The following is a 144,179-nucleotide window of genomic DNA, read 5'->3' as shown; positions in this document are numbered from 1 at the left end:
GGGATGGGGAGGGAGCTATTGTACCCTGATGCAAATCCTTTATTCTGCAGTCTTATTGCATGTTTTTCCACCATAACCAAGAAGACAGCTGACCATGTACCAAGTACTCCAGGCTGCTCTTGAGAAATATCATGTGCAGCCTTCTGAACAACTGAAACACACAGGGTTTGTCTCGACAGTCATCCTGTAAAACTTCGCCTGGCTTCCAAAACTTGGGTACAGGTGGAGATGGCACCAATCTTGTCCTAATTTCTGATGGCTGAAAGTCAGGCCAGTCTTTTCCCAAAAGGAAATGTGTGTGAATTCAGTTGGCATTACTTGGCAGGGTACTTGTTGGGGTATGTGGGGCACTGCCTGTGCCAAGGCTTCACCAGGCAGTTGAGGAGGCTCCTCTCACCCAAATTATGACAGCTGTGAGATACAGGAGAGGATGAACTCTTTTAAAATAGAAATGGGTAGTTTTTCCGACAAGATAAGGCCAGACAGGATGGAGCTCTGAGCAATCAGGTCAAGAGGAAGGTGTCCCTCTCCATGGCAGGGTGGTGGGAACAAGATGATTTTTAAGGTCCTGTCCAACCAAAACCATTCCATGATTCTGTGATTCTACACTTAGCTACCTAAAGAAAAGAAAATTGAAGAAAATGGGGGAAAATAGTGGGGGGGAGGGGAATAATACTAAAGAAAATATAGACCAGGGACAACCTGGGAGAGTCAAAAGAGCAGCAAAACAATCCCAGTAATATCTGAAAGAAGAGGCAATGCACAGGAGGCTCAGACATACACATAGACTGGAGAAAAAGTGCTCACAGAGAAGCTGCAGATATTGCAAGGAATAGGTTGTTCAATAATAAAATATTGCAAGGAACAGATGTGCAATGATTAGGTTTCTGCAATTGAGGTCTGGGATTAAAGGAATCTCTTCTCTCTGCAATATCAAATAAACCACATGCAGTAACTTCCAAGAGTTCTCTACCTATCAGCACCTCATGCCCATTTAAAAGGTGGCAGGCAGCTGATTGTCCACCTTACAAGAAATATGATTAGAATTATTATAGCACTCACATCCAGATGATGAGGCTTGCTAGTACCTCACCAAGTGAACTAATCCTCCATAAAATTAAAGAGGTATGTTCCTTTCCTTTCACAGTCTAATCACCCCATAATATTTCCCTGGTTCATGACCAAAGCAGAGTGGGAGATTTAGGGTCTCATTATACTTCTGTGACAAAAATGTGAGAATTCAAAGGAGGAGCCACAGGACTTACATACCCTTTTTGGTCACCAAAGTTACAACATAATGCAGAGTAGGGCCATTTTACATGATGAAATGTGCAGCCACAGCTACACACACATGGACTTGGGTGTAAAAAAGGTGTCACTTGTCTGGCTGAGAAGCTTTCAGTCACGGCAAAATTTAGTTCAACTTTAAAAATCACAATTGGCACTGAAGGCCAGAGCTGCCAGTGATGTGGTAGGTCCTGCAGCACTGGCCAGATCCCTTTTGGGAAATATCCAAACAAACTCTTCTTCCCCAGCCTTGGCCCACCAAAAGCTTTACCCTCACAGAGGTGATTTAGTGCTTCAGATAGATTTCTAGGCTCACTCTTCCTCTCTCCCTCTTCCTCTGGAGGCAGAGCTACCCTTTTAATTCAGTGGGTAAGCTAGGTGTCCACTGAGTCACTGCTGCCTATTGTGTAAGACAATGGATTCGTAAAGTAAAGTAGATTTTATTGATAGAAACATGCCTTGGCAATCAGTCTTCTGAGGATAAAAATCATGGATTCATCTCACAATGAGTATGTCTTCACTCATGAGATGCCAGCATCCAAAATTATTAACTGGTGCAAATACTCTATCTTAATTACTTGCACATTTTATTCATAGCTTTGGCTGCATTGGTTCTCTTAAGTCCCAAATCTATGGTACAAAGAGCCTAGCTAATTCACTCGAGGAGACTTTAAAGGAGTTCAGAAGCAAATGCTTCCCTTTTAAAGCTCAGCTGCATAATTCCTCCACAAACGGATGGTATTCCGCCTACCATTAAAAAAAAAAAAAAAAAAAGAAAAGAAAAAAAAATTGTGAAAAAATCAATGTTGCAAAACCAGGCACACAACATTTGTGTGCTAACAAACTGGATGTGCCAGAACTGCAGTTGCCCATGCCGCCGTCTCTTGGTCCCTCTCTCTCACTACAGGATCACAAGCTCCTTCACAGAGCAGCTCTGCGTCACCATGGATTGCTCAAGGAAGGTGTTGCTGGGTGTCAGACAGATTTATCCCTGCACTGAATTCCACCTAGGGCTTCCCATTGACTCGGCATCCCCGAAGGCCCAGCGCCTGCCAGTAGGAAGCACTTGGCACAAAGACCTAGGTGGAATTTAGACTGGCTGAATCTGGAGCCTAATGAGCAGCTATTCCTTATTTTGTTTCTTCCTCATTGTGCAGAGCGTGGCCCCAGGCCTCAATTACTGCATGCTATTCAAACCCTGCTCAGAATGCACCATTATTAATTTCCCCATGTTTTCTCATTACTGATTTCCTATGGCACTTCTTGTCCCCTTCTCAGGGCCTTGTGAGCAGAAGTGAAGTGAGCAGTGAATCTCACACTCAGCAAGGATGGGCAGCTTAAACTCTTCTGCTGGTGCAGGGCACCTGTGGTGAGGGGTCCCCAGGGCAGGGACTGTTTTGTGCCACCAGCTGCCTGTGGCAAAGCTTCTGTGGAAGAAACAGAGCCACCAAAACTGTCCTTCAGCAATGCCATCATTGTGCAGTGCCTATGTCAAAAATCTGAGAGCAGTTGCCATATTGCTCTCATTAAAAGAGCAAAGGACTGTTATCATAGAGTAATGGGCTCCTGCTGGTCCATTAACATTGGAGTAAAGCTGAAGGAATTTATGGAAACAATGTGGAAAGCCTGGTATTTATTCTCAGAGCAAAGCAGTGCTGGGCCTTTCTCCCAGTGTTCTCCTATAATGTCTTTATTCCTGTTCAAATGAGGGGAATATTTATCTAATCGTTTCCCCTGCTGGATGCAGGTGCAGGGAAACAACAGATGTTCTTGAATTCAGCACAGCAAATGGTTTAGAAAGAAGTCTTGGGTGAATCACCTGTCCAGGTCAATTTATCCACAATGCTGAGTGGGAGGATCCATTGAAAGATGGCAGAGGTGTTGTTTACTGCCCTGTGATTACCTAGCTCATTAGCAAAAATCTAATTGCAAATACTCCTGCTTAAACTCAGGCACTGCTAAGCTCTCTTATGAACATTCAAGTGTATTACACATAAGAAGCAGCTCTCTCCTGTATTTTTTATTTTTCTCCTACTCAGCACCTTAATTCTTTGTTAGGAAGCATTTTATCAATTCAGATTACATTCCTTAGAAGCACCACTTTAGCTCAAACAAAAAAAAAAAAAAAACAAAAAAAAACACCTTCGGAGCTCAGTCAGGGAGAAAGGTTTGAAAAATCCTCAAGGAATGACAGCCAACTTTTCCTTGGTGGCTATTGAAACCTGGATTTCAGCAGTATCAGAACTTCCCTAGTAGCAAAATGCCAGTTTTTCTACATGCAAAAGAAACACTGAACACCAGAGTAGGTGTGCCAAAGTCTCCCTGCTCCCATCAGCTTCAGCAACCACAAGAAAAATTAAATTAGTGAGGACACTGGTCCATTAATGATATCGCTCCATTTCAGAATTACAGGAGAGGGGTGAACTTATTTTTTACTGCCACTGCTTGGGAATGTTCTGGAAAGCCAAATCTGTGGTAAGGTGCTTCATTTTTACTAATGGAGATAGATAATTAGTTAAAGATTACTATTTAAAAGATGAGGAATACTGAGAAAGAAGGGCCTGGGGCAGGAAGGATGGGGAAGATCTCTTCAGCAAAGTTTCTCTACAGAAAATCATCAAAGAGTAAATCCCCTTCTTGCAGCAAAAAGATTCTTCCAGACACACAGATAAATTGCAAGTTCCAGAGACAGCAATATGCCACACAGATAATAATGAGACAATCTGGTCCCAAAGAAGGATGCAGAAAGATGAATTAATAGTAATACAAGTTCTTGGCCTCTTCAGAGACAGCTCCAAAAAGCAACTTGGCCTTCTCACAGATACATTTCCCTGCATCTTCTAGGACATACCAAACCTATCACCCATCAGTGGGGACCACTGGTTAGCCAGCAGCTGGTAATTTCTCAAATCTTCTCTATTTTTCTGTGACTCCTCCATTGGGTCTGGAAAAATACAATGCCATCAGCCTCATGCATGCAAAAAAAGAAAATCACAAACAAATAAATAAACAAGAATTCATCCTCTTCGCTGTGTGTGAGTGTCCCCACATTACATGCAGGACTTTGAAATGGATGCTCATTGTGGAGTTTTTGTTTGCACCAGTCCCACTGTGGGAGCCAGTCATTTAAGTCATTGTTAGAGTTTGGGGAACATCTAAATTCAAAGATGGGGCAAACCCACTAAAAACAATGACAGATGGGCTAACCCATCAAAGCAAGGATGCTTATGCTCCATCAAAAAAAAAAAAAAAGAAAAGTTCTTTGTTTTCCATAAGCAACTCAAGGTATTTTTAGAGGAATTCAACAACCCTTGAATTGTTTGAAAGCAGAAAGTTGCTGCATGCAAGTGATCCTGGGTGGTGCTAAATTGTGTGAGGGCAGTGGTTGCCTCTGCCAGGGGCTGGTGAGATGGAGTGGATGGTACTAAATGGGGGAATCAGCACCTCTGGAATCTCAAACAGGAGTTATCACCCTGAGGGAAATTCAGTGGGAATCACAACCTGACCTCTCAGCTCATCACTACCAAGCCCACCACCAAACCACATCCCACATCCACATGTCTTTTAAACACCTCCTAGAAAAGTAACATAACTATCAACAAGATATGTCCAGGCTTTCAAAAGGCAGGTGAGAACAAGTCTGACCACGGGCTGACATTCTCAGCAGGAACATTTATGACCTCGAGTGTGCATGTGCCATCTGTGTATGTACGCACTTGCTACTGCTTGAAACCTGCCTGGAACTGCTCACAATCCTCACAGGTGTGCCCTTTTCACTGCACTGATAATCTACAAGTATAATTGCCAGATGAGCAGGGATTTATTTCTGTTTAACAAAAACAAAACAACCCGCGCAGGAACGGATAAATAAAGCTTGGGCTCAGTTACGTTTGGTGAGGAATATACAATATATGGCAAAAAAACAGTTCCCCAAGGACAGGTGTCCCTGAAGGACAGCCCAGGAGTGTCAGGACCCAGGACATCCCTCTGGCTGTCCTGAGCAGACAAGACCCCTGCCAGGGGTCTCAGAGACACAGGCACAGAGCCCAAAAAGGCCTGTGGTTGTGATTATGACCTGTGGAGCAAGTTACCAACCTTAGATGAATATGTGCAAGCCACGGTAAATTAAGTAGAATGATACTTAATCTATTTCACCCCATTTATCATGGGGTGAAAAAGTAGATTTTGGGGTTTCTAGAATGGGGGTTCAGGGGGCAAGATGGAGGGATCTGGGCATGTCCTGCCTTTCTCCTTCTTCTTCTTCTTGGCCTCCATCTTCTGCTGTGATGTTGGCACTTTTAGATTGGTTTAGGGTAGAAGCTCACTGTCTAACATAGGTGATAGGTATTGGAAAGTAATTGTAAACATTGTACACATAGTTTTTAGCATAAGGACATAACACCGCCCCGGGGGCAGGCAGAATGCCTCTGACTATTTTGCTGAGCAGACCTCGGCAGGACAGGAGATAAAATTTTATAGATAAGATACAATAAACAACCTTGAGACTGAGAAATGAAGAGCCCTGACTCCTTCTTCAAGCACCAGGCTGGGATAAGGGACTTTCCAACTTTTCTCGGGGTCACTGTGACCAGCTAGAGACCTCAACAGAAAACCAGATCCCAAGGACCAGTGTTTCTGAAGGAGAGGCCAGAAGAACAGTTTGGTGGTCGTAGATGGCTCTGGGCTGTCTCATCCTCCTCGGTGAGCAGAGATCCTGTGGGAGAAGGGTGAATCCTCAGCACTGCACTCCCCCTCTCCAGAGCACGCCTTGCACAGCAGGTGTCTGTGTGAGCTCTCACACCTTCCCTCTCTCTTGGCTGCAGCACAGCTAGTTTGGGTGGCATGGGACACATGAAACCCTCCAGATGCTGCATCTCCTCAAATTTCACCTGCTCTCCAGAAACCTTGTCAGGGTAAAACGCAGCACAGCACCAAGGATTATGGAATCACTGCTTTTGATGAATCACCAACAGGGATTTTATTGGATGTAACCCAGCATCATGGGTTTGTTCCCAGGTCCCCTTTCATTATGTTGTGCCAGGAATGGAGCAGGGGCTCTGGCAGCTCCTGGCCCTGTAGCTGCAGGGACAACACACTGCAATCCCAAAAATGTCAGGAAAGCCATCTTTTTGTCTGACCACAGCAACATCGTGACACAATCTTTCCCAAAGCCTGCAGTCCCTGATGCCATCAGCTGCTCCCACAGACAACCAAATCAGAGAGGGTAAGCTGCACCGAGGCTCCCGAGAGGCGGTTTGTTGAAAATCGAGTTCCAAACTTAAGCTTTAAAATAAACATATCAAGATAAACAGATTGGTCTTTGTTTCAGGCACAATCTGCTCGACTGTTTTTTCTTCTTGTTGATGTTCCTAATGTTTTTCAACATGTGATGCCATTTCCTGAGGACTGTCTCTGCTCCAGAAACCTGTGTTTCTTCCTTGGCTTCTCTCTCTGCCTTTTGCGGTTTATACACACAGGTGACCAGTTTAGCACTGACTCAGGCTGGACAGTAAGGCCCTTCACTCAGTCATTTCTACTCTGCTCTACACTTGGGCCACCAATACGAGTTGCTTGCACCAGGCAATAATTCTTCTGCCAAAAAGGGTGAGCAGCAGCAGTGGCAAGTCTAGGGCAACCCCACTCCCACAGTGAGATGTGGTAAATATGGAAGAAACCTCCTCCTTCCACCTAGGGAGGGAGAGAAACACACAGAGGCCACAGCAGTCTGGCACGGCGAGGGCTGCTGCAGACTCCCTTCTGTCCCAGCACAGCATCATCTGGAAAAATGTCATTTCACATCCCAAGGCAAGAGGGGACACAAATTCTGTGCAATTCTCTATCCAAGTTAGGCAATCCCCAAAGCCGGCTTTGAACAGCACAGAAACATGCTGTGTTCTGAGTTAGTGGAAGGAAAGTTTTAGAGAAAATTGGGAAATTTGGAGCAAACTGAGACTTGGGAGAAATGGTCAGCTGGCGACAGAAGGCATGTTAAAATAAATCTGCCCTAAGAAAACAGCATTTAGGTTGCTCTGTAGGCTGGGAAAGCATCACTGGTGAGCAGTTGCAAACTTCATGCATTTAATTTCCACTCGTGGGACCATTAATTCTCAGTCCTTATCATTTAAAGGAGAAAATTACTATTATGCTTCATTAGTGAAATAAAGAATGTGTTGATCTTTATGTGGGATGTTCTAGTGCAGGTGTCATTAGACTTACCAATTTCTGCAAGCATCTACTTTTTTAAGCACCCTGCCAACATTTACACAATGAAAAATCAAGACTCAGATGAAAGTGGGCCACATCTTTTTAACATGAAATTTACACATACCTCACACGTGTCTGCCTGAATTATCCAGAAACATGGCAATCAAATCTATTTTAATGAAAGATTGTGAAAGCAAACCTGTTTTATTTCAGTCCGCAATATTCAAAACCTCTCTTCCTGGAACCCATGAAGTTCTGGCATTTATTTCAAAGATATCAGATCACTTATCTGCTTCTGAAGCATTCTTGTTCTCCAATTTCTAATAAGGGATGTGATTTTAATTTTGATGTTGGCCTCAAGTGATCCCGAGTTTGAAATTTGGACCAGGAAAATGCTGCATTGCTTGGGAGATCTGTAAATTAGCAAACTTACAGTGAGAGGAAACAAACAAAAAATAACTGATGGGGAAGAAATATTCAGAGAGCTGCAAACCTCCACATCAGGGGCTTTCTCCTGAGACTAAGCTAGAAGGGAGGTTTGGACCTGAAACTGTTTGCATTCAGTTTGGATACTCAGAGTGGTTGTCAGAGAGTCTTAAGAGCACAAGCCCTGCCTAAGAGTCACAGCTGGGACCTGCTCCGAGAGGCTGAGCAGACCCCCAGCCCTGCACCTCTGAACGGGGAAGGTGCCTCCCTTCCCTTCCTGGGCATCGTCCTGTATTTCACCAGCCTTCATCGCTCCACACTAATCCTTTTTGTACCTGCGGTTCCTGGCACATCCTCTGCCAAGACACGGACTTTGAGCAGAAAAAAAAAAAAAAAAAAAAAAAACCTAAAAAAAAAAACCAAAAAAAAAAAAAAAAAAAAACAAAAAAAAAAAAAAAAAAAACAAAACAAAAAAAAACCCAAAAAAACCAACGCTCTGCTTTTTAGTGCCAAAGTTATTAATAATTAACATTCATAACACAAAACTGGTTAAACCGGTTCGTTAAAATAAAGCCCGGCATTTTATTATTATTTTAGGGTTTAATTTAGTCATCGTAAGTTACTCGGGCTGATGTTTGCAGATCACGCAGAGCTGGGACTTCACCCCTCCGGCCCGACCAGTTCTGGAGAAGGGCCGGGGGGCAGCGGGGCTTCTGCCGCGACGGACCGCCCGCAGACCCCGCGGCTCGGACCGGGACAGCGCCGGGGGAGCCGGGACACGGCCCACTGCGGCTCTCCGCCGCACGGGGGATGGACGGAGCCCATCGGGGAGCACCGGGACACGGCCCGTCGGGGCTGCGCGGCGCCGGGGCGCGGCGCCGGCTCGCCATTGCCCTCTGGAGGAGCCCGGGCCGTTCTCTGCGGTTCCCCTCGGGGCTGTGCTAAATTTGGGGATTGTTTTGTAGTTTAATTTCTATCTCTCTCTTTTTTTAAATTTTATTTTATTTTACGGACTCTTCCCAGCCTCGCATCCACCGCCGGGAATAGGGGCTGCCCGACTGCGGCTCCCCGTACCGCCGGGTCCCGGTGATAGAAGAGTTGAGAACAAAGAATAGCCCAGGGCTGGCACGGGCCGTGTGAAGGACAGCGCCGTCGGGGCGATTCGGAAAATTAACAAAAAGGGGAAAGAAAAAAGAATAAAGCAAAAACAAACAAACAAAAAAGGGGAAATAGGAAAGAAGTAAAGGGGGGAAAACCGTTAAAGAAAAACTAAAGTAAACGAAAAATAGTAAGAAAATGCAAGGCTAGGCGGAAGGCGGACAGGCAGAGCGCCCGGGCGGCCGCCCCGGATGCTCCGTCCCACCTCCTTCCCTTCCACGCGGGGCCGACGATTCCCGACGGGAGTTCCCACCCCGCCGCCGGTGCGGGAGCCCCCGCGGCAAGCGGGCATCCCCGGCGCGTGTGTCCCCGTGTCCCGCCCCGCCGCGCCCGCGTCACCGCCGCGCCCGCGTCACAGGGCGCTCGGGGCGGAGCCGCCGCTCGTTCTGTGCGTTCCCCGGACCCGTCCCGTCCCGCCCCGTCCCCCCCTTCTCCCCACATGTCCGTTTGTTGTCGCCGTCGCCATGGCGGCGGGGGCGGCGCGCCCGCGAAGTGAGGTGATAAGAGGGAGCGGCGGCGACAGGACCGCGCAGAGCCGAGCGGGGCGCGGCGGCGGCAGCGGTGGAGCGCGCCCAGCGCATCCCTCCTTCCATCCACCCCTCCTTTCCTCACTGGCACCACCGCGCCCCGTCCGTCCTGCCCGGCTCCCCACATGGCCGCGGCTCCTTGGGAAACGCCTCGCGCCGCCGCCCTCCCGGTGCCGGAGCCGCGTTGCCGGGCGGCGGCCGCCGCATCCTCCTCCTCTTCCTCGTCTCCGCGGCGTCGCTAGCGCCCCGCGCCCCGCTCCGCGCAGCGCCGAGCTAGAAGAAGAAGAAGCAGCAGCAGCAGCAGTACCAGGGCGCTCCCGCGGCACCGCCCCGGCGGCGGCGCTGCGCCTGGTCCGCGCGGCTGGACGGCGCGTCCGTGCCGCCTCCCCTCCCTCTGCTCCGCGCCGGCGCTCGGGACCACGGCGGCGGCGGCGGCTCGGCGGGACGCCCCGGCACGGATGCGGTGGGTGCCGGGTGCGGCTGCCGCCTTCCCTCCCTCCGTCCCCTCCCTGCCCGGCCTCCGGCTGACTCCGCTGTGTCTCCCCACCGCAGGCAGCCCCCCGGCGAGTGCGAGATGGCGCTCAGCGGCACGCTCCTTCCCTCCATCGCCACCTTCGCGGCGGGCGCCGCGGGCCGCGAGAAGGCGGCGCGGCCCGCGGGCCCCGGCAACGTGAGTATCGGCGCCGCGAGTATCGGCGCCGCGGCGCCGCGACACGGACGGGGGCGGGCGGGACGGGACGGGACGGGACGGGGCCGGGCGGGGCGGGGGCCGTCGGGGCGGGCGCGGCGCCGTGCGGCCGGCGCTGAGCCGTGCGAATGTCCCTGCAGCGCTGGCGGGAGGAGCTGTCGCAGCTGAAGCGGCCGCCGCCGGCGCTGTCGGCGCGGCCGGTGGAGACGCCGCCGTCGGAGCTGGAAGGCGCCGCCGCTCTCGGGCACCGCCGTGACGCCGAGGAGTTCAATGAGCTGCTGGACTTCGACTTCATCCTCTCCAACTCGCTCATGCACCAGGAGCCCGCCGCCGCTGCCATAGTGGTGGCCCCCGCCGCCACCCCGGCCCCCACCGCCAGCCCCTGCCCCGCCGGGCCCTTCGCCTACCCGCTGCCTCGGCCCGAGCCCGCCGGTCTCCTCTACGGCGGCGGCGGCGGCTGCGACGGGGCTCCCGCCGCCGGGTCCGCCGCGCCCTTCAACCTGGCCGACATCACCGACGTGTCCCCCTCGGGAGGCTTCGTGGCCGAGCTGATGCGGCCAGACCTGGACGCGGTGTACCTGCCAGCGCCGGCCGCGCTGCCGCCCCTGGGCAGCTTGCAGGGCAAGTTCGTGGTGAAAGCGGTGGGCGACTACAGCCACCCGGGGCTCAGCCCCAAGAGCGGTCCCGCCGCCCCGCCGCCCGGCGCCGACGGCCCCGGCGCGCCCTACACCTCCCTGCCGCGGATGTGCCCCAAAATCAAGCAGGAGGCCGCGCCGCCGTGCACCTTGGCTCCACCGCCGCCGCACGGGAGCAGCCCCCGAGGAGCCCCCCAGCACGACTTCGCCCTGGGCAGCCGCCCGCTGCCAGCCCGGAGTACGCCATCGCTGGGGCCCGAGGAGATTCTGAGCGGCAGAGACTGTCTCCCCGCCGCGCCGGGGCTGGGCCATCCGCCGCTGCCCCCGGGGTACCCCCCGGCTCCTGGCTACCCCACCTTCCTGCCCGAGCAGCTCTCTCCCGGCGCGCTGCAGTACCAAGGTGAGTCCCCGCTCACCCCCCTGGGTGCTGGGGCTGCGGATGTCCCGGCTTGGGCGCCGGCCGTGCTCACTCCTCCCTGTCCGCCTCTAGAGCTGATGCCGCCGGGGAGCTGCCTGCCTGAGGAGACCAAGCCCAAGAGGGGACGCCGATCATGGCCTAGGAAAAGGACGGCCACACACACCTGTGACTATGCGGGCTGCGGCAAAACCTACACCAAGAGCTCTCATCTCAAGGCGCATCTGAGAACCCACACAGGTTAGTCCCAGCGCCGGGGTCAGGGGGATGTCCTGGCCTGAGGGGCACGAGTTGTGACCCCCCTCGGAAAGTGGAAGGGCGTGAGCACTGGAGCAGGGTTGAAAGCAGCAAGGCTTTTCCTTGCTGGGTTTCCGGGCTTTTTTTTCCTCCCCCCTTGGCTACGTGAAGTCCTGAGCAGTCTTCACTTACTGGTTTGACATTTTGCTTAATGGTTCAGAGTGACTCAGATGTGGGAGCGGGTGGGTTTCTTGCCAAGTCAGAGTTTGTTCCTTCTCTTTTGCTGTGTGGCTAGCTAATTAGCAGGTAGCTGGACGCCGGCAGGGATTTGTTGGTCCGGATTGTGTTGGCCCCCTTCTGAGAAGGCAGCAGCCCTCTCTCGAACATAACTACTTTCTTTGCTGGTGGTTAAGTGCTTCACATGCACATCCCACTCTTGGCTGGCTGTAGGGCAGGAGAGAGGTTGTGCACCTCTGCAAGCTGTTGGTGCCTTTTTGGGACAACCCACATAGATTCCCTGAAGAGCAGGGGCTTTCAGCTGAGCTGGCAGTGCTGATGGGGTGCCTTGCCAACCTGTAAGACATCCCCCCTGCACCAGCAGAGTTTAATTGTCAGTTGTCCACTGCTAGAATTGGGATAAAATCTGCCCAAAGTGTGTATGTGAGCCCAGTCTCTAACTTTGCAGCTGAGTGCAGAGTTGCAGTAACTGAGCTTGTGAAAGCAGGTACAGCACACGGGTTTCGCCAGCGTGGGCATTCTGTAACAGTGACTAAATAACCTGGAATTTGCATAATGTGAATCCCTGGGTTGTGAACCTGATTCAAAACTTTCTCCTGAAGGGGAGATGGGAAAGGGAAAACATACTGGCTCTGCAGTAGTTAGGCTGTGTCTTTGGGTAATGGCAGAAAGGGGTATAAAATTGGACAAGTGATCAGTGAACATCTGCCCCAAGCCAGTCAGCACCATCCCCAGGAAGTGTAGGACAGGGAATTTGTAATTGTTGGGGAAGCTCATCTTGCTATCGACAGTAGTTTTTGTATAATGAAGACACTAGTAAGACTGAGTCCTTAATCAGGCCGAGCTAATGAAAACAGTTTCCGGCTGTTTTTTCATTCTTGAGACCTACAATTATCTAAATACGTTGTCTACTGAGCTATTTCAGGTTGCTATTTGATTGTGTAACACCGCCAGCAAAAATACACACTCTGGTGCTCTGAAGCCTTGCGTGCAAGGCAGTGAAAACAAGCATTTTAGTGAAGATTTAAGTGACACTAGCGTATCATAGCACCTGTACATCTTAAAAAGACAGCCTTGCTCTTGTAGTCTGTGTAATTTGTTTGCAACTGCTTCCTGAAGTTCATTGCGTTTGACCACCCTTTGTTTTATCTAGGACAACTGCTTGAAAGAAGGTGCTACAAGTGGTAGCCGCAAAAAATACCCAAAAACCCTAACTCATGTGTTTCACTGCTTGTTTTTTTGTTTGTTTTGTTTTTTTTTTAACAGGTGAGAAGCCTTATCACTGTGACTGGGAAGGCTGCGGGTGGAAGTTTGCCCGATCCGATGAACTCACTCGTCACTACAGAAAACACACAGGCCACCGCCCTTTCCAGTGCCAGCGCTGTGACAGAGCCTTCTCCAGGTCGGATCACCTCGCCTTACACATGAAGAGGCACTTCTGATTTGGGAAAGCAGTGGATCTTTCCCCCGACTGCCGCAGAGATTCAGTATTTACAGCACAAGGACTGTCTTCCACAAGACGGGGAGAACTCATTTTAAGCACTACAGATAATCGAGGTGAAGTCTTCCAAAGAGTGGAAAAGAGGGATAACTGCATATGGACATTGCAACTTTCTTTTTTTTATAGTTATACACTTAAGAGAACCAAAGACGTTGGGGTCAATGACTGGATCTTCTATCATTCCATTTGTAAATCCAACTTGAATTATTTCTGGACTACAGAATGCCAAGGAGTGACTGGAAGTCACGGATATCAGGGTTAAACAGACTGTATGTAGTTCGGAGGGTGGGGATATTACACAGGGAAATTACATTCCCTTAATTTCCTTTCAATGCAATATTAGATGTACATGTCATCTTGTACTTTCTTTTTTTTTTCTTTTTCCTTCTAAAAGCCATTACAATGTTAAAAGAGGAGGAAAAATTCAGGTACAGAATTATATTTTAAAAGCCTATTTCATGGTGCTTAGTGACTGTTGGTTCTAGAGGTACCAAAAACAGGAAGCCAAAGTTCTCAAACTGCTGCATATCTGACAAGGAACTATTTTTTATTTTCCGATTGCCAATTATGACCTAAATCAGGTGAATAATCCTGGTTTATCTTTTTTGTTAAGAAAATAACTTTATGCAGACAGTCTGTAATGCACTGTGGTTTCGATGTGCAATAGTTTGTACAATGGTTTATTCCCAAATATGCCTTAAGCAGAACAAATGTTTTCTATATAGTTCTTTACATAATAAATATGTAATATAAATTTAAGCAAACTTCTATTTTGTATATTTGTAAACTACGAAGTAATAATGAACATTTTGTTGGAATTTGTATTTTGCATATTCGAGGTGAAAATAAACCTATAATATTTTATCTGAATGGTTACTCTAGTTTTTTTCTGTGTATGGACATGGCCAAAGGAAGTTTGTTAGGTATTTGTTGGTGGTTGAGTTTACCAAGGCAAGGAGTGGGTGGTGGCAAAATGCTTGTAGTCTCAAGACTCTGAAAGGCACGATTGTGTAAGTGCAGTGCTGATGTAACATCTCTTTTTAGGGAAAAAGGTGTATGGAAAGTTTTTGCTCTGGATGTCGAGTTGCTGCTTATCTCACCTGCATGGGTAAAACTGTAATTTACCATTTTTAAAGTAACTCAGTTTAAATGATTTTTTTAGAGGACATAGTTCTGTTGAGGACATAGGACCTTGAGCATCTGATGTTAACAAATCCTGGAATTATTTTTATTTTTTTAGCAGTCTTTTCAGCAATGAAGGATTCCCATCTTCATTGCCTTGGATTTCTTAGGCAAGGTGGTGTATGTAACCACCTCAGTGTGAGCAGAGGAAAACCCACTCAGTAATGTCAAGCAAAGAATTAAACCTGGCTCGGAGAATAAAAGGGCGCGTGCACAAAACGCCGCTTAACCATCACCCGCACAGAGTTCTCTTTTGAAACCTGCTCTGTCCTGGGAGCCCAGTCACTCAACGAAGAGCCAGGATTCCTGCAGGAATGCACATGTAGCAGGGGAAGGCTGACCATGCAGGGACTGAGGACGTGTTGCTGCGAGGTCCCCGGCGTCCCTCCAGCGGCGCGTGCCGCGCTGCAGCTCTGGGGGCGGTGAGCCCGCCCCGGGTCACCGCCAGCCCCGTGGTGCTTCTCCTTCGGGACCTCATTGTTCCAGCTGCCTTACAGAACGTGTAGCAAACAGATGATTTCCACATTAATGCCGGGTGAATAGGATCTGGTTTTCTCACTGCTCTTCGATAAAAGGGAAGAAGTGAGTCCTCTTCAGCTGACTTGAAATGTCTGTCAGCTAGGAATTTGGGTATATGTGGTGCACAATAAAGCTGAGGGGGAAGAAACAGCAGGCAAGAGGCTTTTGTATTTTTGTAGTAGTTATAAGTGACAATATCCATTTTTTATGTCCGAATGTGCCTTTGGAATGCTACTAAAGTTCACATTTTGATGTGGTGTTTGTGTGGGGACCGTTGCCATTTCTCCCTCAGTTTGTGTAGGTAATATAATGATGCAGAAAATATTTCTCACCCCTTATCGCCTAGGCATGCTTTGTTCAACTGAAAGCTATCTTTGTTGATTTGGTTTATAGGTAACACAGGGAGTAGAGAATGTCTTGTTTGGTTTGCAAATAGCAAGCATTTAAAGCTAAATTAAAGTTATGAGTCATCCTTTATCTGAAGCTTTTTCCATGTGAAAACTTTTTTACAATTAAACCAGGCATTTTTTTACCTCCTCTCATGCTCTGCCTGTGAGTTCTGGATGAGAGATCCAAGGTCAGCATTGAAACTGGCGTGTGCTGAGGGCCTGAAATGTCGTTGTCCCATCTGATAATGCCGGGGCATACTTGGTGGGTGTAGGATCTCCTTCGTATGGCTGCCATTCAAAACCTGTTACATGTGTGCAAGATCTACATTCTAGCACATCTGTAAGTACTGGAGTCTGAATATTTCATCTGGGAAACTGTTTTCTTTTGCTTTTCAAGCATTCTGTCATTATACACCCTTAAGAATTTTGTAAGGCACTGTAGTACTTAGTAAGGCATTATCTGCTTCAGCCAACTTCAGTTTTTGCTTGATGTTTTTATGGACCCTAGGTTTCTAGTTGCATGAACAATGGCATTCTTGAAACAGAGCATTGTTCCCTATTCCACTTGATTTTTTTTTTTTTAAATTCCCTTTTTTTTTCCCTGTTCCTAACCAAGCTGTCCTCATGTATGAATTTCCAGACTGAAAGACACAGGACTGTAACTTTGTATTTAAAAAGAAGTGCAGCTGTGTCTTTAACCATTTCCAAATTGCTACTCCTATATTTTTTGGGAGGACAGGAGCCAACTGCTCACTTTTTGCCATACAGCATTAAACACATGAGAGGCAGTCCTTACTCTTAAGGAGATCTCTGGGGGAAATGCTGAAATGAGCAGTGCTCTGGTAAGTAGAGCTGGAAAGAGCACATTGTGTTTGCCACCTGTTTTGTCGTGTCTGCAATCCTGGAGTTGCACTTAGGTGCAGGATTGCACATGGATGCAGTGAAACAACACATGTATCAAAAAGCGTATCTCATAAAAACATATGTAAAACACCAAGAAGTCTTGTAAGTATGTCTTGAAAAACAAGATTTGTTTAGCGTTGCTAAAGCTGTACATGTGCCACTTTGCTGGGGCATCTAAAAGTCAGGGTTTGAGGTTATTAGCAGTGGCCTCTATGACATGGGGTGAGCACCTCCAGAGCTGCCCCAGAGCACTATTTCAGTTACTGAAGTCAAAATCTCTTGTGGCAGGGAGTTATCTCTGCAGTCGAACTACAGCCGTCCTTAATCCTGCTCACCCCTAGCCCAAATCTCTCTGGAGCACGCTTAGCATGTAGAGATGGAGCTGCTTAAAACAAGATGGCACATGCCTGCCTGCTGAGTGCCAAGTATTCAAAAGTGGCACCAGAGTAGAAATCTTCTCAGAGCCGCAGCTGCCATGCACTTGTCTGCTGCACACCATGGCCTGGGAGCCTGGGTTTGACTCTGACCCAGCTCAAGTGGTTTCAGCCACCCCCTGTCACACAGAGGGCTGCTTGCAAGGGAGTTTTCTTATCCCTCGTGGTGGCTACCAGATCCTGCTGCAGCTGAACTCAACGGTGAATCTCACAAGGATTTATATTAAGCTGATATGAATCAGTGAATTTCATTCTCCTTCTCTTTAATAAGGGAAGATCAGAGACTGCTGCGGTTAATCACCCCGAGTGCTAACGGTTCGACAGAATTAGTTTACACAGGTTTCCTATGGGAGTGTGCTGGATCTTGGAGCTAGCCTGCTTTCACTGGAGTCCCTGGCAGGCACTTTTAACAGCATTTGAGTACAAGAATTTCCCAATTAACCTGTGTCTGTCCCTGGGCTTTCCTCCCCTCAGTGCAATTGGGCCGCGTGCTCAAGGGCAGCAGGAGAATAGGAATGGTTTGCAAGCTGGGGACAGACAGAGCAGTGGTTACACCGCTTGAGTAGGACTCAGGCAGGGATCTGGATGTTGTAGAAGAGCTGGTAAGACGAAGTAAACTCAAGGTATGGTGAGCAAAACTGATCTGGAGAGGAAGAGGAACACCACCAGCACCACCAGCGGCACCACCACTTGTTGACTCAGGCTTGCCAGGAGAGCACCCCAGATTAAATAGCTGCATTTAGGCTCAGTGGATGTATCTCTGGACATAGAGATGAGTGTGTACTTAAAAGAGGGGAAGGCCCATCATTCACTGAAATTTAATTGAGGTCACATTGGCTTGGAGCCACAGGGGAACACACCCACATTCCCCTGTCTGCCGTACACCTGGATGACTCACGTTTCGTCTGCCCTTCGCTCTTGCCGTGACTTTACCAGGGGAACATTTTCATTACTGCTGAAGGCATTGCCACTGAGTGCAGAAATTGTCTCTGCGGCCTGGAAGTGGGCGGTGGTGGTGTATCTGCAGCCTTGTTCTCCACCCTGGATGCATATAGGTATCTGTTAGTCTCTTCTTCACCTTTGGATGCATTACCTGTGAGCCCTCAAGGCTTGAACCTTAATGGTGTGAAAGACGGGAGGGGAAAAAGTGGCTTGTGCTTTATTAATGTTTATTCTATATTTAGAGCATGCGTTCCCAGAGATTTACAGGAGACAGACGGCCCTAATAGCTGCTCTCCAGAGGCATTAGGCAGCTGCACCTTTTCTCTTCAGTGATGTTTTCCGTACTCTTGGAGCTGTGACTTCTTTTGTAACCAAGATGGTGATTTTCACACGGACCTGGCTAGCTTGGGGTCAACCTCATGACTTGCTAATTAAGAAGAAGAAGTTTTAGGGAACATGGAACACGCCAAGCTGCTTTCACTGTGAAACCTGGGTGAGCAGAAGGGTAATCATGTGCTGCTATCACTGCAGCCATCTTGCTGCAACCCTGAAAAGTTTTGCATGGTTTTGCTTTGGGTACAGCGTGCTTGTTTATCAAGCACAAGCTAAGGCTTGCTTAAATCTTGCCATTCAAGTTCTCCACTGTTAAACTTTCAGGCTGTATTCAACAAAATAATCCAGCTTCCCTGTGTTATTTGGTTTAAGGCCTTTAATTTTAAGAAGAGCTATCCCGCAGTTATCCAGAATTATTTACCCCACTACTGCCGCAGAAGTTAGGAAAGATCTGACAGGAAATGCCACACCACCAGCACAAAGGGGTTCCTTTACTGGGAGCCTCCTCGATGGTGCTCAGAGTCTGTTTGTACACGTCTCAGTGTCACAGAATCACAGAGTCGCAGAATCACAGAGCTGAGTTGAAAGAGACCCTCAAGGATCATCAAGTCTAGCTCCTGGCCCTTCACAGAACCATATCTGAGTCCCACCACGTGCCCTAAAACATTGTCCAAACGCTTCTTGAACTCTGGCTTGGTGCTATGCCCTTCCCTGGGGAGCCTGTTCCAGAGCCCAAACACCCTCTGGGGGAGGATCCTTCTCCTAATATCCAATCTAAACCTTTCCTGACACGACTTCAGGCCATTCCCCGGTCACCACAGAGCACAGATCAGTGCCTGCCCCTCCTCTCCCCCTCATGAGGAAGCTGCAGAGCTGCAGTGAGGCCTCCCCTCACTCTCCTCCATCTCAACAGGCCCAGTGCCCTCGGCTGCTCCTCATGGATCTTCCCCTCAAGGCCCTGCACCATCCCCATGGCTCCTCTGCACACTCTCTGGCAGTTTAATGCCTTTTTAACCCTGTGATGACAGACCTGCACCCAATATTCCAGGTGAGGCTGTCCCAGCCCAGAGCAGAGCGGGACAATCCCTCCCTGGCCCGGCCGGCCATGCTGGGCCTGGTGTCCCCAGGGCAGGGATGTCCCTGCTGGCTCCAGGGCACTGCTGGCTCGTGTCCAGCCGGCCACTGACCAGGAGCCCCAGGTCCCTTCCCAGGTGGGAAATCTGTCATTTTCACCCATTAAACTCCATATAGCTGGTGATTGCCCGGGCCTCTCATTTGTCAAGGTCTCTCTGCAGGGCCTCCCTACCCTCAAAGGACTCAGCTGCTCCTCTCAGTTTTGTATCGTCTGTGAACTTGCTCAGTGTCCCTTCCAGTCCTGTGCCAAGGTCATTTACAAAGATGTTGAAGAGCACAGGGCCGAGGATAGAGCCCTGTTGAACCCTGGCAGAAGTAGAATCTTTGCTGTGCTTTCCCCTTCCAGCCCTGGAAAGGCATGGGAAGACTCTCTGATTTGGCTGGCCTGAGGAGCCAGACCTGCATTTTCCACATGGGAAAACCTGACTCCCTGGGCTTTTGCCACACTGTGCTTCCTGCCATGTAGAAATTCTGCGGAGAGGGCTTTTCTCACATGAGGAAAACTGCTTCTTGAGGTTCCTGCATGAGTTTGATTTCACACACCAGCCTCTGGGAGGATGCCATGGTGTCAGCACTTTTCAGTGTCCAAACCTCATCTAGGGTCTTCCTCCTTGGGGGATCTACTGGGGGCTTAGCACCTGTTGTTGCTATTTTCCTTCTTTCTGATAAAAATTAATATTGTGAATTAGTATGCTGATGAAGTACTAGGGGCAACACTCATGGCAATTACTGAACCATGTTGGAATTTACTTTCCAAGCTCTGGAGTAGGTTTTATCCTGTGTTTAGACTCAAAACATACTGATTCAATAATGCTGTTGGCAACATAAGGGGGTTGCCCAAAGGGATGCATTTGTCTTTGCACTGGGATGTATGAGGCTTGGCTGTCCATTCTCAGTTCCCACATCACACTGTTTCAGCAACAGACTCCCCTGGCCGACGAGGGATGGCTGAATTTGTTGGCTGTGCAGCAGAATATTATTCCACGTTTCAAAATATCAAAATGCTTTCTACTGGAAAGCAAAACAGCTTCACCACTTTCAGCCTTCCTGCCTCCCCAGTAACTGTTCATGCTCTCTGCAGCTTTAGAGGATATTACAATGCTGCTGTCACCTGTACTCCCTTCCTTCTGCAAACACCTTCTAACCAGCATTTGCTTAGACAGGGTTCCCATGTTCACAGTGTAAAACTCATTCCCATGCAAAGAGACCCACTTGTAACTGTGGTGCAGAAGAGGAGCTGGGCAGGGCAGTGGCCGCTTCTCTCTGGACATGGGTGTTCTGTCCCAGCCACTGGCCAGAAATGGGGCTGAAAGTCACAAATGGCCCTGTGATGGGCATCTCTTATCCCACTTTGCTCTCCCTGGAAAACTCCCTTCCAGGGAGCCCTGATGATTACAGGTTTGTTCAAGCTCAGGAGCCTGAGAAGCACAGATGCCTTTCTAACCTGTGTTTATTTTATGCTGTAGCTCTGCAGATTCCACTTACTTAATAAATATTCGATCCTCTTTGGTGCCTTTCTGGCTTCTGAGGGACCTTGTGGCAAGGAGTTCCATGATTAATTATGAACTGGCCTAAAAATATAGGTGGTAGTGGGGAGAAGAAAAAAGGTATTTATTTTCTGTAGTCTCTGAGGCTGCTGCCTTCCAGATTCCTGCTGTTTCCCCTTTCCTACACACTGCAGAGAAGGAAAGGATCTAACCCCTAGCTCTAACTCAGCCTTGAATTTGTTGTTTACTACCAAAGGCTGGAAGGATTTGACTTTGGTTGTGTTTTTTAAAGAATTAGTGAAGAGAAAGTAAATACGAGATTTTTACATATGGATGAGTTAATCTAGTCTACTGTAGACTTGAAGAATGCCAGGATATTTAGCATCATATGATATTTCAGTCAATATTTACATGATGTTTTGGTTTACTGGTTTGGGTTTTTGTTTGGTTGTGGTTTTTTTGGGGTTTTTTTTGTTTTTTTCCAGGACATCTGAGAAGCCCCTACCCATCAATCTCCCTTTTTGTTTGTTTGTTTGGTTTTGGGTGTTTGTTTGTTTGTTTGTGGTTTTTAGGACAGGTGTTTCTTCAAATTTTATTAAAAAAAAAAAAAAAAAACTTTTCAGGATTTTGTTACCCCTTGCAAAGTTTCATGAGTACACTGTTTGTCAAAGTGCTTTCCTGCTCATGTACCTAAACATCCACACAGGTTGGAATAACTCATCATTTATTTGTACAGCTTTATTACTGAGGCATTATTAATAATTGCAGGGTTTGTGTATTTACTACTGTTATGTTTACTGTTACGTGGAGAGGGAAACTGACCACAGCAATGCTTATTGGCTCAAATCTAACTCCAGGTTTTTTCTCTTTGATTACACTTTCTAAACCCTGTTTCTGCATGTCTTTCCCTGTTGTTGTGTCCTAGGTCTTGAGCAGCAAGTGTCAAAAATACAGTGTCCTTTTGTACTGAGTACTGAAATTCATTCCAGGTGAGAGAAATCTCTTTCTAAGAAGTGATCAAGGTGTATCAGGGCTGTCTGGGAATCTGACTACTTCATTAACAAACCAAATTCGTTTGGTTGCAGGTAAATCCCCTTGGTGAGATGAGGTTAGGTTTATGCTGATTTGGGGCTATGCAAATGAACTGCATAAGCAAATCCAAAGCATTATATATAAATAGGTAGCACTTTGAAAAAGTTTAAGATCCGAATCTTCAGGGTCCAGCACTGGAAGCTGTGTGTGAACAAGGCAAAGGAGGCAGTAAGGGAGGCAGGGGGAGGGGAGGTATGGGAGAATACAGAGCAAAGGAATGATTTAAACATTGGCCAAACCACTGTGTTAAGTCAGAGGTTTTCTCTGACTGGCTTCTCCCAGCATTTTGTTTTGTGCTAAACATAAGGTACCACAGTTTACATTTAATAAGTCTGTCCAAGTTAGTAATTGACATAAATACTGACTGTCCATGAACAACATCCCACTAGGCAGCACAGAAGCACTAGACAGAAATCTCTTCCTCTGCAGATGTATATCATATATAAAACTTGGTGCATGAATTTCCTCAGGGAAGGAAGCACAGGGAAGTCACTCAGCAGATGTTTTCAGTCTTTCCTTGCCTGTAGCTTTGCACTGCCTGGCTACTGGGAGCAAGGTGACAGCAGACAAACAAACTCCCAGGAAAAATGCTGTGACTCTCTTTTCCCAGGCAGGACTAACAGCCAGCATTTGGAAGCACACAGAGTCCACTCTGCCACTGCTTGCATGGCTTCCAAGATAGGGATGGGAAAAGAGGAGAGAGGTTGATAGGAGGAAAATTTACAGGCAGCCAAAATGGCTCAGCAGTGCCCAATGGAGTAACAGCTGCTCTGATTTCCTCCCTTCATATACAAATGTCTCAAACACAGAGCTGTTTTGGGCAACAGCAGATGATATTTCTTTGAAGTATCGTAGGTCTGCTGTTGTTTTCTTTCTTTCTTTCTTTCTTTCTTTCTTTCTTTCTTTCTTTCTTTCTTTCTTTCTTTCTTTCTTTCTTTCTTTCTTTCTTTCTCTCTTTCTTTCTTTCTTTCTTTCTTTCTTTCTTTCTTTCTTTCTTTCTTTCTTTCTTTCCTTCCTTCCTTCCTTCCTTCCTTCCTTCCTTCCTTCCTTCCTTCCTTCCTTCCTTCCTTCCTTCCACCCCTTCCTTCCTTCCTTCCTTCCCTCCTTCCTTCCTTCCTTCCTTCCTTCCTTCCTTCCTTCCTTCCTTCCTTCCTTCCTTCCTTCCTTCCTTCCTTCCTTCCTTCCTTCCTTCCTTCCTTCCTTCCTTCCTTCCTTCCTTTTTCTTTCTTTTTCTTTCCCTCATTCACAGAATCACAGAATCGTTATTGTAGAAGAGAAGAAGACCTCTGAGATCCCTGAGTCCAACCCTGCCCTCCCTTCTTCTCTTCCTCCTTCTGTCCCCCAAACTGTAATTGCAGTGATACCATTTAAGATTACCAGTTTATTGCAAGGGAATTTGCAATTTTACTGTGGAGCCAGGCTGATAATTTTGTTTGGGAGATGGGGCTCTCACTTTACACCTGGGTGCTGTTTGTAAAGATCCAGTCCTTGGAGCCCAGTGGTGGGAATGAAATGACAAAACAATTTGCAAATGAACAGAGAAATTGAGATGAAAGACTGAAAAACACAAAAGGAATCAGAAACCAAGAGACAAGGGGGCCTTGATCAGCAGCTTGGCAAATGCTTTTCATGTCTGTGGGGTGCAATGAAAAAGCAACCCTCACATCACCATTCAGGTCCCCGTAGGGCCTCATCTTGTTTCCTTTATTACAATAAAGGAAATGTATAACGTGGTCAGGGTTTTCAACCTGGGAGGTGTGTGAAAGCTCAATTTTTTAATTTTTTTTTTTTCACTGAATTCAAATGACATAGAAGTTCATGAGGTTCCCAGCAATGCTCATTATTTAGTATGCACAAATATGTTCTCAGGTGATGAGCAGGTGATGAGAAGCAGCAGGAAGGAGACACTGGAGAATGCAAATAAAGATGTGCCCACCTTGTGACTTCTGACTTGAGTGAGCCCAGATGAGCACTGGGTCCTGTGTCAAAAAGAGGTGGTGGTGATCTCTTCTTTCTTTAAAATGAGGGAGTGAGAAGAGAGTGCCAGGCAGAGCTTTTTTTATTCTTTGGGTTTGCTTGGGGTTTTTTGGGGGGGAAGGTTCCCCCTCAAACTCTGTTGAAGATGTCTGGGTTCACTGTGTTTTTGTTTATTTATAGGCATTTCTGTGGCACTCATCACCATAGTTATCTGGGCAAATCTTTCCTTTCCTGTATCATGTAATTAAATCTATCCAAAATACATGTTCTTGGCGGGGAAGTTAAACTCTGCTTTTGGAAGTGATTTGTCCCTTGCAATTAAACACTGCGTTTGCAATGCTGTTACATTTCCACGTACATGTGAGTGGGAAAATAGAGTCCTGTTAAGGCTGTACCCTCACAGACCTGCTGCTCTGGGGTGTGGGGTCATTGCAGTCCAGTGCCTCTTTTGGGATCTTTGGATTTGCCACGTTTCTGGGGTGCCCGAGGCATTCCTCACTATTTCAGGAACTGCCTGGACTGAAAGGGCACAAACACACACACACATGACCCTAAATGGGGAAATACAAAGTCCTCTTAAAACTCTTTGAGCTATTTTTATTACACCTGTGTGGAAGGTGCTCCTGGGAAGGTCAACTCTTCCCTTCAGCCTAATGTTTGTAGGATGAGAAGCTGCAAGTGCTGGGAGAGGCTGGATCTTTCTGAGGAGCCAGCAGCAGCATGAGTTGGCACTAGCCACCTCCCCTCTGTATCTGGCTTGTGCCCCTTCCTCTAAAGGAATTTGACTTTAACCTTCACTTGTATGGAGTATTTCACAGTGAAATGTCCTTCTGGTGTCTGGTGCAACAGTCATGGGTGTCCTGCAGGGCTCTCTGGAGGACTGTGAGGACCAGTTGACAATGTCTCAAGGACAGTTTTGCATGGGAAGCTGGAGCAAAAGTTTGCCTGAGAAGAGTAAGTTCTGTCTGAATTCAACAGGTGGAAGGCATAGATGGCCTTCCACAGCACAAGGTGGAGGGAAGCTCTGCTTTCTTATAAAAACACAAACAGGTCTGAGCTGGCTGTTCACCAACCCTGGAAAGGTCCTGCATGTGTGCCCCGGCTCAGGTGGGTCACCAGCCAGTGGTGCCTGGCATGGCAGTACTTGGTGTGCCATATTCACACTCAGATGAACAGGGGATAATGCTTAAAAATAAGAGTTGACTCTCAAAGACAGCTTGCCTCCAGCAGAGGGGTCAACTGCCCACCCAGGACTGACTGACTGCCACTGATTCACATCTTACGTAGGAATTTGTAAGATGCCTGGTGGTCTGGGCACCATGGCGGTGACAACGTGAACACCTTGGAGGAAATTCATCTGTCCCTTCCCCTCTTTGACAGCAGTTTGCTTCACCCATTTCAGAGAAAAAAAAAAAAAAAAAAAAGAAGAAAACAAAAAAGTGATAGCTGCACTCATTTATTGCTTGAGGATCATCTTGTAGAGAGCCTTGGTTCTCAGAGGCAGAGTAACCATCTCTCCTCATGTCTGCACATACCTTGTTGCATCCTCAGCCACTTGTGAAAACCTCTGGCTCTCATTCTGGTTTTGGCAGGCACACACCTAACAGAGGTTTGCTCATCCCCTCTCAGGCACTACTCACGTGTTTAATGGCCTGGCTGAATCAGACCTTACAAAGACACAGTTGTCCCTGGTTTATCAAGGCCTCTTGATCACAGTTGGGCTTTTCTGAGTCTCCAGCAAAATAAGGAAGGGTTATTGCTTTTTTTCTAGGTGGGAAAACCCATATGCTGATCTTCAGGAACAAAGAACCCCAATACTAATTGAATGCAGGGAATAATCATGTTTCAAGATTTTTGTGTCATTAGGCTTCACCTTGTAGGGGGTTTTTTCCCTTACCTTTTATTTCTAGCATTTTATGGAAGGCAAACAACGCGAGGTATTGCTGCTGGAACGTGAAAGGAGGCGTTAACACAAGGAACCTGCTGCTGGTGCTTGGAGGCAGGATGAAAAGTCTTTTGCCAAGCATTAACAGATGGGGCAACATTCACATCTGTCTAGATGACAAATGCTGAGGATATTCCAGAAGGGTTAAGTGGGCTTTGGAGTAGGTGCAGGCTTCACCCTAAAGTCTCCTGCCGCGGACCCAGGCAGGCGGCGCGGCCTGAGCGCACACCCGAGGAGCTCGCCGGGCCGCACCAGCGGCAGCAGATGGTCCTGTGGAGCCGCGATTAATTGTTTTCTAGTGCCACCGTGAGGACTGCCGGTCCCGGGCTCTCCCGGTGAGACGAGAGCTCCCGGCCAGCCCGAGAGCCCGCGGCCGCCCGGAGGGAGCTGCGCTGCCCGTGCCAAAATGTTCAGCGAGTATCGGCACCTTTGCCAGGGCAGCCCTGCTGAGCACCGCCGGCTTGTGCAGGGGCAGAATTGCCGGGAGTTTAGGCTGGCAGCATCGATTTAAGTCAGGATCAGCCGGAGTAAATGAATCGATGCACTGAGCTGGCTGCATGGAGCCGCTGGCGTTGCAGGAAATTTCGGAGCTATCCCGGCTGGATGCCTTGCATCTTCGGAAACCTAGGAAAGAGGCTCGGTGCAGCATCACACTGCCTAAATAAACCAGGATCTTGTCTTTTAGCTGCTTGACTGACTGATACAGCAGCACAGCGGCTCTTCAGGGGTGTACATCACACATGGCAGTCCTCCATGAGTGTGCACCCAGCTCGGTTTGTTTGTTTGTTTGTGTCATATTCAAACATCGCTCAGAAGATGAAATGAAAGCTGCATATTTCATCTCACCTCCAAAGCTGGCCAAAACAAGTGGCGGGCTTACAGTCGTGCCAGGATATCTGGTGTATCTAAGAATGCCCAATGATGTTTTGGGAGGAAGCATGCAGTAAGTTGAAAACAGGTTACGGCACTAGTTTGGGACTCCAGAGAGCTGGCATCAATTCCCAGCTCTGCCACAGACTCCTGGTGTGACCTGAGGCAAGCTATTTCCCTCCTGAAACACTTTCATTGTCAGAGAAGGCAAAATCCCACTTCATGTGAGTTTTGCCTTTGACTTGGTGGAGCCAGCTCCCACCCACGCATTTCAGAGCTTAAAAATTAAATGCAGGCTTAAGCACCTTGCTGAAATAGTGCCAGAACTTACCTGCATTTCAGCTTCCTACACCTCGAGGAGGAACAAAGATCACTTCCCTATTCCCACTCACTTTGCATGCCACGGCTGAAGTCTGTTTGTCGTAGCACTGAGTGTAATTATGGGGCCATGCTGACCTGTTCCCCTGATAAACTGCAGCTCAAGCAAGAACCAGACTAGTTGGAGGCCTTGTGTTTTTCTGCCTTTGCTTGTACTTCAATATTTTCATACCTTACCAGCCTCTCTGCGCTGAGTGGGGCTTTAACTGGGAATAAACCACTCACAGCCCATGCTTTGGAGAAAAAAATCAGTGTTTCTGCCTAGGCTGGTGGTACAGTGAGGGTCTCCTGTCTCTCCATTTTTTTTCAGGGAACGGCCTGCTGTGGCAGCATACAGCTAAGTTTATATAACTGGCTCCTCGGAGCGCTGCCCTGAACAGGATATTCCTGTTGGCTGTGCATTTGCTTAAACCAACAGTTGTAGGTCCCAGCAGCCCTTGGCAGGTACAAACAAGGAACCTCAGCGAGGGCTGAGGGCAGGAGGGATTACAGTGCTTAGCAAGAAATAGGCTCTGGCATTTACATACATATCGCGGATGTGCTCCACAAGGTAAACAAATATGGCATAAAAGCATATTTGGCTATTCAAATGGCCCCGATTGTTCCTATTATGATGATGTCTCCCAGCGTGTATTTAGTAACCCGCTAATTGACTTTGCATGCATCAGGAAGAAAACTTTTCACTATCTGTTTCAGGATGGTTTTCTGATGACATTTTCTTTTTAAGTTTTATTTATTTATTTCCGGGCACTGTTTGAAATGAAAATAGATCCTGGCTCCTGCTGACATGCCAGGCTGCCTGTGCCAGGGCTGATGTTGGCCAGGGCAGAGCTTGCTGTGAGCAGGGATGGATGGAAAGGTGTCTGCAGGTCCCTCCTCCAGCTCCAGGTCCTCCTCTTGCCCGCACAGTGGATGTGCCAGTGGTGGTTTGGCTCGACCAGGCTCCTGAGCTGCCTTCACTTACAGCCTGAATATGCAAAACAGTAACCAAAGACAGCCTTGGTGAGATCTGGGTTATTTAAACCTCAGGTACATTTGCACGGCTCCAGACTGACGGTCACAGACAGCAAGCACAGCAGAGGCCCTCCAGGACATTTATCAAACTACTCACCCTCCACACTGGGTTTTTGATTTCAGCCTTAAATGCGCCAAGTAGTTTGTTTAGCTCTTCTGAAGGGGAAACTGAAAAGCCCATAGGGGAAGCAGAAAGCTAACAGGCCAATCAGTTCAGCAGCCCTCCATAGTGGAGATGTACATTAGAACAGCAAACATGATTTTTAGACATTTGAGTGATAAAATGGTGCTTAATGATTCTCTAGTTGTAAGGGGTAAATTTGTTCTGGTCGTACAGCAACAGTTGGCGAGCTGAATCATAACCAGCAAGATAAACACTTGTGGCAAAGTAACCTTTGCTCCTACATTCAAGTGGATAAAGAGAATATAATCAGTCATTTTATTTTAGCCTTGTTTCATCTACAAAACTTCTGGGATCTGACACAAAATTTCTCTTTCCCTGCCCTAGTTTTTTAATGTGGGTTGAGGGTCAATTTAATGGGGTGTCAGGCAGGTGGGTGGTGTGTGAGGGCTCAGAAAGCTCTGAGTTGTTTGGCGGTGGGGTGACAGAGATGCCAGGGCCGGGTTCCTGCTCCTGCCACTGCCATATCCTGCCAGCTGTGACTGCAGAGGGGAAGCAGCAAACAGCCTTCCCTGCTCCACAGATCCCCACTGAGCTGCCTCACAGAGGGGCATAGGCTGGAATTCCATCAGCTGCTGCTCCTTCCCCCATAAATGACAGCGTTTTGTAGGTGATTGTGCCAGCAAAGCCTGGCAGTTCACAGGCATCCCACAACAAGCATATGTCAGAGCCACATGAACTGAAAACTGGGACAGTGCTTGGTGACAAACTCATGTTTCAGTCCCAGTGTACTCTGAGGAGCATGGAAAAAATTCAGGCCTGGTTTGTAGGAGCTGAGGATGTGGCAATACCCTGCATTTTGTGAACAAACCAGAGGTCTTGCAGCCTCTGGAGGAATTACCCATCTTTATCCATGACCAGGGGTGCCCCTGAGAACCCAGACTGCCCATTTGGGTTAAAGGAGCACCACAACTACAGCAGAACAAAAATTTTGGACCTAACACTGCTCCTCTCCTGCTGCTCCACCAGAGGTCTGGAACTGTGTTCATGGAAAATGCACTTAAAAAGAAATTGTTGGGGGGTAGGAAAAGGAAGAAAGGTATGGGAGAAGGAGTCTGTCAGTGTACCAGAAGCTCTCTTATGTCACTGCAGCCCAGCTTTAAAACATGCACCAAGCTGGGATTTTTGGAAGCACAGCCCTGACTGTTTCAGTGGCAAGAGCTCTGCATGGTCAGTGGGACCTCTGTTTTGTCTAGGCTTGAAGGCATGGCCATCATATAAATAACCACCAAACATTTCAAAGCCTTTGAAAACATTTCATTTAATTTAACATTTTAATGCTAGGAATGGGCCAGGGTTTAGGTGTGGTGGTTTCACATATTTTTGGAACCCGTTTATCCGTCTTTTATTAAGACTTTAAGAAGGCAGCTCAAAATACCTCAGTGACTCCAGTGATGCTGTAATTTCTGCTTCTTTGTTTTCTTCATGGGATTAAGGTAAATTTGTGTCTCCATCTCAAGCTGCTTCCTGGAGAGGCACTCTGAGGCCAGCATCACAGGGTTTTGTTTGGTTTCGATTGCTTTCAGATCAATGGCTGAGCTGGTGAGCAAAGACATGAAAAATTGTTTTGTACCTGGCATTGTCTTAAACTTACCTTAACTTACTTCCAGCTAAATTTCTTGCTTTGTCTTCTTTTAATAAAGACAACAAGTGAGTAATTGCTAATAAAGTGTATCCTGTCCTCTCAATGTTTGCTGTCCTTTCACAGACTGACATCCTTCAGCAGTGGAAAATTAGGAGTGGAAGCATCACCCCAGCCAGAAAACTCTCAGCTCATATCTCATTGCAAGGGCAGGGCTTTCCCAAGTGTCTCTGGCCACTTTTGCCCTGTTTGCAGCAACCTGAAGCACTTTGGCATTGAGATACTTGGGGTTCTTAACCTGTCCGCCTGCTTCTTCCAAATGAAAAGGTTAAGTGACCTCAGCCCAGCCTCATTTGCCATCTCAGCATCCACAGAACTGTGTGATTGAAGGGATGGTGGTGCTGTCACACCACATCTCTGACCAGCTGCTGGGAATATGGACCAGTATGTTCAGGCTTGCTCCTGAAGCATCAGGGGTGACTTCATGTGCTGCACGACACAGGGAAAGGTTTAAAAAAAATTCTGTGCATATGAAGAATTCCGGTCTGGAGAAGTCTCCCTATACTAAGCAAGTTTTTTTCTGCAAATATTAGCATAAAACATGAGTATCTAGACATTCCCCAGCCACAGAGGCTCCTGGCCACATCAGAGGCCTGGTCCTGTTTGTCCTGGTCCCAGACACAAACCAGCACACAGGAGTTTAGAAGTTTCAGCTGTCCCGTGCCTCACTGTTTTACAGGAAGTTACCCCAGATCTTGGATGTGGTCCTTCCTGTTGTGCACACCACAGACTGGTTTCCATAACATTGGAAATGGCCTTCACAGATGTTTTTCAATAAAATACTGAACACAGGCTATCACCAAATCACAGAAACTTTTCCTGCTGTCTGGGGATGGATATGCACAAAACTGAGATGCTCAGAAGCCAAGTTTATGTACTGTCCTGCAATGAATTTGGACCTGTGATTCCCTAATTCCTTTGATTCCTTGCCTCCCTAAAGGTTTGCCAGTAGAGTCGTCTTCTTTTCTTCTTTTTTTTCCCTTTCTTAAGCAATTTACATCCATTATGCTAAATGGAGAAGGCAGCTTGCAGAACCCATAACTGCAGGTTTGTGCCTCTGAGATGGTGGGATACTGCAGGATCCAGCAGAGATTATTCTGAACAAGACCTGTCATTTACAACTGCTGAATGAAGCAGAATGCACTTCCAATTCCCTCCACAAAACACAGTGTTTTGCTCCCTACATGCATCACCATAATGAGAATTAGTGCAGATGGTCCAAACATGTTTGTATTGCATCTTTTTTTTTTCAGTTTCCCCTGCCTGGGACATGGGCAGGCCCAAGCAGAAGGATCTTCTCTTCTGTACTACTCCTTGGACCAACAGCAAATGTTCTGTGTATCTTTGTGCCTCTCCCTCACTTTGCTCCAAAAAGTGACAATTGAGTGAATACCCTGGGAAAAGGAGCCCTCAGCACTGCAGGGTGAAGATCCTCCTCCCCTGGCATGAACAGGACATTTTTCAGCTTACCAGCACAGCACAGAGTGTGTTCTGCAAGGGCTGTTGATTTTCTGTTGATTATTTCCTGCCCTCTGTTGGTTTTCTTTCCTCCCACCTGCTTGTCTCTTCTTCCTTCTCCCTGCAGCAAGAAGGCATTTAAACTTTCTCACGTGAAGCTGCAAGCTTGGAGAAGGGAACACTACCACCTTTAGAGGGCTGGTGGAAGAGCAGCTGGAAGTGCACATGGGCTGTCTCCAGGATTGGCTGCAAGAGCTGCAATCGAAACATTTATATTTTCTGCTCATTATTCTGCTCCTGGGGGACTTTATCTGTTCCCTGTGCCAGCTGCACCACATCTCTCCTGATCTCTATGTTCAAATGCACTACCAGGTATAATCTAGAGATTTTTTTTTTTTTAAATAGCCTCTTGGCTTGTTGCTTGTTTTGTTTTGTTTTTAATTTGATGACCTGCAAATGCACAAATTCAGTTTGAGGAGCCTGGTATTTCCACAGATTATTAGAACCAGCCATGAAAAAAATGTAAGATAAAGTAGTGCAGCAGCAGTCTCATGAAAATCAGATTCTTCTTTTCAGAATTCAGTTTTCAAGGTGAAATTTCATGTTCAGTCCAGCCGCTTGTTTGCTCCTGCCTGCACAGCAGTGCCCTTGCACCAGGAGGTGCTGGTCCATCACATTTCCTCTGAGCAGGACGCTGACTCGGTCGACTGCTGTTTTACATGGTTTTTATTAGAGCTAAAGCTGTAAAGAGAGATGAGTGCAGACCACGTTACATCCCTCCAGATGCTGATAGCCCTGGCTTGTGCAGCACCCCGTGATCCAGCCCATGTGCATCTGGAGTTATCCCACTTTGGATCACAGAAGCTTCTCGCAGGCTATCAACCTGTTGGCACCCAGGACATTCCTCTGGCTGCCCTGGAGGACTCGAGACCCTGCCAGGGTGCTCAGAGACCTTGGCATGGAGTCAAAGACACCTGTGCCTTCCATTTTAGCCCATGGAAACAATTATCAACTTTGTGTGAGGAGTCACAAGCCACAAGGGTTTGACTAGAATTATAGTGAATTTATCCCAGGATGAAAAAGTAGAATTTTGGGGTTTTTAGAATGGGGGTTCAGGGGGCAAGATGAAGGGCATGTCCAGTCTTTCTCCTTCTTCTTCTTCTTCTTCTTCTTATCCTCCATCTTCTGATGTGATGGTGGCACTTTTGGATTGGTTTAGAGTAGAGACAGACTGTCTAACATAGGTGATAGGTATTGGAAAATTATTGTAAATAAAGTACTCGTAGTTTTTAGTATAAAAGGATAACACAGCCCAGAGGGCGGGCAGTGTGCCTCAACCCAACCTGCTGGACAGACCTCAGCAGGTCAGAAAAAGAATGTGTTAGATAAGAGAAAATAAACAACCTTGAGAACCAGAGCCAAGGAATCCTGACTTCTTCTTCAGTCTCGTGGCTGGGAAAAAATACATTTTAATACCTCAGGAGCCATTTCAGCAATAACAAACCTGAGATCAACCCTCCTCATCACTCCCACTGTCAGACAAAGATGATGTTCTGAGATCTTCTTGCAGCACTTTTAGCCAAAGGCAAGGCCCTGGGGGGTTGTGGCTCTGGCACAGAATGGGAGCTCCTTGCTCTGGCACAGGGGGCTGCCCCAGGATGCTCAGGGATGCCTGCACAGCCTGATGCAGAGGTACCACCAAAATCTCCTCGTGCACTGAGTTTTCTGAGAAGCCTCAGCCACTGCCTGTCACAATTACACAGGAGGATTAATGAGGAGAAATCATCCAAATTTGGTTTTCTCTTGCTGGCTCAGCTAAAACACAAACTCAGTGGCAAGAGGGCTGCTAAGTCTGTTCTGGAGACAACTAGGATCATGGGTGGGTCACCTCACCCCCTGCTTGAGGAACCCCTTCCCTGGTCTGGAGGCAAAACCACCAGAGTGTGATAACCTGTGGAAGAGGTTCCAACAGCTGCAAAAAGGCTAGGATGGCGTGGTCAGCCCACAGCTGGCCTCAGAGCAGCAGCCCAGCTGGAAATGTGGCTGTTCCAGGGCACCCCGTGCTATTTCAAGAACATAGACCTGTCGGCCAAGAAGGGATGAGCTTTTTTATGCAGGTCCTGTCCAGAGATCCAGTATCACCTCTAGAAAAGGGCTGTTAGGCTAGTGCACAAAGTGCCCTGGAGTGAACCACCTCACTTCTGCTGCAGCAGAGATTTCTGTAGGAAAACCAGAGCAGGGCTGTAAATCAAGGACAATCAGTGCCAGCCTGGCTGCAGTGGAACAGTCCCAGTCAGTGATGTCAGTGCCCCAGAGCCCCATTCCAGGAGGGGTGGCCTGTTTTGGATGCTGCTGTGTGTGATTTGGGCATGCCTGATCCTGGAGGCTGGCCAGAACTATGGTGAGATCTGCAAATGCATTTGGCAAAAAGTGTGCCAGGAGGAGCTGCTGAGCCTAAACACCCTGGAAGTTTCACCTCTTCTTGGCAATCCCTCTCTGGAGTGTGAAGCAGCCTCCTGAGTCAGAGGGCAGTGGGTGGCAAAGGTCAGCAAACTTTACATTTGCTTCTTAAGAGGTGCTTCTGGAGGATCAAACAAACAAAATTCCTGAATCCAATGCCATTTGAATCAACAGCTTTTATGTGCAAGGAATAAAGCACCATCAACCTAGAGTAAATTTTAGGTGCAGAAAGATGGCTTCAGCTCCTGGACAAGAGAGACTGATATTTCTCATTACAGTCATGACTAACTGGTGACTAGACATCCAGGAGAGACATCTAAGAATGCATTGCCTCCCAGCTTCTGACCCCTGCTGTTCTTAGAAAGGCAAGAACCAGCTGTGCAGCAGTGACTCAGTCTGGTCATTTCTCCCTTTAAGGGTCAGCTGGTTGTTGTTATCACTTTGCTTCAAATGCTGAGGAGGTTAGCACTTTCTAAGAATGAAGAATGTCATTACAGCTTCCTGTTGCCAACAGGAGTCTCTGCTTTTGTGCAATTCTCTCTGTTGATATCAGCCAGACAGACCTCAAGCACAAAACTGTCCCCTCTTATTTAAACAACCAAAATGCTTTTTAGTCCTCCCTTGGAAATGTGCAAGCCAGCCCAGAGCTAAAAGAGAAACTTTTCCCTCCAGACCACAGCCAAAACAAAACCAAAAGTTGTCAGTGTGGAAGCCCTGCTTACAATACTTGCACTTGAATGTCCACATTTGCCAGGAGGTTTTGTCTCGCCTTATGTAGGTTTGTAAAGGCAGCTGTAAACCTTTTGGTTCTAGATTTCACCCTTAAGGTTCTACATCCTGGAATTTGATTCAGCCAAGGCCCACCTTCAGCTGTGAAAGTGCATATCTCCTTTTTACTTGTGTATGAGCATGTTTCAGCATGCTGTTTAGCATACAAGGAAGGCACAATGAAAGAAAACAGACCCACTGTTTCATCAGAGCTGTCTGAAACCTGTATCCAGGCTCTATGGACAAAAAAGAAGCTGAGTGTTTCACAGCAAATTATGGCAGCTTGGGCTGCTGGTTCTGCCCTCATGGAAGGGCTGGCAGGTGGGTGTTAGACCAGCACAAGCAGCAGAGCTTATGTGCTATGAGGCTCAGTGATGCACCGTGTGTGACTACAGATAAAAAAAACACAAATAAAAATCTAGCAGTGAGCAAAGAGCCCTGCTGGCCCACTGCTCTTTGTCACTGTCCTGCTGTTATTCATATGCTGAATTTATGAATTTATTCTATTATGAAATGCATCAAAATTATGTTCACTGCTTTTAGTCTTCGCAGTGGTGCCACGCCACACTTTTCTTCTGATCTGTCTTCTAAAATGAATTTGGAAATGGAGAAGGACCTCTTATTTGATTTTTAAACAATCATTTATATTTATTTAGGAACAATTTTTGAGTTTCCAAGGCTGGGAGCACCCACGCCTCCAGCCTGTGGGCTGTAGTGGAGCTCAGAGCAAGTTCTGCACCAGGGTCATCCCCTCCATCCTCCTGGATGTCAGGACCATGCTGCCACCAGCTCTGAGGAAGGATGCCTAGACAGCAGGGCTGAGTTAATAATTTAATAATTTCCTATTCCTCTCCTGGCCCAGCAGAGATTCAGCACAGTGCCTGTAGCCTGTTTTTCTTCAAACTCACCTCTCCCGGGGCATTTGGAGAGCAGCTGTGGCCTAAAGCAGAGCTCCTGTAAAGGCCTCAGCCCTTGCCATGGCCAGAATTAACACAGAGGTGGTGCCTAAATCTTCTCTGGGGTGAGGATGTGCTCATGACACCCCACTACAGCAGAACAAAATGGTCCAAGTTGGTTTTCCCAACTTCCGGGAGATGTTTGAGTTCCTGTTTGTGTGCAGACCACTGGAAGACACAATTTCACCAGGAGCTCCCTACAGAAATTGGACCCATCCAGTGATTGGAAAGGGTGGGAAGTCTTCAAGAGGAAACAACCACCAAAATACTCAGCAGGGATGAGGAAAACCACAGGGGGAAAAAAAAAGCCAGGAAACCACAAAGAGACAGCAGGGCATGGGCCAACACAAATGCAGCAGCCAGCCAAGCCTCAGCTTTTTTAGGAGAAGTTCAGGCTGGGTTTTTTGCAGTGCAGGACACAAAGATGGAGAGACACTCTCATGGTCAGCACTTTCCTAAAAGGCCAGAGAGAAACCAGGCTCATTCTCCAAGTGTCCAACACGAGTTCCATGGTGCTGATGGAGCCACAGCGGCTCAGGATCCCACATGATGTGGCAGGCAGGGCCACAGAAATCTAAGGAAAGCCAAGCCAGGTATTTCACGCTGCACAATGGCCATTTAAAGGGAAGGCAACAAAGTCCTTCAGGGTTCTTGTTGCTGGTATGGCAATCCACAGCATTTTATGTTACATCTTTGGGAATATGGAAAAAAAGGGAAGCAGGGTGTCACTTAAGGGTGACATCCTTGCTTGACTCTCAAGGATGTCACTGAAAAGTCACGGAATTCCTGTGCATTGAGACAAAACCACTGAGTCCAGTTCTATAGCCAGGATGCCAAGACAGAGAAAAGTACTAATTAATTGCATAGTAAGGCAGTGATTGGGAAAGAACCAGCCCAGCACACCAGAATAAATCAGCCCAAAAGCACATGTCATTCCCCATGTGCTTTCTTCCTCTGTGACCAGCACCATCTGCTTCAAAACAAAAAGGCATATGCTGCTATGTTGAGACTTTTCTGAAGCCCAAATTTGCTCATTTAGAGTCTTTGGGTATCTGCAGTGGAGCATGATGCAGGAAGAATCCATATTAAAGAGAAGGGCGTGCGGCAGTGTCTAACACCTTGCAGAGCAGGGCTCAGGAGGAACTAAGAGGAGCTGAAAGCTGTAAATGGACACTGAAACTGGGATTGAGGGCTGTCTTTTAAAGAGATGGGCAGTGGCCCTGTCACCAACAGCAGAGGGAAGCACAGAGTCACCGTTCCCGGGAAGGAGAGCACATTTTAAAACTGGGAATTGATCCCAGCACAGCAGTAGCTGCAAAATAGCTGGTTATGAAGGACAGAGCCAGAAGAACTGCTGGTCCTCAGCTCCAAATTCGGTGAAAGGGTGATCTCTCTTCGCAGCACATCCTCTCTCTTGCCTTATTTTTTAAGTTTACCTTCCAGCTGTGTTGGAACCCAGGATATTCCTCTGGAGGCCCTGGCAGGGGGCTCAGAGACTTTGGCATGGAGTCAAAGACACCTGTGCCTTCCATTTTAACCCATGGAAACAATTACCAACTTTGTGTGAGGAGTCACAAGCCACAAGGGTTTGACTAGAATGATAGTGAATTTATCCCAAGGTGAAAAAGTAGAATTTTGGGGTTTTAGAATGGGGGTTCAGGGGGCAAGATGGAGGAATCTGGGCGTGTTCTGTCTTTCTCCTTCTTCTTCTTCTTATCCTCCATCTTCTGATGTGATGGTGGCACTTTTGGATTGGTTTAGAGTAGAGACAGACTGTCTAACATAGGTGATAGGTATTGGAAAATTATTGTAAATAAAGTACACGTAGTTTTTAGTATAAAAGGATAACACAGCCCAGAGGGCGGGCAGTGTGCCTCAACCCAACCTGCTGGACAAACCTCAGCAGGTCAGAAAAAGAATGTGTTAGATAAGAGAAAATAAACAACCTTGAGAACCAGAGCTAAGGAATCCTGACTTCTTCTTCAGTCTCGTGGCTGGGAAAAAGAGACTTTCTAACACTTCAGGGTCATCTAGACACCAGAGACCTCATCACAGCTGGCCCTCCACCCTGTGGAGTTTTGTGGTTTTTGTTGCAGATGTACTCCAGGAGAGGGAGGCTGCCTTGCCTTCAGAGTGTCACACAGCCCCAGCTGGAGCTGGACCCTGTCCCTTCAAAGAAGGCTCAGAGGAGCTCTGCCCTCAGGATTGCTGAGCTCCATTCTCTCCAGGATTCTCATCACAGACTTTTTGAGTTTTATTTCCCTTTTGTGCCACGAGTGAAGGGTGCTGAATGGTACAGGGAGTCCATGGCAGCCCAAGGTGATTCCCATGCCTGCCCCAGAGCTTCAGAGCTACATATGGCAGCTCAGGCTGGCACACAGGGGAAAGGTGGAAGGTCCCAAGGTGCTGATGGTGCTGTCACCTCACTCGTGAAGCAGACAGTGAGAATTGTTCTCTAGTTTTGTGCCTTTGATGGCACGGCTGAGCACAGAGTGGAAAAGGCCTCTGAGATCATCGAGCCCACCATCTGTGACCGTCACCGCCTTGTCACCAGAGCACTGAGTGCCACATCCAGGCAGCCTTTGGGCACCTCCAGGGCTGGAGACTCCCTGGGCAGCCCCTTCCAAGGTTTAACAACCCTTTCCATGGGGAAATCCCTGCTGGTGTCCACCCTGACCCTCCCCTGGCCCAGCCTGAGGCCATTCCCTCTGTTCCTGTCCCTGTTCCCTGGAGCACAGCCCGACCCCCACAGCTGTCCCCTCCTGTCAGGAGCTGTGCAGAGCCACAAGATCCTCCCTGAGCCTCCTTTTCTGCAGGTTCTCCACCATGCCCACACCCTTTACAATCAGATTCTACAGACTGTACAATCAGATTGTACTCAGAGTGCTCCCCCCAAGCTCTCTGACCTGGGGCATGCCTTCTTCAAACGATCCAAGTGTATGAAGCTTATCTGAAGTAGAATTTTTTGGGGTTGGCATCGTAAAGAAAACCAGAATTATTTCACCATTCTTTCTCTGAGAGGACTTCTGCCTGTCACACGTGCAGGAAGGAAAGGGATTCAGGTCCCTCACCAGCACCAAGCTCCTGGGTTGTGCTCCAGCTGTCACAACCATGCAAGCACACAGCTGGCTGCTGTGCCATTTCATTTTCATTTACTCATGTCTCACACAGGACATCAGTCCTGTGCAGGAGGAAAGCACTTGGCAACATCTGGGATTTGGTCAAGGACACCAAGAAAAGGCAACCTTACCATTCTGTTACCATTGATCACACATGCCAGGGAAAAGCATCACTTACAGGGTACCTCAAGCTGGGTGTGGAGGGACAGGATTTGTGAGAAATAGAATTTCAATCCAAATCCAAATAGGATTTGGTAGAAATGTAAGGCTGGGAAATGCTCTTTTACGGCAAAACATGTAGAACAATGCTATTTTTACTGCATTTATTACAGCAAGACCTTCCTTGGGGATTACCACACACTTTACCAGCCAACGTATCAAAAGCCATATGAGAACCAGAACCCAGGTCTCTTCTTCAGTTTCATCTTTTGGATAGTACAAGGGGTGGGGGGGGAAAAGTTACATTTGTATTTTTACAGCTTTGGCCAAATTCCGGCTTTCTGTAACAAAGACATGGGATCAAGTGTATTCAGTTTAAAATATATCCTCTAAGCACACATGTGCTCAGTGAAACTTGAGAATAGGAATTCACTGAAGGGAGCTGGACCTGGGAGAAGTATGACCCATTCCATGCAGTCCCTCATGCTCCTCCCAGTGCAGATCGTGCTCCAGTGTTACAGTACAAGTGTCCACATATAAAATAAAATAAGAATTTAAAATAAATAAATAAATAAAAACTGATTTTGACAACAACATTTTAAAAGAGGCCACTGATGTACAACCAAAACCTTAACTCGAATAAAACACAAATACTCCTCTATGTATCCCTCAGTGGCCCCTCAAAAAAAAAAAAAAAAAAAAAAACAACAACCCAATTAATTAAATGTAAAAAAATATAAATCCTTCTACTTACCCATAAAACACCCCGGTACTTATGATTAAGCAAAACTTAACAAATAAAAACTTTTACAAAATCTAAAAACTATCAATACAATAATGACCCTAATGAATGCACAGCAACCCAAAATTCCCAATCCTACAATGATGCCTAAAAATTGAAAATTGTTAATTATTATCTCAAAAGACTGGGTTTTTACAATTACATTGCACCCTAATGATACACCTCATTTTACTTTTTTTTATGAGTGTCCACATCTGTTTTTATAGAAGATGTAAAACTTTCACAGACTCCCTTTATCCTTTTGGGCTGCTGTTTTATTTAGAATCTCCTCTCCACTGAGGGTGGTAAAGGCCCCAGCAGCCTTGGACCACAGATCAGACCAGAGGTGGGGGCTGAGCTGACCTGAATCCTTCCCTGCCTCCTGCTCCCTTTTGCTGTGATGATGCCTTAGGACTTTTGAATTGTTCATATATTTGTAATCCTGCAGTTCTTTAGTGTATAACTCTAAGTTCCAAGTAGAGTGTTGGATGCTGCTTTCCCATTTTGGGCAGACACAACAATTCCTCTCCTGGCCTGGGAATCAAGGACACCTCACTGCCTCAGGGCTGAGAGATGGAAACAGAAGTGATTTATTTAGGGGGGGTGGAGCAAACTTGGGTAAATGACTTCAGTACCTGAATGTCTTGTGCTGGCTGCCCTAGAACAGAGGCTGGATGGAGCTAAAGAATAAAGCAGGGATTTATTAAAAGGATCTCCTCCATGGATCCCCCTTGGGCAGCACCAGAGCCCAGCCAGGGCTGCGCCCAAAATGAACCAAAATGGTCCCAAAATGGACAACCAGTCACAGGGTCTCTCCCTGGGATCAGTTCTGCTCCATTTGCACCTTGCAGTTCATTGTCCCATCCCAGCTTTAGCCCAGGCACTCCCACCCTGCTTGTCTTCCTCTCTCCACCCCATGGGGTTTGTGCTCTTGGGCTGAGATTGGGATCATTTGTCCTTGGTGCCCAGCTGGAGCAGGAATTTGTTTTGCTCTGTGCAGAGAGCTCAGCATCCCCTCATGTGAAGCCCAGACCCACACACTAAAGCAGCACAGAACCTGAAAAATATAAAAGCTCAGACCTGGGGCATTGATCTGAAGCTGAAATTGGAAGATTAAAACACAGTATGCAAATGGACCAAACTAATAAAACTATAAAAAACCATCATCCATTTTGGGTGCAGCCCTTCAGATACACTTTTGCCCAAAGTGTATCTGAAGGCTCTTTAATTTATATAATCAATTTTTACTCCCCTAACTTTGTCTGGCCTCTGTTTTCAGGTAGCACAGGAAGGCACCAGTGACACCACCCCCTTCTTCACACTCCCTGACCCCTGGGGTTGAGCAAACAGAAGCTGATTCACACCAGGAGTGCTGATTGCCTCCCCAGTGGTTAAGGGACTGTTTCACCAGCCCTTCCACCTGGCTGTGTGAAAAGCCAGTTACCCTGCAGAGCTCACACACTGCAGGGCTCTTTGGGTCACCTGTGGGTAGCAAACTGGATTCAGGAGTTGTCCAGGGGTGAGCCCTCAAGGACAGAGACAGTCAGAGAGGGACTGCCTGGTTCCTGATTTCCTCTGGAAACCAGTTTCAAAGCCACTTGGCATCTAAACCAGTGCTTTGGTTTTCCAAAGAGGTCCTGGGAGAATCAGGCCCCAGGTGCTGCCAGATGCTGATCACAAAGAAGAGACTGGAAGTCCTTGGGTATCACCACCTACCTTTGGCCTCAGTTATGTGGTTTACATCACCTGCTTCTTGATGCAGGGTCATTATGAGTTAAAGGAAGTCTGCAAAAAGTGCTCATTTACGTCGTGCAGACTCCTTTCTCTGCAGTTTGGCTGATGTGATGTGTGTCATGCGTAGATATCTCACGGGACTGCAAAAGAGGTTCACTGTTGTGGTGTTGTGGGTCCCAGGACGAGGTGAGAGATGAGAGTCTGACATCATATATTATGATATAATATTCTATTAAAAGAAATAATATACTCAAACTAGACTATAAAAAGAGGAAGGATATATCCGAAAAGAATGATGATAAAAGAATGATGATAAAAACCCATGACAGACTCAGAGAGTCTGACACAGCTGGCTGTGATTGGTAATTAATTAACAATTCATTTGCTGGGTAAACAATTCTCCAAATCACATTCCAAAGCAGCAAAACAGGGAGAAGCTGAAGCTTACCAGCTTCCCAGGAGAAGAAATCCTGGCAAAGGGATTTTTCATAAAATATCACAGTGACAGTTCACTGAGCTTTAGCTATGAATGACATTTCAGCTTTTTTTTCCCCCCTACTGTAAGGCTGGAAAGAGAGAATTACTCTTGGAGGAAACTGGAAAACAAAGCAGCACAAAAAAAAAAAAAGAAACACAAGGCGTGCAGCAGAGGAGGCTGGAGTCTGTTTACTGGGTGAATTTCAGATGTGGAAGCACTGATGGAATTAAGCAGGGTTTAGCACCTCCTGTGACCCTGCACACACACACACACACACACACACACACACACTCACACAGAGGCAGGTACAGCCAAGCCCTGCAGACAGACAGACAAACAGACAGGCTGGGAAACGCCTCCAGAAGCCTGTCCCTGGCAATCCTACGCATTCCACAAGGACAATTTGGGACTGGGAAGGCCCTTCTCACACTGGGGACAGCGCTGGCATGAGTGACTGCCAGCCTAGGAGGGTGGATGAACACCGGGATGTCCTCCCCCAGTCATCTCTAGCTGATCCAGGGGCATTTGCAGCAGCAGGGAAGAGCCTGATGTGGAGATGATTGTGCCTGAAAGGAGCTACAAACCTGGTCTAACTGTGAGAATCTGCAGAACTCCTTCCTGGAATCCTTCCCTCCTCCCTCCTTCTCCCTCCTGCAGAACTCCCACCTCAGAGTGGTGCCTCCCTCAGGGAGCAGAGCCACAGTGGTGTCTGGGACACACTGGCAGGGCCTAAACTGATGAAATAAAAACCAGTCAGCACACCTGATGAAACAAACACTTTATTTCCATAAGGCTGCTGCTCTGCCCTGATGCACTCGGATTTTTCCAGGATGTTTTTCACCCCACAGCCTGTTGTAAGACCTCGCTTGACGTAATTTTCAGAGGGGGAAGATGTGATGTGAATAAACACTCTCCCCTGGAGGTGGCAGGTCCTCCAGGTTCTGCAGCTGCTAATGAGATCATGAGAAACGTGTGGGTCTGTGCCAGCAACGCCCCCAGACGCCGTCCTTGCTGCAATGCTGTTTTGTTTGATTGCTTTGTTTGACTGCCCGCTATCTAGCTATCTAGGCGAGGACATCAGAGCTCTACAGGCAAGCTCGGGGCGTGACTCACAGGCTGTAAGGGCAGGAAATCCTGGGGAGGATGGGTCAGCTTTAGGGGCTGAGCTGAAGAAAACAGTTGAACAAAAATGCATCTTTGAAGAGCTGGAAAATGGGTACCATACCTGGGCAGAGAGTGCAAGTCAGCGTGAGATGCTGCCTGGTGCCTCCTCACAGCTCACCCACACCCCAAAGAGCTCCAGAGACAAGCAAAGATGAGCAAAGAGGGCTTGGGAGTTACAGGAAAGCTGTGGGAAAAGGAGGCAGAGGGAGAACAGGAGCCACTGTGGCTGAGACACAGCTCAGGAGGCCATAAAACATCTGGTGCCTGCCAGCAGGGACAGCTGCTGACATGGCTAGCAAAGCAAAACTGGTTGATTCATGTGATTTGCATGTTGTCATCTAAAGACAGAGGCCTATTTTACCCCAGAATTCTGAACAAACAACACAGATTTCTTTTCTTCCCATTTATGCCTTCCAAATCTTTAACAAGCATTCAGGGCTTGAGTTCAGATAAGCACAGGTGAAAGTAACACCAGCCAGGACTTAGTGCTAGAAGAGATGTGCTGTCATATGCAGCACACAGCTGAAACATACTTTGAGAAGTCAAAAAACTCCACAGACTATTTATACCTATGAAGATGAAGAAATTACCTCCCTGCAGCAGGTCAGGTTGGCATGGACACAGCCAATGGGATGTTTGACTCCTGCAATAAATTACACGGATTGCCTGCAAGGATCCTATGCCTAAAACTCAGAAATCAAGTACCTGGGTCTTCATACGTGGTATGTGCCATAATTTATCTTCTTGAGAGGGGTGATACCCTTACTCAGCCTAAAATTCTTTTCAGGAGAGCAGAAAGTCTGTTATTGCAATGCTGATCAGTTCCTCTGATTTCCAGTTCTGTGTGTTGCAGGACTGCTGTGTGGGCCTGGGGATTCTGAGCAGCCCAGAAGCCCTAATCCTACATTTCCAAAAGTGATACACGACTTCCAGGAAGCTACATAGTTGTGGCTTAAGATTTTTCCAGAAGTATGTGTCTGGTACCTCCTCGTAAAGTCCATCCAAACAATTCTTTAAGTTTCTGCTCCATAGTGAAAATACTAAATTTCTAAATTTAATGGATTTAATTGCTTACAGACTAAATTAATATTTACAGGCTTCACCCCGTCCACTTTCCCTTCATGTGTCCTAAACTGTAACCCCAGCTACAAACTGTAAATTAATGCCCTCAGGATGTCTCTTTTCTGGGAGAAAAAAAAAAAAAAAAAAAAAAAAAAAAAGAAGCTTTCAGACTTTCATAGGAAGCTCAATTTTCCCAAAAACCTCTCCCCAGCAAACAAGTCACAGAAATTTGGGTGTCTGTGGTCAGAGAAATTTCTTGGTGCCAAGAAGTCCAACCCCCCTGTGCTGCGCAGGGAATGCACAGGAAAAAAATAAAAGTAACGTTTCACTGGCTCAGCTCTGGAAACACCTCACAGATTTCATTTTTTATTCAGCACCACCTGGCTTTGCAATTAACTGGAGACCTTAATGGCCATTGGGCAGTAAGCACAGGACTGCTCATTCTTCTGAGGGTTATATCTCACCCACACAACAAAATTAAAACAGCACAGCTTTCCACTTAAAAGGATTTCACCCCAGGCTCAGAAACACAACATCATCAGTCCTTGTTCTAGAAAGGCAAAAGGCTTACCCCAAAATACACAGGAAACGAGTGGTGGAGGTGAGCACTGCTCTCACCCAACTGCTGTGCCTGAGCCATGTGTGACTCATGGAATGGTTTGGGTTGGAAGGGACATCAAAGATTATCCCATTCCACCCCCTGCCATGGCAGGGACACCTTCCACTGTCCCAGGCTGCTCCAAGCCCCAATGCCCAGCCTGGCCTTGGGCACTGCCAGGGATCCAGGGGCAGCCCCAGCTGCTCTGGGCACCCAGTGCCAGGCCCTGCCCACCCTGCCAGGGAAGAATTTTCTCCTAATATCTGATCTAACCCTGCCCTCTCTCAGTTTAAAGCCATTCCTCCTTTATCCTGTCCCTCCTGGCCCTTGTAAAAAAATTCCTCTCCTGCTCTCTTGGAGCCTGTTTGAGCACTGGAAGGGGCTCTGAGGTCCCCCTAGTGCCCTCTTTTTTCCAGATGAAGATTCCTACCTCTCTCAGCCTGTGTTCATAGCAGAGCTTCTCCAGCCTGGAGCATCTGTGTGGGTTTGCACACAGGAGAGAGCAGCCAAGGCCACGATCATGTGCATGCTCTGTTCCCTCTGCTTCTGAGTTCTCGCAGGGGAAAATTCAAAAAGAACCTTTCTGGATCAAAACCCTTTCCTGCTCCTGACTTTTGTCCTGAAAAGAGTGGATTATCTAGCACTAAGACCCCACTCCCCTGCTCCCCTGTCCATCCAAGTCAACAAACAGGGAGCACATGGAAAGGAGATCACACACAGCTGCTTGCCACTTGTCATTGAGCATCATTTTGGTCTCAGCTCTGTATAAAAACCTCATTGTCCCCATCCTGGAGGGCTGTTAAAGCAGTAAATTTGCCAGCTAGCAGAACTTGTGGGTGTCTGACTGGTAGCTTCCAAGTGTTTCTTTTGGGAACACTCAAAACTTCATTTTTTTGAGCCTTTTGGGAAGACTCAAAACTTCTCTTTTCACTTTTCATCAGTACCATTTGACAAAGGGCATAACACCTTCTGCAGATGGCTTTGTTAAAGGCTCAGCAATAATTAACTGTCCACTGTCAACTGGAGAAGATCTTCAGGATGGCAGTGTTCATATATATATATATTTATTTATTCATTTATTTATGTATAATATATTTTAATATATTTATATTTATTTCTATATTATATTTTATATATTTATATAAACAATTTTATATTTATATTTATACACTATGTTTGCTCCAAATGTCCTTTGCTTTATGAGCCACAAATTCTCTTTGAAAAATGGAAGTTCCTGGTCTGTTTTTTTTTTTTTAAATTTCAGCCTCTTCCCCAATACAGCAGTTGGTGGAGCCAAGCCTGATCACTGCCATACTGCAGAGATTATTTTAATGATCTCTTCCTCCCTGTCAGCCTAGGTGGCAAGGATATAATTTCGTGAGCCTTTCAAGCAATCATTCAGCAACACTTTAATACAAAGGCTATTATTAAATGACCAGTCACATGCCCAGCCCAGGTAACACCAGTCCTGCTCTGTAATCTGAGTGACTCAGTCACTCTACCAAGTGCCATAAATGTGTACCAGAGTAACTGGGGAGAAAAAAACAAAAATATCAGTCAAAGGGGCTCAATTTCTATTAAAATAATGATGTTTGTTACAAAGATGTGCAGTCAGAATCTTCAGACTTCTGTCCTGCTGCTTCTTGCAGCCTCACCAACATGCTTCAGTCTGCCCTTCATGTGGTTGTGACATCCTGGGGAAGCATTTATGTGTTTACACATTATTACTGCTAGACTTTCAGCATTCAAAGACTTCAAAGATTCCAGGTGAGCTGCTGGCTTCTGACATCTCGGGCCAGGTCTTAATGAAGGACTGCATTTGTTGGAGGCACAAATAACTGCTGGCACAGCTAATTGCTGTAGTGTGCATAACTGAGCACCCCAGAGCAGCCAGAAAAGCAGAAAATTTTCTGTGTTGAAATGGGGCTGTGTTGTGTCAACAAGGCAGCAGTTTGCAGATGTGTTGTGGTTTGGTTTGTGTTTGGTTCTGTTTGCCTCTGTCATGTCCCTGTATCAAAGGAACAAGTCCCTGGGTTACTCTTTGCCTCTGAGACCTTAAGTCAGAGTCACACAGTGGCCACCCCATGATGTTTTGGGCCTTGCAAATATTTCTCTGTTTAGATCTCCTCAGCTCATGGACCCTTAAATCATGAAAAATGGTAACTGAGGGAAAGCAGAGAGGCCTTTGAGGGCTGAAATCAGCCCACACCCACTGCCAGGTGCTTCAGGAGAGTGACTTTTCCAGGTGGGATCCTTCTCTGGTGGCATTTTGCCTGTAGAGCCACTACAGTGTGGTGGAGCCCAAGGCTGGGAGGTGTCCAGGCTTTAGAAGAGGGAACATTCAGAGGCAGATTTGGAACTGATGCTCCTCCAGCCCCCTCTGCAGCAGATCTCCCCCGTGACCTCCTCCAACCTATTTAATGCTGGGTGTTCTCAGGACAGTTACAGGGTTTAAAGGAACTGGAACAAAGTGGTGCTTTCTGAAGCTTCTAAATATCTTTGCAAAACCACAGCAGACTCTCATCCTCATCTTGAAAACCTGTCCTTTCATCTCTGCCACTTAGCCTCAGTTAAAGATGGGGACATGCAGAACACTCCAGACACCATTATTCCCCAAAAGAGAGTAAGAGCACCAGAACAAGACAGAGCAATCCACTGCTGACTGAAGCACTCAGAGATGAGGGGGACAAAGGCCAGCACAAGAAGAACAACAAAAAAGGGACATCGACCAACCAGTTCCTGAGAAGGGAAGATGAAAGGCTCGCTCCAGCTGCCATTGAAGTGAGAGGAAAGACTCTCATTAACCTGAATGGCAGTCAGATGAAGGACTTGTTTGCTGTGTACCTCTGGGAAGCAGGAGGCATGGATTCAAACCTGCAGGGAGGCCTGGGGAGTGTCAGAACCAGAGAGAAAGAGCAGCCCACAGCAGATGGAAGGGGCAAGAACAGGATTTCTAATCTGGTTTAGAAAGCAAAACGCTGCTCCCCCAGCACGGCGCACAAAGGCACACACAAAACTTCAGTGGGAAGCAGTGGAAGCAGCTCCCCCCATCACTTTGAAAGATTCAGCTTTGCTGGAATCTGATGCTTTTGACATCCAGGGCTAATTGGGCTGGATCAGCCAAGCTGTAATGTGCCTTGGCTGGGTCACATGAAGCTACTCTCAGAGCAGTGTTGGTCCTTCTGAATACAAAACACAGCAGTGACTAAAGCTGTGCAAACAGCCCTGGCTCGGACAGGTTTGGTCAGCTGCCAGCCCAGGGCACAATTCCAGGGACCCCTCCTCCCTCCAGTCCCCCTGCCAGCCCCACAGAGCTGGGCTGGAGTACCAGTGAGAGGAAAATAGCAGAGAGAGAGGGAGGTTCCTGTCCAGCCCAGCTGTGGGAGACACACTGCCCTAATGCCTCAGGTTTAGCTTTCATATTTTTCAGGTTCTGTGCTGCTTTAGCGTGTGGGACTGAGCTTCACATGAGGGGATGGTGAGCTCTGTGCACAGAGCAGGGAGCAAAACAATTCCTGCTCCAGCTGGGCATCAAGGACAAATGATCCCAATCTCAGCCCAGGAGCACAAACCCCGTGGGCTGGAGAGAGAAAAACAAGCAGGGTGGGAGTGCCTGGGCTAAAGCTGGGATGGGACAATGAATTGCAAGGTGCAAATGGAGCAGAACTGATCCCAGGGAGAGACCCTGTGACTGGTTGTCCATTTTGTGACCATTTTGGTTCATTTTGGGCGCAGCCCTGGCTAGGCTCTGGTGCTGCCCAAGGGGGATCCATGGAGGAGATCCTTTTAATAAATCCCTGCTTTATTCTTTAGCTTCATCCAGCCTCTGTTCTAGGGCAGCCAGCACAAGGCATCAGCCCCTTTCAGCCTTTGATGTTTCCTGCCCAGCACCAGGAATGTCCCCTGCACCTGTTTGGGAATGACATTGCTTCCCTAATTAATTTTTCCCTCATTATTAGTTTACATTAATTTTTAATTAGCTGTTGCACATAATCATAAGCAGTGTATTTTATCCACAAGCAGTTAAGTAGCGTAATTTTCCACTTCAGGCAGAACGTAGCTTTTTTCACAAATTGTTATTTTTAGAGTGAGTTTATGAGATCACCAAAACTCTTTAAATTTTGTTAAACTCTGATAAGCTTCAGTGAAGAAATCCTGGGGGAGCTAAACCCTGGGCACCTGGAATCCAGAATTTACAGCCCTCCAAAGAGATGGTGGAGTGACCAGAAGATAAGGAAAAGACTATCAAAGGCAATTCAACGTATGCGGGAAACTCCCTGTCTGTGAAAGAAAGATAATGAAAAGACACAGAAAAACGTGGATAAATTAGCAAGAGAAACGAGAAAATAACCAGGAGAAGAGAAAACACTAATTAACAAAGAGATTGTATAATTCAGAGCCCATGAATGGCGATTTTTTTGCCTAAAGTGCATAAATAAGTGGGAAGTTTTGGAAGCCGTGTGCACCTAGGTGGAGCTACTCCCTCATGCTCCCCAGCCTGGGAAAAAGGAATGCCAGCTCCCAAAAAAACAACGTTAGGGAGTTTCACTTACCCCCACGTTGTCGGTGACACACCGAGGAGGAGTTGAGCAACACTCCTGCCACCTCCGTGACCTGATGCCTGACCAGGCTGCTTGTCACCTGGCCAGAAGTTAATTTCAGCCTTTCACAAACACTCGGGGGGAAAGAAAAAGAAAAAGAAGAAAAAGGGAAAAGGAAAAGGAAAAGGAAAAGGAAAAAAATGAAGCAAATCTACTGTGTGGGGAGAAGGAAGGAAGGGAATGGGAAGGTGGGGGAGAAAAGGGAAAAAAAAAAAAAAAAAGCTGTTTATTAGCAGGTAATTAGATTACCATAGGACCTTCCAGATGTCCTTGGTCTGGTTTTCAAAATGAAGCACCCCGAGTTGCACCAGAGGAAAACAACTCAGGAAAACAGAGAATTAAAACACATAAATTCTGCATTTCACATTGCTCATGTAAGGACCTTAGACCCCTTTGAACTCTGAGGTCCTACTTACAAGAACACTTGAGCATTTGCAGGAGCAAGGCTCCAGTTCATGCTATTTTTAACTTCATTTCATCTGTAAAGCCAGTAATTACAAACAAAAAGCCTCAGATTTAAAAAGGCCACCTGACCATAAAATCACACTACTAGAAACCCATTTCCAAACCAGCAACAAAGTAAAAGCTTCTTCTCCTATTTTTTTTTTAATGTAGGCCTTTAATGCCCCATGTATCGACCTAAGCATATTGCTTTTTTAATGTTGCTTTTTCATCTGCCTCCATGTTGATGGTGTAAATCATTAAACTATCTCCCAGAGACACATTCCCAGCTGGGTTAATGGGATATATACCCCATGACCAGTAAAACTCTGGTAATTTACATCAGCAGATGCTCTGGCCCTTGAATATCCTCTGTTTTTCTACTGCAAAAGGAAAATTAGTGGCTCCTTTTGCCAGCCCTCATCGCTCTGAACAGTGATTGAATCTTATTTATTCTCAGCCTTCCTTACAGGGCTCTGCCTTTGGAAAGAGGTGTCCAAGAGAAGTGGAATTTCCAAGGCTCACTATCTGTTTCAGTGCCTCCTGAACGCACCCTTTTTTTCCTTAAAGCCATTCCTCCTTTTCCTGTCCCTCCATGCCCTTGAGGAAAGTCCCTTTCCAGCCATTCCTTTCAGGCAAACCTATTTTTTTTTTTTAATTACAAATCTTAAAAATCTGAAATGTAATTACGTAATGTGAAAAAATGCAATGTAATTATGTAATGTAAAAATGCACTGTAATTCAGTACAAATTATTCCCTGCTCTGGCATGAAGGTCACAGTGTCTTTAAAACTTAAAAAATGATAAAGGCCTACTTGGAAAGGCACTTGGGAAAACTACAGCAGCTGAGATATTCACAAGTAAATAAAAGCAGAGTTCAGTAATGTCTATTATTCTAAATGTTGGATGGGCTCTGGCCTATCAGGGTGGAGGAAGGTGTCCAAAATAACACCCAGGGAACAGATGCCACTGAGGATTTAGACCTTAGTCCCAAAAGCTTGAGGTTTTCCATCAGGTTTTTTAAGAGAACCTGGTATCCTAAGAATTTGCATCAATGGCATTGATAAACTGAGGTGTGCTGTGGTCCCACAGATCTCTTCAGCCACCTCCACTCCCTCCCCAAACCTGTTCAACAGATTTGGTTGGGACAGAGGTTTGGCACCCCTAGGAAGTTAAGCAGACTAAGACAGATTGGTCATGATGAAGAGAAGCAAACAGTCCTGCAAACTCCTCCAAATGCAGTTAGAAATCAAAAAAAAAGTTCCCATGAGGGGGAATAAAAGTGTTCTATAAGCATCTCATCATTGGGAAAAGTTCTGGGAGGGCTCAATGAGAGCCACAAACCCACACATAAACCAGGCTTTCATTATTTCTGTCACTCAAGGGACTTCCTGGCAGGTATTTATTGTCAGTCAAAACTCCCATCAAGCCAATTCCTACCTACGTTTTTTCCCTACATTTTGTTTTGCCATAAGTGACTAAAGCCACCAGAGCTGAGCCAGTGACAAATGACCCAGCTGCCAAAAATTCAGTTCGAGCATCCCACTATCAAAAAAAGTTTCCCAAAGAGCTGAAAACTTTCTGAAGAAACCAAAGCCTCACCGAGACCCCATGAGGATTCTGCTGTCACTTGGGCACCATAAGCTCCTCCAGTTTATGTATGCTCAAAACGTACATTTAGGCTGAGGAGTCTCACAAAAAGCCCCACTTTGGCCAAGGTCACACAGGTGATGGTTCCTCTTTCAGGTGGAAGAACAGATTGCTCATCATGTGAGCAAGATTTGCATTATGATCACAGGAGACTTGCAGGGATGAGAGGACAATGTAACAATATCCTTTACACTGCCTTGGACCAGCTGATGTGAATCACACCCCATTTTTACTCTCTTTTTCACAAGGCTAGACCACAGTGAAACAGAGAGGTGATCTGGGGGGCACCTGGTTTATTTTGAGCAGGGAGTTTGAGAAAAACATCCTTCTTGCCTCGTTACATCACTTACACCTGCAGGTCACCATGGAGACTCCATTTATTATCAGAGTGATTGCTTCAAAGGTGATCTTCAGCACTGGCTCTGGGATGGAAGAGAAGAAAGCAGATCCAAGGTTTTTAATTTGCTAACACAAATCAGAGAGCCATGCAGAAAACAGGCACCATGGAAACAAGCCACTACATTACAGTGTACAAAAGTCTAAAAAGCAGGCAAGTTAATTTTCAGCCTCTCAAGTTATTTTCAGGCATCAAAAGGATTGTTTTCAGTCTGCTCAGGCTCAGATTTGGACAGAGAGTGGGCAAGCAGGCACTCAAAATGCAAGCCTCCATTCAGGAGCACAGCAAAGTGCTCTCTTGGCCAGAATATTTCTTTCCACATCCACTGCAGTATGACCTGTTCAATTTGGGTTTGTCAGGACCCTTTTAGCACCCTGAAACGAGCTCAGGGCTGTGCAGCCCTGAGACAGCCCAGCCTGTGCCATTAGAAGGGAGACAGGACTGAGAAACATGTGCTGCTTTCTACCCCTCAGTTTTCTCTCAGATGAAAAGGTGCCTTCAGGGCTGATGGTGAAGGGGTCCTTTGAAGTGAAACAGAGTTTTGGGTGCCTCACTTGGTGCTGTCCCATTCCAGAATGGGAATTCCTCCTCCCACCCCCAAACTGCTCTTAATAGTTCAGACAGATCCTCAGAGAAGCTTCCATGTGGAGGTTCCTTTTCATATTGTCATTTATCAGTGAAAAAAGTGCTTTAGACTAAAGCAGCTCTGCCTTAAAGGATCAGGGGGATATTTTAGCAAGCATGTCCCAGGAAGCTAAATGCATTATTTTCATGGATGAAAGGCAGTTTTTACCTTCTGGCTCCTAAAAGTCTTGATAAACACAACTGCTTTACACCTTGTGGTATGGCAGATTGGTTCAGGGTAACGAGAGCCTCATTTTCCTTTTCACACAGCTGGAATAAGCAAGTTATAAAGCATAAAATCCCAAGAAGATGCAACAGAAAGACTCACTGCACGTTTATTAGTGGTGAAAGACTAATTTTGCTGCAAAATTTTCAGAACCAGCAGTTAAAAGTAGCAGGAGAGATTTCCACCTCTTGCTAACTTCCACCCAAAGCCAGAACTTCATAACAAAGTATTTCAGATTGCAAGGCAGGATGTATTCTATTACCATCTGTAGGGCAGTTGTCTGGTGTCCAGTGGGCAATTCCCCTTATCTCTCTCCCTGAGTAATCACAATCACTCCTCCCTGAAGGGGACATGTGCAGATAACAGGCTATGGAATGTCACTGCATGGCTGATAAGAACTGTAACATCCCATTGGGAGATGCTCCGCCCAGAGGGAGGAGCCAAGCATTGCTGCCCAGAGAGAATCTGGAGATTTTGGAATACCAGCAGGGCTTCCACTGGATTCCCCAGAGGAACAGCAGCTGCTTCTTCCATGGATCTGCAGAGGAAGAATACACCCTTTTCTGCAGGACCCCCCTGCTCCAACAGAACCACACCTGACACTTCAGGAGGACTGCAGCCACTTTTCCAACTGGACTGCTACCAACACACTGGCCAACAGGGTGTCAGGTTGAGTTCTGACTCTGTCAGTGTTGTTCCAGTGTATTGCATTGTTTTATTTTATCCTTTTATGTTTTTTTTCCCTTCCCTATTAAATAACTGTTATTTCCTGCTCCCATATTTATTGCTTGAGAGCCCCTTAATTTAAAATTCATAGCAATTCAGAAGAGTGGGGAGGGTTTGCATTCTCCATTTCAGGAGAGGCTCCTGCCTTCTTTAGCAGGCACCTGGCTTTCCAAACCAAGACACAAAGAAAATTCTGTTTAGAAATGCCAGGGTGCTACTTCCCCCTGAATCACCAGTGTTAAAAGCTGAACTTAGGTACCCCAACAAAGTAAATGAAGCCATGCTACAGATCCATCACAGCTGTCCCAGAGTGAAAGGAAAGAGCAGGAAGCAGGAAACCAACCCCAAGCAGAAGGCAGGAAGAGAAAGCAGTGGCTTGTGCATCTGCTTTGTTCCACACCCACCAGAATGGCTGGGAAAACTCAGCACACTCTGAAAAAGGAGATTTCCCTGCTTCTCCCAGCAGGAGGATTTCAGAAGACAATTTTCAGGTGCTCCCTGTCACAGCCTGCAGGGAGTTCACTGTGAAATTTCTCTAGCAACTCTCCCAAGGGACTCAACTAGTTTTGTCTTCAAGGCAAGCTTGAATGTCCAGGTTACTGAAATCTGTTTGGTATTTATGGTTTATTCTACTCACTTCTTCCCAGCCCTGGAAGGTTGAACAGGATCCCTGAGCTGTATGAAAAAAATAACAGTCACATTTTCTATTCACTTTAAAAAAACTGGGCAATGTTTTAAAAAATAAAGCCTGCAATTAAGGGGTTTCTTTGGGGGGGTCTTTTGCCTCTTGAAAAATTTTCACAAGCACTAATAGATGCTTTTAGCTGGAGGGAGTGAGATGGGGAAGTAAGCCCACTGTGGAAGCAATGTTTTTGAAATAAACAAATGGGCAGCTTCTTCCACAACAATAAAGGATGTCAGAAAATTTCACAGTAAATAATCCAGGGCATCTATTCTATATGCCAGCTCAGAAAATCCTGTCCAATTCGACATTGAATAAGTCACCTAACTCTTTCTGATTTTGCAAATTCTTTCCTTTCCTTATCAGAAACTAAGAAAGAAATAAATTTAGGCCTAATTTAATTTGTCATGACACCACTGATGGATTTTTAAAGAAGTCATAATGTCAGACAAGCTTGCTTTGTTAATTTCTATAGATCTGCTTAAAAAATGAAGAGAAGGTGGCAGAATTCAGTATTCAGATGGTGTTTAGGCAGCTTCCACACTTCAAAAAAAGAAAAAAAAAAAACCAAAAGAAAGGGCAGGATATGGAAATTGAGGCTAAGCTTTCACAGAAGATAAATCCCCTCTGGAATAGTAAGGCTGCCTGACAAAAATAATTTATTTTGAGGACCTGGATCAGCCAGGGACCTCTGTAGATCTTCAGTCATCCTGGGTGAGCCACAGGATTATATCAGAGCACTCAGGGCTTCAACCAGGCCGGACCTGGAAACCTCCAAAGTGGAGACAGCACAACCTGCTCCAATATATGACTCAAATCTTCTTTCATTCTATTAATAACAATGTCCTCCATTACTCAGAAAAGCTGAGACACCACTGAAACCTGAAAAAAAAAAAAAAAAAAGTGTGAACAGGGCATCCCCCTGCCCGGCTAACCATGAAGTCAAGGCTGCCCATAAGAAAAACCTAATCAGATTTAATCAGATTACACCCTTTTGTGGTTCACAGATGATGGTCAAAGCCACACAGCCTTTCCAGTCCAGCTAAAGCAGCAGCTAAGAACTCTGACAGGATATTGTCCTTCAAGCAGAGTAGACACAGGATGGCACAAGCTCTGTTAGGAGTCTTCACAGGCACTTGCTGTCAGCAGAGGACATGATGCTCCAGATTCTGAAGATCTGTTTCCAGAGTTCAATGTGCCACAGCTTGGTGATTCATACCCTGTGATCTGCACAGGCAGGACCACGAGCTGAGACAAACAGAATTAGGGCATCTCAAAAAAACTAAAAAACAACAAAAAACAAAGAAAAACCATCAGCAAAAAGTGAGGAAAAAATGAATTAAAATGGCACCATTGGAGAGCTCAAGTTTTACAAACTTGTGAATGGAGCACAACAGAGTTTCAGCTGTCTTTGGTTTGACTCCAGGTGGCTCAAAAATTCCCTTTTTAACCAAAGCCTGGTGCAATCAGCTCTCTTTCTTTCTAGTGGTCCAAACTCCAAGCCTACAGATTCCACATGCTCTAAGCTGTCACATGAGTCAAGAACCACCAGCTCTCCATGCCCACAATAAACAGGTGTCCTGTGCATGAACAGCTAAACCAGGATATCCAGAACAGTTCAGACAAATGTTTATGCACAATTGAATGCACAAAAGAAGCATTAACTTGCTACATGGAAGCTTTCAGATTTGTTGGCATGGGCACAAGGGATGCAGCCAAGACTTTCAGGCTTTCAGCATCGCAGAAACTCTGCCTGGGCACTTAGCATTAGAAACCGAAGAGGAAAAAAAAATATCAACCCTCACAATTTTTCATCTTTCTGGCCCCATGCACAAATGTGGGGAAAATAGAAACCATATTCAATAACAGTTAGATACCTAGTGCCCCTGCTCAGTGAAAGAAAGTTGAAATTTGCAAAAAGTAATGTATTCTCCTTGCCCCAAATTTTATTTTCCAAAACAGTAAAATCAGTTATTATCTGAAACATTAAAAACAAAGAAAGAATCAAACCCCCTCCCAAAAAAAAAAAAAAAGAACAACTTAAAATAGAAGAAAGCCAAAAAGAACCAACACACAAATACCTCCAAACCAAAACAAAATCACAGGCCGACACCAAGCATGGGAAATTTCCTTCCAGCTCCTTTAAAGCTGCAAATTAGAAAAAACAGATCAGAAAATCTTAGAATAGAGGAAGTAAATAAGGTTATGTTTAGTTCAATAAAATACCAGAATGGGAAATCTATCCAAAACCTTCATAACTGTGACTTCTTCCAAGTGAAATTTCTGGTCCTTAACACTGCTTAAGCTGTTCATATCTGATGAGCAGACCAGTGATGCAGCATAGGTGTCACTGACATATTTTATGAAAAATCCCTTCTCCAGGATTTCTTCTCCTGGGAAGCTTCAGCTTCTCCTTGTTTTGCTGCTTTGGAATGTGATTTGGAGAATTGTTTGCCCAGCAGGTGAATTGTTTTTAATTAATGGCCAATCACAGCCAGCTGGGTCGGACTCCCTGGTCAGTCACAACATTTTATTATTCATTCCTTTCTTTGCTAGCCCTCTGATGTCTCATTTCTCATTCTTTAGTATAGTTCTAATGCATAATTTTCTTTTAATATATAATAAAATAATAAATCAGCCTTCTGAAACATGGAGTCAAATTCTCATCTCTTCCCTCATCCTGGGGACCCTCAAACACCACCACACACAGGACCATACTCACAGGACTGCCTTTCCCAGCCCTGCACCAGCTCTCTGAGGTGTTTCTTGCCCTCGGATTTACATATTCAGATTTGGGATAGCAGTCTCCATCAAGATTCTGGCACACTCAAAGTCTGCCTGACAGAAGTGACACAGCTTTGAGCTGAAATTGCTTAAGGCCAACACTAATATTGCCAGCCACACATATTTCTGTATATTTATAAACCCTTTGGGGTTTCTTCAGGCATCTCCCTTCTCCAGACACCTCACTGGTGTGTTGCCAAGATTCTCAAACCTGGAATTTCAGCACTACAGCCCCCACAGAACTCCCTACACTGGCAGGTATTTCCCCTTCTCTTTCCCCAAATGCAGAATGAATCACTTTTCCTGCTTTTTCCCCTCCTTTTTTTTCCCAGTTACCTTGCCAGCCAACCATGCAAGATGCCTGGTCAGCTCCATGTGACCTCTGCCTACACTTCTCTAAATGCTAATTTAATTTGACAACAGAGCTGCTCATTCTCCATCTCCCCAGTGTGGCTCAATTTGATTACAAAATCTGGATGTTAAACGGGAGGACAGCCAATACTGTGGCTGGAGTCAGAGGTGAAGGGAGAGCAGGGTTAAAACTAAGCAACCTGTATTTCCACCTGACTAAGGCCAGTGTGAAATGATGCCCCTGCCTCTGTTCCCAGTAAAGAAAAAATTGCAGAGCACAGGGGTGCCCACAAACATACAGAGCTGGGTATAAGCAGAATCCAGGAAAAGGTGAGTGTATATAAAACTTAAATTTGTCTCAGTGTTCTAATTGGCTTGTCTTCTCCTCGCTTCCAGAGTCCAGCTCCAGTCAGCAACTTGTGCCCACACAGCCACTTGCTCACTCCCCTGAACAGGGGAACAGAGGAAGGAATTAGAAGGGTAAAAAGCTGCAAAATTCATGGGTTGGGATAAAAACAGCCTCAGAGGGACAGCAAAATCCTCTCACACAAACAAAACAAATCAAGGAATTCCTTCAGCACCTCCCATGGGCAGGCAGGTGGTGAAACCCCCATCCCCAGGAAAGCTGGGCTCCATCACTTGGGAAGACAAACGACTTGAATGTGAGTGTCCCTCGCCCTTCCTTCGTGTCCTCACCACTTCCTAAGCTGGCCATGATATCACACAGTCTAGAATGCCCCCTTGGGTCAGTTGGGATCAGCTATCCTGGCTGTGTCCCCTCCCAAATCCTTGAGCGCTCTCAGCCCCTCTCACTGGGTGGTGAGAGGAGCAGAGAAAGGCCTTGTTGTGCAAACACTGCACATCAATAAATAAAACATCCTGTATTCTCAACACTGTTTACAGCACAAATCCAGAATACATCCTCTCACGGTCATCCCTGTCCCAGACAAAACCAGCACACTCAGCATAAAGGAAAACAGGGATAAGAAAAGGGACAAAATTCCAGTGCCTTGCAAAATAACACTAATTGTTCCATGCAAGCTATGATGATGATGATGATGATTTGACAGCCACACAGTGAGATTTTTTTCAGCTGCAACAAGTAATTTGATGACGGGCTTGCAGCTTCTCCACCTACAAACCACAATCATGCAAATAACATCTTACCACTGAGACACCTATTTGTGTAAGCACAGGCCTAATCACTCACATCCAAGGCATTCAGAAGGTGTTATTAGGGCATGATAAGTCTTATTAGGGAATAACACAGCGTTCTAAAGACGCCTCAACCTTCAGCTGTGCAGCAAGGAAACAAAACTGCAACATTAGTGGCTTCACTTTCAAAATCCAAATATAAAATCGGCAGAATTCTGCACTAGAAGCAGCCCCATTAGGGAAACCTATTTTTCTTGCCACCCTACAAGGTGTTTGTCTCCTCTAAAAACACCAGTTTGTATTTGACACCGGACAGCATGAACTCCATGTGAATCAAATGCATCGCTTCAACTCCCAGACTCATTTTGCATCAGAATGGTTAAATAACAGGTGCTGATTTTGCTTTAAATTCATTATCCAGCATTCCACGTTCAATCTGGTGTTGGGTGAATTTTGTGATAAGGGTGCTTAGATAAACTGCCGTCCAATATTTAAACATTTACAAATAAAATTAATAGATTAGCAACCAGCTTTAACCATTTTTTTTTTTAGTATGGGAAGATTATCAACCCTACTTTTTCTTTATGCTCTGGAATTTTATAATATCAGTGTTGTTAGTAAAGACACTTTACATATTCCTGTCTTCTTAGGAGGAAAGATGCATGCTTGGAAGCAAAGCAATATGTAGTCTATGAATTTTTGTTTTATGTGGATACCATTTTCTTAGTTCCACTTCTTGGATGGAAATAAATGCCTTAACCACAAACTTTTTTTTTTTTTTATTGCACCCAGTACAATGTGACTTTTGATATAAAAAAGGCATTTGGTAAATATCTAAATCATGCTAGGGGTTTAGAAAATACTTGGCTTAACAAAAGGAAGAATTGAGACACAAATGTGTCAAGAGGGAGTGACTGCCAGAACTTTTTAGTTTTTGTGACTCTTCCCAAGAGCTGCTTTACCCCTTCTTCGGGGACCCTCCCTGTTCTCCCCACCTGCACTCTTAGCTCCCAGCTACCCTCCCCTTTAAGCACTCTCAAGTGACAAAGGCCACACTTTGATAAATCTGGAAAGCAACAGGTTGTTTCCAAACAACCCTGGAGCAGAGGGAATTCTGAATTGGGATCACAAGGTTCCCCCTCTTGCCAAGAGCAGTGGATGAATTTACTAGCCTCTCCCACAGCAAAGAGTTAATTTCAGCAGTAACAGCTCTCCATCCTGCTGCCCCTGCCTGGGAGCAAAATCACCCTTGTTCATGACAAGCTAAATGCTTTGGGAATGACCCTTTGCCATGGGTTTTGAGGGCAACATAGCCACCTTCAACTAGATTTAGAAAATGGCTTTCTGTGTATTCTGCCTCCTTTGTTTGTGTACCTGAGAGCCTCTTACTGCAAATTCTGTGAATTGTGAAAAATACGGCTATGTACACATTTAGCAACAATTTCTTCCTGCAGCTGAAAAAAAAAATTACAGGTTTCTTGACTTACAGTCATGTTTAAAATATTCCAGTACCTTCTCATCTTAACCCTGCTGCTCTTCCAAGATTGAATGTTCCCAGGTTTTTTCAGCTTTCCACAGGTCACAGCTCAGATTTTAGAACACTCATGGATCACAAATTACATTCATGCTCAAAAGGCACAATCCCATCAGGAACAGTTGTCCAAATGGACTCTGCAGCATTGCTCCAACACTGTCCTGCACAATCCTGCCCTTTGCCAAAGGGAAATTTGATATTTTAATGTGGAGACAGGAAAAGCACGCAGCATGTTTGTTAATATCAAATGCATGCTTTTAGGCAGATCATTTCTCTCACTTCAAGCAACACAGAAAGTCATAGTAATAAAATTTACTTTTTTTTTTCCTCTCCACCGTAAAGCAGGAGGACCTCATTGCAGTCAGACAACCCAAGAGTACTGTATCATGTCTGTGAGGTAAATGCCAAGGTACAAACTGGTTTGTTTCTTTTTACTGCCCTTGTTGCTTTCCAACCTCGTCATCATCTCCCTCAGAACTGGTTTTAGAACCAAAGCTCTACACAATAAGCTACTGGATAAGCTACAAGAAACACGTAATTTCTTTGTCTTTGAAGTGTCCCTATAGATAAACATTAGTTCTGCTCCCCAATGCTCGATCCATCTCTTATTTATACACCCAGAGTCCCACCAAAGGTTTGCTCATTCTGACTCCCCATTTGGCCCTGTCACACCAGTCCATTCTTTTATCACACTTGTAACTCTCCCAGGCATTTCCTTTCACACACACTGCCAATTCCAGGTCCAGAGTCCTCACCTCAACCTCCCTATGGAGATCTCTATCCCAGATGTTCAGCACTTTCATTGTCCTGGTTCATATCCCACCCTGAAGACTATTTCCTGCCCCTTTTCCTATTCTGAAATACTGTTCTTCCATCCTCCAACAGAAGCTGGTTGTGCTCCCTCTGCAGCAGGCATGCTTTCTTCAATAATGAAAAGGGACAAAGGAAAAAAAAAAAAGGAGATTTAGAGTAAAGACAAGGGAGTGGGGGTGGGAAGAAACAAGCTTAATTCAAATATATAATTAAAAATACATGTCAGGCTTTGACAAGACTTTGAACAATTCTAGAGATACAGTCACACAGATATGTAGGAGACATTGCCTTTTTTTTTTTTTTTTTAATCTTTGGCTGCTGCACATTTAAAGTCAAATGCTTCACATTACAAGGACAGCAACCAACCCTTCCCCTGGGATGGCAAACAGCTGCCTCCTGGTGTATCTGGTTACTCCTTGTCTATCACATCTAAAATCTCTTATCTCAGGCAAAAAGAATTTCAAGGATGTTGCTCCTTGCCCTCAGCACCACAGAGTACTCACATTTATGTGTGCAGCCATATAAAAATAGAGAGACACCTATTTTGAAAGACATTTTGCACTCCAGGTCTCTGAGGCATAACTGCATGGAGTACAGACAACACAAAACCTTAAGGACTGTTTTTAGTGCCAGACCTTCAGCAAGTGGAGGCACACAGCAGATAATGTTTTGTAACAGCTCACCAATTTTCCATTTGGAAAATGCCAAAGCAAAGGGATGACGTGGAGGGAAGATCTTCAGACTCTACCACTATTAAGTTATTCCAGACTAGTACCATTATTGAAGAGCACATATTTGCCTTTATTAGTTACACTGCAGTTTGGACAGGAAATGCCAGAGATGCTGGTGTCTTCATGAAAATGTGCTTTGATTAGAACTGGAGTTAAATTGTGTGTGTTTAGCATTTATTTCTCTTGCACAGCAAGAAAGAAATTGAGTCCTGACAAAACCCAAGAAGTTTAACAACCTTTTTTTTTCTCCCCTTCACAGGTCCTATATTCTATGAAGAAATGTATCAATACAGAACTGGCACTTGACAATGAGAAGTCAGCAACATCAGCTGCAGCCTGCAGATACAGCATCAGCAGCAGTCATGCATTCAGTGGTAACTGAATACTTAAATTTTTCCCATACATCACTTTATCACAGGTGGAATAAGCCTGCTTTTCTGGATGGTTTAGTGAAGACACAAAATTTTGTAAATTGTGGCTTCATAACTATATAGTGATGTTTGTAGCTGTGTCAAAATAATTTTTTCAAAGGATGGTGTGTTGAACACTGTTGGCATCCCAAACCAGGCAAGGAAGAACAACTAAAAAGGTTACTGACACAGCTGTTCTCCCCACTCCCACCTTATTGTTTCCATTGAACTAGAGTATTTTCAAGTGCAGAAATTCTAGGTTAGTTTTGTGCATAGAGCTGGATTTAAGAGAAATCAGAAAAAAAAGAAAAATGTGTCTGCCTCCAAAACTCTACAAAACCAAATGAAATGTCCAATGAAACCACAGGTGACAAATATGCATGCATTATTTGAGGACTTGGCATTGTGACTCTGTTTGATTCATTCATGCACTTTCTTGAAGTGAAGCTCAACCCAGCACTCCAAAATCAGTCACAATGTGACTTCAGGAGTGATTATCTCACATTCCTAAAAAGTTCTGTTAGTGTGGGGTAAGAACTGGGCATTTAATCAGTAAAATTGCTTGGGTTTTAGCTGGATTCATCAGGCAGCTCTGGACGAGGTAAATGAACCACAGCATCAAAATGCAGCTTTAGAGAGGACTTAAGAACAGACAACTACAGAATTAATATGACTTCAGAGTAACTTTTTAATCCCAATTAAAAGTGCATCATAAATAGCTTTTGTCTAAGCAGATATTCAGAAGTTTTACAACAAAGGTAAGGACTACAGTACCAAAACTTAGGAAGAAATACTTTATTTTCTCAGCTACTGTTCAGAAAGCCCTGAGGAAACTGATCCCCAAATCCCTAAGAGATCTGCAGCAGAGAAGCTGAGAAGCACTCTGTGCAGACAGCTCCCGGTAGTACTTGGTAGAAAACGAGGCACAACATACCTAGGCAGCTTGCTCAGGTCACACCTCCTCAACACCACATGAATTCCATGTATTCTTCCCTTTTGGCAGCTACTACAAAGAGAGACATGATTCTCCCTGGCAAGTATCCCGCTATTGGACAGATAACAGTTTTTGCTAGCATGTAAGGTCAGACACCTGTTGTTCATCAGAAGTCACAAAAACACTGTTTCACTGCTGGAAAAAACGGGAACAGCATGACTAGTAAGGCTTCAAACACAGCAGCCATAAATCCCTCAGTCACTCAGCATACAAAGTTACAAATGAACAAAGCTACTAGCTTCTTTTTTTTTTTTGTCTTTTTTTTTTTTTTTTTTTTTTTTACAAAGAACAAGCTCAACAGACTTTAATTCAAATACATTTATAATAAGTAAACATTTCAAAATCAAAATTGGAGGGAGTGGACTGAAACACCCAGACATTCTTGCTTTACTCTCCACCCTCCTAGAGAAGGAATGGTTATTTCTCATAGCAGTTTGATCAGTACAGAAGACTCCCACAAACTAAAAGCTTTTGTCTTAGTTAGGTATCAGCTATGTAGTAAAAGTACATTCAAGAAGTCCTTGTATCAATTTGGTGTTTTTCAAGTACCTGACAGCTGGTCCTTTTAGAGATAACAAACAGCCCCTTTTGGCATGCAGTGTTAAACCAAAATCTATCTCTCCCAGTTCACAGACAAACTGAGAATCCTATTTAGATGATGTTTACTAGCTGACTCAGGTATTAATGTTAACTTCTCTAAAATGAAAACATTATGAAAGACTTATTTCCTATTTAGCAGTATCACATCTCCTATTAATAGATTTGGGTTGTGCTACTGATCACTTAGACGACATTCACCTATGAAATTTTAAAAGAATAAAATCTGAATAATTAAAATACACACTATCTGGAAAAATATTACAGATGTATAAGAATAGAAAAAAAAAAGTAAAAGGCTTTAATACATTTCATTATTTTGTGCAGATATTTTTTTCAGACTATGGCCAATCAATGAAGAAATGAAATACAAATGTTTCAGTCTTTTTAGCTCATTTTTCAAGACACTTGACTTGTACTTTGAGCTTAAGTAGTACCTAAGCAGTTAATCCACTGATAAACAAACTCAGCAGAAAATAATTTTTTAGTTGTACCACTAAATCATTAAAATCATTAATATCATTAGTAGTACAGGAATTCAGTGCTGTACCACTAATAATATTTTTTCCTGGTTACTGTAGAGGTAAATTTGCAATCCAGGTAATTGGACTACAACAGTAGAAAAATCAAACTATCCCCATGTTGTGTTCAGGTAATGTTGCACAGAACAGTTTTAGATTAAATTTACATTTGTTTTTATTCATAGTATTGCAATGATGGGCAAAATTACCTCTAAAAGTAAAAGTGTATAAAAAAAAATTGTTAACATTTTATGAAGACTAAACAAAATAAATGATAAGTAGGTATGAAGAAGTAAGATTCAAAACTCTGTAACCAGAGTTTATTTTCAATATAAAGTTTCGAGTGTCAATTTTTTTTACATTGGAATAAATTCATAGTTTGCTTGATATCTCAAGTTTGAACTTCTCATCCTTATAAAGTGAGTAAATCCCCAAAAGTCCTTACTTAACAGAAATAGCTTGAACACTACAATCTACTCAAGAGCAACAGAACACCTACAGCTGTACTATAAAAGCTGGTTCAACAAAGTTGGGAAGGTAAAATTTGATTTGATAAAGTCTCATTGCAGCAGACAAAAATTAAGCTTGCATTTTGTTTGCTGGCAGAAAAAGAATATTCAACTCACTAGAGTGCATATAACAAAACCAAACATGCAATCTATTGCTTTTAAAACTTTTACTGCAAGATAACATTAAAAGAACAGTAATTAGGTATCTATATTTTTTTTTTCCCAAAGAGAAAATATGTAAACAGGATAATAATTTTTTTCTGTATGTATATAGTTTCTCAGATAATTTCAGGGGGTCAAAGGAGGGGGTGGTGTTTCTCAATAATCAGGACACATTTAACTGTAATGTGTTTTCATTGGAAAAAAAAGAAAAAAGCGAACACTGCTCTAATTCAGCATTAGACAAAAATACTGTGTTTCTTGCACTACTTTAACAGCTGAAGAAAAAAACCCGAATACCCCTATTTTGGCATTCAGGATTACATTTGCTCAGATCTTTTAGATTTCACAAAGCTGCTATCCAGTGTTGCCATGAAATACAGACTGTAAAATCTACGTAGCACAGGCTACTTCCAATGTCAATACTAAGTGGAAAGGAACATGAAGCAGTGCATTACACTACATTTCTGGAACTAGTACAGTAAGAGTGAAAACCTAGAAAAAGTTAACCTACAGTTTACAGAAGGAACTAATTATCTGCAGAAGCTGATTTTTTGGTTGTATATTTTTTTTTTTTACACTGTGCGATTTTCTGCATCTGCTAATTTAAAACAGACATTGAAAACTTGTTGCTTTCTTTGCTTTGTTTCCCATGTTCTCCCTTCCACCCACCCCCTATATTCCATACACCAAGCATTATGAATATAAGCCCAAATATCCTAGACAATCCAGTGAACAGAGTTAGTGTAATGCACTGGTGTGAGGTGTGAAATAGAAAAAAGGATTCTCTCAGTCTTCGTCGAAGTTCTGCTGTAGAAGAAAGTTGGCAGCCAGGTTTTCATTCTTCTCACAAGCGAAATATGCCTGTATCACAAGTCCTTCAGGAAATCCTAATGCCTTTAACTGAAGAAAAGAAACATATTCAGGAAGTGCATTTTGCACGTTAGGCTTCTTTGTATGTCTAGTGCCTTGAGATGTCACTTAAATAATTACTGCCTTCTTGAAACTAATACTGCTGCCTAGCTCAATGCAGCTTTTAGCAAGTAAAAAATAAGGTGCTGCTGCTGCCTTTAGCAAAGAGGATCCTCACTCGAAAAAGTGATTGGATTAAGTCTAATGAACCACCATAAAAACTTGTCACTTCTTTAGTGACACAGTAAGTCTAAAACAGACCCGGGTCACAGTATTGTCGTGAAGTAATGGCGCATTGCACTGCTGCAGAAAAAAAAAAACCCAACTTCAAACCATGCTCATTTTAAGCAATTATACAAAGCTCCAAAGCACTTTTAACAAAAAATTGCCTGGAACAAAAGCTCCCAGCCTGTGATCTTTAGTAGGCTGTCCAGCACATCACATTAGGCCATATTTTCAATTATTTATCTTAAAAAATCAACTGCACGCTGCAGCCAAGACAAGTAAGCTGAGAGCAATCTAGTTTTCAGAAGTCAAGGAATTAATTAACGTCTGGAACACAGCAACAACAGGGCATGAGAACATCAGAGAAGAACTTAGTACTGTGCCAAGGGTTTAGCAGCACTTAGGGGCACTCAGCAAATGAATTCTTGTTTTAGCCAAAGGCAAGTACACTCCACAATTGGGAGATTTTCTTAAAATCCTCACAGCACCTGAAAGGCATTTCATGTATGGGGCAGATCAAATAACTATGAGAAAAACTGTGTCCTATTATCCCTCACCAGCCATTCTTAGATTTTATTTCCACAAACAGCATGAAGGCATCAGCTGCAATACTAAGACACTTAAATTTTGAGGTTTTCATGGAAAGAGTAAGAAGCATATGGATCTCTGCTGGGTTTCAGAACAGGCTGTAGAGGTAAGAAAGTTCAACTGCATAAAATTACTTTAAAAGGAAATGCAACAGACTAAAGATGATGATCTGTGAAGAAGTACATGGACAAATAATTAGACTAATTTTATTATTTGCCAGTTTCCTCAAGATCTAGAGAACTGACACCTATATTCAAATAGGTATCTTCTAATGATCCTTACTTAAACTTTGGTTTAGCCAGATGAAAAAACAATTCTCTTTGGGGTACCAAACCACTACCACAGTATGACAAAAGTCTTGCAATTTGTCCTGAGAAAAATCTCAAAGGCATTGCCATCTATGCAAAACCATTTTTAGTCAGACAGTATTTATGAATGCAATATACCACCTTAGAGTATATTTTCATGCTTGCCAGTACTTTTAGAAAACAATAATTAACTAATTGCCATGGACAGACAAATAACTGGGTAAAGTTTTGACTTCAACTAATCTACTTGACTATGAGTGTTCTTACTTTCCAAGTACTCTGCAAACAGTGCTCAAACAGCCAGGTCTTTGTACCTGGAGACCTGTCATGGCATGATTTAGAAAAGTACTGGCAGAGGCTTCTGCAAGAGGGATTACTTCCTGAATAATTCCTGAGGGAAACCCATTCCCTCATCAATTATCACAGGGTCCACCCTGTGGTCCTGATAATTGGACCACTTAAAATTCTCTGCCTCTTCTCAGTAAGACAGAGTTAAGATATTTTAGACTCAACAGCTATAAAGCAAGAAAAGATATGATTTGAAACAAGGCTACAACAGCTGTGAAATGCCAAGTATGAAAATACCAAAAATAATGCAAGAACTACTGAGCTAAACAAAATTTAGGTTAGGTAGGTCTTAAGCATGCACTGGAGTCAACACCCAACAGCAACAAGAATTTCAAAGAAGAAAGGCTCACCCTTTCTATAGCTTCTTTTTCCTGAGGTGTTACTTGAATGTAGTTCATATGAGCATTCCCAGCATCTCCTATTCCTCCAGTGCTGGCACCATCATCACTGCCACTTAAACCTTGGCGAGACTCTAGAACTGGCTCATTCAACATGTGAATAAAATGTTCCTGGTGCTGGCTTATTTGCTGTGATGCACAGAACAGTAAAACAAACACGTATATTTAAGTAACTGAAGTTTAAGCATGCCAACAGACAAGTAAAAATATTTATTTTCAGAGAATTAAGAAGTCAAAGGGACAGGCAAAAAGTGCACAGGAAAAAAAAGTGTTATATCTAACTATAACAAATACAATTTTTATGTTTAAATTCAACTGCAGTGATCCCTCCCGCTTCCTCACCCCCTCTGCACCTCTTATGAAGTCTCAAATTTTTATCCAATGTCACAGAAAACACATTCTGTACAGCAACAACTGCTGAAAAGCCAGCAATAGAATGTTGTAACTGCCACTAACATATGATCCCAAGACAACATCAACATGTGACTCTCTTGCAAAAGCTAAATCAGAATTAGTAAGCATTATTTTCTTGTTTTAAGATCCACCTGCAGTAGTTGGGGGTTTTCCCGTCCAATTTGCTGTAGCAATGCTGGCAACAGAGAAGGATTTTGCTGGATAATTTGTCTCATCTGCTGGAACTGAGGCTGATTTCGTAAAAACTCAAGTGGATGTCCTGAAAAAAAGATCAGAGAAACAACATTTTTAAAAAAAGTTACTGAGAATCTTAATGAAATGCATACCTACACTGCAATTTTAGAAACAGGACATGAAAGTGGATAATACACCACTCACTGAAGAATAAAAGAATTTGCTTTCTCACTCTAGCTTTAAGTAAAACTTCTTTATTCTAAGATTAAACAATGCATTTCCTTTTCACCCAGTCTTAAGATCCAACAGCCTTGTCCTTATCTCCAACACTTTCTTCTGGATGTTTCATCTCTGGTTCATCTCAATCAGACACATCTACCCAATCCACTGTCTTGTCTCTTGTATCTTGAGCACCATTTCTAGACAGACCTTTTCTACCCCTTCATTAGGCTCCTTTCATGTATTTATCTATCTCCCTTTAAGAGGGAGGTAAATACATGATAAATACCCTTCTCTTCAGCAGGCACCAACCACTGTCAAAGTGCTGCACTGCTGAGTGAGGAGTCCTAGGTCATTTATAGGTCTCTCCAGTGCTACACTTCATGGCTTAATTTCAGGTCTCTCCCTTGATATCCCAGCTTCTGTGTGGGAAATATATTTATATAGTCATAGTGGACAGTCCCCAATCAGTCACAGAGTAGAAAATCAGAGTTTAAGTGAGAGAAAACACAGTCTGTGTTTTCTCATCTGTGGTCTTGCACTTAAGAATCCAGAATACTGAAAAAAAGAAATTGTGCAAGTTCACTGCATTTTTAAAAATTTTTGCACGCGACATACAACAAGTCATGGTCCCAAGAAAGTACCACACCTGGAATTACCACATTAATAGCTCTTACCCAATTCCCTCTGAAGAGCTCACAAGTACCTGGAATTTAAATCTGACTGAAAAATAGATTGGTTAAGGGCACATTGTTTATCACATCTTCTCCAATCTTACCTCCTAGTGAGCTAGTAGTCGTGGGTATAGTTGCTACTGCTGCTGCTACTGCTGAAGACTGAGATGCACCAGTGCTTGGTGGTTGTGGGGGGTCAGCCACAGCCTGATTATCTCCAGGTATACCCTAAAACCACAGTTCACATCATTACCCACAGAATGCTGACAGACACATTTCAACTGCACGCAGTATTTGAGCTTCAGAATGAAGGTGGAAAAAATTAAAAACTTAATGCTTTCACTGCAAATACAAGATTCTGTGAGTTATGCATTTACAACTGACAGAGAACACTGTGAAAAGAATAATTTTATTTTTTGGCAGGAAAAAAAGTGTGATTTGTATAAAAAGGCAGCAAAGCATGCCCTGCATCACTTTAAAATACACTTTGCCTGATTAAAAATACTTGCTTTGAATCCTGTTTAAAGAGATTTGATATGAGTGAAAAAGTAAACTAAATATACTGTTACACTATGTTATGTTGTTGTGCAAAAGTGACATTACAGCAACAAATTGCAGTACAAAATGCTAAGATTAACAATTCCATACAACTGGCAAGGAACTGAGAAGAGATACAAGAACACAGTTTGGGCCCTCTTTCCTCAATGAAAAGCTGTCATTCACTAACTCTTAAAGGTGTAAAGGTCTGTATGTCACCCAGCCTTAGCAAGTTTAAAAAACATAGTTAACTTTTGCTTTTTATTTTTTTTATGTGCAAGCAACTTTATACAGGAACTGACTGCTCAGAGGGCTGAAATGGACAAAGCTAAAACACAACTTTATTATAAACTAGAATGCTGGTTATACAACAATGATAACTCACTCTACTACTTTTCTCCTGCATGGAAATCCTTCCTACTCTAATCCTGCCTTCCTCACTGGCACTGAACCCCTGCACCAAGTCCTTTTAATCTACCTTTCTGAAGCCTGGAAACTTACTCATGTGACTGACACAAAGAATGTTACTACAAACCCTGATGGAACAGCCCAGAGAAGTTACCCAAATGAGGGTTATCCTTGTGTTGGGGAACCACAAAATGTAAGGAACTGGGTGGGTGAAAATATTACAGAGCTACAGGGTAACCAGACAATGAAGAGGTTTGTCAAGCCTACCATAAAAATCACTGGTAGGTAATGTAGATTAAAAGTCCTGCTGTAACATGATCTTCACATGGTATGTTCATCATTACACCTGAACAAAAAGGACAAATATACAGCTAATATAGAGGGCACATCTAGAAAGGGAGAATTGGACAGTGCTTCAAGCAATGCTCTTTGCCTTACCTGTTAATTAAGAAGCACATCAAGGTATAAATCACCTGATCATCAAGCACATTTAAGCCACTCAGGGGAATAAAAGCAAGATTTCCCTGTCACACACTTCATTACCTTCACATGGCTCAGTAAGCTTGGTACACATCCCTCCCTCCGCTGAGGGGGAGGAGGATTCCATTCATGGTATAATTCTGATGTAACTCTTCCTTATCAGTGGCTTACAGAGCCACTGATTAAATACCTTTCCCATCAAATCAGTAATTTCTGGCAATCCAAGTATAATGTAACAATTTGGGTTAATCTTATGAAATTACTAGTTGATTTCACCTACTCACAGGCATACGTCATCACTGCAATCTGTGTCCAGATCAAACAACATGTGCTTGTTTAAACTTCTGCGTTTGCTCTTGAATGGAAGGACTGTGCAAACTAGTTCAAACAAATTTACTTAGAAATTATTTGTCATCTTGAACATCATCTTAACTCTTGAAAACAAGCTTGAAGTATCACTCTCCAAATAACAGAGACAGTGTACAGTTGCAATCAGACAATGCCAGTGAGGCGTATGGACCTTGCTCACACAGCCACACAACAGAATAAAGCAAGGTATTAAACCACACACAAGCCACTCTGAATGCAAACACTGCTTGGACAGCAAAAAAGGCCACTGTTGCCTTATGGTGGATGAAACAATTGTTTACTGTTTAACGGAGCAGTACAGCGGTTTTTAGCTGACATTGCTCTCTGCAGGGCAATAATCACACCAGGTCCAGCTTCTGCACAGAACAGAGAACAAAATAGTTCCAGCTGGGAGGTACTTACAATGATCATCTAGTCGCACTGACTGACCAATTCGTGGCTGACCAAAAGTTAAAGCCTATAAAGGGCACTGTCCAAATGCCTCTGAAACACTGACAGGCACAGGATATTGACCACCTCTCTACAAATTATGTTCAGTATTTGACTATACTCACACTAAAGAAATGTTCCCTAAAAATATCCAGACAAAGAGGCTGGTTACTGAAGAGATGACAAAACTCCTTCTTAACTAGAGGTTAGGAAATCCTTGGCTGAAATAGAGATCTGAATGTAAATGCCCCCAAACATGAGTGTGGGGCATAGAAAAATCAAGATCATCTTTTGCAACTCCTTCCACAACCACAGGATTACATCTATAATCCTCAACGATCATGCCATGAAAACTGAAGAACTTGCCATCTGAACCATGGACAACAAGTAGACTCTTCAGGGGCTCATCTGATGAACAGCTGTGCTTTATTTACAATTTAAGTCCACCCAACACCTTACCCTTGCTGTACCAAGGTTCTTTAAACCTGGGCAGTGTTGTTACACTTATAGATCTCAATGTCTTAATCCTAATCTGCAGATTATATAAAAGATAGTGGTGATGTTAGTTTGGTTGCAATAATGTAGAGAGAGGGTCAAAGAACAGTGTCCTCCACAGATCAGATCAACAGTAACTAAAAAGACCCTTTTTGTGATGCAGCAGGAGAATAAGGAACATCTTCAGACCCCAGCAGATCCAGAACAGTTATAAAGACCATCTACAGCAAAAGGATTCTTCTAGGACAGTAAAACTCTGCCATCTAACACAGTTTCCAAGAGCAAGACCATTCCTCCCTACTCCCCCTTCCAGCAGGAGGAAGAGGAAGAAAAAAATAAAAGATATTTTCCAGGGAAGGATAACACGACACATAAAGGGACATCTTACATAACAGAAGGACCCACTTTTTATACAGGACCTACTGAAGGACTAAAAATTAAATGGTCATAGCAGTCAAAGCATTTGGCAGATGTGCCATGTAGCTCCATCACAGGGATAGTCTATCTCTGCTCTGGAGCTCCTGAACAGAAATAAACTGGAATGCCAGAGGGGAATGCCAGAAACTGAGTGCACAAGAATTGCACACAGTGTAGGACTGCCACACACATAGCAGCCAAACACTTAGGGGAGGCACTGAATTCATGGTGTATTTACAGACTAGATGAACAGTAAACCCAACATTTTTACAACATGAAAAACAAATGTTTGAACTTGAGGACTTATGACAGAGAGTTGGGAGCTATTGCATTCACCTTTGCTTGGCCTACTGCTAGTTGGGAATTAAACTTTTCATATTATTGTACTCAAAACATTTGTTGCCAATTTAAAATCTGAAGATTACAGTCTTGGGAACATTAGTGTAAGTAGGAAGCATGCCAGGGACTTGAAGTTGTAACTACTGAAGGAAAACTTCATTAACAAAATTGAAGTTTTATAACTGGAAGGTAAAGATGCCAGATTTCTTATCAATCAATCAGAAATTTAATCCACATGTATTTTGCAAGGATTAGGTCAAGATATCTGGTTGCCAGATTTTAATAAAGTACAGACCTGCTAAAAGGAAAAATCTCATCAGGGAAAAAATGGTGTGCCAGAGCAAAAATTAAATGTACCGGAAATACTGATTAAGCAACAAAATCAGACAGATTCTATGTGGTTACAATTCACCTGTCAGATTAAGGTATGCAGTAAGAAAAAATCCAAAAAGCCCAGGGTTTTCACTGAAATGAAACTACACTTCTATTTCCTCTCATGCCAGTGAAGTTCATTTAACCCTTCAAGCTTTATTTATCAAATGAAAAGTGTTTCTTCTGTAAAACACTGCTGAAATGAAAACACCAGTTAAATTAAGCACGGTTCAAAACAACACCCTCTCAAACCTTTCTGTTTGTGAAGTATATTAAGAACACTGCATTCTTAACAAAAACAGTGAACTGGAACTTAAAGAATGGTGATGATATAGATACAAAAGTACAATCTACTAATGCTGTTACTAAGAGGTGACACAAAACCACTGGCAGTTAAAGCTGTCGCTGTAACTGGACATACTTTACAGACATATGCATTATCAGTCAACAAAAAATGAAAGCAAAGAAGTGGTAGAGGTGGTTAGGGATTACTTCAGTGTTTTCTGTAACACACCATGTCTGTCAAAATTTCAATCTCATCTTTCCAGATAGCAAATGTCACTCTCAGCAACTGAGTAACGTTCAAAATAACACAAAAATCAAAGTGAGAGGTATTAAGCGGAAAACAAAGGTGCAGGTAAGGTAAGTGCTCACCATCAGAAGGTATTCCACTGCTCTGTCAGGATTGTTGAAGCTGGCCCTCAGTGCTGCAATCACTTGCTCCCGCTCGTAGCCCATGGACATGATCTCAGTCACCATGTTCTCATAGGACTGACCGGTCACTAGAAGTCACAGGACCAGCATTTTAAGGGAATAAGATGAAAATAATCACACACACACAAAAAAGTTTCAATGGGTAAGTGTAATTTCCACCTGAATTCCAGTCGTTCATTGAAAAGAGTACTTCATATTAAACATGCTGTGGTTCTGTGGCTTTAATTCCAAATATATTCGGTGGTTTCATTATGAATTTGATTTGAAATAGTGAAGGGTAATGAAAATAATGTAAACTTCTACTGACAAAAGCAGTACTTGTGATACTTCTGTACTTGTAAGTGAAATAATGTTCTCTCTTCAAGTTTTCATTTAAGGTCAAGGGCATCCTCACAGCTAATATTCAATTCCTGATGTAATCAAGAGAAGTCTCCTGCAGCTTACATTTGGAAATGTATTAATTTGAAATCTGCCTGTCAAATTATTAGCCATTGAGGATTTTCCAAATAAAGACTTTCTGCTATGCTGTTGTTAGATAGATTACAATTTGTGATTAGATATTGCTATATACTGCTGCATGCTGGTGATGATGATCAAAGTAATTAAATCAACTTAGTATGGACCAACTCAAATCATGCATAAGACTTAAAAAGTTGTATCTAGGAAACTCAAGACTTCAGTGGGGATTCAGGAAACCAAGTTATCTCATTTAATTTTTAATTTTTATCTCACTCAATTTAACATTTGACTAGACATCCATCACATCAAATCCCCCACCTCTTACAGCAAAAATAGATGAAAACTGTTCCACACCTGCAGCAATCAAGACAAAAGGTACACACACTATATATGGAACTATTTAAGGGCAAATGTTCACTACCCTAATGTCACTGTAAGGACAATTATTATCTCTTTTCATAATTCATTTAATATTCCTGCCTCAAATGCAGACAGCAAGTAGTACAATTACAAAGAAAAAGGAAAAAGGAGCTATTCTACCATACATTGTAATTGGGCAAATCTTCAAGGTTTTATTCCTGGCAGGAAAAAAGTCACAAACAAACCTAGGCATTAAAATACCATCTCCTTCCTTGGATAAAGGTATTCCTGATCTCAGTGAAATCTTACCACTGACTGACTCTGCAACTATCAAGTTAGTGACAGGAAAGTTAAACAATTAACAGTCATCATAAAAAACAACTAATTAATGATAACATTTAAAAAATCCCAGATGAAACAAATACAAGAGCTACTTTGTTAAGACAAGTAAGTTGTAATTAAAAGAAGCAAAGAAAACATGATGTTTTATTCCCTTAGGGAGAAGGTGTTTAACTCAAGCCAACATTAATACAGACCCACTGCCTGTTTCTTAACATGTGCTTCTAAACAATCAGTGGGTGTATATCTTAGGGCAGTATACTCAAGAACAAACAATAAAACAGCCCTAGCCCAAGGGTACTTGTGCATTATCCATAAATAAAGGATTTAAAAGCCTTGACTAATTTGAGTATTATTTGGGCTTCAAAGTAATAGTGCCAACCTGAGTGTAAGGAATGCTAAGTTCTTCATGTCTTCATCCAGAACTACAAGATCATTCATTTCCCATCTACCTGCATTTTTTCAAACGTAAAATAAAAAAAAACACGTAAACTTTGCTCCAAAGATACATACTTCTATATATATAGAAGTAAGGAAGCAAAAAAGGCAAGCCAATAATCATCGCAACACAATGATTTTGCTACTTCTGCTCACATTCTTCCTTACACAGCACTAGTTTACCCTTCCCCTTACCACTAGTTTACCCTTACCACTCCTAACCTAAGAAACTAACCAAGCAGACAGAACACCTGTTGAAGTAATTAGTTACTACTTGAACACTTCTGTATTGCTTTTTCAATATAAGCAAGGCAGAGACTAGCAGATTTGACAAAGGAAAAAGACGCAAAAAGGCTGGCTAGCTCTGCACAGGCTGCTACATAAGGCACAATTAAAAGCCAAAGGAGGAAAACAGAATTACTGAAAATGTAGGTGCATGTACTCCATACAGTCTACTTCATAACTTGTGCAAGAGTGAGACCAAGAATAATAATTCAGAAGTTGCACACCAGCAATGTCATAATACAGAGTCGGGCCTATCTGTCCCTAGTGCTAGTGGAAATGTTTGAGGTCAACGCTGAATTGATTCTGCTCTTTGCTTTTATCTTTCAAGCAACATTTTAAAGCTGGATTAACTCACAAATCCCGTTCATCACGCTCCCCACAATAATTCTCGTCCTATGCCCTAAAGAAATCTTAGGCTGCTCCTGTGAAAGATGTGGTTGCACAAGGACTGCAAGATGTGCAAATATTCACGTAGCACACAAAGCCACATCACTTTTCAGCATTTATAGAAAACAATCCCTGTTTTTAAAGCAAAGTCAATTAATTTCAGACAATGCAATTGAGAAGCCACAGTTAGAATACGTGTCAGATCCAACTTAGGATGTGAAAACATACTCCATCAATTTGTGCAAGCAAATTCCCTTCAGGATAGTTTTTAAAGAAAAAGAACAACGAAGTTCATGCCTACTGCTCTTGAAAATTTATTGGCTGACAACACTTACAGTATGCTTACCCAGAAAATCACACTCAATACCTCTTATTTCCAAACATGTTAGGGACACATGTGTTTACTCCATCAGACATCAACCAAAGAACTACCATACAAAATGGATCCTGAGGTGATGCTCTTGAAATATTTTGGGTTTTTCTCCCCAGTTTGAAGATATTTGAATCAAGACCACCAGCTTCATTTAACTTGCTGATCAACACTGTTAACACTTAGGGTTGGTGATGACATCATCTTGGCCAGTTAGATAATATGAATGGTTAAGGAAGCACCTTTGGTAACAACAATCACTTCAGCCAGCTTAGTTTAAGTGTTACATTTTTGTCTCCTGCTATCAGTCTCTATCAGCTATTTTGGATCACACAATGTAAAACCGTATGTCACACCTAAGAGCTAAGCTGCAACTGGACAGACTAAATCTAGTAGCTACCACTAAATAATGTAAAATATTACTGCTGCTTCTAAATCACTCTGAGCTGCTTAATTATAGCACCTGCCTCCAATATATCCACATGAAAATGTAAGTAAAACTCTTTACTTGGTTTCACTCTTTGTACCAAATTGGAGCTTCATATTTAAAGACAAAAGACAGAATAAAAAGCCCACCTCCTCCTTATTTCTGCACCTGAATTTGTTACACTCCAAAAGAACCCAAAAATTTCAGTAGGAGTAAGGAGTTGAGGGTTTGTCTAATAATTTCCTAGCTACCCAAATCAGCATAAATGATGGGCAGAGCTTTCTGCTGTCTTTATTCTGTCTATTCCACTGAGAAACAAAAATTATTTAAACTGTCAAAATAAGAGTAAGTTGACTGTAAATACATGGAGGCATTCATTTCTCAGCCCAGACAGCAGCAGATCTGGTGAATTTATCTAATCTCAATGTGTCAAAAAGCAAAGTACTTTCAAAGCTGGAACAAGTGAATAATAAAGACAGCCATTTTATCAGCCCTGCACTCTGGGGTGCAAAAGTGAAAAGCACACACATATTTACATCCAGTCTTCTATTCAAGCTACTTCAAAGTGAATAGTTAGAAGAGAAATTAAAGCAAATGGGGGAAAAAAGCAGAAGTGCAAGGATCTTCCTTTTACACCATAAAAGTATATAAAGGGAAATATTCTTCAGTAAAGAAGAATATTGAAGCTGGTTCCAAGATATCAACTTCAGGTCTTAGAGAAGAGCAGTTTGATTATAACTTTAACAATGACAGATACAGAAGAAAATGTTAACATCTGCTAATCCGTCGTGTTTCTGCTGCACCAAAATAATGTCTACATTTAAAAAAACTCTCCACTTACCAAGTGCACTTATAGCATCCTCAAAAAGATTTGATCGAGATGTATCACCTGTTGTACTGCAAGAGGAAGACAAGTGCAATGGAAATTACAAAACTTTGGAAAACTTCCTGTTTTTCAAAAAAAAAAAAGAAAAAGAAAAAAAAAAGCAGCAGCAGCTGTAACTCTAATAGCCCCTTTTGTTTCTAAAAAACCAACAAAGCTTTCCAAAGAGCTCTCTTTTGCTCCTGTAGTGAGAATAGATTTTACAAACTTACAATGCTAGCATTTTTAAAACAAGGCCAACCTTCCCCCGCTACCCCCAGAAGTTTGGCTCTTGCCCATCTGCTCAGGGATTAGCCATCTGCTTGCTTGAATGCTTTCAAGGGTGGGAGAACAAGGTGGATTTTCAAAAGCACACAGCAGTCTCACTAACTGCTTCCCCACAGTCACCAGTTTGACCTCAATGAGGAGCCAAGGAGGTTGGTGGCAAGCGCTTATTAAAATCTCAGTATACTGCTTTCCCAGGAATATAAACTGCTAACATTTGCAATTACACCATCTCAAGTTATCAAAGTTGTTAAATTACAGGATTAAAGGCTCACCTCCATGAACAGCAAGGAACACAGAGGCAGAACACTAGGCAGAGGAATACCAGTTTTAATCAGCCATAGCCAAGGGTGCCCAGCTCCCAGGGCTGCAAAATTTAAGCATCAGCCCCCTGGTCTCAGGGTGGCACACAGGGTGGGTCAGCAGGACTCCTTCAAGGGCATAACAGCCTACAGGGTGGTGCAACTCACTGTGGGGTGCCAGGAAAAAGTGTTGGGGGAAATGTAGAGGAAGAACCAAAAGCAGGGAAAGGAAAGCTTAAGGCACCATGCAGAAGAAAAGCATGGGTCAAGAGAGCAAAAAGAGGAGAAAAAGGGCCAGTCATACATGAGAAACACTTGCCTGGCCATGCTCTGCACCTCACCACCCATCCATCCTGTCTTTTTATTAAATTCTACTTCTAAAAATTTTTCATCATACAGGATGTGTGTGTCTCTATTCTACACACGAGTGTAGGTGGAATTCCAAGTGTTCACAGGGACAGGGAATTGTGAGATAGGGAGATCCAGACACCTGTGGAGCCAGCAACTGCTGAGACCAGACAGAGTGGAAGTCTGAAGGCCAAGGACTGCAGCCAGGTCCTGGGTGAGCTCTCTCTGTGTGTGTCTGTCTGCATGTGCAATGGCAATCTGAGTAGCAGGGACTGAACAAGGTGGCAGGGCTAAGGCAGTCCCCATGACCTGGTACCAAAAACTCAGCAAACTCTAAGGGGCCAGCTACCTAAACAGAAATTCCTAATTTTCATTTGTGATTTCTACATATTCCTTTTGCAGTAGTGGGCTTTGCTCTTAACAGCCAGAGGGGAAGTGGATGTGGCTGATGTATCTTGCATGAGTGCTGAGATTTTCCCTGCCTGAGCTGACCTAAGCAGCCAGACATATATTTACAGGTATATCCATATTGTGTGTATATTTTGGGAATACACAGTCTTGATAACATGACAGACTGGAGGACATGGAGCTGCAGGAGTCTCACATTTATCAGGCTACCAGAGTTGGCAACTCCTACCAGCAAGTGAAAGATCATCAGATTGATCTGAATGTTTTCAGAAGATACCACAAAAATCCAGCGAGGCACTTAGACAGATCTCTGTAAGATCTATACAAGAAATAATTTGTTCCAACAAGAGTACTTCACTAGAATCTGTCAGTAGTTAAGAATTACAATCAAAAAAAGATCAAAGACAAAGCAGGACGCCAGCTGGCCTGGCCTTGGGGTCAATAAATCTTGCCTTAGTAATTTAGCTTCTAAAGCAAATCAGAAGCAAACAGTATTCACTGAAATCAAGGCAGGTGATAACTTTGATGTCTATGTTAAATTATTTTGTTCCTCCCTGTCAAGTGTGTACACTGAGGGTCCCTTACTACAGTTTTACAAAACTGCAATCCACACATGAAAAACACTATTTCAGTATGACAGATTGATCTTTGAACCCACTGGACACACTGAGCAGGGAGAAAAAAAAACCCAGAAAATAACCCCACTCATATTTTTTAACAACTAAGTGAATTTGACTGATAAATGAAACTTCATTTGCATTCCATTTTGAAGAGATACTCGTTTCTCAGAACTGCAAAATTAAATCATCAATTTGTGTATTTATTGTAAGAAATTTGTGATGAGTTTTTCAAGACATTAGGCAATTACAAATTTTGCTTTGTTATCATCAAATCAATATTCAACGGTGTTTAAATAAAATCGCTTAAAAAATACTGTATTGTGCACCAGTATTCCCAGAAATAACACACAAATAATTAAAGCCCAGAGCATGAAAATGAAGATTTGATGCTATGCAGAACTTCAGGGTCCATTAAATTCCTGTTAACAACATTTTAATCCCATGCTGTACTTCAGCAACTTAAGCAAAAAAAGGCAACTGCATACAACAGGGATGAAACCTCTAACTTCCACTTGATTTTCTCAACTGTAGAAAATTGAGGTGAAAAGTTTTCCCAGGTTTCACAATTAATTACCTGCAGATGGGTCAAAGAACACTCAGGAAAAAAACCCAAAAAAACCAACCTCATAGCTTTAAGGCATTACATGATTAAGATCAATACCACATCCAACATTTTGGAAGAAAAAGCTCTTGGCAGAAATTAAAGAGACTCAAACTGCAATAAGAAATTTATGGTTTGAATCTGACCAACATTATCAAAAGCACAATCAGAGGGTTATGAGCAGGACAGGACACATTCCTCTTCAGACTTCAAGAGCTTTTTGAGCAGTAGATCCCCACTGCAGGTGAATATCCTCAGTCTGAAAAGAAACTTGCAGGATAGCAACTCTGAAATACCTAACAGGAGCTCAAATCTTGTGTCATTTAACTCTCCCCTCCACAGGTGTGTTCCCAAGACCACACTTCCCACAGGAGAAGGCATAAGCAAGGAGAGGTCCTTCTTACAACCAGTAGTATCATACTTGAGTCAGAGACTGAATTACAGTTAAGAAAGAAGAAAAATTATATAGAATGGAGAAAGTGATTGGCCTAGCACTGTAATACAAACTTAAAATCAAAACTAGAAGCAACAGAAATGGGAACCCAGTTTTGGAGGCTTACTCATACCTGTCAATTGATGATGGACTGACAGCAGCTGGTGCCTCAGGTGGTTTTTCTTCTGGCTTCTCCTCTTTTGGAGCACTCACAGGTGCTGGTTCACAAGCCACTGCATCTGGTGCTGATGGTGGAGGGACAGGAGCTGGCACAGGGGCAGGAACAGGGATTGGTGCAGCAACTGCTGTGGGAGCTGCAGTTGTTGAGCCAACAGTGGAAGTGGCATTTGACGGCTGAGTCGCTCCAGCTGCTGCTTTGGGCTACAGGAGGACAAAAGAGTTCAGGCACAGAACAAAGATCATAAATCCATGCCTCTCTAAGTTCTCTTAAGACCATTTGTGTTTGCTATCGCTGCCTCAATGTCAAGGACAACATTAAAACACTGCAAGACATTAATTCTCTAACGCCCTTCAATGTGTTTAAACAAGCAACTGAGAGCGTCACTGAAGTACTCACACACCTGAGCGCTCACACTTTGAGGACAAAGTGAAATGCAAAGATCTAAATATTTACAGACCACAATATTCTAAATATGAATGCAATCCTGTGTTTTACAAAAGCACATTTTATAGAAGAAACGAAGAGAGTTGCCAAAAAACACCTGCAGAACAATCATAAGCTTTTTTTCACCACTCAGACGTGGAGAAAAGTGATTAAGACAGAAATCACATTTCATTATAAATGCTGTTTGATGGAACACAAGATGTGAAACTAAAATAAACTTTACCTGCAACATGTTTCAGTTATGCAATCTTTGCATTCAGAGCACTACAATAACATCTCAAATACTTCAGTTCATGAAGTAAGCACAAAGGAAACAGCAGAATGAAGGACTACCAAATTTACAGCAGAATATTTAGAGTGAATAATACTTGTATGCAATTGTGAAATTATTTTCACATCTCTAATGGAAACCTGAACTTTTCTTGGATGCAGTATTAATCCCATTATATAGAAATAGCCCCAAGGGCTGAGAAAGCTGACCCCAATCTTTACCTTTCCAAGGGAAATAGCTGAACTTTAACAAAACTACTTATTCAAGGTGCACCACTTTCAGACACTGCCTGCTTGAAGAAGAAAACATTTACTTCCTCCCTTTGTCTGCAAAGAGAGGTAAAGCTAAGAATGAATAGCTTCCAACATGATGGGCACAGCAAATAACATCTTAATAAGCACTCAAAGAAAAACACTGACACAGCTGGAATGCAAGGGGGGTTATTTTCTGCTGGATTCCTAAACCCTTAATGCAACAACGTCTGAGCATCAGACAAAGTTAGCAGTCTGTGCCTACATGACTGGGCATGTCTTACCCGCAATAGAATCAGGAAAGGGCAATTGAGCTCCAAGACTAACAAAAAGATTGTAAGTCTGAAGAAATGCCAAAGGGACAGGTCCTTTATTATCAGAATATACTAAATTTGGCAGTTATTCATGGAGATCTGCCTTTAGAATCATAGATCTGCCTTTAGAATAATCTAAAACAATTGAATCTAACCCAGCACTGCCACACACACACCACTAAACAGTTCCCTAAGTGCCACAGCCACACATTTCTTGAACACTTCCAGGAGTGGCAATTGCACAACTTCTCTGGAGTCTTCTGCTACCAACAAAATGAAAAACTGGACTCTGATATCTCATCTGCACCTGTTTTCTTGTACTGATAAATACCCCTGTGGCAAACCACAGACTAGGAAGCTGTTCATTCACGAAGGCAGCAACAATAGCTATCCTTAACAAGCCCACCTGTTTAATTATGTTTACTATTACCAGATAGAAATAAGGGGCACCAGAATATCTGTTTTCTTTGTTAGGAGGAGGAACTCTAGCTTTGAAATTAACTTAATATTCAAAAACACAGATGAAGCCTGTTTTATTCAGATCGCAATGGTCTGGAATGCCTGGAAAAACAGTGGCTTGATTCCTGGAAGCAGCCTGACAAGTGGTTCAGAGAAGACATACTTCAAACACGTGTCACAGCCATTCCCTATAAATTGCACTTGCAGTCTTTCAAAACCCGCAGGTTTGTTTACTGCCAGATGTATCCTGTCTCTACTGGTTTATGCTGTTGATTTTGACAGAAGAAAAAGCCATGAACTATGAAAAGCAACATGGCAAGGCTGGAAGAGCTCCATGCAGAGGATTTAACCACAAACTACCTAGGTTGCCTTCTTCCTTTTAATAATAAAAGGGAAAAAATAACAGAGAGACATAAAAGAATAAACAGTAAAATCAGCCATTAGCAATTTTTTAGTTTGATACAAATATTCAGCATACAGCAAAAGTAAAAATCAGCCTGGGCAAACCAAGACTGTGAAGCAATATTTTATATCTATTCACAGAAGCTTTTTACTGTTGACCTGAATTTGCTTATGATGAAATTCCACTGGTTTTAAGGATGGACATATACAACAACTCATCCCAAGAAAAAATAGAATTAAATTAATGAAGCTTTCTACTCAAAAGAAATGATTACTCACTTTTGTCACCATAACCACCACAAAGTTCTTCTCATCTATCTTGTATTCTTTAAGAGCAGTTTCATCATTAAGGATTTTACCTGGGAAATTAAGCAGGCAGAAATTAAGAAGCTGTTTAACAAATAAGTAAATGATCTTGGGATTTCCTCATGAAAACATGTTTTATGCAGATTAATAAATAAATGTTAAACAACCCAACAAAAAGCGGTTTGGACATTAAGCTTTGGCAGCAGAGCTACAATTTTCCTCATGTGATGTACAGAGTAGTGGATAGTTTGAGGGCTGCTGCCCTAAGTGTTGCAGATGCTTTAAAGCCATTTAAAATAAAAGCATGAAATCTGGAAAGATTCACTGGAATCTGGAAAGATCCTTAACAAAGATACATGTAATACAGAGGAAAGGCATTAACACACAAAAAGCTTAGCCAAGTTACTTATGTCTGCTTACAGAGCAAGAGAAATTCCTTTCTACTTATCTTCCATTTGTTCTTCAGATAAGAGCATAACCTGCAATAACAAGTGTGTGACCTTGCAACTTTAACAATTTGCAAGGCTAAAACATTAGAAAAAACTAGAATAACTCCATAACTTGCCATCTTGACAGAAGGATGAAAAAGCTATCAGACAAACCCAGAAACATCTGTTATACTATGACTTTTGATGTTTCAAAAGCAGAGGTGGTACTGTGACAAAAGAGATTTGCATCACTTCTACAATAACTTAGGAACACAGTAAGCCACATAGTTTTTGCCTTTTCTTAGAATAAGCTGACTTAGAGGTAGCACCACAAATCAGAAAAACAAGTCTGTATTTCAGTGAGTTTTATAGCACTGACTTCTACTACAGAATTTTCAGGGAATTTTTTACAGTTTAAATGATTAATTTTCTTCTGAAGATGTGACGCAGACTACTTCCATTTCATAACATCTCTAGTGGGCTGCAACCAGAAGGACACATCCTGATGATTGCAAGGAAATCAAGCAACACAAACACTTTATGGCACTCAGAACACAAAAGACTGGTTCCACCAGCCTCGCAGGTCAAACATTCAAGGAAGTATTACAGTAGTGCAGTAATAGCAATACCTGTAGCATCTGACTCAGAACCTACAAGGGTTTACTCACAGGTTTTTATAGGCACTTCAGGGAAGGCTTTAATGAATATGTATGCAATATAATACATATACTTTATGAAAGTATACATACAGACATCCTGTCTTCTCAAAACACACCACTCTCAGGATTTCTAGAGCTCACCCTAATTCAGATGTCAACACAATGGACAATCAAAGTCTCTCTAATCAAACTCAGCTGGGGGTATCACTTTGCTTTACCAAACTATGAAAATTCTACAGCTCATTTTAATAACAGTAAAAATGTCACCAATATACCCTCATATCTCTTGTCCAAGAAAAAGAAAAAAAAGAGAATCCGTCTTTGTACAATATTATATTAATCTTATTTCCTATATTTCCTACTGCTTGTGAGGATTATTCAATACTGCAGATACATTCTGACTTCACAAAACACTCGAGTCATGTCACAGAATCTTATGCAATCTTTGATTTTTGCAATCACAGAAACACAACATCAAGAGTGTCGTGCAGTTACACACATTGCACAAAACCTTCTGCCTGGTTCACATTTCTTGGTTTTGCATGAGACTTCCACGTTCATGTTCTTGGCATGCACTCCCCCCACTGAAGTACCAGGGACATAAAACTTGCTGTGAGATGTAGTCCAGAGGAGTTGTACAAACACAGAGACTCACAGCTTCTCTCCCATCAGCATCTCTCCACTGTCAACAGTGGCTTTGGCTTATCACAAGTGAAAGAGACAATACTTGTTACAAAGCAGTAAGTACATGACAAAAGTGAGAAGTCCACTAAAGTTTCTTTCAAACCCAGTTTTAGAGAAAAAAAAAAACACTAGAGGGAGTACTGGAATAGCACCAAAGTTCTGACACAAAGTGAGAACAAAAAAATGGATTTCTGTATTAGCACCAAAATGAACAAGACAAGTAAAATAAAGCTCAAATAAAGTTAATTTCATGTTTTTAACTGACATTAGCCTGCTTTTTGCTAGTACATAATGCACATTTCTACTGACAGAGCTTAAAAGTACTGAAAGTGCCTTTGTACAGCAAGGATTTGGTGGTGGGTTTCTTTTGTCAATTCAAAAGAAATAATCTAGTTTTTAATTCTCAGTGGTATATACAGCAATGCTTCAGCTATGCACAGTATAAATTGAACAAGAAAAAAATTAAGCCAGAACAGCAGCTTTGACCTGCTTAAATTTTGAATTTTTGTAAAAAAACCCCTATTTCTTCTTCACCCAGCATATCCCTAAGACATCATGTTACAAGAGAAAAGATGACAGACACACATGCATTAAGACTTAAAAAATTCTAATTCAAAATAAAGATTTCCCTTTGACACTGAGTTTATTTTTGTGTTTGTGGGGGTTTTTATTCTGTCTGTATTTCAGTTCTTAGAATTCTTAGAAGACTTAACATTCACATCCCACTCAAACAACAACATAAAATAAAGCAGGTTCAGGTAAGTTATCTTCAGAATATCCATTACCTGCATAAATTAGTTTTTGGCCAGCTACTGGAAAGGCATCTTTCCCCTTTTCTGATTCAATCTTCTCTTTCAGTGCCTTCACCTAAAGTACAAAAACAGTCTTAATGAAAACAAAGTTCACAGTGCAAACCTAATTAAGTATACTTTAAGTTTTAAATACTGAAGAGTAGTTTCAATCATGCCTTGATTATGTCAAGTTTATCAGCCTTCAGAATATGTCACTGTAACCACCTTGCAGAGCAACATGCCCCTTTCCCAAACAGTCTCCTGTGCTGAATCAAATCAGGCAATTAATTTTTCCATGAGAAGTTATTAGTATGAGTGCACAACACAGTGAAACAGTAAATTAAGAAATTTGGGGAGAAAAAATGTTTTCATCACTTGACCTATTTGCCCTGTCCTTTCCCTGAATGCAGAGGATACCCCTGCTATAAACAGAGCAGAAGGTTTTCATCATCATAAAGACTTTTCAGGGAATGCCTGGGATTTTTTTTTTTTTTTTTTTTTGGTGAGATCACCATGGCTTTCAACCTTGAAGTCCCCATTAGCAAAGACTTGTGCAAAATGTTCAGATCCTTTTCTTACATAGATTGTTTTCAACTCCTCTTTCTCCACCACAATTTCTAGAGCTTCACACAGCAATTCTAAGCCTATACATTTACTTTTTTGCATTGATGCATCACCCACACTTTCACAGCACCAACAGCTCAAGTGGCCCTGCTAGTTGCTGTCATATATGAGAATGCTCTCAGTTCTCCAGCAAGACTCTGTAATACTACCCTGAGGAGGTAAAACAAGCTCCTGTAAAAGCATTCCTGCACTAACACATCTGCAGTCATGTCTTAAGACTAACTGCCTGCACACACAGTCAATTCTGCTTGCTTTTTTGCAGACACTCCCAGTGTAGAGAAAACAAAGACAACCAATCTGCTATGAGCTTATTATTACTACAGGCTAACACCACCTTCTAAAGGTTGGGGTTTTTTTTCCTGAATATTCAAAAAATCTGTTTCATAAAGCTCTGCAAGGATACAGAACGCAACATATTGCCTCCCTCTATGGAATTAAACAAAAAGAGGGAGCCAGCTCTTCTCCCCCAGCAGATGAAGAAAGGATGCTTTTGGCATTTTGTGCCATACATGCCATCCCAGCACCTGCCAAGTGCTTTGGAATTAGTCTCCAGCAGGCAGTTGCTCTCCCACAGCAAAACTAAGAGCAGCTCACTGCCACCCATAAGTCCTGAGGATAGTCAAATTTGACAGTAGTTTGCTGAAAGCATCATCATTCTCACACACTTACTTTAGAACAATCTGTCCTATCCCTAGATTTACATTTATTTTTAAAGCATATTTTCTTGAAAATTAAAAATATGAACTTGTTAATTCCTCCCCAGTTTTAAGGACGGAAGTGACTCACATTGCTACTGAACAATCTCCTTCACCACAGATAAGCCACTAAGGATTTTTTCCCTAAACTTTAATAGTAATACTGTCTAATACTTCACACAGCTTCAGCTAACGTCCTGCATGCACTAGGGCAAATCCCTTGAATCACATTAAAAGCCTGTTTTGTTTGCAAATGTCTACTTTTTAAGACTCTTATGAATTCTTATACTTATGCATTCGTACCAATCACTCAAAAATAATGACTCCAGACTATATACCCAGGTACCATGTTTGTCATAGATTTGTAAGAAATATTGCAATGTGACTAACATGCATAATCTATTTTCAGGGAGAAAATTAAAGTTTGTTTCATATCCACTGCATCAATCAAGTCACTGGCTTCAAATGTCTACTTAGTCTCCTTTATTTTCTATTGTTTTATTCCAGATAGCAGTCTTTTTCTCACAGGGAACAAAACCAAGATGTGTTCTTTCAAACATAAAATGTTTCAGCAGCTAACAGTCCAGGACACACTGAACACACATGTTGATTTACTACACAGTAATTGGATCCATGAAAAGGAGTTAAGATATTTACTGTAGGAGGATCCAACAATTCATTTACCTTTGCTGACCACCTGTGTGTAGCATTTCCCCTTGTTATTACTGTGCTGTGATTGATGTACTGCAAGCGACTTGAGGCACTGCCATCTTCTAAAACTTCCCCAAAATAAGTCTGTTGCAGACTTATGGAGGGGGGTTTGCAAATAGGACTATGCTTTCGTCCCTTTGGCAGGTGGCATTCATCTCCAGACGTAGGCAAACTTCCATTTACACCATGGAGCCAAGGAAAACGAGAAAAAAAAATTTTCTGGGAATCTGTTCCAGTGTTTCACCATCCTCACTGTACAAAATTCCTTCCTTACATCTACTTTTAACAGGCCTGCTAAGAAGTCTGTCCCCGTCTTTCTTACAAAGAACCTTCTGTTTAGCCCTGGAAGGTTCTCCAAGAAGTCCACAGAGTCTTCTCTTCTCCAGCCTGAACATCCCCAGCTCTCTCAACCAGTCTCCACAGGACAGGTGCTCCACCCTCTGAAGACCTTCATGGCCTCCTCAGGACCAGCTCCAAAAGGTCCACATCCTTCATGTGCTGAGCATCACCAAGAGCACACACCCTATGTTCCACAGGGTTACACCTAGGAAAACTAACTCAGTGCCCACAGGCAGTTTTAGCCTTGTTGGACATTCAGGTGGCTGTGCTTCAGCTGTACAGGCCCCTTCCACAATCAAAAAACCCTCTCTGCATACGAACACAGACATAATTTTTATTATTGCGGTGATCTAGGGCAGGACAGACTAAAGACATACACCAATTACTATGCAGTAACTGGATCCACGTGAAGCAGTTTGGCATTTGTTGCCTCAGTGAAATAGTTATCAATTCAAATAACACCATGAGGTTACAGAACCATGGTGGCTCTGAACATAAAAATAAACTACAGGTTTTCTCCTAGACAACAGAGACAATCTTTGGCTAAAGCTTGCCAATACAGGGGCCACCATTAACTTCTTAATTCTTGAAAAGACTGTAAATCCTGAAGAGAAAAGGCCATTACAGTTTTCAGTGCTGGTCTTTATTCTCTGCTTGTCTTCTTGCCACACACATCAATCAGTTTAAGAACAGATTATATCCTAAATTGGAACACAAATTACTTCAGTTCTCCAGCTGACAGCTTACAAAAATCTGAAAGAAATTTAATCTTAACTGAGCCAATTTACAGTATTTTGCTATCTATGCCCAGGGACACTGTCATTTGCAAAGGGGAAGATCATTTACATGGGTCTCTCATTTAAATGGACATTCTCTCTACTGTGAACTTTTGCCATCCAAAGATACTTGATATCTTATGGTGACTGACAGTAATCCACCATGGGCTCCTAATCACAAATTTAAAATTCTGTCATGTCATTCAAGTTGCCCCTTTAAAACTGAAAATACATCAAATAGTCGAGTAACTTCAAGATTACATTCAAAAACATTTCAGAGCATTGCTTAACTGCTTTATAAAGAACAGTGATTTAGATAAGGGAATCTGTCCTATCTCAAATGAATACAATGAACTGATCGGATCACACCTATTCAAAGGAATAAAAGGACTTAAACCAACTTTTAACTTCTAGAGCTTGAACCCCCCAAAATACGCAGTCAGCTACAGACTTCATTTCTGTCTCTCTTATTAGAGACAGAAATTCAAGAAAACACTCAGGCCAAAATAAAAAGTGTTTGCCTATCTTCTCGCTTTCATCACTGCCTAGCCTAGGAGGCCAGAAACAAATCATTTGCAGAGGATACAGTACTAATTCTCAGAATATAAAAAGGAATAGATAAGATCAGATACATCAATTTGAGCAGTAACATTCTGGTGTCATAGAATTTCCTCTTGTAGTTCCAACTGGAGTGACTGAAGGCATAGTGAGAAATAACTGTGCCAATAATTCTGCTGAGAGGAAAATTGTAAAACGGTGCAACAGCCTGTATCTCAGACGGTAGTATGATCCATCTTCATTGAGATTTAAACCATAGATATTCCATTTTCAAGGAAGAATTAAAAAAAAACAGAGAGAGAGATAGAGAAAGAGGGAGAGAGGGGGAGAGAGGAAGAAGCCCTCTCAATGCTTTTCAGAAAATACAACTGCATCTTCCAGCTGCTGGTGCAATGAAAGGCTGAAAAAAGCAACATCCTAAACTTTGCCTCTAGCAAATTAGGTTGCTAAGAACCTAACTCCAGCACCACCATTGGTTATTAAGTGAAAATTAATTTTGGGAAAGCACACCCAGCACACTGATCCATCAAAACTGAGAAACCATTCATAGATTATGATTTATTTTACTCATAAATACAGATCCATAAACCAAACCTTCAGGCTTCCTAGCTTTATTCAACCTGATTAGGGTCCAAAATGCATTTCAGACCTCACCAAATCCCATTTTTCCTCTGCACTTATAAAATTTCACAGCACAATAAACAGAGCCTGTACTTTATGGCAATAACTTTAAGAATGAGCATCAATTCATCTACAAACACTTTACCCTAAAGATTCAGAAACAGCACGCTTCCAAGCCAAGACGACTTTCATCTGTTCCCCATGAACTCAGATGTGAAACTCTCCATACTACTCAGAAACTGAACGCAATGTCCTGGAGAATATATTATGCCATGCAATCTGTTTAACAAAGAGAGAGCTGACTGACTCCTAACTGAAAAACTGAGGTCTTCCAAAGAAATACCAGTCATCAACTGCATCCCAGACAGGCATCTAAAAATGGGTTTCATGAAATCACCAGTGCTGAGTTTCCCAGTTGTTCCTTGCAGTCACTTTTTGCCAGCTAAGCAAGCAGGGCATGCTGGTTTCCATCCAGGCAAGCAGCTCCCATTGATCACACACCCTCCACCTTTCCCTCTCACACTCCAATTTTCATTTCTCCCACCTCATATACATGCTAACACAGAAGAGGCAAGAATCATCAGTTTATTCAGAGACTCATTTCATAAATCCTAAAGAAAAGGTGAACAGTGTATTTTCATCGGTTTTAATGTATAATTACACAGGCAAGACAAATTGCTGAATTTCCTGAGATGCTGAATACAAAGCCAGAAAGGATCTCTTCTGACATCAAGCCACAGACTCATCTTCCACACCATGATCTTCATCAGGAATCTGATGCACCCACAGACAAGGTTGTTTGCTACCTCTACCATGAAGCTGCTACAAAGTTTACTCTGATATTGGAAGTCTTTTCCTAGATTCCATTCCAAGTTAATTCATAGACTATTAATACTGATTTGTTCTTATGCTGATACCATTCAAGCATGAGTAGCCTTCCCACATCCACTGGTGCTTGCCAGTGTAAAACATTCACCAAAACTTTGAGCTAAGACAAGCAGGTGTCTTTAGTTTCCTTTCATGTCAGAGCTGCTGTCTCCCACAGGCTCCAGGCACCTCTTTCCAAACATAGAAATTCATTTCCCTTGGGAACAGGTGGCCAGCACACTTGAAGCAGAACAGCATCACTACTCTCTCTGGATGTTTCAGGATCTATGATCTTCAGGGCTTCACCTTTTAATGAACCCAATTCCAATTAATCCATGCGGCTCATTTGAGAGCTGTTTACCAAGTCTGACCCTCAATTAGGCAGACGGGTACTAATGTTAAACTTTGTGGTTTTCAATGTCATCATGCTTCTGTTGATTTGAAATCAAACTCTTATCGAATGGATTAAAGGACTTTGAAGAGATGGATCCCAAGACCAACTCTGAAAGACCCTCACTACCAGCCTAGCTCTGCTGAACTGCTTCTCTTGGAGAATAAATGCTGCACAGAGGGTTGTTTTTAAAATCTACATTATGATTCCCTACCACTCAATCTTTTTCTGTAGTAAGGTAACATGTTTCTCCCAGACTTCTCTCAAAGTCATGGCTAGACAAGGACAAAAGCATTTACTCCAAAGGGCTTTTTTCTTTTCCTCCTCCCTGAGGTAGGGTATCGGAGTCTGAAAACTTGTGTAGAATTTAGACTTAATTTTCCCGAGTTTTCTCCTTCCACTGCCCTTCCAAAAATATTTACCACATGTTATACCGCTACATAAATACTGCTCAAAGTCAGGAGAGGACAATGCAGCTGTATCAGACAATAAACCTGCTAATGAAGCAACAAAACGACCAGTGCAACAGGTTTTACTACCCTTAATCAAACTCCATGATCAGCAACTGATTAATGACAAATATTGTGCCTACTACTGAAAACATGCAGAGGATAAGAAATTACTAAGCTCATAAGTCAATGCTTTACAGTACTTTTACTGGTAAGAATCTATTTGGTTCCAGCTACTTCTTTCTAAAAATCATAAAAGCAGGTTTTCCTGGCACAAAACTCAATTTATAGTGTTCTCCTATATTTTCTTTCTAAACAGGAACAGTCATATTTAGTCAGAAGGCAATAATAATGGTGGTTACATGAAGAGATCACTGCCCTACTTCAGACCTCAAAGGCATAACAGATACAGTAATTGGGAAGAAGCACAGGAGAGGAAGAGCCTTGTGAATCCAGTCAGGCTTACGAGCTTAGTAAGTGCCTGGGAAAAAAAACAACAGTTGTACTCAAATAAACAAGGCATCTAGAATTACTCCTGCATTTAAAAACAGACAGGATAAAGTGTCCATAAGCTCCTTTATTTACATGCTGTATTTACTGCTGCCGAAACTTGCAGCATCCTCTGAAGAAAAATAATCTGGAATTGTCAAGGTAAAAATCCAAATTTAGCCCTGACATTTACTTTCTCTGCAATTACCACCATCTTTCTAATTTCCTTTACAAATTGAGCTCATCTACACACAAGTGATATTTATAAGTCTAGTCACCATTATGCAATGACCAGAGATCAAGAGAAATAATTTCTGATCTCAAAGCTGGCCTCCAGGCCTCCACACACTTCTGTCCTGCATTTCAAAATTGATGTATGCCCTGTCTGAAAGAGGAGACACCGGGGCCAGTTCTCTGATGCAAAAAGGTGACTAAAAGCAGCTCAGCTTCATACTAACACAGGAACACAAATGTCAACCTAAAGCAGAGCTTTCAGCTATCTGCAGCTTGAAGAAAAATAGCAAGATGGACAGTTCTGCCTCTGCAGCCACAAAGGCTTGTTTTAGGAAGAAAGCTTACATTCTGAGTTGTGACTCTTGCAATGGTCTTGTTAATTAGAACAAAAAATCCTCCTGTAAATTTGGGCAGACAGCTTTTACAACAGGCATATTCCCCACAAACCCATTTACAAGTATAAAAGTGACACAGTTGTTTGAGTATGAAGAAAACTGGTAAGCCATTTCGATCGATGCTAAAAAGACACTTAAAAAACCCTTTTCCAACACTGCATGCCCCTGACACAAAAACACAGGGAAAGACAAGGAGAGGGAGAACCAGAGCCACTGTGTAGACAACACTCTGTGTGCTCACAGCCACGGCAGGCCCTTCCCTTTTCCCGTTCCTTTGGTGCTCCCTGCAGGGCAGCATGCAGAGGACAGCCATCCTTACAGTCTCTAGGTAAGACATGCTGCATATCACAATCTCCTGTGAGAGAGAGATTTGTTTCACTGAGCCCACTCCACCCACAGGAACCTTGACCAAAGACATAAACCTTGGTGGGAGAAAACATTGCCAGCCCTACCTTTCAGTGCTGTAAGTTTACACCATCCTACTTCACACCTACAGATGACCTCTTCTGCGTTTCAGGAATTCAAAGAAAATGTTTTCGACAGGTTTGTCAGTAAATACAGCCATTTACACACAAGGGCAGCAATGGAATTCCAGCCAGAAGCAGGATCAACTGCTCATATTAATTCTTTTTAATTAAGATGTACTCTCCTTTTTCACCAACTTGCAAAGGCAACACCTTCCAGCCTGTTGTTATCCATATCAAGAACAGATACCCTTGCTTTCCAGTCATAACTGCAAAACAGACCTTAAATATATGTCTAGAACCATCTTTAAGTGTATACAATCTCTGTATTTAACTCCTCAAAAACTAGCCACCTTGGGAAGCTAAGTTTTTGAGAAATACAGAACATAATACTGCCAAATTATTAAAAGTACAAAGCTAACTTTTCTTTGCTAACAGCTAAACTAGGTAAGAACATTCTCAATAAAGTAGTTGAAAAATTATGGGCAGAGCCACAGCATTTGAAAAGTGTAAAAACATATTCCAATATGAATAAAATAATTTTAGTTGTATAAATTTATGCTACCCTATCCTTTCCTTTATTAAATTTTTAAAAAATGTGTCATCCTGCCCAAAGTTCTTTGGAAATTTTATTTAAAACATTTACTAGAATTTCGGGAAAATATTCCTGAACTTATGAAAGCCTAGCCTTCTTCAGCCATGAATCAGAACACCGTCCTTGCTTGAAAATTCTAACTCTAATCAGGAAAAAATAAAGGACTATCCACCAAAGAAAAGCAGTAGCAAAAATCCCCTAGAGAGTTAATTAAACATGTATAAATTGTAACAGACCAAAATTCCAAAATTCTACAGTCTGTGAAGAAAATATGAAAACAATGAGAAAAAAAATGGAGCTACTCTTATTCTAGTGATCTCTGAAGTTAAATTTTGCAGAGTCATGTATCAAACCACAAGCAGCAAGTACAAGCCCTTCAAATTCACACCTCCTCTGCCTGTGCAAGCACACACACACAAAATAATAAAATCCTAAACAGAGGCAAGAACAACAAAACAATACTCTAGAAGAGGTTAAAGATATCTGCTGTACAACCCAAAGAGTAATTAAAAAAGAATACCAAGACCTGAAAAACATCTTTAACCTAGAAGGGTACTTCTGGATTTTGAACTGAGCACTTTTCCTCTAACCATAAAATGATAAATTCCCAGGGAAATACAAAAACAATGCCCTTACCCACAACTGCTGTAGGATTAACCTGCACTGAAACACATGTAGGAAGGAGTTTTTTAAGGGTATGTTCACACATTGACAAGTTACAAGCCGAGGAGTCAGCTTTCACCATTTCACCCAGCAGCAGTCCCTGATTTTTCCAGAACTGCTACAAAGTTAATTCTTCTGACACAGTAATGTTACCATCCCGAAATCTCCACATCAAGCATACACATACTAAGGACACACCAGAACACAGCAGAAGCTCAAACTTTCACAACTAAGTGTTCTGCTGACATGGTGTTAAACAAGCTGGCTTTGCCTGGGTGTATAAGGGCTGTGGTGGAACAGCGAAATGTGAAAGCCCATATTATGTGACACAGAGACTGCAGCCAAAAGACTGCTGACATCCTGAATATTCCTTGCACTTCTCTGCATTTTGACAATCAGGTTTTTAAGTTAACAGCGCAGGGGGAGCTGAAAACAAAACAGGGCAGACTTAACTTTTGCTTGGTGTTTCAGTTTCAAAGTTAAGAATGCTTGTTGAAGATTTTAAAACCCTGCTTCGTGTCTACATAGCGATAGCTGCAACAGAAGTGCCACATTTAGAAGCCTACTGTGTCACCTCAGACAAGAGATGCGGCTACACAGGTCTGCACCAGTGTCAGTGCTTACTATTTGCTCCTAACACAATGTTTAACATGTTTACTTTCTCACAGAGAGCCAACAAAAAGCAGCAGCTTGTGCAGATGGATACATGCTTTCATTTACCCAGGTTAGGTCTAAACACTGAAGCTCTGAGTGACCCCACTCAGAACACCAGAATGGCCACAACGGGTAAATCCACCCACCGTGTGGAGCTTGATGGGCCCACCACAAAACTTAAAGTAAAACAGCCAGGATTGCAAAACTTTAATTTGATAACAGACCTTCCCCAATAATAGAGCCTGAGGCTAAATATTTTCATCTTCTTTACTCAGTCAGGATACCTGAGAGTCTTCACCCAGTGCTTTTGGCAAGCAAGATAATAGCTTCAATAAGAGTTTTCACTCACTCAAAATACTCAGTTGGCCAATGTTTTAAAACACCACCAAACCAAACTAGCCACACTACTGAAGGCAAGTTTGAAATTCAACTGTGTGATTTAATAGGAAAAAAAAAAAAAAAAAAGACCAGTTGCTTGTGCACAGAGCTAATTAGCAAGGCCAATCAGCTATTGGGAAGTGTGTTGCTTCAAATTATTACTGGAGGTTGGTTTAAATATTCCTACCAATGACAGCTCTCAGTCACAAGCATTAAATCTTGCTACCTTGCACAGTCTCTCCAGATTACCTGGTGTTGAGAGTAAGGACAGAAATTGCTAGGAACACAAAAGCCAATTTTACAGAACCAGAACCCAACTTGGGAGCAACAGGTTTCCTGTGCCTATCGCAACTACATGATTTTTGGCCTTGTCACAGCATAGGGCAGAAATCCAAGTAAACAAGCCTACCTCTGAGAAACACACACATGGTCCAAAGACTAAAAGTAATGTTTCCCAAACTCCATGAAACACGTTTCAAGGTCTCAGGAAATTAATCTAAGAAACCAGAGCACTTTTAGCTAAAATCCATGTATTCCAAAAAATCTGACTGAGAACTTCAAAGCAGACACTTGTGAGGCACTTCCTCAACATAGCATATTTCAAAATGTTTTCTGATTTGAAAACCCAGTTTATAACTGAAGGCTCAAAGCTGAACTTCTCTTTACTAAGTTCTATGATTTTTAGTATTTCCAACAGTAATTTTCTTAGTAATTTTCTAAAACGTGTGCCATGGAAATTTAAACACGTTTTTCACCTCTACAGCTAATAATAAGATCAAATCTTTATTCTGCCCTTTTTAAAACAAAGTTTCCCTCAAATTCTACCAGAATTCCTCTGTCTTAACATCCATTCCTGGCCAAAACTTGAAGCTATGCTCATGAGGAGCATTTTTATTTTGAGCTACTGTAGCTGCTACATCTATAAACAGAGGGTGCAGTCTCATTTTCCCACAATTCAACTTGTAGTCATTGCATTTTGCTGTCTCATAAACTGGTGAGGGCTTTGAATGGCAACACTCCTTCAGTCCTCTCCTTGAATTTACTTCCCAGGACCTTACTGAATGCAGAGAGCAAGAGGAAAAAAAAAAAAAAAAGAAAAAAAAGAGAGTTTCCTCAGTAGCAGCAAAGACTTATGTTTTAAATATTTGAAGGTTTCTGACCCCTGCTTCTCCTAGGCATTTGCCATGCCCCTCAGTCACAATGGTAACCCAAATGAGCTCTTAGTTCAACTTTCAACTGTCACCCTTTATTTTTCTTAAGATGGAAGGGGATGAACCAACAGCCTTTATAAAAGCAGATACAATACTCCATAGCTTCTAGAGCTTCACTGCCCACCTGTCACAGGAAAGGTTGCTGGAAAGGAAAGCTGCCAGCCTCCCCAGATCTTTCAAACCAAGGCCACAAGTGTGTCTGGACTTGGCTATCAAACCAACCATCTCTGCTCAGGCAAGTGACAAGGCAACTTCCAACCCTGCCAACTCACTTAGGGCCCTTCCTCTCATCTCAGAATACTGCATTTCCCTGAGGATTTTCCAGCAGGCTCCTGTGTGCCAGAAGAAAACATTCACCTGGAAGCAAAACATGTCTCCTCCTCACTCAGAGCATCCTTGGACACATCCAAAGGCGCTGGGGAGGGGGAACGAGGCTGCTGTGAACCCCATCACACACCCCAACACCAGCTGCACCGAGGCCAGCAGAGTCTCTCCTGCACTCCCTCCCCTCCTAAGTGCAGACTGATTAATCACTGCAGCTCGCCCCGTGAGGCCAAACAATAAAACCTCCCACCTCCAAAGACCTGCCCGGGCACACAGCGGTGCACCTGGCAGCAAACACCAGCCCCTCTCCAGATCACACTCCTGCCACGGCAGAAAAGCCCCACCACCCTCACAGCGTTTCCCTTGTGGGAAACCATGGGAGGATGGGAAGGACCACCACATTTTCCTTCTGCTGGACCCCCAGACCCACCTCGGGAGAGGGATGCTCCCCCAACATCCCCTCTCCCAGTGCTCCCATTATAAACCTGTACCCCACTGACTGCTAACATACGGCACCCCGCTTCCCGACAGGAAAAACTTCCCTTTCCTACAGGGCTCCTCTCCTCCCCAGGACTACGTGAGATATTTATACCCCCTCCCACCTCCCGGGCTGTTTCCCCCTTCCCTCCTGGGTTATCCCCTTTCCACCTCAGAGCGATTCCCCCTTTCCATCTCCCGAGCTATTCCCCCTCCCACCTCCGGGGCGTTCTCCTCAAAAACAAGGGGGGAAAAAGTCCTTCCGCCGGAGGTCTGGCCACGGCAGCCCCTTTCCTTCAGCGATGGGAAGTCACTCCTACCCACCAGCACCCCGAGGAAAAGGGGTCCCTCATCACTCCCGGCTGAGCACACCCCCTCCCCGCGGCCCCGAATCCCCCAAAACCATCCCAGGCGGACACCGCACCACCCCCGCGGCCCTAACCCCTCACTGAATCTCCAGCCACCTCCACAGGAGGAGTCCGTCCCTCCCTTTCCCCGGGGGCGAGGGCACAGATCCCCGCATCCCTGTCGACGGCCGCGTCCCGCGGATGGGGGGGGAGGGAAGGGGGGGGTGCGGTGGAGGGGGGGAATGGCGGGGGCGGGGAGGGAGCCCGAGAATGGCCGCACCGTCTCCTCGGGGTCGATGTCGATGCGGAAGGTTTGCTGCTGCAGCGTCTTCAGCGTGATCTGCATGGCGGCGGGTACGTGCCGCACTCCGGCCACCCTCGTCCCTTCCCCGGGAAGAGGTGGCGGGGAAGAGGCCGGGAAAGGGAGGAGGAGGAGGGAGGCGGTGCCGGGCTCGGCGGGAGGGGGGGACGCGCATGCGCCGCCTGAGGCGCCCGGCATGGCGCAGGCGCGGGCGCGCCTGAGGGCGGGGAGAGCGGGAGGAGGGGCCCAGCTAGAGACGCAGAAATACAAAAATATATATTTATATATATATATATGGAGAGAGAGAGAGAGAAGGAACGGAGCGATTGCGGGGGAAAAGGTCTGCGAGTCCGGTCTGCGAGCGGACAGTACCGTGTCAGCCAGGCCGTGGCACTGAGTGACGCCTCCAGTCGTTGCTTGAACACCTCCGGGGCAGTGACTCTGCACTCTCCTTGGGCATCCCGTTCCAATGCCCAGTCACGCTTTCTGTGAAGAAATTTTTCCTAATAACCAGCTAAATCTCCCCTGGCCCGGCCAGGGGAGATTACTGCATTACTTCCGTGGACCGCCTGTTCCAATGCTTTTCACCATTTCTGTGAAAAAATTCTTCCTAATATCCAAATTAACCCCCCTCTGCCAGAGCCTGAGGCCGTTCCCTCTCGTCCTGTCCCTGTTCCCTGGAGCACAGCCTGACCCCCCCCAGCTGTCCACTCCTGGCAGGAGCTGTGCAGAGCCACAAGGGCCCCCCTGAGCCTCCTTTGCTCCAGGCTGAGCCCCTTCCCAGCTCCCTCAGCCCTTCCTGGGGCTCCATTCCCTTCCCAGCTCCATTCCCTTCTCTGGACACGCTGCAGCCCCTCAGTTTCCTCCTTTAAATGAGTGGCACAGGACACACCACTTGTAAGTTGTTACACAAGTTTATTAATACGCACTTGCGGGTTTATAGCACCCCAGTTCTGCCAGTGCTGGTTTCATAGAATATAAAAAACCATCTAATCCCAACCCCTCTGCCATGGGCAGGGACACCTCCCGCTAAACCAGGTTGCTCAAGGCTGCTTTATCCAACCTGTCCTTGAACACCACCAGGTGTTGGGGCATCCACAACTTCCCCAGACAACCTGTTCCAGTGTCTCACCATCCTCACAGCAAAGAATTTCTTACCTATATCCAACCTAAATTTGGGATAAATAGCAGAGATTCCCCTAAAAAGGGGAGATTCCCTAAATCTCCCCCCTTTCAGTTTGTACCTATCCCTCCTTGTCCTGTCACTAGCGTTCCCAACAAAGTGTCCCTCTCTGTCCCTTCCCTGTAGGCTCCTTCACATACTGGAAACTTCTGCAGGCTGAACAGCCCCAACTTTTTCAACCTGACTTCACAGGGAAGGTGCTCCTGATGAACTTGGTGGCCTCCTCTGGACTTGCTCCAGCAGTTCCATGTCCTTCTAACACTGAGGACCAAGAGCTGGATGCAGCACTGCAGGTGAGGGTCTCACAGGAGGAGAAGAGAGGCAGAATTGCCTCCTCTGACCTGCTGCCTACGCTGCTTTGGATGAAGCCCAGGATTAATTTGGCTTTCTGGGCTGTGAGTGCGTGCTGCTGGCTCATGGTGAGTTTAGTAGTTTGCAGTTCAGTGTTTGAGTAGTTGATGCGTGCCTTTGATGGTTTATTAATCTGTGTTTGCCCTGGTGCTCCTTAAGTAATATAGGAGGAGAGCTGCTACAAATAAACTTTAAAGTTGAGCCAGCTATGTTGGTAAAAGAGACCCTTTCCCCTGCACCTTGTAACCTTTTCCATCTGCAAGTGTGGGATCTCCTGGGACATTTTCTTTGTATACAGACTGTCTTTCTGCAGAAGGGGATACTTATGTCAAGCTGACTTAATTGCAGTTAAACTCCAAATTTCCTAGCATTGTGTAATAGCCAGAGAATTTCTAGCCTGCCACATTGTCAGCTTGATGTTTGTAATAAGAACCATCTTCTAACTCATTTTTTTTACAGCAGGCTTGGCTTCCTCACTGTTTCCTCCCAGCAGCATGGCCAGAAGACGGCATTGCCAGGCAGAGGGAAAGAGGGAGACCCCTTTCCCTGCAGGAGTGAGGGAATGGGGACGTGCTACACGTACACACAGGGCTGCTCATGCTCTGACACACAGCTGCCAGACAGCCAGAGCCTCCTGCAGCTTTCGCAACTAAAAAGAAACCGCTGACTGTTGCTAGTAGGAATCCAGCATTCTTGACAGCACAGAGTAATTTTCTTGCTCTGCGTGGAGAGCCATTTAAAAAAAAATCACTTGCTATTTTTTGCTTAGGTGGTTATAACTTAAAATATGCTGCTTCATACCTAAGTCTATACTTTGAAGATAAAAGGGAGTTTTTTAAAAAAAACTTTTCATTCAGCAGTCCAGATATGTAAGTGCTGAGCTTCACATGCAAACTAAAGTACCTCATGCTGAGGGGTTGTGTCAGTTTCACTACTCTTTTCTGCTCAGATTGTGTTAAACTACTCATTCTGACTTGTGTGTTTGCTGGTTAGTATGTGAAGCAGTTCTGCCCAGGGCTAAGGGTTCATTTGCACAGTGGCTGTTTAGCTCTGCTTGTAAAAGCCCCAGAATTACTGGGGGCTGTGAACAGCTAAGGATGAAGGTTTTTTCCCCTGACCATTTATTTGAATTTTAAAATAGAATGAAGGGAAAAAAAAGAAGCTGTGATTTTTTTTTTTTCCTCAGAGTGGTTCAAGAACTTATGACAACTCACTATATGAAGAATACAATAAATAAACAGATTCTTGGTATTTTCTCTAGCTCAGCCCATTCAGCTCCATAAAATCTGGCAGGGCTTGGCTCTACAGTTCTTTCTTGCAGTTGCAGAATTGAGGGTTGGAATTTCTTCCCCAGAGCACTCTCATCATTCAGTTTCATAGTGCTTCTCCTTGACAGGCAGTGCTTGGTGATTTTTTTTTTTCATTCTGTGTCTGAAGTATTTTGGGTAAGCGCCCTGTGTACAGACTGAAGCATCACAGTTAGCTAACTTCATTTACAACAGTTTATATGCTGACTCAGTCAGCATACAAACCTCTCCTATGCAAAGAGAAAAAAACTTGGATTGATTTGAGAGAGATGCGAAATGAAGCCAAAGACTTAGAAAGATGTTTTGGTGGCAAATGCATGGCAAATGCATACAATGATTACTTTTGGATTCTTGCTTCCAAGTAACTTGATTTCCCTGGTGCCCTTGCTTCAGCTGTGTGCTGCCATGGCTTTGCCCCTCTCAGCTCTTTTTGGTTGTCCATGATTTCCCGGGAACCGCTCTCTACCCATACCTGTTCACACTCCTGGGTTCAAGGACCCTAATTGTTACAGAACCTGTTGTAACAGTATCAGTGTGCACTGTCTGCATGTTGTCACCTCCGGTTATGTGTGTGTCACCTCACCAGCCACAAAAGAAGTCCCTGTTGCATGATACTCAGGTTTGTCTGCTTATCTTGGGAAGTGTTTCTGTGGTTTTCATGGCAAGCACTGAGGCAAAGACTCGAATCAGTGCCCTTGGTAAGTCAATTCAAGCTCTGCAATAACATGCAGTAAGTACACACGTCCTCCTTGTTACCTGGTTCATCCCACTGTTTTAGAAATCTGTGTGCAATTCAGGCTGCCTTATCATTGCCATAATTTTTACAAGTCCTACCCAGATTATAGGTCTGATGGCAGATAAAGGATATGAAGGTGACTCTCACCCCAAAGAACTGTTTAGGGAGGAAAGGGGTGAAATGGTGCTTTCAAGAAAGCAGCACATTCTGTTTCAGACCTTTTGAGGTGGGTGGAGGCTTTTCAAAAACAAGAGAGCACTGACAGAAGTGGCCTGAAGAAGGCCCTGAAGGTGTAAAAAGCAACTTTTTTTTGTCTGTGTTGAACTGGGAGGAGATATGCAGAGGGCAGTACTCCAGGCAGATGCTTGTCAATCTGGATAACAGAGGTGATGGAAGGGAGAAGCAAGCTTTTGAGCTGCTGGTAGAGGTTAGAAGAGTTGTTACGCAGGTAGCAGAGCCCCAGAAGGGCAGCACAGCCTGTAGGGGCTTGGGATCAAATAGAGCACATGCTGATAATGGAGAGGTGAGGGGAGTTAGCATCATCACTGACAGGCAGTAGCATGACCTTACCCTTAATGAAAAGCAGCATTTCACACGTATTTCACAATAAGTGACCTATCCCTGAAAAATGCTTCAAAAGCAGTCTTTTCCCACTGATTGTGGATGTGAAATAGAAATTAATTAATGGGAGGTGTCCTAGGCTGTAGTGTTAATTTGCCATTAGTGTGAGATTTTCCATTGAGTTGACTTCTCCATGCAGATCTCCCACTGGCTTTCCCTGTATCACAAATTAATTGAGAACACCAGTGGACCTTTTGTGAAGGCTGAACAACTGCAGGCATGTCTCTGGAGCAGGTGAACCTCGACTTAGATTCAAGTTTGCAGTAACTCATTAATTCACCCTCAGTCTTATTCCGCAGGCACTCTGGAGCTTTATCTGCCTCCTGTTGGCAGCATTGTTTCTTCTGGTACAGAAATAATTTGGGGGCTTACTTGTGCTGTGAAACTGCTACCACGCTCCCTCAATCATCCTCATTTATTGTGCAGGAATAACACTGAAGCAGGTTCACACTGTTTGTCACTATAGTAAAGTGCATCTGTGCAGGTTAATCAGCTAATTAGACAGTGAGATAGTAGGCAGTGACCATGGAGGCAGTGGTTACATGCAGCAAGGTGGTTGTAACCACTTCAGCCACTACCAGCTGCAGGAAAAGAGGGTCTGGATCTTGCTTTTCCTTGGATTTATCTGTAATCTCTCATGTCTGTGCACCTCATGGTCTGAAAAAAAACAAGTCAGCAAAAGGGGCTGGATCCTTCAGACTTGGAGACATCTCACTTTGAAGCAGTGGTACTGCCTTGGATGGGGGAAATCATTGGGTACATTTTCAGCAGCACTCAGAAGCATGGAAATTCCCATTGGAGTTCCTATCAGCCCTTGGACACCATGGATGTTAGCACTGGAGTCTCCAGAGAAGAACCTGCAGTTCAATTTTATTGCGCACACTGATGGAAAGTTATTATGAGATCAAAATGAAACCCAGTGGTTACCGATAAAAGGGACTGAAATTTCTTTTATGCAGGGTTCATACTTGAGAGCAATTTTTATTTTTTATTTTGAGAGCAATTGCTTTTCTGTTGTTAGTTTTTCAGCCTGATTGACACTCAAACAGCTGCCAAGAATACTTGGAATTCACTATAAAATAACAGCGTGGCAAGTGCATTAGACTGTCATCTTGACAGGCTTATATATTTATTATGCTAATTATGTGGGTGTAGTAATTGTATTAGGAATATCTATATATTTTCCATCAGTAAAATCAGTACCAAGTATGGGGAAACACGCAAAAGATTTCTCAGCTGACTCTAATCTGCAAATTTTCCTTAAACATGTAATAAAAGTTTTCATTCAGCAAAAGCCTTTTACTTTAATTTATTTCCTCTATACAGAAATTTAGAAGCAGAAGCTATAGTAAGTATATGAATTTCTTAATTTAAATCACTATTAATTTATTTTATATCATTTATTAAGGAAGTAAGGGATGAGGTGTGGGGAGGGGCATCTCAGTCTAGGGTGTGTCTGCAAGGCATGCTGCCTCCAGGAGCTATTCCTACTGCATAGTCCAGCTTCACAACGGCACTGGGGTTACAGTTGGAATCTAAGCGCTTTATCTGTTTTATCTGTTTGTTTGTTTGTTTGTTTATATACTCCCTTGCCATCAGGTCAGTGTCATTTTGCAACTGCAGGAAATGAGGTTTGCCAAGAGAGGCCAAATGGGACTTAAAGTTGAGTACCAGGCTGCATAGTGCTTCTTGCCCCAAGCATTTCAGAGAAGAGGTCATCTTCCAGGCTTGTAACAGCCATGGCTAGTGACTCTGGAAGCTTATCCCAGCAGTGTCAGTGCCCTGAACACACTATTGACTGGCACTGGAATCAAACTCTTTAAATCTCTGTGTGCAGAAACAGCCTAGGAGAGGGAGGTATTAAATTCTATATGCTTCAAGAGAGTTTATCTGGGAATGAAAAAATATTTTTAACATGTAAATTTTCCTTATTTAATCACTGATTTCTTTGGAGTGCCTGAGAGCTAAAAGGGAAGGGAATAAAAATGATTGGGATTTGACAAATGCCTCTGAAGACAGTTATCTGATGTCTGTGCCTGTTAGCAGGAAGGGCTGCTGTGGCTCTAGGGGGGCTTTAGAGTGTTTCGAAGTGCAGACTCTTTGCCAACTATTCTAATATTTAGGCTTTGTTTGAGCTTCTGTCCTGTCTGTGTCCCTGCCTGTCCTGTGATAACAAGGGCAAACGGGAGCCGGAAACTGTGCATTGTCCTCCTGTGGTTCTGCAGAGCTGCTGTGGAAAGGCCAGACATCTGAATATTCTAAAGCAAGGCCAGTAATTGCATGAGCCATTAGAATGGCAAATACTGCAGCCAGCCCATTTCTATTGACAGTTGTCACAGGGTGAGTCTTCCCAGCTTCAGGATGGGACTGAGCAGTTCCAGAGTGGATTGCTGAGTGCTCTATAAAAAGCTTCTAGGAAAATGACGTCAGGAATCGTCAGCAATTAATCTGGAACATCGATTCCAAGAATAATATTTATCTGAAAAATAGTGAATCAAATCCTACAGGTCTAACAGGGCCTACTATGAGTAAATTAGATCAGTTTATTTTTGTATGAGTCATTAATCATATTGCAGTCATCACTGTGGTTATCTGAAAGTATTTTAATTTAATCAAAATGTAGTTAAAACTCATGTAAACAAATTTGGCCTAAGCTGAACAGCTACACACACAGACCAATCTTTTCCAGTGTGGTGTGAGGAATTAAACACCAAAACAGATCTTTCTACAGAGATCTGACTATGGATTTTTACATTACTTGATTTTGAGCATGCACTTTCCAACACATTGCTTTCTGTACTGACTGCCAGATAAAAGAGAACAATGCACTGTGCTCTGAAGCTTTTGTCACAGTGTTTGTAGCTTGTACAGGCCATCTGCTGTGGAGTAATGTTGCTGCTACAGTACATTGCTTTCCTAGCATATGTGTAACCTGACAGCTGGGGAGTGTGAACCCTCTGGATTCAACAGGAATTCACTTGGATGTGTAGTTATTCTATCTTCATAAAGCCTCACGTAAAACAATACCAACTCCTAGGTCACAGACCAAAAAAGCATGGTAGTTGGCACAGATATGGGTAGCTTCTACCCCAAACTTTTACTTGGAAGAGAAGATGGGATTCCAGAAAGAATTCAGATCCTGAAGCTCAGAGCCTTGTCCAGCCAGACTTTGAAAACTTCCAAAGATGCCATAGCCTCCTCTGGCTCCTGCTATAGTGCATAATAATTTTCATTTTTTCCCCTTCTAACCATATGCTGAACTTCTCTAGGTTCTGCTGATGTCACTGTCTTTTGTCCTCCTGCCAGGGAGTGTTCTTCATGGGGAAGACCCTGGCCCCATCCACTTGATCTCATCCCCACAGGCACAATGGTGTGCTGTGAGCTACCCCAAACCATTCTGTGTTCCATGTTGAACCAGCCCCAGCCCCACAGACCCTCCTCTCAGGGTGATTATTTTGGTCCCACAGTTCCAGTGGCCTCCCCTGAGCCCTACTGGTTTGTCAGTTCTGCCTGGGACCCCAAAGAGGACACAGTGCCCCAGTGAAGCCTGGTGGGTGCTGAGCAGAGGAGATCACCCTGGCCCACCTCCCTGCACCATGGATAGGAGAGAAAATACGTGCAAGTCTGTGGGGATAGATGCCAGAATCCCGAGGGAATTGGCTGATGTTGCCAAGCCAGTCTCCATCATAGTTGAAAAGTCATGGCAGTCAAGGGAATTCCCCTGCCTGGAAAAAAGGAAGCATCACTCCTATTTTTAAAACTGTGAGAAAGGAAGACACAGGGAGCTACAGACCAGTGAGCCTCACCTCTGTGCCTGGGAAAATCATGGACCAGATCCTTTTGAAGCAATGTTAGGGCACATGGAAGACAAGGAGGTGTTCTAAGATATCCAGCATGGCTTCACTAAGGGAAAATTGTCCCTGCCCATCTGGTGGCCCTCTGTGGTGGAGTGACTGCTGTGGTCAGCAAAGGAAGACTGACCAATGTCATCCACCTGGATTTCTATGAAGCCTTTGGAGAGACCTGGGTTTGAAGGGTGTAGGATTGAGTGGAGGAGGAGCTGGCTGGATGGACATAGCCAAGGAGTTGTGGTCAATGGTCAATGTTCCAAGTCTAGCTGGAGGCTGTTCCAAGTCTAGCTGGAGGCTGGTCTCCCTCAGGGCTGTGTCCTGGGACTAGAGGTCTACCTTCCTAAGTGACAGGGAGAGCAGACAGGGAGAGCAGCTCCTCAATACGTTTGCAGCTGACACCAAGCTGCAGGAACAGTGACACACCTGAAGGATGGGGCCAGCCAGGAGCACCTGGTCAAGCTCAAGAATGGGACCCAAAGAACCCAATAAGGTTCAACAGTCCAGTTGACAGATGCTGCACCTGGGGCAATCCCAGACATGAGCACAGACTGCCAGAAGAATTCCTTGAGAGGAGGACTTTGGAGTTCTTCTGGTGGAATAAAAAGGAGGACATGAGCCCATGGTGTGGGCTGGAAGCCCAGACGGCCAGCTACAGCCTGGGCTACACCAAAAGCAAGGGGGGAAACATGTCAAGGGAAGTGATTATTCCCCTCTACCCTGCCCTCAGGAAACTCCACCTGGAGAGCTTCATCCAGCCTGGATATCCCAGCACAAGAAAGATATGGACCTCTTAGAGCTGGTCCAGGGGAGGCCACAAAGATGCTCAGAAGGCTGGAGCACCTGTGCTAAGGAAAGACGGGCTGAGAGTGTTGAGGTGATTCAGCCTGGAAAAGTGAAGGGAAACCTTAGAGCACTTTCCAGTACCTAAAGGGACTACAAGAGACCTGGAGAGAGATTTTCCTCCAAATATCTGCCCTCTTTCAGCTTAAAGCTATTCCCCCTTGTTTTATCACTCCATGCCCTTGTAGTGATAAAACAAGGGGGAATAGCTTTAAGCTGAAAGAGGGCAGATATTTGGAGGAAAATCTTAATTCAGGTGATAGTGAGGCCCTGTCACAGACTTGACCAAAGAATTTGAGAGATCTCTGTACCTGGAAGTGTTCAAGGCCAGGCCATATGGGGCCCAGAGCTACCTGATCTAGTGAATGGCATCCCTGCTCTTGAGGATGAAGGGGAGGGATGGAACTAGGTTATCTTAGGGGTCTTTTCCAACCCAAACTTTTCCAAGATTCCATGAAAGTCTCCTTGTGGGAGGAATCAGGAGAGCCCAGAGGGCTGGCCAGAAGTGCTGAGATGTGGGAAAAGCCGGTGGAACTTTGCACTGCAGCCTCCCAGGGAGACACGAGGCCAATGAACCTTCTTACCTCACGTGCCTGGAGTTCACTGCCCCAGACAGAGTGACCTGATGGAGCCCTGGGAATCAGAGGATCATTAGGTGCCTTCTAGGTAAACATAAAATCATCAGGGACCTCTCCCAGGCTCAAAAATGGCCTGAGAGTGGCTTCACACTGTCATCAACCACCTCACTCAACCCCCTTCAGACAAATCCCAAACAGGCCAATGGAATTGTATAAGACATGATTTTCTAGGAGACCCCTGAGCTGATTATCCTCTACTCCTGGAATTCCTCTGCTTCTTCATCCCTGCCTTTGGGTTAAAACACCTGGGAACAATGTCAGTGGAAACTGAGAGGAAGAAGGCACCAAGTACCTAATTTTTGCCTGTGTTTGCTGTCAATGTACTGTTGAACCCATTTGTCATAATTTCTTTACCTGATTTACTTCTTACATAGCAGCAGAAGCACTTCTTGAACCCTGGCTTAGCTCTGGTTTTCCTGATCACACCTCTGCACACCTCAGCAGAAATAATATAATGTCTGTCATAACCTCTCCTAATTCCTACTGTGCTTATAATTTTTTTTTTTTTTTGCATTGCTCTGTCATGAATTCTCTTTTTAGCCAAGCCATCCTCCTAAAATATCTGTTGTGTTTTATGTGTTTTATCCTTGAGCATCAGCAAAGATTTTTTTGTTGAGCTCCTTTGCCCTTCAAACCCCACAAGACCTGGCTCCCAGGAGCTGCCTCACACCTGCCTCTTCCCCTGAGTAAGCCACAGCTTTCTGTAGTGAGTTTCAGGGCTATTGGCCTTCCTACTCCCCACCCTGGTCCAGGATCTTGAACTCCCCTGGGTCTGGATCATTACAGTTATGCCCTGACCAGTTCTTCCTTATTTTTAAGTAGCACATCCAGACCAGCATAATCCCAGTTGTTGCATCTAACATATATGTTATCTCTGACATCCTCTAGAACTCTCCCTAATGGCCTTTCCCTTGCTGCAGGTGCCAGGAATGATGAATCCCTCCAGAAGACCCAATTCTAGGTGCCAGAAACTCGACCATGGCAGGAGCACTGTAGTTCTGTCTCCCACACTGTGCTCTATCTCAAATGTATAATGTAGGAATATGAGACAGGGCCAGCATATCAAATATGAGTCTCTGCTTCCTAGAAATATCTTAAAACGTAATAAAATCAGGGATTTTGTTGTAGGCTTTGTGTTGTTGTTTTGTTCAGGGTATTTTACTCCATATGACTCTCCTAATTAATTATGATGAGTCAGAAACTGCTTCTCCTGTAACTGAATGTCTTCCTGCCTGCTGTATAATGTGTTTGTGATCAGTTTAAACCTGTTTAGTCTTGGGCCAGCACGACCACTTAGGCTTTCAGCATTCATTTGTATTCATGTACAGTAATTGTACTACTCCAGGCTTGCATTTCGTGAGACTAAATATGCCAAACTTCTTTAGTTTTGCCTTCTTTCTCATGAGTATTTTAGTTGTCATTCTCTGCAGTTGTTCTGACTTGATTCAATCTTTCTTGAACTTGAGCTGGAGCTTGTTCCACGCCAGCATCTCACTGGCATGGTTTGTGCTTCTGGATCTTGCTTTGCACCTGCCCTGTGGAACCACTGGAGAGTCTCACAGCTTTGTCTTCTTAGTGACATGTTGATACATTTAGGACACAGTTACACACACTTTCCTGTCTCTTTCAGCAGTTTTCAACCACTGGTCTCACAGAAATTCTTACTATTGTTGCCAAACAGGGGTCTAGAGTCTACACTGCTTAAATTTATACACTTTCTTCCAGTTTTCAGGGGCACGTCTTTTTCCACCTGGACAGTGTCTCTAAACTGAGCTAATACACTTAAGTTTCTGCAAGGTGTTTCCACATTTTGCAGCCCTGTCATTAAAGGAAAGTCACAGTGAGTCGCCAGAGAATTTCTCAAAGTTCTTACTTCTGAAATAAGGTCCTCTCTCTGCATCTGCTATTCCTTCTCTTCCTGCAGTCAGCTCCCTCCCTGCTGAACCTTGATGACACTGACCACCATTCATGCCAGTAATGCTAATTATTTCTCAGATGACGTTGAGTTATGTGGATAATGTTTTGTCTGTGCAAAGGGCATCAGCAGAATATCCAGTATTTTTTGATGGCTCTTGGTACTCAAGACTGTTTTTTTGTTTTGGATTGCTTCAGATGACTTGGGCTGAATGATGCTGCTGTGCCTAGACACTCCTAGCACCCAAGTGGATACACACACACATATCCCTGTTCTGTACTTCCCTTTATCGTTGTCAATGTCATTTTTTTAGGAAGCCATCCACAGACATTTGCACACAAGTGCCACAGCAAGTGCTTGAATGCTAATGGGGCATCAGACTCACAGGGAAGCACTGCCTTGCTTCATTAGGTGGCTGAGGAGCGTGCTGGGTGCTACTATCTTTAAGAGAGATCTGCACAGATTCTTAGTTGGCTGCAGTACACATTCCAGTTGAGCACTACTTACCAGCCAAATTTCAAGGTTCAGCAAGCAATTGAGCTAGGGCAGACGGAATAATTACAGAGTTGTGAAAGGCTGAAATGTAAAACAGATGAACAGATTGTTCCCTCTACCTGTCAACCTTGGTGGGGGAAAAAAAGTTCAGCTTCTAGGTAGAGGCAGTCTCTTAGCTCAGAGGGGTCTTCCCTCTCTCCCAAAGCCCAGAATGATGCTTTAGACTGCATTGCACACAGCAGTATCACATCTTTAGTTAGTGTATTTTGTGTTCTGACACCAGCCTATCACCAGGACTCATGTGCCCAGGCTGCACACACCAGGTCCCTGCAATATACCATGCCCAAGGGTGCTGTTCCCAAGCACAGTCTCTCAAGTCCAGCTGGTCATTTCATATTCAGGGTTGGATCCTACTGCACCTCTCAAGTAAAGCCTTTTCTAGTACTAACTGAGCCACTTTTAGCTGATACGCCTTTCTCCATTGCAGCTCTTCTCTCTCTGTCTGCACTGTAGTGAGGGATTGCAGTACACAAGAGGGTACCAGGTTTGGCTCTGGTTTCCCTTGGTTACCAGTGAAATCAAATATGAATAAAACAGAGGGCTGATTTCCTTTGGATTTAGAAGGTCTTTTTTTTCCTCCTCTTTATTCCCAATTGGCTAAAATCTTTTATTCTTTTCTTTTTCTGCAGTTTCCAACTGCAAGTTTAAGAAGTGTTTCAGAGGAATGGGGAGGATGCCTGACTGGAGGTAAAGAGGCCTGCCTGCTAATGCTGCCCAAAGTAAATGATCAGCTAATGGTTTTGGTTTTAGCTGTATGTGGCTCAATCCTCTCCCATCGGGTAGACTCTGCACAATGCAATGACTTGAAAATTAGCTTCACAATTAATTTTTTTTAATTAAAATGAAAGAGGAAATTAAATTACTGCCAGTGAGAACAGAAGTAACAGTCATTCACTAATTGTTTGTCAGAAAACAGGTTCAGTGAAGGGGAAAATCAAACTTGATCGGTATTGCTGGGTTTGTCTTCCTACTTTCTTGGCTAAATGGTGTTTTCTGAGATCAAGGAGAGAACCAAACAACAGCAATTCCGTTTCAGGATTTTTGCAGGGTTTGCTTGCATGTCAGGTTACAAATATTGGTAGTTACAGTGGGACTTTGTTTCTGCTACAATTGTCACATACAAGTAAGATTACTGGAAGTTCAAGAGGCCTGAAAGGAATAATTTGCTTGAGGTAAGAACTTTAAAAAAGCTAAGCATAAAGTCATTCAAGTTGGGTATAAAGGCCAAACATCAGATCAGGCAAAGCCGGCAGACTTTAACCAAGCTTCAGTGAGACCCAGTGAAGAGGTCATGTTGTCCAAGTTAATTGGCACCGAGAGAAATTAGAGTTATCAGGATTATAAATTTATCAGTTATAAATTTTTCTTTCTCCTGAGCACTGCTATTGCATGCTTGCTGTAAGAAAATAGACTGAAAGGACCCTGCTTCCATAGGAGTGCACACTTAGAAAGGAGCAGAAGAGAAGTAATGGGGAAAACAGAAAGAACCTGGCAGTGAAGCAACAATAGTACATGTTCAATAGCACTTCACAGTGAGATTCAAAAGACCCAAATAACCACAACCCTCAGCAGTGTGCTGCTTCTTATAAGGAGCGGGGCTTTCATGTTTCCAGCTGAAGCACAAGAGACAGGCAGCTCATGTGAATTACATGCTTGTCCATGTACAAATGCCACCCAATGCACTCAGGATGGATTAAAACTCTTCTACCTGCTGAGAACAGGACACAGGATGTGTCCTGTGCATGGAAACCCAAGTGATATCAGCCCCAGCTATTCAGCACAGCAGGCATGCACAATTGCTGCAGCTGGTTGCTATGGTTCAGGCCATTCTGGGATCTCATCAGAGACTTCCAGCTTTGGAGAAGACACTCTCAGTATCCTGCTGGAGAAAAAAAGACAGGGCAAAGGACCCTCCAAAAGAGCAGAAAGCTCCACAGCCAAGACTATAGTAGAGATTATTTGGCTTAGCATGAAGATTCAGGTCTGCATTCCCCAAGGAAAACTATTTTATTGTTCACCTCTATAGTAAAAATTTAATTGTAATATGATAAGTGCTGTTTTTTTCCAATATGCACATACTGACTGTATTGGGTTGGGAAAAATGCCTCATCAAGTGTCTGATTGCTGCTTCAGGTAGGAAATTCCCAAATCTTACTGCTCACTTACTGCACTGCCTGATTTTTCTCTGCCAAGTGACGTTGCCATTTGCTATCTGAAGTGGGAGTGTCACAGAAACCTTACTGCTTTGTTAACGTCACAGAATTTGTCAGTGTAACAGTCCTAACTTGCACAGCAGAAATCTGGAGTCGAGTAAAATAGTCTAGAAATCTCACTTTTGTGGGCCTTCAAAGGACATAAAGTCTTTTGGAATCTTTTATCCCTGGAGTTTTATTTGTCTCCTGCCATTTACAACTAAGATGTAAATCTTAGACCATCTGCACTTGCAGTTTTGTTGCAGCTTCTTCTCATGTCTCTCAACTTTGAAGTGTAAGTCTTTCAGTTTAAGACTCCCGTCCTAACTTTGGGACCCCAGCAGAGAGGTTACTGTCTTGAAAGGAATCTTGCTGGAGAAACGTTTTCAAAAGCTGTGAAGTTGGTGCCCACTTCCCTCTTTCTTGAAATAGTTATTCCCTCTTTGCATGGAATTGAGGTGTCAGTTTACTGTTTTACATCCTTCTTTTATGTCTCTTCTTTTTTTCCATTCCCTAGAGAGTTGCCCAGTCCCAAGAAGATTTTGGGGTGTGGTTTTTTGTTTGTTTGTTTGTTTGTTTGTTGTTTTTTTTCAATTCTGCTGTCACTTTGTCAGGAATCGGCAGTTGTGAGGCCAGCCCGTGGTCAGTTTTCCATGTGGGAATGCAAAAGTGCTGTGTAGATGTCGGGATCACTGCACTCTTTTTACCCGGACAGCAGATGGCATCGAAGCTCCAGAAACGTCACCGCTCTCTCGGCCCATGACCAGGTTCTTTTTGGCTTCGACATCTTGGTGCAAGCATTATTATTTCAATAGGCTTCCATTTGGCCTGCTGTTAACTTAAAAGAACCTTTTGACAGTAGCATATGTACACATTTTTAAAATTTTGTGATCTTTCTCCTGAAGCTTAACTTACTTTTCTCCTTCAGGGTACTTAGAGGAAATTTAAGAATTTCTCTTATAATGCTTTTAAGTGAGGATTCATTTTATATCTCATTTTAAGCCAGATTTCTCAAGTTCATTTTTTAGAATAATATTTGTTCTCCAGAAGTTTGGTTATTATGAATGCTGACTTGGGTAAAAAAGCAGATGTTAATCAAATGTATTAAAGTAATATTATTTCTAAATGGTATTGCTTCCTGATGTTAGACTTCACAGTTTATGTATAGCATTCAATAACTTATGAATATTCAGTGCAAAACTGCTGCTTACATGTCTAAAAAAAACTAATACAAAAAGCCCATAGTGAATATATATAAGATCTAATGAATTCAGTTGCAAAGTTGACTCTGATTTTTATACTTTGTCAGAAGAAAGGAATTTGTAATTATCACTTCAGTTCTTATGAAAAGTAAAGTATAACCCATTTGCTTTTCCATTTCTAGGTTGGCAAGAGACAGCTGACTGTCTGTGTCTAATCCCACACACACTAGTCTTCATGGTAAGTGTCTTGTGCCAGGTTCTTTCCTAGGAAGCACTTTTTATAGGTGCAAACAGAACAAGAAAATGTATTCAATTAGTAGGGTTTTTTCCTGCTGTTCTTTTTTTTAACAAAACCATTTCAACACTGCCAACAACAGGAATATTAAATTACACATGATGGGGAGTCCAAATAATTCCCTTAGCTCAACAGAACTTATGTATCATAGAATATTTTTCTTCAGAAATCCAGAAAATAGTCCTTTGGGGGAAAAAAAAGGGTTGAGCCATTTATCTAATTAAAATATTTATGGATGAAATAATTGTAGCTCATCCCTCATAATTTGTGGTACTCAAATATCTTTGTGTCTCCCTGATATGAGCAATACAATAGAGAAGAGAAGTTTAAAAAGTGGAATCCATTCAGCCTTAAATAAGATAGGAAGCTAACCTTTTCTGGCAATGGGATTTCTTCTGATTTTCAGAATAATGGATTGCTCAAGACAAGTAAGACATTGGACGAGTAATTTTTGCCTGTTCCCAGTTTATCCATTGTAAATTCAGTTACTGATGTTGGGAAAACAGCAACATCTGGATCAAGAACTTTTTACATCCCTCAGTGGCATGGATTCTGTGAAAAAGATATTTGTTAAGGATTTCTTGAAGCATCACTTAGGTTTTGGGTAGTATATTTTTTAGGTTATACAGGACATTCAAGTGTCTTCCTCTGTGATTATTTTCTATATCATTAAAAATTACAGCTCCCATTAATTCTAATTCTACTATTATTGACTCTACTCTTAAAAACTGTGCTAATTCTCTATTCTTAATTCTGTTTCACTATGCTTCTCCATGCTGGTTAACAATTATTTTTTTCAGATATGTAATATGACATAATATATCACATTCTTAATGAATAAATACTATGTTTCTCTGCCTTTCCTGAGAAGTCCTGATCCCCAGGAGAGCACTGCTTTTAACCTTCGTGCATGGAGAAAGCTTCCAGGACTTTGGGATGAATTGGAATGTACAAGTGTGTGAAATAGATAGCAGTATAGGTTATTACAGGGTGAAAAACTTTGAGTTTTGGGGTTTTAGTATGGAGGTAGATAGAAGAAAAGATGGAGGATTTTGGGTGTTGTCTGATCTGCTTCTTGTTCTTCAGCTACTCCATTTTCTGCAGTGTTGAGAGCACAGAGTGATTGGTTAGAAAGAGCCACAATGCAAATGTTGTGTGAACTGACGAATAATTAGTTTTTGGTAGAAAGGTAGAAATAAAATACGTTCCCTATACCCTAAATTCCAACACCATCTGAACCCCCAGTGCTGCTGCAGTACAACTGATAGAGTTGTGTATTGTTCCAAGAGAATTCCTGCTCAGATGAATCTCCACAGAGGTTAGATTTTTTTAGGAAATTAAGGGTGGTAATACCCAGATTGCCTGTTCTGCTGGCAGGAGAAAAAACTGGGTTTTTGAGCACATTTTGTCTTCAGGCTCTTTCCCTGCAATCATCAAAGTCAATGGAATGGTAGGGAGGGTCAAACAGAGGTGAGGATCACTTGAACTGGTGTCCTCAGCTTCTTTCTTTGTCATGGAGGACTGTAACTGTACTTAGGAGGCAAGGTTCAGTCAGCTGTCATTGTCTCTATGCCCACTGCAGACAGCAAATGACAATTAAAAGGCCTTCTCTGTTCCTTCAGCAGGTAGCTCAGGTTCTGTTAATTCTATCAGGTTTTAATATTTCTATTCCTCTCTAATTATCTGTGAAAAGAATCTTTTTCTTCTTCATGTTTTGAAGCCTCAGGTGCTCACCCACAGCCATAAATTTGCCTTACGCCTGTCTTATGTATGATCAGCTCTCTGAAGAACCTTTCTAGTTCTTTGTTTCTCAGTCTCAACTTATTAGAGAAAGGGTGTACAGGCTCACAGCAAATCCTGCATGGGCAGGACAGGCTCTCTTCTCATCCCTTTGTGCAAGAAAACCACCCCTTTGTCAAAAGCAGCTTCATCTGATTGTCAGCAGCTCACTCAAATGGCACATGCACATAACTCAGTATTTGCTGGGAAACAGCACAGTGCTGCACCAGCTACCTACCTTTCTGTGCCCCTTGGAGGGCAAAGGGGCTCAGGAGTACTGGAATATTTTCACTTTCAAGGCATAAAATTGGCCTACACGCTTCATCAGAAAAAGGAACAGTCATAACAGGAAAACATCCTGTAAACAGTGAGTTATTGAAGGAGGTCCAATGTAAAAGAGAAATATGATAGAGATGGAAAAGGTGAGAATTCCACAAAGAAATATAGAAATAGTACTCCTGCATGCAGTGATGTAGTTAGCAAAGGAAAAATTCAGCCAGAGCTCAAATTGGCTGATGATATCAAACACAGCAAATAAAAGGCTGTTATTGCTCTCTTACGAAGCAGAAGCACGACGAAGCTGCAGGTGTGCTGCTGAAGGGGGATGGAAGGTTAATTAAAAATGCCCACAGAAAAGACAGAAGTACTCAATGCCCTCTTCACATCAGTCATCATGGGTGAGATCAGCCCCCAGGTCTCCATGCTGAGAAGCAATGACAAACAAATGTATCAGAGAGTTCATTTAAGGACCATCTCCACAAATTGGACATCAATAGATACCTTCCCCAATTTCAGAGGGAAAAAGAATCACCATGAGAATAACTAGCCATGGGAGCCATGAAAGTGGTGGACTTTTCTTTATGAAAGTATCAAGAGACAGCTTCACAGAGAATGGAGAACTTAATCTAAGGTATTGCTTTCTGTGGAAGTTTGAAGTCCTGTTCAAATATGGACTTTTATGTAGTTTTTATGATCACCTCTGGTTTCTGCAGAAGAATTACAATGAAAGAAAGAAGTAGTCTGATTACAAACTCATTGTACATCTCTAGTGGTGACTTTAATAAACACTTGTACATAGCTCATCCCTTCAGTTTAAACTTTATTTCTCTTGTTCTTGTATGTCTGACAGTCCTGTCCCCCAGCACTAAAGATCACAGAAGCAGCTGCAGAGAGAGAGGTTTTATTCCCCAAAACACTGAATTTTTTATTCTGAATTATTTGCTCATAATGTTTGAGCTTTGGCTTCTGTCATTAGCTCTTAACTTCTGTTTAAGGGTCAGTGGAAAAGCACTTTTTCTTAATGATAAAATTTTGTTGTAATTTCTGGTATTTGCAGCTACTCAATAGGTTATGCCTTACAGAGCAAGATGTGATAATTTCTTCATAGCTCCCACTTGAATAATTTCCACTTTGTTGCTCTGTTGCTTTGGTACACCCTGTTCTGCTTTTTGGAAAGCTTTTGTGCTACCACACAGAAAGAAGGAGGCATGCTTTTGTACCTCCATTCCAGGAAATTCTGTCCTCAAAACTGTGCCTCAAACATTTTTGCAGATCTGATTTTTCAGGTCTTAGTGAGGAATATCTGAATTTCCATCCTGCACCAGAACAATATCCAGCTGACTACTGTGTTTTTTCCAGGAGTGAATAATGTTTACTCCCCTAAGGTGTCCTGGAGTCTTTTAGGGCCTCATAGCAGTGGTGTGATTACCTCCAGAAGAGGAAGAGGCTGTGCTGTCACAGACCTGCAAATACTCACCCAAATATTGCCTTTTGAGTTCCAATGGGCTGAGTCAACATTGCTGAGACTTCAGGCTCTGTCTCTTGGACCCTCCACAGCCTTGGTAGCTGGGATTTCACAGGTCAGCCTCCCAGCCCTGGTGCTGACATCCAGTGTGCTCTGGCTAATTCCTTCCCCAAGCTGCAAGTCCAAGAGCTCTCTGAGCTTGCCACATGGTTTCCCCAGGACACATATGATTGCCAGCAAGCCTAATTACTTTTTGGCTGATGCAAGATATTCAGAGGGGAGAAAAATATAATCAAAAAAAGAAAGGGCACATTGTACACATTAGCCTGTCTCTGTGCCCCTGTGGCCATGCAACCTTAAGGTTTGGATTAAAGGCTTTTAAAGAGCCCACCTTCTTTGTCTCCCTTTTTCCTTCTGAAAGTGGTCTTTTCCTCTCCTTCCAGCAGATGTTTTTCTGCACTCAGTCTTTCCTCATTTTTTGGCATGACTGAAGAGAGAACACTTCCTGGATTGTCATTAGTCTCCTTGTCAAGAGCCTCACAGATCTGGCCTGTCAGATGTGCAAAATCTATCACCACCTCATCCACAGTTTACTCGTTTCCCTGCCGAGTTTCAGATTGGAATAATTAGTCTGCCTTGAGCCATTGCCAATTATTTTGCTGCTGTATGATTAAATGGACTGTAACTGAATAGCTGGTCACCAAGATTTAATGACTCTCCACTGTTATATCTAGCCAAGTTAAAGGTTTTTTTTTTCCTTTCTGTCACCTCCCAGAGGACTTCAGCTGAATCTGAAGGCAAAAGGTCACAGGCATGCACAACAATGAGAACAGAATTTGCAATGTAGAATAGAATAACATAGAGGGTCCCTAGTATCAGACAGAGTTTATAAGCATACACACAGAGATAGACACAAATAAGAAAAGTGCAAAATGGACTTACTTAGAAGAGCTATATCATTCTTCCTGCTTAAGAAAACTCTCTTTTTTAGTATGCAACCCAGCTGGATCAAAGCATACTTTTAAATTGAAAGTTATATGCTCAAGAAAATTGATTCTTCATCTATGACTAAGATTCTTGCAATAAATTAATGTCTGTTTCCACAAATTGATCTCCTGGAACTTAGATATTTGTTTTCTAGTTGTAAGTTGCTACCTCACTAGAAAAAAAAGGCATAGTCTGTTTTTAATGTGTCTATGCCAAGTTTTGATTACTCTTATGTAACTCAGCTGTTTAATCTGTAAATGTATTAAAATGAAAAAATTTTGTTTGAGTCTTGGACTGAAACATTGTGGGCAATTAATCTACAGTCTGGACCAACACATTTATGCACATCAGCAAAAAGGTGTTGATAGTTCTGTGTCTCGCTCAGAAAAGAAATCACAATGTCCCTACAGTACAATCTGTTAAGCAAGGCCTTCAGCAAATGTGGGTTTGTGGGTGATCAGCAAAAGCACTGATGTGATTTTTGTAGCTGGATAGAGATGTGTAGATCTGATCTATTAATTCGATCACATACATGCAAAGCAGTGCCTCCTACATCCCTTGGTATTGCAAACAGCCAAGCACTGATTTATCAGACTAATATCCTCTTGAGGAGAAAACTGAATCATTGAAGGCTTTCTGTGTTCACACCAATGAAGAAAAAGATACTGCCATTCATTCACATTCTTCTGCAACTGCAAAATGCAGGTACTGCCCCAGACACAGTAGGTTTTTCCATGTCCTGGAATGTTCCTGCTGCTCAGCACCACCACCACCACCACCACAGACAGTGAGCTGGCAGCTCTGCATCCCCAGAAGACCTTTGGCTGCCTTTCACCCTAAACCGCTCTTCTTCAGCTCCTCTTTTCCAGCCAGGACAAAATTCTGAGTGCCTCTCTGACCTGGACAAGGCCAGCTGGCACAGTCTGGTGGCATACATTGGTTCACTGAGGGAAGAGGCCACTTCTTCCTGTCTAGCCAGCCATGGTTCCAGCCATGGAGGAGAAGCTGGCACTTCTGCCAGCAGCATCTGCCTGGGCTGCACCACATCTCTGTTTTTATCACCACAGGGAAATAGTCCCTGAGCAGAAGGAGCAGTGGGAGAGCCCTTGGGTGCAAGACATGGGCTGGCAGTGGGGTGCATGCCTAGCCAGCAGTAGGCAGGGATCCTTAAGGATTCAGGGGTTTAGCCACAGAAATGTTGTGTCTTTGAATTCAAAACAATGTTCTGGCTGTCTGCAGGCTTGGGACAGGTTGGAATAAGAGGCAGGGACAGGCAGGATATGCAGGAGGAGCAGCTTGTCCTAACAGCCATCTGAGTTGGTGGTGACAACATCTGGGGCTGGAGCAGAACCCAACCCTGGAAAACCAACAGGGACGGATTTCTCAGGTGATTACACTGTCAAAGTCCTGGACCAGTGAGGTAAGCCCAAGACATGCATTTTCAGATTAATGCTGATATTTTTGGTTCATAAGTAACTTTGACAGAATTGTTTCTGGACTTCAGACTTTAATCAAAGCTTCAGGATAAGATGCTAAGAAGAAAAAGAGTATCAAAAAAAAACCTCCTCACAGTCAAAGAATATATACTAAATAAAACCCCAGTTCTGGTTTAATCACTGTTCAAACCTACTGCTGTTAAAAAGACGAAGAGTATGTAAGAGAGTGTGTTAAAATAAGATACAGTAAGTGCATTTACAACTAAGTTGGGCAATGGACAAAAGAAACCCCAATTCCTAGTGTGTTTACCTGCATAGAGCCTTCATTATCCAGTGGAATAAGGCTGTGCAGCTGCAGAGATACTATCAGTGTTTCTGTCTTCACTATCAACCCACAGATTTTCACAGTTCTTATGGGGAAACTAATTGCCAAGTTTGGGTGAAACTTGCAAGAGATTTTGGAGGTCGTACAAACTGTTTTCACAGAAGCTAAATCCTAAGTAGACCTTAACTAACCTTAAGCAAGTCCACTACTCCTGCAGGTACTGCTGTGCACGAGCACTAATTTATTTTTGCTAATTAAAATTATTCAGAGGCAGGTACAGCTATCTCTGTCTTTAATGTAATCACTAGGTAAACCTGGGTAGAAATCAGAAACCCTTGTTTTGCATCTTCAGAAGCTGATTGTGGGCACATCCATCTGTGCAAAAGAAATATGATTCTCTCCTGCAGACAGCAGATAAATATCATGTCAGCTCTCCTCTGCTGCTGAATCCCTGGATGATCCTGTTATCTTTCTTTCATTGTTATTCTCCCTGGCAGCAGGAGCCCTTCAGCAGTCCTTACTCTGTGCCCGGAGTGGGAGGTGGGGTGTGAGGCACTCAGCCACAGCACCCCCAGGCATATCCTCATCTCCGTTTCACCAGGGACCAGCACTGGGAACCTGAGCACAGCACTTCATTTGTGGTCTGCTGGCTTCTTCTCCACATTTTTTGTTTCTCTTGTCTATTCAGCCTGTAATCTTTTCAAAAGTCTGGGACTGTCTCTGACTGTCTAGACACACAAGACCTATTACAATGGGACATTGATTTCTGATGGGGTCTCCATCTGCTTACTGTATTGCAAATGATTACTGCTAACTTTGAAAGAGCTACATTTCAGCAACAGGGTTCAGCAGTAATAAGGACATTTGCACTTTATTGCAAAGGTAAATAATTCCTCTGCTAATGCACTAATGAACAGAGAAATAATCTATTTCAAAATCACAAAAGTTTATAGGTTAAAGGTGGATTATGTGGTTTTTGTGCTTGGCCAATGATATATGCTCTTGGTTTCTTTCTCTGCTATCTGCTGAAGCCAACTGAAATGTCTGACAAGTGGCTTAATTTTTCTGTGCAGTATCTGTAATATATACTGCTATTTCTTAGCACTTTTTGTTGTTGTTCTTATCACTACAGCCTCTGAATATCTCAAAACAGCTCAAGATTTTATTTGTACTACATAAATGTTATTGTACCCATTTTACAGAGTGAAATATAAGGACATGAAGTGATACATAGACACGTAAAAATTATCTTCCAAGGAAGAAAAATCCAGATGCCCTGTCTAATGCTTTAATCATGGGTCTAGCCTTTCTACAGTACAGTATTTTATTGGAAAGCCTCAAGGAAATCTCTCCTTGACACATGAAAAATAATAAGTGTGATCCCTGCCAAGATTTTTTTTTTTTGAGTTGACAAAACCGTTGCCATGTCAAAACAGTTCTCAGAATTGCATCTTTTGTCTGATTCTCACATCCTTTTCCTCTGCTTATGTAGGCAAGCAAGAAGATTCTGGGAAGCTGCAGCTTCCTTTAGAAATATTTCTTTCTTCCCCAGCGATGTGACCACCTAAGAGAGCAGAGGGGAGGCACAGGACAGGGAGGATGTTTGGCACAGGGTGGATGAGCAGCTAGAGACATCCCTCTGTCCCTTTATGGGATAACAGCTGCAGCACTGCCACAGGCCCCAAGAAGACAGAAATAATGTGTTTGTGGCCAATTGTTCAGCCTTGGCAAGTGACCCTGGAGAGTCAGTGTTAGCAGCTATTGATACCAGGAGCAACGGTCTCTTCCTGCTTTTGTAAAAGCACACTTTGGATTACCCAGGGTGCTCTGCAATCCTGCTTTTGAAACATGCCCAGCTCACCAGGCATCCCAACCTAATGGGAAAAAAAAAATTAGAAAAAAAACAAAACCAACACAAAAAAAAAAAAAAAAAAAAAAAACAAAACCACAAAAAAAAACCACCAAAAAAGCCCCAGCAAAGGCTGCTATACAGAGCAGCATTTGAACAGACAGCAGCCAATTTGCCAGTACAACAATTCTGCATTGAGCTGATTCCTAGATATGAATATCTCTTTCAGGAAGAGCTTCCCAAATGAGGGAAATCCAGAAGCTGGCTTTTGAGAGTGAAATTCCCTGGGAATTCAGCATACAGCTTTGCCTGGCAGTGTTCCCACCAAAGAACCAACAAAAAGCAACTGGCTCTAATCCTTCTCCTTATGTATTTTGGCAGCTTTCTTCCATTTAAAGGAAAATAAAAATAAAAGTCCATCTTGCTCCCACACTGGAAGAAGTCCAAGATACACACATTGGGAGTACAGGAACTGGCATTTAAGGTCCTCCTGACACTTTTTATGCTGGGTCTTTGATCACACAGAAAAAGGCAGTTTATTTTTGCCTTTTATGGTCTTAAAACAAAAAGTTGCTCTTGGAAGCTGTCTGCAATGCAATTTGGTGTTCAGCCTTCCTGATAAAACTGTTCCAAATAGTGCCATAAAACAACAAACACCCCAATAATCCTGGTTAGGCCTCCCTTGTATCTCTTCTGAACCATGAATACTGTGAAGATTAAAATAAAAGTGAGACCAAAACTGCACCTTTGTTTTGTTTTATTTTGTTTTGTCATTTGTATGACCATTTTTTTAAAAAAGCAGCACATGTTTGGGAGCTCAAGACTGCACTAAGACACATACACACACGCTTTTAGTGTCATAAGCCTTCATGCTTTTTAGATAAGATGAGGTCTGAGATAAAGTTGTGGGGAAGATACAGTGTGAGATGATGCAAAAAGCCATGTGGGTTGCTTCTGCTGCCCTTCAGGCATGCTGTCCTCAGACAGGCACATCAGAATGTCTGATCCAGGATTTTTATAAACTCTGCTGCTCTGTCCAGGTCAACTCTAAGTGATGTGTTTTCTCTGTCAAGCATTTAGTCATGCAGGGTATTAGCTCCTAGTATTTGTAGAGAACTTCTGTTCACTATGACACTTTGACCTTTATATGGGAACAAAAACAAGACATTGGAGTTGTCCAAGTGATTTATAGTAAAGAAGTTATGAATTGCCATTTAAAATAGGTATTGTTCTCATGTAGCAAGCATCAGGCCTTGTATTTCATTAGGTAACATGTCTTAATTTGGCTGTTAGGGAAAAGTCACATCTTACCCACATGAAATACTCTTGTTTATCCCAGGAGTGGTTTCAGAAACAGTTTTTATAAAAATTCTCTGCTTTTATTCAGACAGACCTAGAAGGACAAATATGGTCAGCTTAAAATGCCAGCTCCTCAGATGTTGTGATGTCCTAGAATCAGTGGGAAATCTGACTTACACCTACAGAGTGCCTAGCAAGTGTCTAATTTGAATACTCTGGAATTTAACAAATTCTAACTAAAAAAATTGAAGAGAAAAGTGTGCACTACTACATACACCAGGCAAGAATCAGCAGGACTAAATTCAGTGCTCCTTTTTAAAATGGAAACTGATAGCATGAGGCATGAGATCTTGTCTAGCATATTTTAATACTCAGACAGGAAAGGCTAAACTGGATAGATAGAGCATGGCTGTTCCTAGCAGCATCTCTGACTGTGTGGTGAAGGTTTTCCATGCTGGTGCATCCTCACCAGTGGAGATGGAATTCATCAAGAGGTTCATAAGACAGAAGAGGCCCCCATTTTGACATGTTGCTATGCTGTTTTTAGGGGCATAATTTCTGTTCAGACGAAGGATATTTGGGCAGATGAAAAAATGAAGCTGTAACTGGCAGAGGTTACTGATGGGAATTACAACATGACAACAAAGTCTGTCTGTAGGCTACAGCAGAGGCCTCAGTTCATGCCTCCACATACCTTGGCTGACAGCAGCATTTCAAACCTGTTGGGGAGATCTCACCACAGGATAATTCTGCTCTTTCATTTTCCTGATCCTAGAGGCAGGTGTGTGTGTGTGTGCTGAGAGCTGCAAGCAGTGGGGACAGCCCTGGGGGATGCCTGCAATGCAGAGTGCAGGGCAAAAATGAGTCTGACCTCAGCAGCCTCCCACTCTGATTGATCTGAGAAGGAAAGCAAAGCCTGCAGGCTGCACAAAGGTAAGGAACAGGATGGAACACACAACAGCCTTGCAGGTAAGCCTAGTCCAGGTAAGCTCTGGATGACAGAGCTGTTGGGGTGAATCAGTGAGGGGACACTGCTTTCAGAGAGCACTGTGCTATCAGTCCAGTGAAGAACAGCCAAGAGTGAATTGCCCCAGGATTCCCACCTGGGATTCTTGACAGCATCCCTTACTTGCTCTGTATGTGCAGGTTTCTCTTCCCCAGCACAGGAAGGACATCAACCTGTTGGAGCCAGTCCAGAGGAGATCACCAGGATGAGCAGAGGGATGGAGCAGCTCCACTGTGGGGAAAGACTGAGAGAGTTGGGCTTGTTCAGTCTTGGGAAGAGGAGGCTTCAGGATGTCCTCCTTCCAGTCCCTGAATGAGCCAACAAGAATGATGGAGAGAAACTATTTATGAGGGCTTGGAGTGACAGGACAAGGGGGAATGGCTTCAAAATGAAAGAGAGTAGGTTGTTTTGATGGCAATTCTAACCCCAAATTTGCTGACTTCTCTGACTGCTATGTAGTTTTTTCTACAATATTTTTAATAAAACAGCACAGGGGAAAAGGTGTTTTCTGATATTTGATCCTGTCCTGCCCCACTAGGATCGTGCTGGCTTTCATACTCAGCAGCAGCTGGAAATGTACTGAAATTTTGGGCTCACCATACAGCAAGTGCAGGTCTAACTGCACAGCATAGCTCTTTCAGTGTCTGACTGACTGAACTCTGGTTTCACTTCTGCAGCTGCAAATCTGGCAGCTGCATCTGTCTGACAAATTGTGGCTGCAGATTTAGATGGATAGATTGTGGGGCATTTCTTTCTAACCACATGCCAGTGGTAATGAAATCATGTTTCACAATACTTGTCAAAGTAAAATGTTCAGCAGAACTTTTCAGAGGCATCAGTATTTGTCTATTTAGAGCAAAAGGGTTCTTGAGCAGTAGACAGTGGTGAAGATTCAGCTGGTTTTTTTCAAGTACAAGTACAAAACACCTATGAGGGAAGTCAGCTGGGTCTCCAGGGCTTCAGTACACTGCTTAACTGGCAGTATCCAGGCAATCCAACCATTTCTTCTCTGTTTCTCTGCACTGCTCTTGCCTGACACTTCTCTCTTATTCAGAAATTGTTTGTCTGGATCTGATTGCTTCCCCCCTTCATCCTTTCTGGGCAGGTGCCAAGGTGCTGCTCACTTTCCTTCTCCTGCTACCAAAGGTTTTCTGCTTCTGTGGAAAGGGGCAGCAGGAAGGGGCATGAGCCTTTGTCTCAGCCAGCACTATTCACTGCCCAGCACATTTACTGACAGACAAAAATAAAGCCCTGAGCAAGAAGACAGCAGCAGAGGTGCAGAGACATGGTCTGATCTCATCCTCCCATAATGTGGGTGGTAGCCTCCTGCAGAGGAATCAGATTTTGGCCCTTTCAGTCATGAAGAAATTCTCAGAGACACAAAAGGCCTAAAAAAGTTAATCAACACAACAATGCCTGCTTCATCTACCAGAACTCCCAAGATAGGGAATCAAGATAAATTTCCATTTACTCAGTGGTGTGGTAGCCCAAAGCTACTGCTTCCCAAAAGGTCACAAGTGGTCATGCTCTGTGTTGATGGCCTGTTTGGATGCTTTTACCTGGAGTAAATCAAAGGTAGGACTATGTGGGAACCCAGGAAATTTCTCTGGGTGCCCTGGAGAGCTCGAGACCCTGCCCAGGGGACTCAGACACCTTGGCACAGAGCCAAAGACCCCTGTGCCTTTGATTTAGCCCTTGGAAAAAACAATTATCAGCTTTTATATGAAGGATTACAAGCCATGACAGTTTAAATAGAATGATAGTGAATTTATCACAGGGTGAAAAAGTAGGTTTTCAGGTTTTTAGAATGGGGGTTCAGGGGGCAAGATGGAGGGATCTGGGCATGTCCTTCCTTTCTCCTCCTTCTTCTTCTTGGCCTCCATCTTCTGGGTGATGTTGGCACATTTAGATTGGTTTAGAGTAGAAGCTCACTGTCTAACACAGGTGATAGGTATTGGAAAGTAATTGTAAACATTGTACACATAGTTTTTAGCATAAAGACATAACAGCGCCCCGGGGGCAGGCAGAATGCCTCTGACTATTTTGCTGAGCAGACCTTGGCAGGACAGGAGATATAATTTTATAGATAAGATACAATAAACAACCTTGAGACTGAGAAATGAAGAGCCCTGACTCCTTCTTCAAGCACCAGGCTGGGATAAGGGACTTTCCAACTTTTCTTGGGGTCACTCTGACAAGCTGGAGACCTTGAAAGTACTAAATATGCCATGCCAGAAAAAAAAAAATTTGAGACATCTCAGTGCAGAATGCCATGCAAGAGCACATTTAAGGACAGCTGGAGCAGAGTACACCTGTGATATCCACTGTCTGGCAATCACTTTGTGCTGCTTTTGGCTGGAACACAGCTAATTTCCTTCACACAGGAGTGTGGCCTGCTTTGGATCCGTGCTGGAAGCTGTGCTGATAGCATAGGGATGTGTTGGTTGTGGAAGCTCAGAGTTTGCCCATCAAGGCTTTGCTGCTCCTCACAAGGACCTGGGAGGGGACACAGCCAGGACAGCTGATCCCAGCTGGCCCAAGGGATGCTCCAGACCACGTGGGATTGGGCTCAGCACACAGAGCTGGGGCAGAAGGAAGAGGAGACATCTGGAGTGATGGCCTTTGTCTTCCCAAGCCACCTGTGATGGAGCCTGGCTCTCCTGGGCATGGCTGAGCACTGCCTGCCCATGAGGAGCCGGGAATGAGTTCCTTGTCTTGCTCTGCTTCTGTGTGCAGCTTTTGCTTTTCCTATTGAACTGTCTTTGTCCCAACCCAGGAGTTTTTTTCATTTTTCCTCTTCCACTTTTGCCCCCACTGCACTGTTGGAGGAGTGAGTGAGTGGCTGTGTGGTAATTACTCACTGTCAGTCATTTTTGGCACCCAAAATGGGGCATGAAGGGCATGAGATAATGACAGATTTGACAGGAATGTGCCTTTTAGAACTGCCACTGGTTCTAAAAGGCACATGGTATGCAGTTTGGTTTTGGTATGCAGTACAGTTGGCTCACCATAAAGAAAGATGTGTCCTATTTTACACGGCTACAGTTGAAGGTGTGGATAAAGATGGAGTAAAAGAGAGTTGCTCATTGGCCCCCCACTATCATATGTGTGATTCCTGCATGCTTTCCTTCCTGGAAGACAAGCAGAAATTTGGTACAGTCTTTCTCTAGAAAGCGGATGATAAGGAATGGAAATAAAATGTTGTGCCACACACAGTCCTCTTTCTCTGCTTTAGTAAGAGCTCCACTCTTTCCCCACCTCACACTTGAACCTGTGCTTTACACCCTGGTAATTCTGATGTCTTGAAGTCAGAACTGAAGCCTCCAGGTCTCAGATTTCTGGAGTCTTGTCCCCTTAGCCATGAAAGTATAGGTGTTCATGAATCAGCATGTGTCTTAGGTTGGAAATAAGGGTATTCTATTCCAATCTCTTAGAGGAGGAGCAGTTATCTTCTCTTAATTGGGCAGTTTTTCTTTATCTCTTCCACAACCAATCCTCCCTCTAGGAGCAGAGGATAATGTTCTGTTCATGGGCCATTGAGTGCCACAGCATGACTGATAAAATTACATCATCCCACATTGTGGGAAGCTCTGCCCAGAGGGAGGAGCCAAGCATTCCTAACTGGATAGAAGCTGAGATTTGAAACACAACAGCAGCCTTCTCCCACAGCAGCATTCCCAGAGAAAGACCAGGCCCATCTGCACCACCCCTGGACCTTCAGAGGAAAACTCCACCCTTCTCCAGCTTCCCTGCTCCAACAGAACCATGGCTGGCACTCCAGGAGGGCTGCAGCCATGATTTAATGCTACTGCCACCACCACCCTGACCCGCAGGGTGCCAGGTCCTATTCTGACTCTGTCAGTAGTTTGTTTTTATACTATTGCATTTGTATTTTTAGTCTTCCTAGTAAATAACTGTTATTCCTATTCCCATATCTTTGCCTGAGAGCCTTTTAATTTCAAAATTATAACAATTTGGAGGGAGGGGGTTTGCATTTTCCATTTCAGGGGAGGCTCCTGCCTTCCTTAGCAGACACCTGTCTTGTCAAACCAAGACAGCATGGGATCACTTAACTTTCCCCTCTGCCATTCCTACTCATCTACTTTTTCCACAAAGTGCTATTCAGTTCTTAAGCTGAAGTAAGAATTGATTGTCAGCTGTGTCTGATAGAGCCACACTCAGTGTGGAAATGCCTGGATGTGCCTGACTCGACTGCTGTAGATTTTGTGGGAGTTTTATTCTCTGCTAACTCTGCTGCAGAGGAGGAGCAGAGCACTGGACACTGCTGCTTGATGGGAGATGGCAGCTTCCAGCTCAGGAGTGATACCTTCCATCTGTTCTTACAGCCATTGCAGCTTGGCTGCTCAAAACCTTCTAATGAAATCCACACCCTGGAAAGCATGTTAGAAAACAACCACTACACTTGTTTTGTCTCACCTCCCCCTTAAATCAGGCTTCCATTTGCCTTTGCTGCTAACAATTGGTTGGGCTTTCCCACTCGAGAGGTAAAGCAGAAGCCCTCTCTAAGCCATTTGCATCTTTATAGACACTGGTGGCTGGAAAAAAATGTCCTGGGATACATTTACACTCTGAGGTCCAAGATGTTCTCATGTGCTGGATGTCCTGGGTATAGTTTTGGTAGGAGACTGATTCATAAGATGTCCTGTGCTCCAAGAGAGTTAATTCTCACCCCTCACCCTGCACCTCCTCCTGAGGTCTAGCAATGCTATTTTGGCTGTAAAAAGGAAGCAGCTGAGTGGAGCAATTTTGGGCAAAGGACCCTTTGTGGGGTTCCAGGAAACTTTTTAAAGTGAGGCCATCACAGTGGTATCTTAATGATACCTTCAGTTTTTGTGCTGCTAGTTCTGCCTTTTTTGGGGATTGCAGCCTGGGTGGACAGCAGTGAACTGCTCAATAACTCTCCTTGCAGCTCAGCTGGGGTGTTTAGAAGCCCAAGGAGTCTTTCCTTCCCATGAGCCCAAAGTGACTAACTGGGAAGGAGCCTTTCTGTATGTGTCAGAGTGGCCAGCTGAGACCAGGGGCCACACCAGTATCTGCTAAGAGACAGCTCTGGCACACAGACCTTTCCAGGGGAAGCAGTTTGCCCAAAGTCTTGCAGATGAGGCCACCTCACCCCTGCAAGCCATGCTTGCCACTGTCAGGACACCTCCCTGAATTCCAGATGCGAATCCTCCATACTCCCCTCTGTCATTTTTGCTGCAGAGCAGCTCCAAGGCCTGGCCTCCTGTTTGTTTCCTGTGGAAATTCCTGAAAGTCTTCCGAGAGGTTAGCAAAATGTTGTCTTGCAGAGCTGCCAGCATACCAGGTAGGGAAAAATCTTAGGAGATCAAACAGCCTTCCTGCTGGCAGCTGCTTCTGAGAGCAGCCTGTAAAAACCTGTCAGTGGTGACTCTGAACACAGCCCCTGGTCTTGCCTTGGTCTCAGTCCAATGCCAGACTCACCACCTACTCCTAACCAAGACCCAGAATGAATTGTGCAGAGCACCCCTCACATGTTCAGGGTGCTAATCAGGGTGCACAGAAATTGTCAACGTTTTAGAAGGACTCCCTCTTCCCCCGCTTTTCCTTCCCCCTTGAAATTAGATTAGCAATTCCCCTCAGGATTCCAGAATGCAAAGACTTGGATCAGTTCTGACACTTGCACATCGTAATGTATTTTATGCCCTTATTTAGGGCCAAGCACTGATCTGTGTGCTCAGTTTTCAGAAGTACTGCCTATTCCTTGGCACAGCCTCTCTGTTTCACAAGTAATCAGGCAGAGCAGCCTGTCAGCCAGAACCTGGCACTCCTGCAGGCAACAGGATGAAGAGGGGACACAAATGTGGGTTTGGGATCACCAGTGCTGCAGGTTGCACAGCAGAAGGAGGAAATGAGCAAGAGCCAGAATAGAGGCAAGAGCTGCTCTTTTTTCTTTTTATTTTTTTATCCTGGGGTGAAAGCAGGGAAAAGCAAAGTCACAGCTCTAGCAATCTCCTCTAGGCAGGGTAACTCAGATTTGCTTCAGGCCATTATCAACACCTTCCTACACATGCTTGTAATTAACACTGATTGGTCCTATAGAATCATCAATTTTGGTGTCCTCCTGTCCCATCCACAAGCAAGCCAAATCCTTACTTTTGGCAGAAGTTTTGAGTTCCTCTTGACCCTCCCACTTGATCACTGGAATTGCTGATGCAGATAAGGAAGAGAAGTGCTCATACCACTTCTCCCACTGGGACATTCACTGAAAAGCTTCCCTCCATATTTGAGGCTGTTCCCATAACAGATTCCCTTTGTTGTATTTAGGCCCTTCCACATTTTGGTTTTATTCCCTGTGGGGTCAGGAGCCCAAAATCACATTTTTAAAATAAAAGGGAAGCTCTAAAGTGATGCTGTGCCCTCGTTAGTACATCATCACTGGTTTCCAGGCTTTCTCTTTTGCCTGTTAATCTTGCAGCCCTCAAAGAGTCATCCTGGCCTCCTGAGCAGCCAGTCTGATGCCTGGAGATGCACCAGAGGAACAAGTCCTCTCTGCTGTTTTTTCCCTGCTGCTAAAGGGGACTCTCTGCTGCTTGCCTTCAACACAAGAAAATCTTATTTCCTCCAGCCTGATGAGCAAATTGAAGAGTCAGAGCACTGGCCTCTTCCTCTCTGCTTCCTACAACAACATTGCCTTCCTTCTGAGGCCCACAGGTCCCCCCTTGCTCCTGAGAATGAGCCTTTGTCACACGTTAAACCCTGCAAATATCAAGTCTGAGCATTGTTCAAATGATGTCTCTGTGTCCCTTTGCCCTTCTTCCACCCACCTTTTTTGCCTCTGTTCTCCTCTACGTTTGCCTCATTTCCTTTTCCTGCACCACACACCTGTTAAACTGCATCAGAAAAGGAAAAGAAATGTCTTGTGAAATAGGCAGGGAGGTAGGTCATAACAATTGGAAAAGCAGTTAATAGTACGGCAGCACTCTTATGGGGCTTTTCTCTTCCAAGCACTGTGATTTTTCAGCTGGAGTGCAGTCAGCTTATAAATTTGCTATTTAATCTGCCGTGTTCATGGCAGTGCAAGCAATCAACAAATTAGCACCATTTAATTTCTTTTTATTGTATCTGTTGGGCACCATCCCATTCTCAGAAGAGAGAGCTGGTTTTTCTTTTTTTTTCATTTTCCCTTATTTTCTTTTTTCCTTTTAACAACCTTGAACTGCTCTAAGGACTACAGCAGTGCTGCATCTGGCAGCGTGTCACACAGACCACACAGAGAGAGGAGGTCAGCATGGAGCAAGCACCAAAATTCTTGCACAGCATCAGCTGAGGCTGATTGGAAAACGCATTGGCAGAGCTCCAGCCCCCCCGTCTCATTCTGAGCCTCCAGCCCCTGTGCCTGTGGAGCTCAGGTGAGTCTCCCCATCCCCTCTGGCCAGGAAAGGGCTCCTTGCCCTGGCAAGCAGGGGTGGCTGGGATGGGTGTCCTTCCTTGAGCCATCAGGCAGCTCTGTGCTGGAAGCAGCAGTGGGGGTCTGAGCCAGCAGATTGCCTCTGCATGGGCAGATGTGGCAGCTCAAAAGTTCATAGGAGGCCTGTCCAGCACCTCCAGAGGGGGGACATCAGTCAGCAAGTCCCATGCAGCAAAATGATGAGCATCAGCTGATGCAGGACCAGTGGGTCCTGACTAGAATTATGCCAGCTTACCCTTTGGTCCTCTGTCTTCGGTGCCTCACTGTGGAAATGGTCTGAACTTTATCAGTTTCCCTGTTTTACTGGGTCAAAGTAATTTCTTTCTGTTTGCAGAAGAATAGTTCTCGTTTTCAAGTCTGTATCAAAGTTCCTCCAAGGATTTTGGTTTATCTTCTGCAGGTGTTGGACATTATGTTGATTTTAGGTATGTCCAAGGGTTTGTTCTTCAACTGCTTATTGACACTGGCCAAACAAAGACAAAAACTAGGCTTTCTCTTTGAACTGCACAGTGGAGTGATCAGGACCATGGTAAAAATTTACTTCACTGTTAAGTGAGGTAAATTTTTTTATTTGTCATTAAGATGATCTTTCCCTTAAAAGGTGGGTGACAATTGGCAATTCACTACCTTGTCTCCCCTTAAACTGTATTAACTCATCCTCTCTCTTTTTTTTTAGCTGTGAGGTCAGCAAAACAGGTGGTGTGCTTTGGTCTGTGGTTGCCCAAACCTGATCTCCACCTTGCCTTCAAATAGTAAGAATCTAGAAATGAAAATATTCAGGCAGGACCAGGACATTTCCGCAGAGTAGAAATCTGTTGCTTTGCCTTTGTATTATGTATTTTCACCACCCTGCTCTGTCCAGCAGATCTCCCAGGGACTTTCTTACTAAACAATAAGTGAAGTGGGTACTTTCTTGGGTCAGATGGGAATTTGTTAGAGCATTTAGAAATAAAATATTAAAGGTGCAGCACTCCAGGGAAAGAGTTTGATTTCATTGCTTTAATGTGGGTTGTATTCTTGGCTCACTGCAAAGAGCAGAAGAAAATTATTTGTTTTGGGATCCTAGCATAGATATTTGCCAAAGGGACTCAGCTGTCATAGCAATCCTGCAATGTGTACCCAGGAGCAAAGGGCTCTGGTGTCAGGGTGACCTGGTGGGTACACGGCACACTGCAGGGAGCAAAGGGGTTCAACTAACAAAAGAGCTAAACTTTCATAAGGCAGAAATTATGAGAGAAGTCATTCTGCTCTGGAGGGGAGAAAAAAAAAATATCTTCTTCAAAGCATACAGCATCATTAAAATGTGTCCCATTTAATTTCTGTGTGGGTGGGATGCTCTACCAACAATCTGCTGGAATAGTATCTTGCATTTATCTGAAGTAGATAAGCTCTTGCCTCTACCTTTTTTTTTTTTTTTTTTTTCACTGTAAAACAAGGCGAGTTACTTAGCTAGACAGTCTTTTAATTACTCAGTGCTGAGGCTTGATCAGTGTGCTGCTGTCTGACAACCTTTCTTTCTACTACAAAAACCCAGGGACTTTTATTTCATTTTTCACCGCGCAAGTGTGGAGCCCTGAGCCAACTTGTGGTTTCAGATGTTACTGTGACAGGAGTACTGACACTGGGTTTTGTTTGTTTTTATCTTTGTGCTGCAATCTTCTGGCCCAGCACAGGCAGAGGATACTTGCATCCTGTCCTCTTGCACCAGGGTAATTCAGCTGTATTAGGGAAAGATTGGTCACTTCAGCACGAGTTGTCAAATGGGAGCTCTGAAGTGGGTTTGAGAGGGGAGTCTCAGCCCAGCATGAAACAGGGTAGCAAGAGCTTAAAGGGTAATTTTATTTTTTTTTTTTCAAAGACTAAAATGTGGGGTTTATGCTGTCTTTTTTTTTTTTTTTCCACTGGCAGAAGGTCTGTGCTGTAAGCTATTACATTTTCCATGGTGTCTGACTGCATGGGATAGGAACATACCTTTCCCTCCACTTAAATCCAAAAAAAAAGGTTGGCAAATTATGAGTGCAACAAAAACACAGGAGCAACTGCATGTAGATGAAGAAAACACTACACTGCAGTAGAATGCAGAATCAAAATAGCCCCTTTTGTACTCCCAGGAGGAGTAAAGAATCAGATTTCTTCCCTTTCTCCCCCTTCTGTGCTCTTTTCTTTGTGATGCATATTCTCATGCCTGTGGTTAAGAAAAACCCAACAACACCAAGTCACTGGACAGGCATGCAACAGCAACCCTCATTTCTAAATCTCACATTCTCTGTCTAGCAGCTGTTTCTGTTGTAGATATTAAAGTTCTGCTGGGTGAACCATGAAGGGGAAGCACTCTCTTTCACGGGCAGTGTGTGTTTTGCAAGTTGGTGAGGAGCTTTCTGAGGCTTTTCTTCTCCTCAGAATGTGGAATTTCTCTGGTGCTGTGGTGGGAATGCTAAAGGCTTGCCCAGACTGAGAAACAAGGTCTATAATGTTAGTGCACTGAAACACATATCATCCAAATTGCATCTTTCAGTGCACACAACAGCTGGGAGAAATCCCTGCCTTGCTAACTTCTTTATATTTAATTGCAATTCCTGGGGTACCAAGGACTCAGTGACTGAAAGCCACCGGGTTCAGGAGTTATGTGAATTCATGAGAAATTTCAGGGAATCACAGATTCATTTCGGTTGGTAAATGATCTCACCTTTGAGATCAGTGAGTCCAACCATCAACCCAGCACTAAACCATGTCCCCAGGAGCCACATCTACGCATCTTTAAAGTCCCTTCAAGGATGGTGACTCCACCACATCCCTGGAGAGCCTGTTCCAATGCTTTTCACCATTTCTGTGAAAAAATTCTTCCGAATATCCAAATTAACCCCCCTGGCCCAGTCTGAGCCGTTCCCTCTGCTCCCGTCCCTGTTCCCTGGAGCACAGCCTGACCCCCCCCAGCTGTGCTGCTATGAGGGTCCCCAGGACAAGGTGAGAGATGAAAACTGACTCCAAGGTCTCAGAAGGCTGATTTATTGTATTATGATATTATATTAAAAGAAAATTATATACTAAAACTTTACTAAAAAAAGGGAAATGAGACATCAGAAAGCTAGAAAAGAATGAATAATGAAAACCCGTGACAGACTCATACAGTCTGACCCAGCTGGCTGTGATTGGCCATTGTTTAAAAACAATTCACCTGCTGGGTAAACGATTCTCCAGATCACATCCAGAGAAGCAAAACATGGATAGGCTGAAGCTTCCCAGGAGAAGAAATCCTGGTGAGGGGATTTTTCAGAAAACATCACAGTGACCCCCCCGGCTGTCCCCTCCTGGCAGGAGCTGTGCAGAGCCACAAGGGCCCCCCTGAGCCTCCTTTTCTCCAGGCTGAGCCCCTTCCCAGCTCCCTCACCCCCTCCTGGGGCTCCATTCCCTTCCCAGCTCCGTTCCCTGCCCCGGCCCCGCTGCAGCCCCTCCATTCCCTGTGTGAGGGCCCGGAGGTGCCGCAGCCCTCGAGGTGTGGCCTCAGCAGGGCCGGCACAGGGCCGGGCCCAGCCCCGCTCCTGCTGCCGCCCGCGGCTGGCCCAGCCCAGGGGCCATCGGCCTCTCGGCCAGCCGGGCACCCCGGGGCTGGGTCCAGGCCCTGCTGACAAAAGACCCCTCAGGAAGTCCCATAAAAAAGCCAAAATGCAGGCAGAAAATATTCAGGCGCACCAGGGTCATTTTGTTTTCCTCTGAGATCCTTGGAGACCGTGAGCTGTTCTCTGGGCACAGCTGCTGGATAAATTGGTGTTGTTAGTGCAGAGGGGAAGGCACACTGGAGATCAAGAAGCTCCCACCACGCCAGCTCTGTTTGCTGCTGATGGCAGGCCTGGGCACAAGCCAGCTCCCAGCTTCCTCACTGGCCAGGCTGAGCAGAATGCCATTTTTAACCTGGTTTTAAAGAGTGAAAAATAAGAGTTTCAGACCTTTGCCTGCTTTGCATGACATACTGATGCAGAGATGGAGCTGCTTATTTGGTGGAGCTGTGTTTAGCCCAACACCAGGCAGGCCTCTGCAACCTGGAAGTCACCCCTGCCCTCAGCACTTCACAACCTTCGGCTGCCTGAAGAGTGCTGAAATTCTGGCAGACCTGGTGGAAACTGTGGAGATGGCTTTCCAAGACCTGAAAGGCCCAGGAAACAGGGAGCCCGAACTGATCAGGGTCCAGCAGAGCCAGGGGGGAGGTGGCAGTGGTTTGCTGCTGTGGGAAAAGAAGGTTGTAAGGTGTGCAAACAGGAGTTTTATGTACAACACACCCAGAGCATTTCCCTTCTCTGCATGGCAGCTGTGTCCCATTTTGGAAATAATTTCCAGTCCGTGGTGGGAATGGTGAGAAGTCTGGAAAGGGCCAGACTGGGAGGAAGATTGTGAAGTGGTTCAAGATGACCATGACAGAGAATTTCAAATACTTGAGAAGGAGAGGTAGAGAAAGAATGCAAATCTCTACAGCTGGAGGGGTGATGAGCTCAAGCTCTGGTGCTGAAGCTTGGGCAGTCCTGCAGCAATGGGGCACTGGGAGGGAAGGTGGGGCCTCTGTCAGGGGATGTATTTAAGAGCAGGTTATAAGAAAATATTTACTGGGAATAACCAGTACACAGCTGAGCCTACCTTGGACTCAGAATACGAACTTGATGGTCTCCTGATGTCTGTTCTGATAGACTTGCCTGCCTTTAGTAATGGTGATGGCAAGAAGTGTGAAAATTGGGATAGGACCAGTTGCTAGGCTGAGTTTGGAGGTCAGTGTCAAATATCCCCTTCCCTCCCACACCTACCCCTTGTGCTGGAAAACCAGCACAATGCTGGCCTTGCAGTCACAGAGGCTGCTTTCTTTTGTTTCCAGGAGATGGATGTTCATCCCTGAATTCATCCACGGGTTCACAGTTCACACCACCACAGCTTTGTGCTCTGCCAGAGGGGCCAAGGATGTGCCCACCCTCCTGCTCTGAGTGGATGACAAAATCAGAGTAGGACTTGATGTGGGGTGGTCTCCTTGACCCAGATAAACACACTTTTTCCACAAACACAGTGAATTTTCCCTTTCTTCTAAGGGTTGGTGAGCACTGGTCACAGAGAGCTAAGAAACCATTTTGTGTCCACACAATCTGGGGTGCAGTGGCCTTGATGCCCTTGAGTGATCTGCTCTCATAAAATGCATTGGTGTCCAAAACACTGGAAGGGCTCAGCAAGCTGGACATGCTGGAGCTTCTCACCAGTGTGTCATTCCAGTGGCACACCAGCACTCACCAGTGCCTCACCAGCAGCATGACAGTGGTGACAGCTGCCTTAATGCCTGTGCCTTCCCTCACACAGCAGCACAAATATTTTTTTACCGTTGTTATCTTGAAAATGGTGTTTGAAGTGTGTGAGCTCTCTCTGGAGAAGCTGCTGCCTGCTCTTGCAGGTCTGTGCTGCAAAAAAAACACACACTGAGCTTGCCTTCTCTGGTGCACTGTGCCCTATCAAATGGGGATAAATACTGGTGACTTCCATGTTATGAACAAAAAAGTTACAGTTTTTTTTTTAAGAGAAGGGGCTGCAGAGGAGTCTTCAGTTGAGCTAGGAATTGATCGCTGGCCAAGAGTTCTTTGTTAGTGAAATGTTGGAATCACCCCTTGAGTATCCTTAAGTACCGCCGTTTAACTCTCTATTGTGGAGAATTCTTGTTTTTCAGAACCACCCTAGCCTGTTGCCAGGAGGATGACAACCACCCCTCGGACGGTGGGGAGAGGGAGAAATTTGCATCTCAGGAGACATGCAAATTTATCTCAAACCCAAACTGCACTGGGACGGGACCTTCACCAAATCCTGGAAAATACCCCAAAAAAGACGAGCCAAAGCAGAATTGAGAAGTCAGGGTGGTGTCTGGACATCAAGGCCGTGGTCCGGAGCCGGCAGAGATGCTTGAAAACCTCGGTCACTCCTCGCCCCAAAAACAATGCCAGTCGGACCCAGCACCCCCTGGACTCATAAGCCAAACTGAGAAACTTGGGTATACCCCCAGTGCTCCTGCGAGATCAGGACTCCCGGCATTGGCTCCTAGGTGACAGAGCTGCTAATCCTTCTCTGCTGAGTTGCTGCTGGGAGTGGTGGCAGAACTCTGCAGATTGCCAAAAACCCCACTTTGGGCTGATCGCTTTAATAAAGGTATTAGAAGGAGGAAAATCTCCTGCCCTGTTCATATCATTTCTCAATAACTCTTTAATGCCTGAGAAGTCTCTTCAAGGTTCATTTCCACAACCTCTGCGAGGAGGCAGGCAGGCAGGCAGCAGTGAGGCTTATCCAGGGGAAAAAAATGGAAAGGCAGACCGGACTGAAAATCAGGGGTAACACTTCAGTGCCAAAGTGCAGAAAGTCCTCGACGCTGCTGTTCTGCTTTCTCTCTCTCAGCCCTGGCTCATTCCAGCTATCACACCTCATCTAGCCAGTCCTGGAGCATGGAGACCTGTGTCTCTCTGGCTTTTGCTCTGAAAAGCCATTTCAGGAACTGCTTGCCCAGGCCAAGAATAACAAGGAATACCTGTCTCTCCCAGTGGAGGGAAATCACACTGAGCAGCTGAGCACCCTGGAGGCAGTGCCTCTCTGAAAAACCCCAGCAGGTTATGAGCTACTTTTGGGAATCTCTGCAGCTTTCTGAGGTACCACTTCCACCAGGGGAGTCTGCAGCCACAACCCCCTTCCTCCAGGGATCCACCTGTGGATCTCTGTGGTTGAGATGAGTCCCAAGGTATCAGAAAGTCTTTTTTTATTTCTTTTTTATTTTTTATTTGAAAGTCGAGATTCTGCCTTTCAAGGTTGTTTATTTTCTCGTATCTGTTACATTCTTTCTCCGACCTGCTGAGGTCTGTCCATCAGGTCGGGTTGTGGCACAGTGACTGACACCAACACTGTTGGTGTTAGCTTTTTGTGCCAAGAACTATGTGTTCTTTATTTACAATGATTTTCCAATACCTATCACCTATGTTAGACAGTCTGTCTCTAAACCAATCCAAAAGTGCCACCATCACAGCAGAAGATGGAGGCTAAGGAGAAGGAGAAAGACAGAACATGCCCAGATTCCTCCATCTTGCCTCTTGAACCCCTATTCTAAGTCCCCAAAATTCTACTTTTTCACCCTGTGATAAATTCATTATCATTCTACTCAAACCCTTGTGGCTTGTGACTCCTCACACAAAGTTGGTAATTGTTTCTATGGGTTAAAATGGAAGGCACAGGTGTCTTTGACTCTATGCCAAGGTCTCTGAGCCCCCTGCCAGGGTCTCAAGTCCTCCAGGGCAGCCAGAAAAATATCCTGGGATCTCAACAGGGAGCTGCCTCTGAGGTCTCACATCTCCCCTTGCAAGGGAGCCTGAGCACCTCATGGGCACCTTTCCCAAGAGGATGTGATAGTGATGTGAAAAGCATTGCCTTCACTGATCTTCTGCAAATTAGGGCTTCAGTTCCCTAAACCATTAGAGCAGCTTGCCTTTTTTTTTTTTTCAGCCTGGGTGTTGGAATTTGAAATGCAGGGAACTCTCAGAACTCTGGGCCTGTAAGCCAAAGCTTAGAATTAAACACAGGATTTGATCTGAGACCTTGGAAAAGGCTCCCAGATTTAGATGCGAGAAGTGAGAAAGTGGATGTATAGTTTGAAGCAGACACCCGTTAAGTGGAAGAAAGTTTAGAGTTTTAGAGTTTAAGATATAAAAATGAAAGTAGTTACAAGAGTAAACAGGAAGTTTAGAATGCAGCACTGTAGGTTTTGTGAGTCATAACATGGTTGGCTAAGAAAACTTACACTGTGGTGTGGGTCCATAAGACAAAATATTTAAGGATTGGGTCAAAAACATAAATATCCTGGTTGGCAGAGTTTTCATTGGTCAGTAACAAGGGTCTTGTGACCTTCTGAACCATGGGGTAAAGATGTGAGCCAAACTCACCCTTCCTGTCTACGCAGAAGATAAGAACAATAAATCACATCATCAAAAACAACTCAGAGGTCCCATCTCTAACTCGTTCAAAATCCCTCCAAAAATCCGCATACCTGGGTACTTTGCTGTTGGTAATTCCCTGTAGATCACAATCCCACCACAAAATAGCACTAATCCATTCTTTACCTGTGCCAGTGAAGAGCCTTTATGGAGAGAGAAACAAATACAGGTAAAAAGTTGGAAGGTTGGTTTCTTTCTTTGTTGTTTTTTTTCTGGAAAACAACCTAGGCAAAAGAACACCACTTAAAAAATACTTAGTCTTGCGGGCTCAAATCTGATTTTGATTCTCAAAATGTCAGTTTTAAAAGAAAAACATCATATTTTCTGTGGGAAGTCACACAGTGTTCAGTTCTCATTCATACCAATGCAAAGTGTGGAGGGCTCATTTTTGTTTCCTTTAACTATTGCAGAGCAAGTCTAAGTTTTCTTCAACTCTTCAAGAAAAATAAACCCCCCTATTTCCATTACATCTATCCAGGCCTGCTATTAATTACAACATCAGCTGGCTCTTTTAACTTTCATGTTTACTGCATTAAGAATGTAATGAATTGCAGTCTGACTCCCCTATGGGAACAGTGGAGTATTATTGCAGTATAAAATAATTGATTTGTTGTTAATTAACAGCAAGCTGGATTCAGGTCCCCACAGTGTAAACCCTGGGGAGAAGCCACCAGGGAGCAGGTGGTGGTGTCACTGTCACTTGCAAGAGGTGGCAGTGCCCCCAAGCCTTCCTTCCCCCACTTCCTCAGGGATTCTTACTCCCATTTGGAGGCTGGGAGTGGGCACCATCCATCCTTGCTACCTGAGAGGTTGGAAAACCCCTCACCTGTAATACAAGGGCTGGAGGAGTAATCCAGCAGCAGCAGTGCCAGGAAAAAAGGAGGGCTGGGGGCAGCATGTGTGTGTGCAAAAATCAACGTTGTGCTACTTGTCTTTTTTTCATTTTGCAAGGATAAAAACCCACGCTTGCTTACTGATGGAAGTTTCTCTTGGCTTTTTTTTGCAAAAGCAACACCACCACACACTGGTGGCTGGGGTTGTGCTGAGACAGCACAGCAGCTGGGCACAGTGCTCAGTGTGCTGACAAACACAGTGGGCAGCAAGCGTGCCCAAGGGGCATCATCTTCCCTGCAGAGAAGGTGGAGGAATTTTACTCAGGGACTCTTCCTCAGGAAGCCAGCAAGTCATTTTCAAAGCCAGCTGGAATTCTCACCTCTAAACCAGTTCCCCCTCCTCATCTCATCCTGGTGCAGAGCAAAAGAGACCTTCAGTCAGTGCTCATGAGGATTGCATTAATCTTGAAAGAAGAGCCCAATAAAAGATTTGAGCCTACCATGGTGGGCTGACCTTGGCTGGCTCTCAGGAGCCCACCAGTATTCCCTGTAACTCTGGCTCCACAAGTGAAGGGGGAAAATGAAGTGACAAAAAGGTCATGGGTTGAGTTAAGGACAGGGAGAGATTACTCACAAATTGCCATCATGGTCAAAACAGGCTCAGCTTGGGGGAATTAATTCAATTTATTACCAATCAAACAGATTAGTATAATGAGAAATAAGAGCAAACCTAAAACCACCTTCCTTGTGCTCTTCCCTTCCTTCAGCTTCACTCCAGATTTTTTTCTACCTCTTCCCCCCCAGGGTGGGATGGGAATGGGTCTTGTGGTCACTTCATCACACATTGCGTCTCCCTTCTCTTGCCCTGCTCCACCTTCTCCTGAGTGCTTCAGCTCTTCATGGACTGCTCCATAATGGATCCTTCCCACAGAGAACAAACTGCCCCATCATCACTTAATCCAAAAACACCTTCTCATAATGCTTCCAGTTTCTGTGATATTTATCTTAAGCTTCTCCCAAGGATATCCAGTCTACCATTCCTCTGTCAGGTGTCAACTGGTAGGTTCTAGGTCCTCCAAATTTATCCAACTGTAAACAAAAGTTCATTTAAACAAAAAATTCTGATCCCCCCCCCCCCAAAAAAAAAAAAAAAAGAAACAAAGCAAAGATCTAGTCCTGTAACTTGCAGAGAGAAAAGATAGGACATGAAAGATCACATGATAATGAAAAAGAAACGACAAGTGTCTAGCTATTAAGCTAGACATGTTAGCTGATGACCTGCCCCAAAATCTTTGAAGTCCTACTCTGTCCTCATCCTGTTTGTCTTCTTCCTGTATTTCCTACATTGCCTGCAAATGATTAGGAAAAGCAGCAAGCTGTCAAGAGAAAATGGGCTCAGGATATCAAGAGGCTGTAAAGAAAAGAAAAATGTTTGAAGGTTCAAATTTCTGCTTTAGATATGATAATTCAAGACCTTTCACTAAATCAGGACAGTGACACCTTTTCCCTCAAAAAAAGCCAAACCCCCCAAGTCACAGCCTGATGGAACAGCTCAGGAGCAGACAGATGGTGTTCTCTGCTGTTACAGTTAATAATAGGCAGTCAAGCCTAAAACCAGTAAACAGCTCCAGCATTGAGGCCAGCAGGATTTCTTCTAAACCTCTGGATGCAAAGCAAAGTGTGTCAGGACAAGTGCCCTGCTTTCTTTCACTGGGCTGCTCCCTGTTGGGGCAAACCCCCCCTCCTGATGGTTCACATGGAGAGAAGATGTGACCCTTTCACCACTTCATTCCTGTCAAGCTTTTTTGGAGCATGGAGGCAAAGAAGATTATCATTCCAGATCAGGAGAATTGCCTGGTTTTACCTCCACCATGCAGAAAGCCCTTAAATCACAGATTAGTGGCGTGGCTCAAGGCAGAGCTGTGGGTGTTTTTTGGTGTCCACACAGCCCCACAAAGGGGTGCACTCCTCTCATTTTGCACTGGTCATGGCCAGCAGCATGAGGCCTGCCCTGGTTTGCATTTGTGGCTTTTTGGTCAGCTGATGAGCAAAGCCAAAAAGCTTCCAAGGAGTGACAAACAAGTAAAAAAGGAAAAAAAAGTGCTGGCATGGGGTTTCTCCTTCCCACTGCGGGGCACAACCAGGAGCCACATTCTAAAGCCTCCATGGAATCTTTGCCATGCCCAGGCTTTGATGCACTGTGCAATAACCAAAATAATGTTTGAGGAGAGTGAGGGTTTAAAGGGAGTGGGATAAATTTTGCATTCTTTTTGCTCATCTTCTGGAAATTGCAGATACATCCCTAATCTTCACCTGTATTATCTGTCCAGGTTTACACTTCTCCATCTCTCTGCTGTATACCAGAGCTCAGTGGAAAGCATCTTTCTGTCCACCCTTGGAGAATTGAGCGATGATGAAACCTGTAAAACCAGTAAATCCCTGTAATCTAACCCAGGCTGGGTTAACAGGACTCAGAAACACTGCTCTAGATTAAAAGCTCTTCAGAGCAGCATATTTCTCTTTGATCAGGGGTGGTAAAATGGCTTATCCTGTTGGTAGCTGTGACATTGTTTTGGACCTTTAGGTAGGGCTGGTATAAAAATAACAGGTAGCTTTCATTCTAGATCTGTCCTGTTCAAACAGGGTAGTGGGGGGGAAGAATCAACCAATAAACGTCTAAACCAAACAAACAACAAAATAAACACAAACAAAAAAACACCCCCACAAAAAAGCAACCCAAAAAAATCAACCCCCCCAAAAAACCCCACAAAAACAGACAAAGAAACAAAAAAACACACCAAAACCCCCACTGGAAATCTGGAGAACAGTGCTGATGTAAGGCAAGGATAAAACTGCTTATCTCTCCTGCAGGGTAGCTTTCTGTGTCTCTGCTGTACTTAAATGTGTTTCCTTTCTGCTAAACTCGTGTTTCAAGTATTCATTGCTAATTTCTCTTCCAGCAGAATAAAAAGTGGTGCTTGGAATGCACAATGGAAAAAAACAAAATAAAGCAAACAAGGTCCTTAAACTGGACAAACTCAGTGTCAGTATTAAAAATCTCTTGAGTGTGGAGGGCTCTAGCATTTCGGTGCAGATTTAATAGAAAATATTTCAGATATATGAGGGTGTGCCTTCTTTTGCCATTCAAGAGACAGAACTTTGCCTCTTACGTGCAGCTCAGATTTTCTTCTGCTGGAATTTGAAGTTCACAGCTGGAGAACAGGACTGGGAGCAGAATCACAGAGTTATTACAGCTGGAAAAGAGCTTTGGGGAAAAGAGCTCCAACCTGTGACTGATCCCCACCTTGTCACCCAGGCCACAACACTGAGTGCCATGTCCAGGCATTCCTTGGATGGAATGGAATGGAATGGAATAGAATGGAATGGAATGGAATAAACCTCCAGGGATGGGGACTCCACCACCTCCCTGGGCAGCCCCTTCCAGTGCCTGAACATCCTTTTCATGGAGAAATTCCTCCTGATGTCCATCCTGAGCATCCCCTGGAGCAACAGTGAGGCAGTTTCCTCCTCCTGTCAGTTGTTTGGGGAAAGGAAGACAACACTTTGGTCCTAAAGGAATGATTGCACAAACCAGCATTTCAGGGCAGGATTATCCTTTCTATGCACTCACAGGGCCCAAAAAACATAGAAACGAGGAACAATTTTTTGAGTGTTGGAAAAGGAAAGTGAGCAGACTCAAATGTTAGAAGTGTGTGTCCACCACAGTGCTGTGACAAGTCATCTGTCCCATGATGAAAGAAAGGAAAGGAAAAAGAAAGGGGAAAGGGGGAAAAAAGGAAAGAAAGGGGAAGGAAAGGGGAAGGGAAGGGAAGGAAAGGGGAAGGGGGAATGGGGAATGGGGAATGGGGAATGGGTAAGGTTTCGGGAAGGGAAGGTTTCGGGAAGGGAAGGGAAGGTTTCGGG

General features: G+C 43.9%; 2 protein-coding genes across 2 annotated transcripts; one reads left to right on the top strand and one right to left on the bottom strand.

Moving 5' to 3' along the window:
• Positions 1-9,599: 9,599 nt before the first annotated feature.
• Positions 9,600-14,185, top strand: KLF4 (KLF transcription factor 4). The gene is made up of 5 exons (XM_059873962.1): positions 9,600-10,065; positions 10,155-10,272; positions 10,431-11,325; positions 11,416-11,580; positions 13,081-14,185. Exons 1-5 carry the CDS (start codon positions 10,061-10,063, stop codon positions 13,254-13,256), a joined length of 1,359 nt encoding a protein of 452 aa, XP_059729945.1. The 5' UTR covers positions 9,600-10,060; the 3' UTR covers positions 13,257-14,185.
• Positions 14,186-62,263: 48,078 nt separating this feature from the next.
• On the bottom strand, positions 62,264-98,033 carry RAD23B (RAD23 homolog B, nucleotide excision repair protein). The gene is made up of 10 exons (XM_059836844.1): positions 97,856-98,033; positions 85,308-85,389; positions 82,725-82,804; positions 80,257-80,504; positions 77,106-77,161; positions 73,140-73,267; positions 68,744-68,867; positions 67,704-67,831; positions 67,111-67,287; positions 62,264-65,282 (listed from the first exon to the last, which is right to left on the bottom strand). Exons 1-10 carry the CDS (start codon positions 97,919-97,921, stop codon positions 65,169-65,171), a joined length of 1,203 nt encoding a protein of 400 aa, XP_059692827.1. The 5' UTR covers positions 97,922-98,033; the 3' UTR covers positions 62,264-65,168.
• Positions 98,034-144,179: the final 46,146 nt, after the last annotated feature.

Source organism: Haemorhous mexicanus, chromosome Z (assembly GCF_027477595.1).
Source record: "Haemorhous mexicanus isolate bHaeMex1 chromosome Z, bHaeMex1.pri, whole genome shotgun sequence".
NCBI classification, from domain to species: domain Eukaryota; kingdom Metazoa; phylum Chordata; class Aves; order Passeriformes; family Fringillidae; genus Haemorhous; species Haemorhous mexicanus.
The sequence above is the reverse complement of the archived record's forward strand: the minus strand, read 5'-3'. Positions and strand labels throughout refer to the sequence as shown.

Excerpts from the sequence above, each read along its gene's own strand:
- KLF4 (XM_059873962.1), top strand. Across the intron at positions 11,326-11,415 it reads CGGCGCGCTGCAGTACCAAG|AGCTGATGCCGCCGGGGAGC; the intron begins GTGAGTCCCCGC and ends GTCCGCCTCTAG. Across the intron at positions 11,581-13,080 it reads GCATCTGAGAACCCACACAG|GTGAGAAGCCTTATCACTGT; the intron begins GTTAGTCCCAGC and ends TTTTTTTAACAG.
- RAD23B (XM_059836844.1), bottom strand. The coding sequence starts at position 97,921 with ATGCAGATCACGCTGAAGACGCTGCAGCAGCAAACCTTCCGCATCGAC. Across the intron at positions 85,390-97,855 it reads ACATCGACCCCGAGGAGACG|GTGAAGGCACTGAAAGAGAA; the intron begins GTGCGGCCATTC and ends TTTGTACTTTAG. Across the intron at positions 65,283-67,110 it reads AAAAAGAAGCTATAGAAAGG|TTAAAGGCATTAGGATTTCC; the intron begins GTGAGCCTTTCT and ends TCTTTTCTTCAG.